This window comes from Lacerta agilis, chromosome 10 (assembly GCF_009819535.1).
Source record: "Lacerta agilis isolate rLacAgi1 chromosome 10, rLacAgi1.pri, whole genome shotgun sequence".
Classification (NCBI taxonomy): Eukaryota; Metazoa; Chordata; class Lepidosauria; order Squamata; family Lacertidae; genus Lacerta; species Lacerta agilis.
Genome location: NC_046321.1, coordinates 19,204,462 through 19,348,640, shown reverse-complemented (window position 1 = coordinate 19,348,640; position 144,179 = coordinate 19,204,462).

Here is a 144,179-nt window from a genome sequence, read left to right as displayed (position 1 = left end):
AAGACACTCAGATAATTGAATGCTCAGTTAAATGAGGAAGGTTATTTTCCTTACACATGCATTGGCCCTATAAAGCATGGATTTTAATAACTTTGCACCTAAAAAATTGTGGACACTTTTGCACAGTGCTAGTTCAATTATAAGAGCAGTTTTTAGACCGGCAACTATAACTCGTGAATGTCTTTTCATGCAGTATAGAAGCCAATTTCAAACTGAATGCACATTCTACGCTGCCTGAAGATTTTCATTTGAATCCCCGATGCAGGAAATGAAAAAAGCCAATGTAAGCATCATTTGTGGGAATGGCCTGAAAGTTCCAGGCAACAGACATTTGGATAACTGGGCAATTTCTGCAGTGTATTACCATTTAAACACTATTTTGTGGCAGTATCTTCAACAGCAGCAAAGCAACTTAGTCTCGTTTAGAAACACATCAGGAGCATCAGAAGACCAAATTTCTCGCCTGAAAGCTAGTAACCACAGCATTTGAAGGCTTATCCATGGTGTGGAATTAAACTAATTTAACAGTTACTCCTTTTGACTAGGGAACTTGGTGAACTGTAATACTGTTAGGGCATGGAGAGGAAACCTATAGCTCTCCAGATTTTGCTAGGCTCAAACTTCCATTGGTTATCCGCTTGGTGCTGATGAAATCCAGTAAAATATGAAGGACCACAGGTCCCCATTCCTTCTGTTTTAGAAGGAGCTGAGCTCTCCTGCAGAGAATTGTGGATGTCCTTACCAAATGTCTAGTCCAAGAAGTCTCTGGTGAAATGCTGATATATGTGTATGTGCACTATTGAAGTGCAGATATGTCATTCCTATATTCCCTAGAAAAACACGAGAGCCCCGTGAAAAGGTCTGGTAGATCTGGAGAGATTTGTTACATGACTAGGATGGTACTGAAAAAATCCTCTTCCATAGTGGGTCTTGCCTTTGTTGTAGGAGTACCTACCACAGAAACTATGACTGCAACTTGCCTCGGGGCTGTTGGGAAGTGGATCTGGGTAAAAGAAGTGGAGCTGCTGAGCTATTGTCATGGATCACATCTCAGTAGTACATATCATGCTTTCATTGGTGCAGAAAAGGATCAAGGGGTCTTAGCAGACCACAAGCTTAACATGAGTGAACATTCTGATGCAGCAGCAAAAGAAAAAGCTAGTGCTATTCTAGGCTGTATCAACAGAAGTATAGTGTTCTGATCAACGGAAGTAATAGTCCCGGTCTATTCTTCCTTGATCAGACCACACCTGGAGTACAGTGTCCAGCTCTGGGTGCCACAATTTAAGAATGATATTGACAAACTGGAATGTGTGCAGAGGAGGGCAACCAAGATGACAAAGGGTCTGGAAACCAAGGTTTATTATGAGGAACAATTGAGAGGGAATGGGTCTGTTTAGCCTGGTAAAGAGGAGACTAAGGGGAGATGTGATAGCCAAATATCTAAAGGGCTGTCAAATGTAAGATGGAGCAAGCTTGTTTTCCCCTGCTCTGGATGGTAGGACCTGAGCCAATGGTTTCAAGTTACAAGAAAGCAAACTCCCAAGTAAACATCAGGAAGATCTTTCTGATGGTGGGCTCTGCTTCCTTGGAGGTTTTTAAGCAGAGATTGGATGGTCATCTGTCATGGGTGCTTTAGCTGAGATTCCTGCATTGCAGGGGGTTGGACTAGATGACCCTCAGGGTCCCTTTCAACTCTACAATTCTATGATTCTAGGAACATATTGAAAGCTAACCATGCTGCATCTGGGGACCTTCCTGCTTAGCAGGACCTGGGCATCTGCCCTAAATTTCTACTTGGATGATACCACAACATGCTTCATATGCAGGAACACCCAGCTGTTGCAATTGAACAGGACTTACTCACAGGTAAATGTGCTCAGGACTTGAGCCTAGTAGACTTGTGATGGTTCTGACTCACTTAAACAGCAACACTCAGACTGGCTCCTCCGGTTTGGTTGCAGGCTTGGGAGACCCTGGAGGGAGAGCCACGGTCCCTTCAATTAGACACAGCCAAAGATCTGACTTAGTATAAGGTAACTTCATATGCTCATGTGTGTGCACAGCCTTGACAAACCTCTGTGTCTATCCAAGGTAAGAAATAGCTGCAGATTTTGAATTGGCAATGCTGGCTGATTCCATTTCCCTGGCCTTAGAAATCAAACCAATCCGTTTTTAAATGCGATCTGATATTTACTTAAAAACAACAACTTTGCTACCGAAGAAAATTAGAGGTATGTATGAAAAGGGAAGTGCAGCAGGGGCAAAAATGTAGCTCATTCAAGGGCATCCGAATGATCATAAAACTCTGGAAATGGTCCCTTGATCTGAATGCCTGGAGCTCTTGACTGCAAAACCCCAGAGCAACCAAGGCAGCACTATTAAGGCTATCTAACCGGAACGCAAGCACGATCTATTGGAGGGAGAGATATTTAATAGAGTTTCTGACTAGAGCTTAGCCAGGGAATGACAGTCACCATCTCTCTTCCCCCCCCCCCCAAGAGCTGTCCCATCTGACCTTCCCAGAAGTGTTTTCTCAAGACCTCTGCAATAACTGTTCTGAAGGCATCCCTGATAGGCACCCACAGGGGCACAGAGATGCGTTTTTGCACTAGGGAGGCTGTTCAGAAAACATTTTCCTACATTATGGTGCGGGGCTGGAGCTTGTCAGTTAATATTTTGTCTGCCCACATCAAACTCTGCCATGCTTCTAACTCCCCTGTCCCGTCCCACCCCCACCCCACCCCCCAATTTTACTTTATAGCTGTAACTAAATCTCAATGCCTGATCCCATCAGTACACAGAACCCCAGCGTAGGGTTTAGCTCCTTTGTTGCATCTAATTCCAGCCCCTGCTGGTTTCCATCTTTCATGCTTTGGCTGTACTTTACTCCATTCCTCCTATGCATAATAACCCCCCCTCCTGCAAGGCTGGGAAAAAAATGCTATATAGAAGTTATCTACCCTATTTTTGCGTCCCCCCCCCTATCACTGCATTGAAGGCTGCAATCCTATGAACACTTACCTGGGAATAACCTTCACTGAACACAGTGAAATTTACTTCCGAGTAAATGTGGAAAGGATTGCATTGTCCATGAACATCTTCCTTACATCAATTGTGGGGCTTTTTGCACTTGTGTTGCACTTGCTTTGCAGCTGGATCCATACTCAATGCTTAGAATAGACCCATCAAAATGAGTGCAGACTTAACAGACTTGTTTCCCCAGAATTTCAGAATTCCCACTGAATTCAATGGGATTTGCTCTCGGATAAATGGGTGTTGCAGCCTAAGTTATTCATGACTATCTCAAAGTCCCATTGATTTCAATGGGTCTACTATAAACATAACTAAGGCTATGTACACACTACTGTTTACTGCACACCCAGTACACTCCCAACGATGGTTTAGGAAATTGTGTGTGCACATAGGGCAGGACGGTGGCCACAATCTACACCTATCATGTTTCTTATGAAATACTGCATTCTCATGCATTTTCCCCCAAACCAGCTTCAATCCAAATGGAGAAAAAGAATGACCTAGCTGTGTTTTAAATTGGTAACGTCTACACAGCCTAAGATTGCAACCCTAACCCAATGTACTTGGGAGTAAGTATCATTGCATTCAACGGGGATTACTTGTGAGTAGAAATGTTTAGGGTAGCCCTGTAAATTTTGATCCAATCCTTGATATTGGCTTTGGATTCTAGCACTTCCCTTTCCTTCCTTTCCTATACATAACTCATTCAAAGCACCAAACTCCCACTTTGATTTAAACTTCTGCATCAATTTTATTGTTGAATAATCATCAGCAATGACAAACTTCTTTGCCATCCCTTCTCCTCTCTACCTTTACTGCCTTCCAACCTTCATGCATCTCACTCTCCCAGCGCCAGCCCTCCTTGGGAAAGATCCTTCTGTGGGATCCTCCACACATGCACTTCAACACTTGACAAGTTCAGCATGTGTGAAAGAGCCTTCTCAGAGTACACATCTGGATGGAGTGACTTTCCACATTTATTTATCTAGCTACTTATTTAAAAAATGTGTACCCTGCTTTTCACTATATGTCCCAAATGGCTGACAGAAAGAAATATAAAGAGAGAGAGAATGTAAATTAATCAGAAAGTAGAACCATTAGAAATATTACAAAATAATCCTCCTTGCGTCCCTGCAGCCTAGCTAACTCACACGTCTGGCTGCCTCCAGTGCTGAGTACATCAATTGACTGGAAAATTAAGTCAGGGTTAGGGACCCTAGAGGAGTGATCCCCTTGATGTTGCACACCTCCCATGTTCCCTGACCATTGACCATGCTGGCTCTGTGGGCTGATGGAAACTGGCAGCCAGCTACAACGGAATCAAGCGATTTACATGGAAGGTAGCCAGATGCAGAAGAGCTTCTGCCCCTTCAATAGCCGTGTCGCGGAAGAGGGTCTTTCACCGGCGGGACAAGCCTTCCCTGGGAACTCCCCTCTTTTCCTAGGAGACTATTAAAGGTGTAGGACCCCCGTCCTCTTCTCCCACCCCAGGTCAATGCGTGGCCATACAGAGCCCGCACTACCGAAGTGTAAGCGAATGTCAAGTTCGGGGCAGAGACGAGATTCGTCCTGCAATTTGCGCAATGAAAATAATCTGTATTAACGCGGATGGGAACAAAAGACGAGCGAGCCAGACGTTCCTTGAAAAGCAGCGGGTGAAACGGAGAAATGCCCTACCTTGTAAAGACAGAGGCGCGCGCTGGGCTAGCTGCGGGTCCATATCGAGCTGTCCGTTGGAGAAGCAGAAAGTGCCCGAACCCCAACCTGGAAGGGGCCCTAGACCATCGCCTGAGGGGAAAGTGGGGTGCGCTCAATCAGGGGGTGCGTTCAGTCAAGCCGCTGTTCAGAAAAGCGCCCCATCAGCCTCTTTCGCTGCCCAGCCGAGAGCCGCTCAGGGCGCCCCCCAAACCTGCTCCTCGCTGGTGGAGACACGGCGTTGTTTTCCTCCAAATCTTTCCAGAGGCGTTCAGCGCGGCATTAGTACTCGAGAGCCTGTCGCTCTTCTCCACACCCCCTACTCCACCCCCACCCCGATGACGGCTGTTGGCGAGACCCTTGAGTGCCTGGCAGCCCCCAACGCGCCAGCGGAACGATCGGAACCAGATTGTTAGTGATGGAAGTGACAAGCCGGTCGCAGCATTCGGAGAGGAGGACTGCGCGATTGTCTCGCATTTCTTTGGGAAATCTTTTGCTTTGCAGAACCCAAACATAAGCAAACACACACACACGCGGATCAGGGGTGACATAGGAACAATAGCTCTGGTTGAGATCGCCCCATGGTGTAAAACGAGACCATTCCAACGTGGTCAAGCGATCTTGCCAAAGGGGAAGTCCGCTAGGCTGTAATCCTAGGCACGTTTACCTGCGAGTAAGCACCGCGGAATGCAGTGGGGACTTGCTTCCGAGTAAACGTGCCCGAGACGGGGTTTTGCACAACTGACACCCCATCTCTATTTACTTGGTAGGAGTGACTAGGACCAAATGGACTAAAAGAGGCTGATTTCCGTGTTATGCTTGCACACGTTCTCTTAAATTGTGGATCTGGTTATTAACATGCATGCAGTTATTTCCCCCCCAAAAGCAAAATGGGCGTGGGGGTGAGTAGGCAGGTGGGTTGGAAGCCCAAGGGAAGAGGTTTCCCCTTCACAGGTCACTCGAGAGTGGGGCGTGAAGGTTTTGGTTAGACATAGCTCTGTGAACAAGCAAGGTGTTTGTGCAGCCTGACAGATCGTAGTCGGCTGCCTCGGTACACTCGGTATTTCATGACATACTCAAACATCACGGGGACTTAAGTGAGCGCGAAGGGTCGCATACGCTGAGAATGACCCCGAGGACCCTTACAGATTTAGCCGCAAAGCGTATTTACAGAGGCTGAGATAGCAGCCCTTTCGATAAACAGAATTTTCCATGGATTTACTGCGAGCGGGGTTGGAAGTTCTCTTAGCAAGAGGCTATGTCCTCTCCAAAATCCTCCGTTGAATATACAGCTGGGGGAAGGGTGTGTGTGTGTGTGGCCAAGGAACACATTTATGACATGCATTTGCAAGAGTTTAATACACAATCAGTTTCCCGCGGTTGTTGTAACTCCAGTTGCACCTAAATTTCTTGCTTTTGGAAAGGGGCCAGCAGTTTAACAGTGTAATAATTACCGGATTTATTGAGCAGGTTACTGCGTGTAGAAGCGCAGCCGCATATGACCTAAACTCCGGCGAATGTGAATGCCAAGGCTCAAAGTCAAACAGAGGCAATGAACGTAAAACGCCTTCCTATCGCCCACGGGATCGGGACAACTTTCACGGAGCAATTTCAGGACGCTGGACAGCTCCATGCCTCCCTCCCTTGCCTTCTAGCTTGGAAGGTGCCCCAAAAGGACAGTTCCTCAAGGATTTTAGCAGGAAGTATCTTTCAAAGTCTTTATCTTGCTCGTCATTATCGTTTATAGGGGACAAACTATGGTTTCTCTGTGAGTTGCTTCCACATACAGTAAATATGAGCTTATTTTTTCCCCTTGAGGTTGATAAACTTGGATCCCATCTCCCTTTTCTCCTCCCTCACACCATCTGCATCCAAAGTGGGGCGGGGTTAGTCCTATTAGTTTGTGATCCTCAAAACTGTGAGTCTTGTAGCGCCTTAAAGACTAACAAATTTTATTATGGCATAAGCATTTGTCATTTAGAGGCCACTTCATCAGATCGGTACTAGTTCTGGAAAGCATATTCCTTTTCAAATCCCTTCTTAACTTCAGAAGCTCTATCTATAAATATTTGTCTATGGGAAAAGGATAAATAAGTTAATTTGGTCAGACCTGCTGAATTAAGGATCAGGCAGTGTTTGCAGTTTACCCTCTCAGGACGTGTGTGTGTGTGTGTGTGTGTGGAGAGGGGGGGGGGGCAATCAACAGGAACAGTCATTTCAGCAGCCCCAGGAATCATCTAAGTACCTGGTGTACATGCTTGAGATACTTCAAGAGAAATTATTCACCAATTTTGTTCCATTGTGCTCAAAATCAGAACAGCCATTTCCCATCCTTTCAATGTTGACATAAAGGGAAGTGTGTGCATGCACACGAAAGCTCATACCAATAACAAACTTAGTTGGTCTCTAAGGTGCTACTGGAAGGATTTTTTTATTTTTTTTAGTTTTTAGTTTTGACATAAAGGGAGTGAGGATTCTACTCTGCATTAATGGTTTTATCAGCACTGGAGAGAGGATGGTAGTCCATCTAGATAACTTCATACTGGATACCCAGAGCATTTGGTGTGTGGCACTGGATGCCAGAATGGTTAAGAATGGCTTTGATGGTTGTAGGGTTATAGGAGTGCACCAGTAATTTGAGATAACCAATAATTTCAAATATCTTGATTGAGATGCTTAGCATTCCTTTCCTCTTCCTCTCTCTCGGCATACAGTTTATAGCTCTGTGTGTGTGTGTGTATACACACACACACACACACACCAATTAGTCGTGATTGGAAAATTGGTACTGTGGACTTTCACTGGAAATGCTATTCTTTTTCTTGAAGTACCATTACATTTCCTTTATTCTTATTTCTTACTTTGCTTTCCGTCTCTGTTACCATATACGATTTCTCCTTTATTTTCCACAAAGCAGAGCACTTAAATGAGCAGTAATTATGGTGGTTATTAAATCAGATTTTTGTTGTTGAAGAATGCTCTCTTAATGCATGGGGAGAGGTGTGTTCTAGACCCTAATAACCTGGGGAAACATAGTTAAGACTAAAAGAGGAAGTATCAAGGATACTTAGCTTGCAAAAACCTCACCTCATAAACCAAATATAGCCTGGGGGTCAGCTGAGGGGGGGGGGGAATATACTAACTTAAATGGGAAGATCCATTGACAGCTTTGAAGAACTAACCATGAATATTACCTGTTACATTCATACATAACTCTAGCCTTTTTCTCTTTGGACACAGCTGCATATAGCCTTTAATGAAAAATCAGTACTGTTTCTTTTTAAATGGTTTACTGTAATAAAGACTCTGCTCTGCTCCTAGAATACTGGTTGTTTGCACAGTGTAAGGATTAAAAAAGGCTTACCTGCACATGCTTGTTGATCCCTTTCAAGGAAGAGGCAATGTTGATTTATAGAGCATGCATAGCTCAGTTGGTTGAAGCATGGTGCTGATAATGCCAAGATTGCAGGTTCGATCCTTGTATAGTACAACTGCATATTCCTGCACTGCAGGGGGTTGGACTAGATGATACTCAGGGTCTCTTTCAACTCTACAATTCTATGGTTATATCACTTGGGGATGTCAGACTTACTGAAGGCCTAATGTGCAAGGTTGATGCCATTTACAGATGAATTGCACTGGGTCTGGTGGAATAGTAGAATATTGGTCAGCAGAATATTGGTCACTCACCTCCCCTATTAGTAAGTGGGTATACCATGTGCTGGGGTGGGGTGGGAAGATACCAAATATAAGAAAGGGGAGCTTCTAGGTGCACAGAAATAAATTTCTTAAGCATAATACATTCTTCAAGTGCATTCTCAGATAGGAATGGACAAATCTGTCAATTGCAGTTCTCTTAGTTTCTTATTTTTCCCCCCAGTCCTAAAAAATCAGTTGTCCACATTTTCAAATCAGCTTGCAATTTTCCTCATGAAAATTTGCCAGCATTTTGGTGCAAATTTCTCTGATTAAACACATTTTTGTATGCAGTTTTGCCTAATTTACACATTCATGCAAGCAATTCCCCCCCCCAATATAATGTGTTTTTTAATGTTATTTTCAATGATAAATGCATTTTTATGCATAATTTATCCTGACATAATTTATCCTCCACATTGCTTGGCTGGAGAATTGCACTGCAAAATTTGAAGAAGTGCAAATTTCGATCGGCGCTTGTTTCATTTCACTGTTCGCATTTTTGTTTGCAAAAATGCACATTCGGTAGATCCACCTTTAAATGCAAACTGAATATAATCACCCCACCCTCATGCATCCCTCCTCTCAGACACAATCAACTCTGCTGCAAAAGAATCTTCATTGGTGTAAAACATGTCATACCGGCAACGCATTCCTCCCATTTCATCATCCATTGCATCACAGACCACTCCACCCTGCTGGGTGAATCAGTAGTGCTTTTCCAGATCTCATTTAAATAGCTAGAACTGCAATTGCATTGAAAGTCCAAAAAATAAAATAAAATATGTCTTTCAAAATACAGTGGTGCCCCGCTAGACGAAAATAATTCGTTCTGCGAAAATTTTCGTCTAGCGGGTTTTTCGTCTTGCGGAGCGGCAATGACAGCTGCGCTCCGCAAAATGGAAAAAAAAAGACGAAAATTTTTCGTCTTGCGAGGCAGCCCCATAGACTTTTTCGTCTTGCGGGGCAGCCTTCCGCTAGACGAATGCCTTCGTCTAGCGAGTTTTTCGTCTTGCGAGGCATTCGTCTAGCGGGGTACCACTGTAGATGGAAGGATACCAGAGAAAACACTAGAAAGCCATTGTTTTGGCAGCAACATTGCATGGATTTTCCAGAGTACCCAAGTATGTGAGAAATGTCACTTCTGGTGCAAATGACTAGAGTGGAGATAAGACGATAGAGACTTTATCATACAATCAGCTGTGGAAATGAAGGTAACTTATGTACAAAAAGTAAGACTATTTAAAAAGTCTGGGAAATGGCTAATGTAAAGTAAGGTACCAAAGTGTGTGCCAGCAAAAGCCTTGACAGAATAGAACAGGGGTGGCATTGCAAAAGAAATCAGATTTGTTATGGAAATGAGAACAACAAGACACGTGCTGAACAGAATGCATGTTCATCAAGTACTGTAGAAATAATGTAAAAAACTACAACCACAGCAGCATGACAGTTTAATAGCTGAGCATGAGCAAGCAATACTCCTTTATTTATTTATTTTGTCCCTCCAAAGGGAGAGGATCCCTACCGAGTATGAAATACACCATCAATTTTGATATAGGTCAATACTGTTCAGACAAATGTCTGGGAAGTGTGACAATCATTACATAAACTGCTCTCATAATGGAGAGATTCCTGTATAATAGAGTGTTCAAGGGGATTATTTTGTTTTTGTTTTCAACAAAGTGTCTTAACTGGTGAGTATCGTTTTCTAGAATGTTTTCAAGATAGCATTTTTCAGTGTAACAGTCTGCTTTCTTTCGTATCAATTTACAAAGCTCTCCTTGGACATGGCGTATATTGTTTTCAAATGCATGGAATAGTGTATCATGACAGGAATCCTATAGCCTGTGGACAGATGTGTGTTTTAGACAATGCCGGCACAGCTGTAGCTGGAGATAGCCAAGAAGTGAAAACACATTCACAGTCCAATACAAGACATAGCTACTTAGAAGCCAGTCCCATTCAGTTCCATGGGATTTAATCCCAGGTAAGTAGATGATTGCAGCTCTAAGTCTTGACCATCCATGCTGGGTCCATTATTTACTACTGCCTCCTCCTCTGACTCTGGGGTGCTCTGTTATATTTCACCAGTCAGAGCCAGCAGAAGTCAGCAGATGCAGTAGTGTACTGGAGGAGGCAGCTGTGGTACTGATCAATGGAGCCACTGGTAGGACTGATATCAAGTATACGGAGGCCTCTGACCACAGTGAATGGTTCTGGGCACCTGTTAGTCATTTTAATTCCCCACAATGCTGTGGAGCTACCATTTGACAGACAAGGAAAATGTCAGTGCAATACATGATTTAGGGAAACAGGCTAGCTATCCCTGTAAAAGAGAGAGAGAGAGAGAGAGAGAGCTAGATTGCATAAAACGGGTGGCCAACTCCCAAGAGATTGCGATCTACTCACAGAGTTAAAAACTTGCAGTGATCTACCCCCTTTCAGATGATATTCCAACAACAACACCCCCTTTTTAGGGGTTCAGGTCAAAGTTGTTGAGCTTTTCCTTTTTTTAGGAAGGAGGAAGGCCCGTTTTTTAGGGGTTCAGGTCAAAGTTTTTTTTAGGGAGGAGGAAAGCCCCTTTGTGGCGGGTGCAAGGAGATAATGTTGAGCTTCTTTGGGGGGAGCCAGTGATCTACCACAGACTTCTAGTGATCTACCAGTAGATCACGATCTATCTGTTGGACGTGCCTGGCATAAAACAATAAAATTCATCTTTTGGGGTGGGGGGGGAGTTATGCTAATCCACTGGATGTTCTGCTCTGCAGAGCTCAGAGAGAATCTTTAAGGACAGGTCACATTGTACAGGTTTCTCAGTTTCATGGAGGAGCCTATGCAACAGGGGTGGGCAACCTTTTTGAAGCTGAGGACAGTAACACAGGGAAGTTCATAGCTGCCTAAACATAGAGCACCATTCACTGTTTCTACGGACTACCAGGACAGGTCCAGATTCAGCAATCAGATCCAGCAAGTAACAATTCCCCTGCTCCCTGTTCATCCATTTAGTGACCATGGCTTGGAAGTAAAAGTAGGGCTGCTTCTTTTTTTGACCAAGTTTCACCTACAAATCTTTCCCTTCTCTCCACTGACAAAAGGAAGAAAACTAGAAAGGCCAATCTGGGAAAAGCAATCTATATCCCCTTTTCACCCAGCCCATAAATGCTGCTGTTGATATTAGCTTACCTTATACAGTTGTAAGCATTGCTTGCATTGCTAATAAAACTGTGTTTTATCAATATTTTTCATATACACTCCACACACACACACACACACACACACACACTGCTTAGAAAGTTTTGCAATTAAGCAACTGCTAAATCTTTCTAAATAAAATAAACAGTCCACATGGACTACTTTGAACTAAGCTTATCATATCTTGAGCAATTTCATGTCTCCGTCTGAATCCAAGTATATATTTTCTCTTTTCAGTTTGAAAAATAGCATTTCACACACATTCTTTTTTTTTTTAAAAAAAATCAATCTTCTTTAATATAATTATTACAGAAATGATTTGAAATGCCCTGAAGAGATCTAATGGCTTTGCAAATTCCCCGCCTTTATTGAAATCTAGCCTGTTTCTTTCCAAAAGAGCAGAAATCTATCTCAAAAAGGAGTTTCACAAGTCATTTCCCCCCTATTTCCTTTTCGCTATCCACAGTTTTGTGTAATTAGGTTGCATTAAAAGTACATTGCTGATGCAGGTAACCCTTCAGGCATAAGATATATGCACCTTTCTGGTATTACTTGATGAAACTGTCTCTAAAATGCTACCTAAATTCAGAACTCCCCCCTCCAGCAATACATCACCTGAATTACTTTACAAAGCAAGGAAGGGCCTCCCTTGGAGAGGCTGACAACAGCTTACAGGCTCCAAAATTGGGTAAGGGGACTTCGAAGGGAATTGGTAAACAGAAATAAGCTATGGAACACTTAAACACCGAATGGCTTGAATATGCCATTGTGGTAGACATGTATGTGCTAGTCTTTAATATGGGGTGGTGGTGATTGTCTACTGTATTTAATGGTGTTTTTTTTTAATTCTAGGCAATTTTGGGTTTTTATTGAAATGATTATATATTTATTAGCTGTTTCATTAATTATTATGATTAAGAGGCAGGATACAAATACACAAAACAAAGAACCCAATCAACCTCTGACGCCGGACTTGAGCATTCACAAAAAGTCATAGAGCCAGCCTTGTTTATATTCAACATTTCAACCTGGGAATGGGCTCTCACAGTGATCTATATAAAGGTAAAGGTAAAGGAACCCCTGACCATCAGGTCCAGTCGTGTCCGACTCTGGGGTTGCGGCGCTCATCTCGCTCTATAGGCCGAGGGAGCCGGCGTTTGTCCGCAGACAGCTTCCGGGTCATGTGGCCAGCATGACAAAGCCTCTTCTGACGAACCAGAGCAGCGCACGGAAACACCGTTTACCTTCCCGCTGGAGCGGTCCCTATTTATCTACTTGCACTTTGACGTGCTTTCGAACTGCTAGGTGGGCAGGAGCTGGGACCGAGCAACGGGAGCTCACCCCGTGGCAGGGATTCGAACTGCCGACCTTCTGATCAGCAAGCCCTAGGCTCTGTGGTTTAACCCACAGCACCACCTGGGTTTCTATATAAAAACTGTAAAATAAACGCCACCAGAAGATCACTGAAGCATAACATGAAACGTGACAATAACGATGACCCTAGGTTGCCTAATTATGTGCAGGCAGGATATTGAGTGATTGTCACCGGAAAGCCATTCGGACTCGAGCATGCTTATGGCACATTTTTCATTATATTGTAGAAAGATAATGAAAGTGAAACCTTATATATGTCTACCTGATTTCAGCAGCATAAATCCGAATTGATTTTGTTCAGCTCACTCCCAGGTAAGGTAAGGAGGCACAGGGCTGCAGCCTGAGATTTAGATCCAGTCAAGTATTTCTCCCTCCTGCCAAGTTATCAGAACCAGTCATGACATGCAACATGCCATGAACCAGAGATAGGCTTTGAACATTCCCAGTGAGGGAAAGGAAGTTTCCATTGTCCATGTAGGAATGTTTAGGGATGCAGGAGAGGATATATTGTTTAAGATATCCTATTCCAACTTGTGTTAACAAGTCCCAGAACTTAGCAGAGTTTTCATTCCCCTTTTAAACACACACAGCAGATAGCTTGCTCAGACTTGCTAGAGTCTCTATAATAATACTGTCCTGGTATTTCCCCCTTTAATCCCTCCTAAAATAAGACACAACACAGTCTTCTATAAAAGTATAAAGAGTTTACTTACAAGTATCATTTGTTCACAATCGGATCCCAGAAGGCAGACTTTTAGCTTAAAAAATATAATATACATTAGGAGACTATTCCTTAAGGGCAATAGCTCCTTCTAGTCTCTTAGCTGGAGTCCAAGAGAGCAGCTTGCCTAAGCACATGTTGCTCCATTGAAAGAGAGTCGAAAAGAGAGAGAAAATGAGGGCTAGCCTGTGGTTTTGTATTACCTGCACAGGTGAAGCCACACCCATCTCTAGTTACGCAGAGGAAGTCTGTTTCAGCTCAGGAGAAACAGACATCCCCTTTCTATGTCCACTCTAGGGATGTTGTACTTGATTGCTCCCATGTTTCACATCCCACAGTCCACACTGCCGCAAAATTCAGAGAGGGACTTGTGTCTATGTAAAAAGGCCGGTGGGTGCGGGGGTGGCGGCAATGCAAACTTATGGTACAGATACTGGAGTTGGACCAAAACCCCATCACTTCTGACCATTTGCCATCTTGCCAGGGGCTGTCCAGCAACATCTGGAAACCACAGCCTGTGCATCGTTTCATCCTAATTCCCTTTTGATGTTGCAGAGGAAGTGAGAAAAAAATTACAGTTAAAAACCTTTTAACTAGGTATTATCACTTGATAATCAGCTTACTAATTAAATGCAGATTTGTGCATATTAGCAAACCCTCTTTGTATAAGTGTATTGGGGAGGGGGCAGTTCTTCAAATTTAAGGCAGGCCAGCATTTATTGATGATAAGGGGGGGGGGGAACCCTGCTCATTGTTAGAAGGAAAGGTCATGAGTGGCTTTTTTAATTGTCTTTTTAATTTGTTGTTGAGCTGTTGACCCATATTTAATATACTGAATATGTGAAGCTTTCTGCCCTGTGTTTAACACCAATACGAAAAGGTCATTTTAAATATTTTCCTTGGTTGTCTATGACTGTAGCATACCACAACACAAAAGCTGTGCAAAAAAAGTAGTGCATTCTTAATTTGGTGAGAATTGAAGCAGGGCAGGTTTTGTGCATCATTGACTTGGGATCCACCTGCTGCCAGCATGTGGCCCTCAAGAGCTTACTCAGGAGATAATGTGGCCCTTGATTGAATAAATGTTAGCAAATGTCTTAAGGAGGTAGACTAGATGTAAAGACAGAATTCCAGTGTTAGCTTTGCAACAATACCCAGACCATTATATACAGAGATACCATGGCAGCAGGACCTTTCGCAGGAGAGAATCAGTTGGTGAGATGGAGGCATGTTCAGATCAAGCTGGCAAAGGCCAGTCAAAGCTGGCAAAGTCATGGGAGGCCAAGTTAGGTAAAAGTCTGTTCAAAAGCTTTCTTATGTGAAGGGCAGAAGGAAAGAGCCCTTGGACAGCTCCAATATGAGCCTTATTGTCTCCTACTATGGTGGTTAGAGAAAGAGCATAAGATGTTGAGATAGTGGGGAGCTAAACCCAACTGAAGCTTTATGCAAGCTGGCAAGCAGTGTAGCGTGTTTGATTTCATCACCATCAACCCAACGGCGCTGACTGGCTTCACTGCCATCAACTCAATGAAGAGTCATTGCCTGCATTCATAGATGGCTGACTTTTACAAGGTTGGGAAGATGGAGGTATGTTTCCATCTGTGTCTCCTCCCCGCCAAAGGAAGCCACTTGCAAACGACAGCCCTGAACCATGAAGGATTGAATCCTCTGTTCAGCTGCTGGGGTCCGCCTCCTCAGTGTGGGATGTAAAACGCAGGAGCAGTCAAACACAACATTGCTAGAGTGGACATAGAAAGGGAGCTCTAGGCCAGCCAGCCAGAACTTGCTGTTTCCCCTGGGCTGGGATGACTTCCTCTGTGTAACAGGAGATGGGTGTGGTCTCACCTGGGCAGGTTAACACAAAACCACAGGGACCACACTCTATCTTCCTCTCTCTCTTTTGGATGCCGTTCTCAAAGGAACAACATCGCTATGAGGGCCAAGAGAACACAAAGGGGCTGTTTTTCCCTGATGGAACAGTCTCCTGAGTAAATGTTACTTTTACTAAGTTTAAGCCTGCCTCTGGGATCCAATTATGAACAAATGATTTCTCGTGAGTAAATGTTTTATGCTTTTATAGAAGACTGTGTATTGTCTTATTTTGAGAGGGATTAATGGGGGAAATACCAGGACATTGATTACAGAGGTTTTAACAAACCTGAGCAAGCTATCTGCTGCGTGTGTGTGTTTAAAAGGGGGAATGAGAACTCTGCTAATTTCTGGGACTTGTAAACACAAGTTGGAATAGGATATCTTAAACAATATATCCTCTCCTGCATCCCCAAACATCCCCACACTCAGAGCATTCTCTGCAGGGAACATGCAGGCAAAGCAGACCCTGCAGCTTTCCCACCCAATGCCATGCCCCCTGACAAATCACTCAGGGCTGCCCAAACTAGGCAATCCAGAGCTGTCTCAACCCAAATTGGACCAAGCCAGGATTCCTCTGCACCATCTCAGCTCAGTTTGGAATTCAAGCTTTGGCCAAATCAGATGCAAAGCCCCAGTAAGAACATAAGGAGATTGCTGCTGGAGGTCCATCTAGTACAGCATCATAATCTTGCAGTGGCCAACCAGATCTCTATGGGACACATGCAAACAGGACCTGACTGCTTTCTCCCCACTTGAGATTCCTAGCATGCTACCTGGCATGACACCGGAGAGAGATGGCTCTCATGGTTGGTGGCTTAATCCTCCTTGGATAAGTTGGCGGCTATCACTACATTTTGTGGGAGGCAAGTCTGAAGTCTAATTATGTGCTATGTAACACCCCTCCCCACTCTCTCAAGCTTACCTCTGGTTGCAGCAATATTGAAAGCAACTCTACAGGCACAGAGTTCTTTCTTTTTATTTAATATATTCATATCCCTACCTTTGTTCCATCAGACTCAAGGCAGGATTCCCTGGTGGTCTCCATCCAAGAAATGATCAGCCCCAGACCTGCTTAGCTTAGGAGAGATTGCTGAATTATGTGCCTTGAGACCATGCCCTGGGACTATTCTTTATTTGCTTTGCTTTGCTTTGCTGGACTTTTTCACAGTGCTGGGCTCTACACTTTTCATTCAGCTTCAGAATACTGAAGCAATAACTGAGAGCATGGATAATTGAGGAAGAAGTGTAGCCTGTGCCTTTGTTCCACTCTTGTCAGTGGGCATTTCCCCCACAGAAATGCTTCCTTTGTACATATTTTATACACACATCTTTCACTCCAATTAATTTGCTCCTGAGCTTGAGCATCTTTCCAAACTTTGTATATTATACTCAAGGCTTCATTGATGACAGGCCCTTCAGCTTCTTATTGACATTAAAGGAAGATATTTGAAAAGATTCTGACAAGCCCTAAGCAATAAGAAGTAATCCCTGGAGGTGGGGTGGGGAGAGGAAGTCCAATTACTAGTTCCAGGTAATTTTTCAAGCTTTTTTCATAACCATGCCAGCGGGGGGAAACATCAGTGTGACAGAGCAAAAGGTTAAGGGTGCTACTCAACTAGGTTTTACTCAAAAATGAATGGTTCTAAGTTAGCATTCTTCATTAATTTCAACTGTTAAATCTTAGCTGAATACCATCCTAAATCTGTTGCTTTCTGCTGTAGGATGTTCCAAAACAAATGGCTTCTACTTCGACACATGAGGTCCTAATACACTTGCTAAGGAACTCCATGCAAGCAGGGGGTTCTCTGGGTTACTTCAGTGCCTACATGCAAGTTGAAGATTTATTAGACTGCTTCTTGGGAGGAAAGCAATGACAAACCTAGACAGTATCTTAAAAAGCAGAGACGCCAGCTTGCCGACAAAGGTCTGGATAGTTAAAGCTATGGTTTTCCCAGTAGTAATGTATGGAAGTGAGAGCTGGACCATAAAGAAGACTGATCGCCGAAGAATTGATGCTTTTGAATTATGGTGCTGGAGGAGACTTGAGAGTCCCATGGACTGCAAAAAGATCAAACTTTGTTGTTGTTGTTGTTCAGTCGTTCAGTTGTGTCCGACTCTTCGTGACCCCATGGACCAGAGCACGCCAGGCACGCCTATCCTTCACTGCCTCTCGTAGTTTGGCCAAACTCATGTTAGTAGCTTCGAGAACACTGTCCAACCATCTCATCCTCTGTCGTCCCCTTCTCCTTGTGCCCTCCATCTTTCCCAACATCAGGGTCTTTTCTAGGGAGTCTTCTCTTCTCATGAGGTGGCCAAAGTACTGGAGCCTCAACTTCAGGATCTGTCCTTCCAGTGAGCACTCAGGGCTGATTTCTTTGACAATGGATAGGTTTGATCTTCTTGCAGTCCATGGGACTCTCAAGAGTCTCCTCCAGCACCATAATTCAAAAGCATCAATTCTTCAGCAATCAGTCTTCTTGATGGTCCAGCTCTCACTTCCGTACATCACTACTGGGAAAACCATAGCTTTAACTATACGGACCTTTGTCGGCAAGGTGACGTCTTTGCTTTTTAAGATGCTGTCTAGGTTTGTCATTGCTTTTCTCCCAAGAAGCAGGCGTCTTCTAATTTCGTAACTGCTGTCACCATCTGCAGTGATCATGGAACCCAAGAAAGTGAAATCTCTCACTGCCTCCATTTCTTTCCCTTCTATTTGCCAGGAGGTGATGGGACCAGTGGCCATGATCTTAGTTTTTTTGATGTTGAGCTTCAGACCATATTTTGCGCTCTCCTCTTTCACCCTCATTAAAAGGTTCTTTAATTCCTCCTCACTTTCTGCCATCAAGGTTATATCATCAGCATATCTGGGGTTGTTGATATTTTTTTCGGCAATCTTAATTCCGGTTTGGGATTCATCCAGTCCAGCCTTTCGCATGATGAATTCTGCATATAAGTTAAATAAGCAGGGAGACAATATACAGCTTTGTCGTACTCTTTTCCCAATTTTGAACCAATCAGTTGTTCCATATCCAGTTCTAACTGTAGCTTCTTGTCCCACATAGAGATTTCTCAGGAGACAAATGAGGTGATCCGGCACTCCCATTTCTTTAAGAACTTGCCATAGTTTGCTGTGGTCAACACAGTCAAATGCTTTTGCGTAGTCAATGAAGCAGAAGTAGATGTTTTTCTGGGACTCTCTAGCTTTCTCCATAATCCAGCGCATGTTTGCAATTTGATCAAACTTAACCATCCTTAAAGAAATCAGCCCCGAGTGCTCATTGGTCCATCTCCCTCAGTATTGCCTACATGGACTGGCAGTGGAATAAGGAGTAAAGCTTACACAGCGAAAAAACAAAACCCCAACATTAAGTTCCACTGGGTTGCTACTGAGTGAAATCAAACCTTTCACTGAAATCTGATAAGTGCTGGTATATTGGGCAGGTTTTTCAACAGATTAACACAGGCATCCATATCTGCCTCCCAAAAAACATGTATAGCATAGGTCTACAAGAACCTGAGCACAAAAAAATAGCTTCTGAAGAAGCTATTGAATTTGTCATATTAAAATGAGGCAGTGAATATTCATCATAAAATGTACTCCATTTGAAAATTAATGAGAGGTTTGGGGTTTTTGGTTGTTGTTTTTCCCCCTCAGTAGTAGTAGCCTTCAGCTCTTCCTGATGAATGTGTTTGCATCATCACCATCCTTGATCATGCTGAGAGTGGTCCCACTGGTTACCCTGTTAATAAAGCCCCTTTTGAGCGTGAGGATGCTCAGTTGCAGCTGCGTTTCATGGCTCCAAATGTAGATGGGGTGATCAGAATCCAGCTTGCGACAGAAGGAGACTTTTCCATGCCTACCTGCTCCAGTCTCCCTGTGAGCTGAGCCAGCCGACTGAACTGCATTTGCTTTAGGGCTCTAACTGTAAAATGTCTCTCCCTTGCCACTGGAAACCATTCCAGCTCCATCAGCTGCATGAGTGCTTTATTGGCCACACAGAGATTTCAGAGCCATTAGCACAGAATAAGACCTCACTAACTTTGCTTAATCACTCCCAGGATCCTCTCAATTCATGCCAAGAAAAGGAGAGTAATGAATCACTGCTATTTATGTAATGTTTACTACCAGGAGAAAGAAATCAGTGAATCTGGTTTTGGATCTGGTTTTGGTGGTGGTGAGTGGATCCAGAAAATTGGGTGGAGGCATTCAGCCATTAGATTCTCCCCAGCCACATTGGATGATATCCAGACTCCTCCAGGGTCCAGAAGAAAACTGAAGTGGGTGTTTTCTACAGCTGATGTTCCAGAATCACTTACTTGGTTTTATGCATTTATTATGGTATCTATACTCTACCTTTCCTCCAATGAACTCAAGGTGGTGTACAGGATTCTCTCCCAAATTTATCAGCACAGCAGCCCTGTGAGCTAGGTTAGGCTGAAAGGTAGTGAATAGTCCAGGGTGACCAGTGAGCTTCACAGTTGAGTGGGGATTTGAAACCTGATCTCCCAGGACTAGGTCGTAGCCCAGGTAGGGCTGGGAGAGACTTCCTGTCTGAAACCCTGGAGAGCAACTGTCAGTGTAGACAGTTCTGAGCTTGATGGACCAGTGGGTCTGATAAGGCAAAGGAGCTGATTCTCTACTGTATGTAGGGCTTCCTGAGATGTGAATGCTGGTCCTCTGACTCTTGATAGACAAGGACATCAGAACACTGGAGTGTTTCCTTAAACATTTCACCCTTCAATGCCTTACCACTGAACCGAAGGTTTCTCAAATTATGTAGACTGGGGGAAAATGATCAGACTAAAATTGGGTAGACGCCCCTCACCTTAAAAATGAATTGGGGTGGACCAAATTTGATGATGGTCAGAGTTAATCCAATCTGAAATCAAACATATTCTGACTTGCAAGGTCCTCTAGGCCCTGTTGTACTGCTCATGATCTCATCAGCTGCTATACCCCAAAGCCACTCTTTACCTTTTGTCCACTGAGAGCTCTCTCTGCTATACCTCCTTCCTAAATGTTCAGAGGAGAGGTTGTAGCAATAGTACGACTTCTGACCCTGGGTGCCACTGCAAGCACCTGCACCATGGGAAATGCAGTTTCTTTTGTTCCTGGTGTCCTCAGGCACTGCTATCCATGTCTGCAGCAGTGTCCAGGGCCTGAATCCTACAGAGTTGGGTGGGGTGTCAACCCCAAAAGACGAAAATTCTAATTCATGCTTAGAGAAGTCTCCCCATTGGATGCATTAACCGTAACATCATGGCCATAAAGATGGGGTCTGGAGGAGGAGCTTTGTGACTTTGGGGGCAAGGCTAAGTGTTCAGCCTTCTACACATGAATAATGCATGAACAGGGCTATTATATGATATTTGCCTCTAGGATTGCTGGCTTTTGAATTGGCACCTGAAGCTGTTCTTTTAACATATGCAGACATTAGCAGTGTTTCTATGCCAGGTAACACTGCTGCCCAAAGCACAAGATCAGGACAGACTTGTTAGTTTTCTCATCAGTTGGCAACCCTATTTACTTTGGAGCTGTGTTCCTGCCTCCTCTCCAGCAAGTCAGTTTGCAACTCTAAAAGTTGTAAGCATCACCTTCTTTTCTTTTCTTTTTTTTAAAAAACCAACCCACAACTCTGTACTAATATTTACTAATTAATCTTTCATTGGGATTAAGTAAAGTATTTAGCAAGCTGGTATGCTTTAGTTTATCCTACTTTGTAGATAACAGGGGAAAACAGATAAAATATGTTAACTAAGGCATCCTGACTTGCACATCTTAGCCCATTAGTCCCCATTTTCTTGCCAGATAACAGTTAGCTACGCATAGTGCTGAATCTCCATTAAAGGCCCTCTTCTACCAGAAAACCTTTCACCCAAATGGATCACACTAACAGATTGCTAAGGTTTCTGTGACACTTCTGTTTAATGTTTAGTTAAAGGGTCGTTCCACTAGGCAACCAACTGGCTGCTCAGGCAGGTAGCTGAAAGGCCATCCAACATCATATTAGCCAACAGCTGCTGAAAGAACTAATGCCAACAGGCATCTAAAGCCCTGTAAATGCCATGCTAGACTGTTCTTGGAAATGTTGCCTTTATCGGGGGGCTGCAGACACATTAGGGAAACAGCAGGAGAAAAGTACAAAAAGAGAGAAATGGGTTCCCCAACCCAGACAGTAGCACATCACCTCTGTGCTGAACCTTGGCAATATAGATCGTTTCCAAAGGATATGGCTCTCCCATGGCAAGCCAAAGAGGTTCAGATTGTCCTTAGAATCCAGGCAACCTGGAGAGCTGCCAGTCAGAGTAGGCAATACTGGGCTGGAGGGACATATTGTCTGACCTAGGATAAGGAAGCTGCTTGTGCACCTTTGAGACAAAATCCAGTAAAGGGATGTCAGGTGTTCAAAATGCCATTCATAAAGAGTCAGAATAAGTAGTGGATAGAGCCAGGGATGTTATGAAAAACTGATGTTGTCTCTACTGAAGCAGACCACTGTCCCAGTAGACAATGTCTTATTGCCCCAGGTTCCCTATCACTCAGATTATTCCCACTTGCATGCCCCACCTCCAATGTATACATTATGAAATAGCAAATGCACTTCAGAAAGCACAAGAGATTCAAAATACTGTCTTGTTTATAGGGATTATTTCCAGATGTTACTGACCATTCATGTGTAGAAGATGTCTGTAGGAATGAAATGTCAAGATCTGCTTCAACTGATAGGAAAAACAACAACTCTTAAGTCTCTCCACGTACTGCAGAAGCTCTGAGATTGGGTGCAAGAAAGAGGAGGGTTTTGGTGTCGCCCCCCCCCTTTTGTATCATAATTGCTATATAACTTTGGGATTCAGTGAAACCTGTTTGATTCCTGTAACCTGTACTCCTCTTAAAAACGTTCTCTTTATGCCAGATCTATGGATCTGAAGAGCAATGCAGCTCCCACAGACAAAAGCAAAGGAAGAAATGCTACAATTACCAAGTCATCTCTTTCAGGTTGGCTCAGGGGGGCTAGAGTGAAATATAGGCTTTGGAGATAAAGAGGGTCTCATTGTGCTGATGTGAGTGTATCCACGAATAGAAACAAGAAATGTGTACCTTTGTTCTCAAGGATCTAATTCATATTTTCTAAAAAGAGGAAATGGATTAAAATTCCACATAAATTAAGTCGGATTTTCCATTTATTTATTTATAAGTGTGCATGGTTTAGGCTGCAATTCATAGTGTTGCGCACACCCCAATCTCTAAGCACTGAGAGAACCCAGGGGTGCCAGCACTTACCCAAGGGTCGGTTTCATGGAAATAAATGTCATTGGAGACTGTGATGTCTTTAGGATATATGATTTTATTTACACATGTACACAACCTGAGCATAAGATGGAAGGGCTCGCAGCATTAAAACTCCCGCCCACTAATTAGCAGATAAACAAAAACTCCACCCCCTCTGTAGCCCAGTACCATTCACAGCAATCTAAAATCTGCCCCTTTAACCTCCCAAACTCAACCAAAAGTCTGGCATCAGGGCAGCTGCTGCAAATCAGTGGTGATTGGATGTCTTATCTTATCAAAGCAACATAGGATATACGCCACCTAAGAATGGCTGCACAGTTGCCCATCAAATGGGGGAAAGGGAGCACATACTTAACTATCTAAGTGAAACTGATGATATTTTAAAGTGCTTAGTTTTGAATGTGCAAAGAAAATTATGGGACGGAAGTGCTTTGTAATTGTCTGTTTAAAGTTTAACTTTCTATGTAACGTCAGAGTAAAGGTTGTTAGCTTGTCTTGCAAGCAAGCAAGGACCTTGTGCCATGTGTGCAGTTGGAAACCTTGCATTTGAACAAAGATTGTTAGCTTGGATTTTTGTGCCATGTGTACGCATGCACCTTATTTTGATTGGTTTGTTGGTTAGAATCAGAGTTGGAAGGGTCATCTAGTCCAACTGCCTGCAATGCAGGCAAGTTATAGAGATGTATAAAATTATGTTGTTGTTGTTGTTGTTGTTCAGTCGTTCAGTCGTGTCCGACTCTTCGTGACCCCATGGACCAGAGCATGCCAGGCACCCCTATCCTCCACTGCCTCCCGCAGTTTGGCCAAATTCATGCTAGTCGCTTCGAGAACACTGTCCAACCATCTCATCCTCTGTCGTCCCCTTCTCCTTGTGCCCTCAATCTTTCCCAACATCAGGGTCTTTTCCAGGAGTCTTCTCTCCTCATGAGGTGGCCAAAGTACTGGAGCCTCAGCTTCAGGATCTGCCCTTCCAGTGAGCACTCAGGGCTGATTTCTTTAAGGATGGATAAGTTTGATCTTTTTGCAGTCCTTGAGACTCTCAAGAGTCTCCCCCAGCACCATAATTCAAAAGCATCAATTGTTCAGCAATCAGCCTTCTTTATGGTCCAGCTCTCACTTCCATACATCACTACTGGGAAAACCATAGCTTTAACGTATAAAAGGATAGAGATATATAAAAGTTGTGGAGACCCTTTGCTCAGTGCAGTTCCCTTCAGACTTTCTTCAGTCTTACAGCACAGTCTAAAATAAATCAGGGGGCTTACCAGGTGCTTTGCTTTAGATTCCTTGGTCTTGTCTTTTATTCAAGATTCCTACCTGGGAAATGAACTGTTTGAATGGTTTCTCATGAGAGATGGATTACGCCCCCACTTGTTAAAAGAAATGTACCTGGGTGGCCCATTCCTACGCATGTTTCTTCAGAAGTCCAACTGAGTTCAGGAGGGCTTGCTCCCAAGTAAGTAAGCCTAGGACTGCAGCTGTAATTGTACCACTGATTTCTATTTAGCAGGTCTTTGAAAGATGCTTAGTATTTTCTGTCTAGCCTTGAGAACAAAAACATGAAATGAAAAGCAGACACTGTCATTAATTGGATTAACTTCTGAGAAACTCAGAAGCAGAAGGTCCAGTTCCCATCTTTAGCATTACACAAGAACGGCCCTATGGACTGCAGAGAAATGAATTTTTTAAAAAAGTTTAGAGTGTTCTGTTATTAGATCAAAAGATTATTATAATTAATGCTGTGCAATTACTGTAAAAATGTTTATATTCAGCTATTTAGACATATTTCTGAACCTCTCTTTGAAAAGATTATTTGAAAGGATTCGTTTCCTGTTTTATTCACCCCCCCTCCCTGTGAGTAATTTATTTTTTGTAAAGGTATTTGCAGAACATAAAAATCGTGGCAACGAATGTCCACACAATGTAGGACTGGAATTATTTATCCTGGTATCTTGAAATCTCTTTAATTACAGGTTCATGTGTTCTAACCTCCTTTTAAAGCCATCCAGTATCACAACCACATAAACGAAAAGCAGCAACAAATAACACAGAGCAGGCTGTATCTTAAACTGCAATAGAACCAACAATTGTTGAAAAAGAGAGGGAAAGGACACAAGGAAAGAGGCTGCTCCAAACTCTCGGATCAGCGAGTTCCATAAATGGGGTGGACCATAGATTAAGTCCTTTCCCTCTTTCCCACCAACCATTGATCCAATGGCAACAACATATGCCAGAGGACTATGTCAATTCATCTGAATGTAAGATCAGATTCACATGGGAAGGGGCAACCCCTTTGGACAGCTTGGTGCCAAGCCAGAAAGGGTTTTAAAGGTAAGGTGGTGAAGGACAAGGTCAAAAGATGGTGATTTGACTGTCATCTAGATATAGCATTGTCAGCATCCATGCTCTGGGGTGTCAGGAAGTATGGAAATGGAAGAGAGAGAGCTGAGTAAAGGGGGCTTGCAGCTTTACTAATATTTTGAAAATGATCCTCGGCAGCAGAGCAAAAATAAATCATGTTGTTTCCATACCCTCAAAACAAATAATTTCCATTCCCCTTCTGAGCTGTTCAGTAATAGTACATAATTATTCTCTTGATTGCTCTCTTCAGAAATTGTCACTGCTTGGAATATAGCAAATATTCCCCCAGGTAATGGGATTAAGCCTGAAATGATTTTCTTAACTGTGTCACACATATTTCTTAAATTTCGTATTTGTTCAGGGTGTTCTTTTTCAGATTTTTCTGCAGAACCAGAGTACATTCCCAGGAATAAAACACTTCAAACTATTACATGCTGCTCAAAAAAGAAGGGAATAAATGCTTGAGTTGTTATTTATTACTACTACTACTACTACCACTACTACTACAATCCTTTACTGTGAATGATTATTCAGAAGCAAATTCAAGAGAGATTAAAGTGGCATACTCTCCAGGAAGTGTGCAATAGATCACAGCTTTAATCTGAGAATTCTTTTCCTTCAACTCCATACTGATATATTGGAAAAAAATATTTTAGCGCTTTCGTAAATGTATGTATATTATTAGGAGCAATGATACAAGATCCAGTCTTTCCAAAAGAGTGTGGAGATTGAGTGGGTGGAAGGAAGGGAGAATGAGCACAGAGAAAGAGTGCAGAGATCGGGCAGGTGGGTGGGAGAAAGAGTGTGAAGAAAGAAAATAGATTGGGTGGTCAGGATGTTGTGGAGTGTGTGTCCCAATTTGCCCTCCCAAAACGCTGGAAGACATGTGAAGGGAATTTTAGTGCACCAATGTCTGGAGGACCATGAGTGCCTCACCTCTACTTCAGATTCTTGCGGTCTACAAACAGTGGTGACCATGGCCCATTGGAACTGGTAGGGCAGAAGGCAGGGAACCCAAGACTAGGTGGAGCCACAGCCAACGACAGGCAGAGCCAACATATTCTAACTTTGTCCCAATCCCCCTACAAGGGTAACACTGAGATGAAGGAGGAGGTCACTGATAAGCAGGTCACCGGAGGGCAGATGAGTGACAGCATGCTGAGGAGAAGGTGAAGTTGGTGGAGCAGTGTCCCATTTTCCCTAATGGGTCAAATTCCTCTGGAGAGAGAGAAAGAAAGAAAGAGAGAGAGAGAGAGAGAGAGAGAGAGAGAGAAGGAAACACAGACCTTCTTTACTAATTGCTGGGAACCACAGGAGAAGAGAGTGCTCTTGTGCTCAAATCCTGCTTGGAGGTTTCCCACAAGCATCTGTTTGGCCACTGTGAGAAGAGGATGCTAGACTAGATGGGCCATTGGTCCAACTTAGCAGGTTCGTCTTATGTTCACACACTTTTTGAAATTCTGTAAGAAAGCACTGCGGGAGAGCATCTCTCATGTGGCTGAGTTTGGTTACAGAGGGATTTTCATTATTTTTCCATTAATGTTTTCAATTCTGGCATATTTCAAATTCTGCCTAACTTTATACAGAGATATTGATGAGCCCAGTATGGGTGGAAGCATATCCACCACCTACAGATGCCATGTAGTTGGAGGTGGGATTTCACATCCGGGAGGGCCCTTGCCCATTCCCCTCTTAAGGTATTGGTAGCTAGCCGTTTCTCGACATCCTGGCAGGCTTATCTCTGCCTTGCAGTTTCTTGCTCCACACACAGTTTTATTTTCAGACTGAATTAATTGAGGTTTTTTTTTAAGAAGAAAAAATAAAAACCAGGCACTCTCCTATATGAGAAAGCACCCAACAGCGTGTCCACGGCAACAACAAATAAATAAATATATACGGCAGCAGCCATTTGCGTCTGCATCTTCTGTTTTTTGTTTTAGAAACAACTTTTTTTCTATGAAAACAGGGCAGATTAATAATGCCACCCTTTCCCCCGACATACCAACAGCACCAAGAACAACAAGCGAAGTCCATAGAAGAAAAGTTTGCAAACAATTAAATGCGTGCCTTGGGGAAGTCGACATGCAGGTCCTTGAGTAATCGAGCTGGAGGGTGAATGTAGAGGAGCAAATAATTAAAACTGAGAATTGTTATTTTTGCAAGGTAATAAATGGAGATGCCGGCAGCAGGAGAGGCATGTGGGAAACATGGGGGAGCTTCCTCTATTTTGCAGTTGGCCCTTCATTATCAACCAGCCTGTATTTCACTCTACATTTTACCAGATGCTGGAAACCACAGGAGGAGAGAGTGGGCTCTTGTGCCCAGGTCCTGGTTGCCAGTTCCCCATAGGCATCTGGTTGGCCACTGTGAGAACAGGATGCTGGACTAGATGGGCCACTGGCCTGATCCAGCAGGCTCCTCTTACATTCTGATGCTCCATCATGCTATGTGGCATTTCATGGTAGGGCATATTTACAAGATGTAGACAAATTAGGACCCCCCCTTCGGACACTTAACTAGAAAGTTGAGCAAAATCTCCTCTAATGTTGAAGCAAAACAGTTCTTCCTGATGTTCAGCTGGAATCTCCCACCCTGCAACCCGAATTCATTGGCTCAGGTCCTAACCTTGGAGCAGGAGAAAGCAAGCTTGCTCCATCCTCCATTTGACAACCCTCCTGACACTCAAAAGTGTTCTAAGATTAACAAGATATCCACACACACACCCCAAAAAAGCCAACAACAGCTTCCTGATGTATAACATGTAACTGATAACCATTCCCTGTTACTGTTTCATAGTGTATACTGGATTGTTCCTTTTTTCAAATTATTGGTACACATGCATCATACCCATTTTTTACAAGGTTCTGTGCAATGACAAATGGTTTTTGATTCTGACCAATTTAAGTCAGCCCCATTCACTTAAACCAGGCTCAGTCACCTCACAGATTCATTAGAATTTCTGTGCTCTCTCTAACAATGTTTAGCCACTCTGTGACCTAATGCTGTGAAGTCCTTTTTCTTTCCCTCAAAATTGCTCCAACATTTCACCTTCAAATGTCAGTTGAGGGAACTTTATTAAAAGAGGCTCCTTTTTTAGCTTCTTTAATTAAAAATATATATTTAAAACCCAGTTTTATTTCATTTGGTTGGTATGTAACCTCATTTGCAATCACTAACAGACTGTGCCCAGGCCCTGCCTATGTTTACACAGGAAGTGCCATTTGATTTGATCTTTAAATATTTCACCCCAGTTGCTATAGTATCTATTCATATTTTACATAAACCATATTTTTATTTTTGCTCCTGCCTGCGTCTACAAGACGGACTGCTTGTCCCCAAGGAACGCACCTATCAGATAAGGGAGAAAATAAGCATTCTGGAAGACTTATGCATGCAAGTTGTTCTGCAGAAATGAGATGCCACAGGCTTGGCCATTATAAAGGGAAGTGATTCCAAGAAAGGACAGATTATGCCAGGTGGGATCTTGGAGATATGAACTTACACATATTCACCCATTCATCAACCAAATACTGAAACTGAGATGTCTTCAAGAGAGAGAGAGATGCCCTTCACCATAAAAATGCTGCCAAATTTGATTAGGTCTAAGTCAAAACTGAGGAACGTGAGTGGCGCTGTGGTCTAAACCACTGAGCCTCTTGGGCCTGCCAATCAGAAGGTCGACGGTTCGAATCCCTGTGTTGGGGTGAGCTCCTGTTGCTTGGTCCCAGCTCCTGCCAACCTAGCAGTTCGAAAGTATGCCACAAAGGGCAAGTAGATAAATAGGTACCGTTCCAGCAGCAAGGTGGAATGGCATTTCTGTGCAATCCTCTGGTTCACCAGAAGTGGCTTAGTCATGCTGGCCACATGACCTGGAAAAATTGTCTGTGGACAAACGCCGGCTCCCTCGGCCTGTAAAGCGAGATGAGGGCCACAACCCCAGAGTTGTCCGTGCCTGGACTTAACTGCCAGGGGTCCTTTACCTTTACCTTTAAGTCAAAACCCATGCACATATACTGCTGAATTAAAACCAGATGATGATGATGATGATGATGATGATGATAATAATAATAATAATAATAATAATAATAATAATAATAATAATAATTTATTATTTGTACCCCACCCATCTGGCTGGGCTTCCCCAGCCATTCTGGGTGGCTTCCAACAAGATTAAAAATACATTAAAATGTCACATATTAAAAACTTCCCTAAACAGGGCTGCCTTCAGATTTCTTCTAAATGTCAGGTAGTTGTTGTTCTCTTTGACATCTGATGGGAGGGCGTTCCACAGGGCAGGTGCCACTACCGAGAAGGCCCTCTGCCTGGTTCCCTGTAGCTTTGCTCCTTGTCAGGTATATTGGGCCGAGGCCGTTTATAATCACAGCAATACTAATTAATGCCTTCCAGAGGGAAAGCCTGTTAGACTGTTGCAGCAAACATAAGGAGTTTTGTGGCACCTTAAAGCCTAATGCATTTCAACGACCTCGGCCTAGTATACCTGAAGGAGCATCTTCACCCCCGTCGTTCAGCCCGGACACTGAGGTCCAGCTCCAAGGACCTTCTGGCGGTTCCTTCCCTGTGAGAAGTGAGTTTACAGGGAACCAGGCAGAGGGCCTTCTCGGTAGTGACGCCCGCCCTGTGGAATGCCCTCCCACCAGGTGTCAAGGAGATAAACAACTATCTGACTTTTAGAATACACCTGAAGGCAGCCCTGTTTGGTGAAGTTTTTAATGTTTGATGTTTTATTGTGGTTTTAATATCCTGTTGGAAGCCACCCAGAGTGGCTGGGCAGGCCTGGTCAGCTGGGCAGGGTATAAGAAATAAATAAATAAATAAATAAATAAATAAATAAATAAATAAATAAATAAGGCTTACAGGTTTCATAGACTAGAGCCCACTTTATCTGCATAAGGTCTTCAGCTGTCAGATGTATACAGCTTCATACATGGGTGCAAACTAAGGAAATGTATAGGTAATGGTAATAGAATGCATAAGTGTTTGCAGCAATACTGTGATAAGTAGGTATTTGCCAGAGCTTGCATGTATGCAAAATTACCTTTCATGTCGGCAGGAACTGGCGATGGCCCAGTCATCATAGCACTGCTGAGAAAAGTGACAATATAATTAGAACTTGGATATATGCAAACTGAGTCCAGTGACACTCAGGTTCAGCAGGTGATAAGAGAAAAGGTGATAGCAGAATAATCTTCGCGCTGCTGAGTAAATTAATACCTGCAGCAGGACTGGAATCATTGTCCCTCTTCAGACCCAAATGATTAGAACTGAACTCTTTGACCATCCAGTAGTTTCTCAGTAGAGTTTCCATTTGAAGTTCCTTTAAACGGCCATGTCAAGATTAGTCACAGAGTGTCCTTTTAGGCTGAAATGTTTGACTCCTAGTTTCTGCATATTGGCAGATTTGTTGTTGTTGTTCAGTCGTGTCCGACTCTTCGTGACCCCATGGACCAGAGCACGCCAGGCACCCCTATCCTCCACTGCCTCCCACAGTTTGGCGAAACTCATGCCAGTCGCTTCGAGAACACTGTCCAACCATCTCATCCTCTGTCGTCCGCTTCTCCTTGTGCCCTCCATCTTTCCCAACATCAGGGTCTTTTCCAGGGAGTCTTCTCTTCTCATGAGGTGGTCATGGTACTGGAGCCTCAACTTCAGGATCTGCCCTTCCAGTGAGCACTCAGGGCTGATTTCTTTAAGAATGGATAAGTTTGATCTTTTTGCAGTCCATGGGACTCTCAAGAGTCTCCTCCAGCACCATAATTCAAAAGCATCAATTCTTTAGTGTGTGTTTATTCCTTTATGCAGGGACTGGCCCATTTGTCCTGTGGGGGACGGGTTTGTTACAGGGTCTGCTCACTTTGTTTGTGAAAAGTAGTAACATTTTGCAAAAAGATTTTATACTGCTTTACTTACTTACTTACTTACTTACTTACTTACTTACTTACTTGTTGAATTTTTTACTCTTCCAATTCATCCAAGGGAGCTCGGAGTGGCAAACACCAAAACATAAAAAGAGTTCAATTTAAAACAAAACAAAACAAAAACTTTTTCCAACACTTCTAAAAACAATGTAACACCATTTAAAGACATTTAAGGCAATTAGCTTTTAGATGAGCGTTTAAAATCAATCACATATCCTCACAGTTATTAATGTCAGGGCTGCTATCTCTCAGGCATCAAACGGCTGAGTAACATTTAAAAAATCCTCCTGAAACAGAGGTGACAGATGACAGAAACAGACACAGCTCATCGGAGAAGCTGTTCCTCAAACAGGGAACCCCCACCGAGAAGGCCCTGTAATGGGTCATCACCAAATGGGCAGCAGCCAGACGGTCATCTCTGTTAACCATAGGGCCTTAGATGGCTGATATCGGGGGAGGATCTCTTTTACTTACTTGGATCTGGAGCTACTTCTAAAAAGTAGACATGTAGACTTGTAGCTGAGCTGAACTCCATCTCAGAAGGGATTGTACTTAGAAGAAGGGCCATAGCTCAGTAGTAGAGCTCATGCCTTACACACAAAAGGTCTCTGGCTCAGATCCTGGCATCTCCAGGGAGGACTGGGAGGTGTCAGGATTCGGCTCGAACTCTGAAGAGCCACTAACAGCTGGTGTTAACAATACTGAGTTAGGTTGTGTACACCTCATACTTTTAAAGCACGAAGAAGAAGAAGAAGAGGAGGAGGAGGAGGAGGAGGAGGAGGAGGAGGAGGAGGAGGAGGAGGAGTTTGGATTTGATATCCCACTTTATCACCACCCAAAGGAGTCTCAAAGCGACTAACATTCTCCTTTCCCTTCCTCCCCCACAACAAACACTGTGTTGTGGTAGTTAAGAGTGGTGGACTCATAATCTGGGGAACCAGGTTCATGTCTCTGCTCCTCCGCATACAGCTGCTGGGTGACTTTGGGCTAGTCACACTTCTTTGAAGTCTCTCAGCCCCACTCACCTCACAGAGCGTTTGTTGTGGGGGAGGAAGGGAAAGGAGAATGTTAGCCGCTTTGAGACTCCTTCGGGTAGTGATAAAGCAGGATATCAAATCCAAACTCCTCCTCCTCCTCCTCCTCCTCCTCCTCCTCCTCCTCCTCCTCTTCTTCTTCTTCTTCTTCTTCTTCTTCTTCTTCTGTGAGGTGAGTGGGGCTGAGACACTTCAGAGAAGTGTGACTAGCAGCTGTATGTGGAGGAGTGGAGACGTGAACCCGGTTCACCAGATTACGAGTCTACCACTCTTAACCACTACACCACACCGGTTCTCATAGTTCTCCACTACAAAGACCTACAAGTCACAGTTCCCAGAATTCTTTTGGGCCAAAAAATGTGCTTTAAAATGTATGGTGTGTACACAGTCTAAGATGGACCAATGGTTTAAGTTAGTATAAACCATTTTTGTATTGAGGGCTCTTTCATATGTTCCTTCTGTTTTCCTACACCCTCAGAATTGGTTCAAATGTTTCAGCCCTCTCCAGAAACTTGGTCGCCCACAATGGGTGCAGCAGGTGGTGGATGTAGCATTTGAAAGCCCCTGTTCACATGGGTTGGCCTAAGCACATAGACACCTTCGTAGAAAGAAAACAGACTTTTCATTCAGGGAGGCAGAGGATCAGACACCGGGTTGCTGAGATGGAGAGCGGCCCTCATTACCCATGCCAATCACATCCCACCCTGCTGATAATTGCCAGAGAGTGCAAGAAGGTACCTGTAATCATAAAGTGAATTAAACATATAAATAAGGTTCGTGCTGGTAATTGCAAGCGAAATGAAAAGGAGTGAAACAGAAAGCGGAGACGAAAAGAGAGAGCTAAATGAGAATTTGATGAAAGACTTTGAAGAATCTTCTGTCTTAATTGATGAATTCTATTCAGAGTTATGCATTCATGGATAAGGAATTGACATGGGGCAAGGGACGGTGGGAATTGAAAGGCATATATTTAAGATTAAACACATATGCACACAAAGACACACTTAACCTGATGAGACAAAAATTAGTTTGCTTCACTGAAGTGTCCTGTTTCTTTTGTTTGGCTGGTCGAAAGAACTGCTTGTTACCAAATGACCTTCTCTGCCTTCTTTCTCCTTGCTATAAGACTTTCAGACTTAGGTTGCAATCCTAGCCCCACTTGCTTGTGAGTAAGCACCACTGAATTCAGGAGTGCCTGCTTCTGAATAAACACGATTAGGGCTGCACCTGTAGAGCTTCCTTGAACTCACTGGGGCTTATCTCCACATAGGCATTCATAGGATTGCATTGCAAGGCTGGAGTAAGACTGTTACGTAGACTTGCATCTACACAACCATGCTTTGGATTGTCCCCCACAATCTGAAATAAGGACATAACATGAAGACTTCCGGCGAGGACGCCATCGCGGGCGGTCGTGGGTCGCTTCAGCAGCGAAACGACTCAGGCCGGCCCGGGGGTAGGAGCCCCGCTACCGCAAAGCGGGGCTACCGCAAAGCGGGGCTCCTTCCCCTGTTCCCCCTGTAAAGGGGGAGTGGGGGTGAAGGGACCACGGAGCCGGGCTGTGGAGGCATGCCCCAACCGGACCAGCAAAGCGGCGGCCGCCGCTCGCGATGAGCGAGATCGTTCTACCTGGCAGAAGCAAAACAAAAGAAGCCCGTTGGCCGTGAGTATGAGAACAATTGAATTTATCTTTGACATATGGCGCTCCGGGAGATACGACGGAAAGGAAGCCCGTTTTTCTCCCATTGGTGGAAAGAAAGTAACTGCTTTGATGGCGACTGCTGTTGCAGTGATGGATATAATGTTTCGAATTTGACAAGTGAGACTGATTGAATCCCTTTCGGGGGACTTAAGTTGGTGGGAATATTTCTTCTTGAAGTGGACAGAATGTGGTCTTTTCGCCCTGACTTCAGGGAAAATGGCTGCGGAGTTTTGTGACTGAGATGGAAAAGTACTGTGACTAAGATGGAAAAATATTGAAACCTGATACCCTATGCCCACTTCTACCATGTTGGGTTTCGTTTTCAAGCTGGCTTTGGACTCTGGTCTGACTTACGAACAAAGGATTATTTTTCTGAAATTAGAATTGTTGAACCAGAAATTAACTTTGCTGAACCAGGATGTCGCAAGACAGTTATATCCCACAAAACAGACCCTTCTGAACATGGCTAAAATGGAAGAGAACCTTGGCAGGGAGCTTAAGGGAATTATCGAAGTACAAAGTACAATGTTTTTGCAACTCCGAGAAGGTGAAAGGTCCTGTGGGGGTGAGAGACCCAGGATCGGAAGACAATTTATATCCAATTTCTGGGGTGAGAGCCCAGGAATGATGGGGAAAAGATTTATTTATCTACAATCAAAAGATGAACGGAATTTTGAAGCGGAGATGCTGGAATGTGATGATTTGTGTACCCTGATGCTCCCTGCAAGGACTGTTGTAGACTACGTCTGGAACTGTGGACTTATAAGAAAAGAGGACATTCTGAAAAATGGTTTTGATGTAAGATGGAGGAATGTCTGGGGGGAAACCCCGAGATGGCGAGAGAAAATGGTCAGAAAAGGGATAGGGTGAAATATATTAAGGATAAAATTAGGATGGTTTATTATGGTACCCTGAAGCCGGTGTGTTAAGATTTTAAGTTTTTTGAACTAGAGAAGAGATATTTGAATTTCTTTATTAGCAGCAGTCTGAGTGAAAGAAGATGTTTGATATGATTTGATACAAGAAGTAATATGTTGTGTTATGAAGTTGTATTATTAATTATTATGAAGTAATACTTGGAATAGATTTGATAAGATAAGAAGTGATAGATTATTTTGGAGTAAAAATTAGATTTTAAGAAGTATGTTTAGTTTTGATTTTTGAATGATTTAATTTTAGAGATGAGAAGTTATTAAAGTAAAATTAGAATTGGAACCAAAGGAGAGAAAGCGGGGGAAGTCACCGAGTAATGATTCGAACAAGAAAAGTTTTTTTTTGTGCAAACAAGAAAAAGAATTATTGGTGTGATTTGTTTTATTATGTTTAATTGTGGGGTTTGTGTTTGGGTTTGTGTTGATGTATGTGTTATGTGTTATGTTGTTCTTTGTTTTGTAAAAACCAATAAATTCTTTATAAAAAAAAATGAAATAAGGACATAAGATGACAACTTTATTAACGACCTGCACAAGGATCTGCAGTGAGGCAGGACTGATTAATTCAATCCATGTGGACAACCTTACCTGGGAGGGATGTTGGAGCCTTCTTCTGAGTCAGGTCATTGGCCACTCCAGCAAAGTACTGTCTGCTCTAAAGCCCTACCTGGAGATGCCAGGGATTGAACCAGGGACCTTCTGAATGCAAAACACTTGCTCTAATGTTGAGCTACAGCCCTTTCCTTGGACAGATGGGAGCAGTTCGCTCTGTCCCCTCCATGGGCAACATAACTCCAGCTCTGAGCACTGGATCAGAAGATGGGCTGACTCTTGCCCTTCCTTGCCTGCTCACCAAAAGGGAACATGAAGAAACACCTGGTTCATCTCCCTTCAGAAGGATGAAGCCTCTAGGTCCGAAAGGATGCTCTCCTTTCACCCCCTTTAGCCAACAGAAAAAGAGAGGTAGGGGTAGCCAGCATCTCTTCACCATGCTGGTGCCTCAAGGTGACTACCAGGGTAGCAAATTCTGCCCACACTACCTAGCCATTGCAATGAAGTCAGAATGCGAACCAACCAAATGAACCCACCACATCCATGATTACAGAGAGTATGGAACAGGTCAGAAAAGACATTTCCCTCAGTAAATTATGGAAAATACTACTCCCAATTCTACTCAGTTTCCTAATGCAGAGCCCCCAGAAAGTCTTCATTCTTGAGTTTCCAGATGTTCTTGGACTCCAACTCCATCATCCCCAATCGTTGGCTAAGATGGCTGGGGATGATGGGAAATGCAGTGCAGTAACACATGGGTCAAAGAACTCAGTCCTGATTGGGTGACTGGCTACTCCCATACTCACCAATGAAAAGACTGATTTGTTGGGTGGTCTGGTTTGTGCCACCCACAGCAAACAATAAAATATTTTACCTTAATTAATAACAACAAAACCTCTTCTGTGTCATTCTCTCTCAGACTAACTGACCTCACAGGGTTGTTATGAGGATAAAACGGGGAGGAGGAGAACTGTGGATGCCACCTTGAGCTCCTTGCAAGAAAGGTGAGATAAAAAGACAATAAATATCTCTCCCTACAAAGCAACTGGGTTTGTAGTTTTTCACAGAGATCAACCAGAGTTTAATTGACAACAAAGGGTTGACATTAGAACATTTGCTGACAATGCACCTAGAAATCAGCTCAAGTGTTCCCTGTGCATGTGCAGAAAGGAATCACATTTTTCATCCTGAGCTAAAGAAGACATTCAGGGGAGGGAGGAAGCATCCTGAGCCAGACACATTTGTATTCCAAAGCAGATAACGATGAACTTGGGTGACGTCTCTTCGTTCCATTTCCTTCTCCCCCTGCCCTTCCCCACAATAGATCAAGAAGGAGAAGCCTGTTGCTGGGCTGGGCTGGAGGACTTGATTTTCAGGTCTGGAGTGTCTTTATCAGTAAAGTAAGAGTCCAGAAAAAGAGAGAGAAATAGATTAAGTGTGCAGTGGAAAAAGGATTTATTGGAGCTCTGATGGGGATACAGGAGGATCAAAAGAAGCAGACAGCTGCAGAACCAGCCCAGCTTAGCGGGCTATTAAGAATACAAAACATATTTATTTTCATAGCTCCTTTCATACACATCTGCAGCCCAAAATGCCTCGCAAAATTAAACAATGCATGCTGGCTGATGTTAGATGGTGTAAATTGCAGGATGAAGGGGGAAATGAGTCAAGCAGCTCGCAAACGCAGCATGGAGAATATATTAAGCTCAGGCAGCCAACAAAAACTAATAAGAGTCAAATGAAGAGGTGAGGGCTGAAGTGTGAAGGAATGTTTTCCTATGGCAGAAAGAAGTTACCTGGGTCTTCTTCTTTTCCTCCTTTTGAAGATGGGGACAACATTGGCCACCTCTCCTGTTCTCCAAGAATTCTCAGTAATTATAGACAGAAGCTCTGAGGCTACATCTGCAAGCTCTTTTAGTACCCTTGGGTGCAGCTCATCAGACCCTGGGGATTTGAACTCATTTAAAGTAGCTAGGTGGTCCCTTACCACCTCTTCCTGTCGTTTATTCTGTTACCACCAGGTTGGGCATTGCTTTCCTTCTGGGTGAAGACAGAGATGAAGTAGGTGTTGAGCAGTTCCGCCCTCTCTCTGTCACCCAATAGCATTTCTCCATCTTCTCCACCCAGAGGACCTACCATTTGCTTGTTCTTCCTTTTGCTTTGAACATAGCCGAAGAAACCTTTTTAAATTATTTGTAACATCTCTTGCAAGCCTGAGCTTATTCTGAACTTTGTCCCACCTGATCTTCTCCCTGTGACTGTTGACTTCTAGTGCAGACTTCCTACTTTCCCATTTCTTACATTCCTTATAAATGCCCTTCTTAGGAACTTAAGAAGAGCCTGCTGGATCAGGCCAATGGCCTAACCTGTTCTCAAAGTGGTCAACCAGATGCCCATGGGGTAAGAACTTAAGAAGAGCCTGCTGGATCAGGCCAATGGCCTAACCTGTTCTCAAAGTGGTCAACCAGATGCCCATGGGGTAATGTTATGTACTGAGTTGAATAGGATCCAAACTGCAGCAGGCTGATTGGTCCTAGAACAATAGGATTGAGATTGCAGCAGTCTGACTGGTCCCAGAACAATAGGATTGAGATTGCAGCAGTCTGACTGGTCCCAGAACAATAGGATTGAGATTGCAGCAGTCTGATTGGTCTGCAGGAGCCACCCAATCCAGCTCCAGGTGGAAGTGAATCCGCATTCCGATTGGCATACAGGAGTATCCCGGAATTAGCCAATCACGTGGGGCCCATTGTGTAAATAGTGTATATAAAGCAAACATTTTGGGGGAACTGCATTCCTCACTACTATGAGCTGAATAAAGAGCATGAAATTCACACTCGACTCCGAGTATCTTTCGCTGGCGACGAAGGTGGGATCCCGCTGAGCTGACTGCCACACACAGCACCGCAGCAACGCCACCTGCCGCACAGCTGCCTCGCACCGTGTATCCAGGCTTCAGCTCCGGGTCCCAAGGAACTCAAGATGGCAACGGACAGCAGCTTCTCGCCGTTCAACCCAGCATCAGGAGACTGGGAAGGATACGCCACCCGTTTCACCTTTCTTCTAGAAGCCAAGGGGGTCACCAACGATGCCAAGAAGAGGGCGATATTCTTCAGTGTCTGTGGAGAGGAGACATTCGAAATCGCCCGGGCTCTCCTTGCGCCTGATGATGTCGCTACCGTTCCTTACAAAACAATAGTGGAACGGCTGAAGGGGCACTTCTCGCCACAGCCCTCGGTGGTGGCTCGTCGAAATGCCTTCTATGCAAAGCGGCAAGCCCCGGGGGAAACCATAACGGGGTTTGTGACCTCCCTCCGCCAAGCCGCTCGGTTCTGCAACTTCTCAGAGTTGGAGAACATGCTGCGTGACCGCCTCGTCGGTGGCCTGAGGGACGAGAAGCTGCAACGACGCCTCTATGCCAAGAAGGACCTAACGTTCCAGGTCGCTCTGGAGGAGGCCCTGGCAACAGAAGCCGCCGAGAGGTCAATGCAAGAGGCACGGCCGAGCGTGCCGTCCCAACCAAGGGTCCACCACGAGGACCTCATCGACGATTCAGGATCAGACAGGGAGGAGGTGCACAGAGTACAGCGGCGCACTCAAGCCGTGCACACACCACAGCTGCCTCGACCAGAAGGAGGGAACTGCGCAAGCTGCGGGGAGAATCACGAGAGGAGGACCTGCCGTTTCCGCAATGCCGAGTGCAGGCAGTGCAGAAAATCAGGCCACATCGCCCAGGTGTGTCGGGCTCGGCCCATCCGACGCCAGGCATCAGATGACCGCCCCAAGAGCCCCAGGTCCCGGGGCCCAACGCACCAAGGCAACTCGACGGAGACCACGGACTACCAGGTATACCAGTTGCCCCACCCCAACATAGAGAAAATTTATGTAGAGGTACAGATAGAGGGGGCCCCGTGCCGCATGGAGCTGGACACAGGTTCAACCCTATCCATAATCTCGGCACGGACTTTAAGGAAACTGTGCCCTAGTGGGGGTCCCAAACTCAGGCCGGCCCCATTCACCCTCCGGGACTTCCAGAAACGTAAGGTCCCCACAATGGGGGTGGGGACCTTCAGGGTGCAATATCGAGGGCGGACGCGGCAACTGGACTTGCTCGTGGTCAAGGGCTCCTACGTTAGCTTACTGGGATTGGCATGGTTTGGACCACTGGGGCTAGCCGTCACCGGGGTGAACCGCACTAGCTTACAAGTGGATGTGGACGCCATATGCAAGGAGTTTCCGGCGGTTTTCGATGGGAAATTGGGACAGTATACGGGGCCCCCTATTGCCCTACAGCTGGACCCCGCAGTACGACCTGTCAGGCTCAAGGCCCGCCGGGTCCCGTTCGCCCTGAAACCCCGTATAGACGAGGAATTGGACCGGCTCGTGGAGCAAGGAGTGCTGGAGCCTGTGCCTAATGCCACCTGGGAAACCCCGATCGTCACACCCGTCAAGCCTAATGGTTCGGTCCGCATCTGCGCAGACTACAAATGTACCATAAACAAGGCCCTCATGGCCCACGCATACCCAGTGCCAGTGGTCAGCCATGTCCTCGCCACCCTGGCTGGGTCAAATTTTTTTGGCAAGCTGGACTTGGCCCAAGCCTATCAACAGCTGCCAGTAGATGAAGCCACAGCAGAGGCACAGACAATTGTGACGCACAGGGGAGCGTTCAAGGTAAAGCGGCTGCAATTCGGTGTCAGCGTGGCACCAGGCATATTCCAGAATCTAATGGACTCGCTGCTTAAAGGGATTCCTGGCGTCACCCCCCTTCTTCGATGATGTGTTGATTGCCGGGCCCACAGCAGAGGAGTTTGAGGACCGCCTTCGCACCGTTCTGCACCGTTTCCAGATGGCGGGTCTCAAGGTGAAGCGGGAAAAGTGTCTACTAGGAGTGCCTCAGGTGGACTTTCTGGGATTTATGGTGGATGCAGAAGGGGTCCACCCGACTGGGGACAAGGTACGGGTCATTTGTGATGCCCCAGCGCCCAAGGGCAAGACTGAACTTCAGGCCTTCTTGGGGCTATTGAACTTTTACCATGCCTTCCTTCCCCATAAGGCAGCAGTAGCAGAGCCCCTACACAGACTCCTGGACAAGCGGGCCCCTTGGGTGTGGGGCCAGCGCCAGGAGGCCGCATTCCAGGCAGTCAAGGACTTGCTCGTCTCAAACTCTGTCTTGGCACACTTCGATGAGAGGCTGCCGGTGGTGCTAGCATGCGACGCCTCACCCTACGGCATTGGCGCTGTCCTTGGACACCAACTCCCAGATGGAAGAGAGGTGCCAGTGGCATACTTTTCCCAGACACTCACCGCAGCCGAGCGGAACTACTCGCAAATCGACAAGGAAGGTCTGGCAATCGTGAAGGGAGTAAAAAAATTCCATGATTTCTTGTACGGGCGGCCCTTTACCGTGGTGACTGATCACAAGCCGTTGCTTGGTTTGTTTGCCCCCGAAAAGCAGACCCCCCAAGTGCTGTCTCCGCGCGTTCTCAGGTGGTCAATTTTCCTTGCCGGCTACCAGTATGCACTGATTCACCGCCCTGGGAAGGCGATGGGCCACGCAGACGCCCTCAGCAGGCTACCACTACCAGAAACAGGCCCCGACCCAGCACCCGCACAAGAGGTTATGAGCCTGGAGCTGCTTCCTGACCGCCCTATTCAGGCACAAGAAGTTGCACACCATTCCAAGAAAGATAGGGTCATCTCCCGGGTCCTGGACTGGGTGTGGAGGGGATGGCCCAGCAGCAGCCCCGGGCCAGAATTTGCTGGCTACAGAACCCGTAAACATGAACTGTTGGCCCACAAGGGGTGCCTGTTATGGGGAAGCAGGGTCGTCGTTCCTGAGCCCCTTCGCAAAAGGGTCCTTATAGCCCTACACGAGACACACCCAGGGGTAGTGAGAATGAAGGCCCTCGCCAGGAGTTATGTATGGTGGCCAGGAATTGACAGAGAGATAGAGACCTGGGTTAAACACTGCCAGGCCTGCCAAGAATCCCGCCCAGATCCCCCAAGGGCCCCAGTCCAGTCGTGGGAGTCCGCCCGAGCACCATGGTCACGCCTGCACATGGACTTCGCGGGCCCCTTCCAGGGGAAAACATTCTTCATAGTGGTGGACTCCTACACCAAATGGCTGGAAGTCGCACTGGTACCATCCACTTCTACGTCTGCAGCCATCCGGGTACTACGCAGGCTGTTTGCAACCCATGGACTCCCTGACACTCTCGTCTCAGACAATGGAACCGCATTTACGTCAGAAGAATTCCAGACCTTCACAGCGCAGAATGCCATCCGCCACACCCGCTCAGCACCATTCCACCCTGCCACCAATGGCCAAGCAGAGCGCATGGTGCGGACCACCAAGGACACCCTACGCCGCATGACGCAAGGGGACTGGGAGTACCGCCTTGCCACATTCCTTCTAGCACAGCACAGCACCCCTAGCTCAACGACTGGCCGGAGCCCCGCGGAACTACTAATGGGCCGGCGCCTCGCAATCAGACTGGACCGCCTCCACCCCGACAGAAATCAGGATGAGGTAGTGGTGGGTGAAGGCAGGAACCCCCGGACCTTTGTGGCCCAGGATCCAGTGTATGCAAAGAATTTTGGGGCAGGCCCGGCATGGGTACCCGCCACAGTCACCAGGGTGACGGGCCCCGTGTCATACGAGGTGCTAACAGAGGGGGGGCAATGCTGGCGCCGCCACTGCGACCAGCTACGGCGACGATTCCCAGGAGAAAACCAGGAGGAGGACAGGTCAGAGGAGTCCCAAGGGAACAGTGGGGCATTGAGACCCGTAGAGCAGGAGGGGCTGGCAGGGGAGGCAGAATCAGTAAATACTGAGAGGACCCGCGAGGCCGAAAGGGCACCGGAACCAGAGCCACGACAGAGCGAGCTGGTTGCGCCAGACCAAACAGCCCCATCACAACCAGCAGCCTCGGAACACGAGCCAGAACCAGAACCCCTGACCAGGGAACAGCCCAGGCCGCAACGCACACGTAGGCGACCAGCGTACCTTGAGGACTATGGATGCAACCTCCCAGGCACTACTGGAACTTAGAGGGGAGGGGTGTTATGTACTGAGTTGAATAGGATCCAAACTGCAGCAGGCTGATTGGTCCTAGAACAATAGGATTGAGATTGCAGCAGTCTGACTGGTCCCAGAACAATAGGATTGAGATTGCAGCAGTCTGACTGGTCCCAGAACAATAGGATTGAGATTGCAGCAGTCTGATTGGTCTGCAGGAGCCACCCAATCCAGCTCCAGGTGGAAGTGAATCCGCATTCCGATTGGCATACAGGAGTATCCCGGAATTAGCCAATCACGTGGGGCCCATTGTGTAAATAGTGTATATAAAGCAAACATTTTGGGGGAACTGCATTCCTCACTACTATGAGCTGAATAAAGAGCATGAAATTCACACTCGACTCCGAGTATCTTTCAGGTAAGAACTTAAGAAGAGCCTGCTGGATCAGGCCAATGGCCTAACCTGTTCTCAAAGTGGTCAACCAGATGCCCATGGGGTAAGAACTTAAGAAGAGCCTGCTGGATCAGGCCAATGGCCTAACCTGTTCTCAAAGTGGTCAACCAGATGCCCATGGGGAAACCTGCAAGCAGGACCTGACAGCAACAGCACTCTCCCTACTTGCGATTTGCCTTCAGCCCTGGAGATAGAGCATCATAGCTACTGATCCTCCTGGAATCCTCTGATCCTCTTTTTTAACATTTATTTGGCCACCAAGACACCTGTAGGGTACCTATTTGGGGGGAGAACTGGAGTAGATAATGCTGGGCTTGATGGGAAATCAATCTGATCCAATATAAGGTCACTTCCTACATTCCCCAACAGTCAGATGTGGCATGGATTAGATAGATCCCTCCCTCCCATTGCCGGGTGGAGAAAGGTCAGTGTCATTTGGAATACTTCAGAACAACACAAATTGCCTTTAACTGACCTAATGAGTTACATGGATTTCCACTTGCACTGGTGTTTCAATTAGGTCTGTGTTTCTCAGGCTTTTGATACCTTGGAACACATGTTTTTGCAAGTTAAGTTTTGAATGAAAGTACCGGTAAGTGGCAAGGCAAGAATAACATGAGAAAACTAGGACCCCCCTTTTTGTTGGTATTTTTTATTAAATTTTCAATTTTGCAATTCCAAATAAACTTTAAAATATCCAGTGACTTCCCTTCTTCTCTTTCCATGGTTCATTTTACTTATCACACATCCCTGCATATTTTACTATAACTATTCAAATCAGTTTTACACTTTTACATCCATCAAAAATTATTTTCTCTGTTGACTTTGTCTTAAGGCTGCCAGCGTTTTCAGCTGTATACAGTTATTTTCCATACAGTCAATAAATGTTTTCCACTCTTCTTTAATTGTATGTTCTTCTTGCTCTCTTATTATATATGTTAAATCTGCAAGTTCTGCATATTCTGTCATCTTAAATTGCTAATCCTCTTTGGTTGTGACCTTGCTCACTTTCCATCTTGGGGCTAATAAAACACGGGCAGCAGTTGTTGCATACATAAATAAGCTTTTCTGACACCTAGGAATTTCTGTCTGGATTATTCCCAACAAAAAGGAAAGGGAAAGTAGTTTTAAACTTTTTTTTTCAATTCATTATAAATCATTTCCCAGTACACTTTTACCTTTTTATATGTCCTCCACATATGAAAAATTATTCCCTCTGCTTCTTTACACTTCCAACAAATATCTGATTCTGTTTTATAAATCTTAGCCATCCTACTCAGAGTTAAATACCATCTATGAATCATTTTCAAATAGCTCTCTTTCAATGAATAACATGCAGTAAATTTCAAGTCACTTTTTCCAGAGTTTCTCCCCAGAGATTGAGATCTATATTGTGTCCTATATCTATTGCCAAGTGTGTCACTGAATATTTAACAAGTTCATCATTTGTTTCCCATTCTAGCAGAAAATTATACATTTTAGACAAAAGATTATCCTTATTTTGTAAAAGTTCTTTTTTCAAATTGTGAGCTTTGGTCTACAAATCCATTCTTTCTATCTAATTTAAGCAAATCATATAACTGGTGATATTATAACCCATCCGTAACATGACTCCTTAAGTTTTCCATTGATTTCAGTTTGGGTTACACCCAAACACACGTAAATCCAGCAGTTCCCTGTAGGTTGTCCAGATCTGTGTGTAAGGAAAATGTTTGGGAATCTAATCTGTAAGTAGCTCCTAAAGTCACATTCACACCATACATTTAAAGCACATGAATTCTCCCAAAGAATCTTGGGAACTGTAGTTTGCTGAGGGTGCTGGAAATTGAAGCTCTGTGAGGGGTGAACACAGTTCCCAGGATTCTCTGGGAGAAGCGAAGCACTTTAAATGCGGGTGTAATCTAAGCCTGATAATGTGAGCAAGCTGACCCCATTGTTGAAGGTAAGGGGTAGCTGTGTCTCACCTTCTCCAAACCCCAACAAAGCTGAGGGAGGCCTTCCTGCCCATGTCTCCTTGGTGGCCCACAACTCTGCACAGACAATACAAGTTTAATGATTTAATTGATTAACCCCATTTATATACTGCTTGACTGTAAAAGCGACAACCTCTAAGAGGTTTACAAAATACCAGGAATAAAATATTAAAATTCTTGGTAAAAAACAAACAAACAGGTATTTTAAAATATTCAAAAGGTGATTAATATCAACAGCAGATAAAAAGAGAAAATGTCAACCTGTTTAGGGTTGCCTAAACAAAAATGTTTTAAACTGGCATAAAAAAGAATAGAGTGACAGCAGCTGCCTGGTGTCAATCAGCAGTCTCGCCACTGCATCCTCCACCAGCTAGAGCTTCCAGACCAGGCCAAAGGGCTGCCCCATGTAGAACACATTGCAGTAATCCAGACTTGAGGTTACCAATGCATGGACTACAGTAGCCAGGTTATCCTGATACGGATTCAGCCACGGCTGGCATACCTGGGGAGTGTGTTCTCGTGTTCAATCTGCTGCTCAGGTCGTTTGGGCTGTCAGGCCAGTCCTGATCCAAAATAACACACACACGTGCACACACAATACTCAACAGAAGGACCAAAGCTTAGAGGTTGTGTCAAAGACACAGCAAACAACAGCAACCAGCACAACAGCTGCCCATCAGCCTTTGTAGCTCTCTGGAGTGCTTCCCTTTCATTTCCGCTCCTTGTGGGCTTGCAGTGTTTTTGTATTCTGCCACTAGAAATACTATATATATTGGGGTGTGTGCCTCTTTAATTGACCCTCCCAGCTTTTTGCCATGCTGCTAGAGCCAGTCCCCTAGAATGAAATCAATGTTAATGTCTTCTGAGACGCTGGCATGGTCTTTTTAATTGATGTGCCCCCTTCCTACCAACTCCTCCCTCTCCACCCCCTCCCCAGTTTTATTGTGTTCTGGTGGGGGGGGGATTGATGAGCCAGTCAGACCCAATCAATTACTTTTGCTCCTTTCTGCAATAACTAAATTTAATAGTGCTTTGCTGGCACAGTTTAATTACTGGCACAAACACCCTAAAATCTGCAAGCAACATCTTGAGTGACAGTGATGGAAAGCAGGTGGCCTGTCTGTGCTTAGCTCCAAGAGGCAAGGCACATTAGGTCAGCACAAGCAAGCGATATGGGAAGAACCCGTGAGTATGAACACAATTCTCTCTCAGCTCCTCAACCTGGTGCCTTCCAGGTGTTTTTGGACTACAACTCCCATTGTCCATGACTATTGACCATTTAGACTTTGTCTGATGAGAGCTGAAGTCTAAATATACCTGACAGGCCACGGGTTGCTTGTTGCTGACCTGAGCTTGCCGGATGTTTTACTTAGTCACTTTCTTAGCTAAGTTGGCTAGAACGTGATGCTGACAATTTCAAGGTTGTGGGTTCGATTCACCTGCAAACTCCTGCATTGCAGGGGGTTGGATGAGATGACCCTCGGGTTCCCTTCCAACTCTACAATTCAATGCTTCTATGTTTTCCAACGCACCACACACAGTGTTATTGGGACAGGCTGAGGGAGCAGCCAGCCCTTGTGCTCAGGTGAGGCTTACGTGTTTCCTACAGGCATCTAGTTGGCCACTGTGAAAACAGGATGCTGGACTAGATGAGCGATTGGTCTGCTCCAGCAGGTCCCTCATATGCTCTGATGTTATCACCCTACAGAACTACTCTAAATCTTTCAAAAATGCTCCAGCCTCCTTCCTTAGCTGATTTTCATGGAAGGCTCAACTTCACCACAATGCTTCCCTCCATGCTGCAACCCACATGAAACACAGTAAAACATGCAAGTTAGTAATGTTAAGCAAATGCACCCCACACTTGCAGTTTATTCTAATCATCACTGCGTGATTTGTGTGTTGTTTACATCATCACCAATGTTTCTTTGTTTCTCAGACCTAGTCCCTCTTATATACAATATTAAAGGCTGGAAGTAGATCACTATGTGCGTAGTCTTGCCTCCAGTAATAATACCAGCTTTCAAAGTAGCCAAGCCCCTGCATGAGTTCTTTGTCTTATTAAGAACAGGAGACAGATTGCATTGTCACATGTGCCCTTTTCAAAATATCTCAGAGGATCTGTCCTTCTTCTATTTTTGGTACCACTTGAACAGCTAGGCATTAGAACTGAAGCTGAAGTAGAGATTGGAAGGTGCTAAGGATCTAGTCAGATGAAAATAATGGGGATGGGAAACCCAAGATCAGCAGCCTGCTTGTCCTATTCTATTTTGTGGGGTATCCATTGCTAATCCTACCCTCAGCAGAGCCGTTGAAATGAATGAATATGACCAACTTAGGTTCATTGATTTCAGTCAGTGGTATTCAACATTGGCCCTACTCAGTAAACCCATTGAAATCAATGGACACAACTAACTTATGCACATAGATTTCAATAGTTCTACTCTAATTAGGACTTAGTTGAATACATCCCAGTGAGTCTACTCTGAGTATACCTTAACCAAATTGGATACAACCTTTTATTTTATGTTATTCCTCATACACCCCAATTTTCTTCCATCATGGAACCCAGAATGTCTCCCACCCAGGAACTGACCAGACCCAGACCTGCTTAGCTTCAGCAAGCTGGTGACCTCACAAGCCTTCAAACCATATCCTGTGATCCATTATAAAGACATCAAGCACCAAATTTGACCCACCATAATCTACCTGGTTCATCCACCTACCAAGCCAACCACACCATGTATATGACAAAAATGGACTCTAGTTCACGAAAGCTTATACTACAATGTTGTTTTTAAGGGGCAGCAGACTCTTTGTGGCTCCTCTGTTTATAGAATCATGGAATTGTAGATTTGGAAGGGATCCATGACAAATGACCATCCAACCTCTGCTTAAAAATCTCTACCATCTTCTGGGGGAGTCTGTTCGAGTGTACACAGTTTTGAATGTTAAGAGGAAGCAGCAACAGAAGGTCTATGAGTTACATCCATTTTTCTGAACTTCCACTAGAGCTTCTGGAGTGGCCACTCATGTATTCTTCCCCATGCTAAAATGTGTTGACCACATGACTAGAACTTGCATATCTTACTTTGTATGTTACACAAAAAGTTGTTGTTGCTGTTTAAAAAAGGAAGTTCATGTAATTTGGGGGGGTGAGCCATAGGTCAGGGTTAGAGTGCAGAGTTTGCATAGCATCTCCACTTACAAGGACCATAAACAGGTATGAATTCATACAGGGCTGATTGGGGGAAAGACCTCTGACTGGAATCTCAGAAAGCCCGTGCCAATCAAAGTAAATGGGTCAACGTGCTGACTCAGTATAAGCTACCTGCATGAATTCAACATCTTCCAGGAAAAGGTGCTGTAGAGACCAGGGTATTCATTTGCCAGTCACCGCGTTCAGCCCACATCAGCAGAGAAACAGAGCAACTGAAATGATGCTTCTTTATTGGACTCAGTGATTGTTTAAAAGTTATGAGGGTTTGAAGCAAAGATGGGCTGGAGGTGGAATTGACAATTTTATATGATTTTGTGCTTGATCAGAACAGCTGTAAAATGACAACGTATAAGAGCATCCAATAAACTTGCTTTTGCTCTGAATACTTATGCCTGAAGTAGAACCTATCAGAACATTTAAGGGGCCAGGTGGTACAATAAAAGTTTCTTAGCCCTCACCATGCTTCTTGGTAACAACAATGCAAAAGCAGGCATAATTTAAAAAGAGGAGAAAACCTCTGCCCCCCCAGATGTTGCTGGACTCCAATTCCCATGACCCCCAGCCAGCATGGCCAATGGTCGGGGTGATGGGAATTGTAAGCCAACAACATCTGGAGTTAGAGGCAGATGTAGGGGAGTGGTCCTACTGGGCACAGAGCCTTGGGGGGCACCGCAACTATGATTTAGGGGGCCACTGAATTTTTGCATTGCTAGGGCACCAATGAAATTCAAGACTCCAAGGCAGAGCTGTAGCTACAGGGGGACTAGCCAGGTTTTTTGACCTGGGTGAAATAAAGCCTAGTTTCACCACTTCCCCAAGGTTCACGACAACTGGAGTTGTCACAAGATCTCCATCTATGACTGAAAACTAGGAATTGACATTTCACCACACAGATGATTCTCTCCGCAGCTTGTTCAGCTGTCATGACAATTGTAGTCAATAGGTTTTGATTCTATGAATTAGTCTAATCTTCTCTTAAAGCCACCCAAGTTGGTGGCCATCACTGCCTCCTATGGGAAGAAGTCCTAAACCTTCCAACATTCAGATTCATTGGATATCTCCTAGTTTTAGTGGGAGAGGGATAAAAACGTATGTCTTCCCACATCCATGCCATGCATCATGTTAAAGTGCCCTTCCAGAAGCATTTGCATGTACTAGTATGGTGAATCAGTGTGCCTGATAGTCACAATCCACATGGGAACTTTGCTAACTCCTAGGCAAAATGGGCTACACCCAACACAGATGACATGCCCTCTCTGGTGCAAAATATTGGTTCTATGAAGTACCTCCTCTCTTTTTTCAGGAATTTCTTGTTCTCCTTCCTATTTTGGAGCTATGTAACCATCCTGAGTTCCTGAGACTGTAGAGGGGATTCAAAGCAGGCACTGCCAGCTCACAGCTAATGCCCTTAACCACAAAACAGTTATTGTTTTATTATCTTTTTATATATGTTGGAAGCTGTCCAGAGTGACTGGGGCAACCCAGTCAGATGGGTGGGGTACAAATGAATTATTATTATTATTATTATTATTCCTGTTAATATGTAGTGAGTGGTTATCAATGACCTCTTGGTTTATTCCAACACTTTGTGGGGTGGTTGTTGTTGTTGTTGTTTTAAAAAAATACCCATAGAAGTGAAATCAGTGTGATCTTCATTGAAATGAACGGAGGCTGCACACAGCATGGCTCAAGGGACAATAGCTCCCGTGGTTCCTGTTGTTACTATTTTACTTGGAGTCCTGAGTGCTACCTATTTAGCATTCATCATAGTTAGATACAATGGGCTCCCACAGCTATCCGCACTGCTGCATTTAGCAAGGAAAACGCAGGAAGTACTGAAGGAAAAACGAATAAGCAAAATTCGCCAGATCTAGCAATCTGAGAAGAGAATCTCAAAGCCTGGAGTAGCATTTACCAGAATCCTGATGGTTCCACATTGTCATACAACATTAGCCATGTCCCTGGAATTTTTGGGGACCAGATCCAGGGTGGGCTAGTATTCCCCAGGTTGACCCAAGATGCGTCAGCCTGATGCCCTCTGGATAAGGGCCACAGGATGGGTTGGGGCAGCTGTGCACAGTCCCAGCAACTATCCTTTTTTAGGGAAGCTTTTAATGTTTAACAGACTATTGTATTTTAATATTTGTTGGAAACCGCCCAGAGTGGCCGGGGGAACCCAGCCAGATGGGCGGGGTATAAATAAATAAATAATCATCATCATCATCATCATCATCATCATCATCATCATCCTGCAAGCAAATCAGGATAAATGCTTGTGGTGGCATAACCACCCCACAAACAAAATGAATGCTCAATAAAGGCTAGACACAGGGCTTATCCACATTTCCTCTTGTCTTGCTTTCCCTTGGGGAAAACCTTTCTCTAGCACTCAGTCAAAACAAAGAGCAATTCATGTTTTCTCTGGATTGATGTCTGCTCTGATTTAGCACCAAAGAGCGTGTTTTCCTTGGGAAAGGAGTGGGACAAGGGGGAAACCATTCACAAATATACCTAGAAAGTGTGGGTCAAGTAGAAAACCGCTCTGGCTAGGCATGGGACAAGCGATAGTGTGGACGAGCCCATAGTCTCACCTCTGCATGTTTGTGCAAGCAAATCAGGATGAATGCTTAATACACAGGTACCTTCATTTGGAGAGGGACACGGGTGGCGCTGTGGGTTAAACCACAGAGCCTAGGGATTGCCGATCAAAAGGTCAGAGGTTCAAATCCCTGCGACGGAGTGAGCTCCCGTTGCTCAGTCCCTGCTCCTGCCCACCTAGCAGTTCGAAAGCATGTCAAAGTGCAAGTAGATAAATAGGTACCGCTCAGGCGGGAAGGTAAACGGTGTTTCCGTGCGCTGCTCTGGTTTGCCAGAAGCAGCTTTGTCATGCTGGCCACATGACCTGGAAGAAGGACACCGGCTCCCTCGGCCAGTAATGCGAGATGAGCGCCGCAACCCCAGAGTCGTCCATGACTGGACCTAATGGTCAGGGGTACCTTTACCTTTACCTTTACCTTCATTTGGAGCTGCCTCTGTAGCTCTCTAATTTTACCAGATAGTGGAAATAGCATTGCACGGTAACTACTTTTAACAGAGCTAAATGGCACCCCCAAGGTCTGTGTGTGACAATGATACAAACATGTCATCCTGAGAGAAAGGCAAGTGACAAAACAGGAACCCATTAAATCCTCAATTGGTTTATAATACAAAGCTAGTTAAACATGAGCGCTAAATGGAAGGGGAAAAAAATCCCTTGGCAGAGCAGATTAAATGTTCAATTCATTCATTCCACCCAACCCCCCCCCCCCAACACATATGTATGTAAATGGAACTGAAAATTGCCATGGTGGTTTCCCAGGGCTGTAATGAGCCATAACAATAGGTTCTAAGGTTTTCCCCCAAAAGCAGCTAAAAGAGAAAAGAGAAGAATTAGCTTTTGTTTAGCGGCTCGCTGGCACCCTGCACTGTGATACCTGCTTCGGCAAATTTCAAAGGAAGGAAAAGGAAGATCGCTGTGGGTTGATAATGGATTGCACATCTGACCCCACCTTCTTGTCTCTTGAGAGCTCCTTTTCTTCCTGCTTATCAAGGACAAAGCCACATAGCTCGGCACTATCTCTCTCTATCTGATTATCTCTCTGCCATGACATAAAACCCAGTAAAAAGAGATGTAGGTGGAAATAAATAGAGCTGAGCTGAAACAGGGCTCTGTGGTGTCCTATGTCCTGCTTGGGCACCTGACATCCTGTTTCCTGTTTGATCATAGCCCTTTTCACCCATTCAGCCAAAATACATTATGCCCATTAAACCAGTAAGTGCATATTAGATCAGTATGGATCAATACGGAATTATTCAAGCATCGCTTTCACTTGTTGAAAAAAATGATGTCGGTTGTGGGAACATACAGCCTAGCCCTGTCCAAACTGCTGTAGCATCCAGCATGTCTGTGGACCACATGTCCACTGGGTAGGTATTGCATATAGTGGTTAAGGATTGGTGGGGGGGGGGGGAGAGATAAATCTGCTTCTGTTCACATTTAAAGGTGCAGTACCTTCGGCCTTGCAAAGTCTGCCCTGTGTGTCTGTCCTGTGTCTACTCTAGTTCCAACATATGTGAACTGATAGAGGGCGATCTCAGAGCTGAAGAGATGGAAAGCACTGTCTGTAAGGGAAAGACTTCCAGAACAGGGGCGTAGCAAGGGGGTGAGGGAGGCGGGCCGCCCTGGGTTCCATAATGGAGGGGGTGACAAATTATCAAAGAAAGTTTAAAAAAAAAAATTGAATTTTTTTTAATGCCTGCTCCGAAGGTCTTATCTTACTATACTAGGGATTATATAGCTATATATGAAATTTCATGCATATCGGTTAATATCTTGACCCTCCTCCACCAAAATAGCTGTTCACTTGGCTGTTTTCCTATGTCATGAAGGCTGAAATTTCAGTTCAGAGAACACTTACTGTTCCCGACCCTAACCCTGTGGAAAGCCATCTAATTAGACTTTAATTTGATATTGAGATGTTTTTAGTAGGTAATTTAATTATTGTTTGATTTTATACTAATGTTATGTAGCTGATGTTAGCCACCCTGAGCCCGACTTCGGCTGGGGAGGGTGGGATATAAATAAAAGTTTTTATTATTATTACTTGTTATTAACGTTTTAATAACGTTAAAACCATTTTTGTGGGGGGGGGGAATCAATGGGGGGGTGGCGACAAGAAATTTTCCGCACCTGGTACCACCTGATCTTCCCATGCCTTGGGGGGGGGTGACAAATTGCCCCCGGGTACCAATTTACCTTGCTACGCTCCTGTTCCAGAAGATGGACCCCAAAAGGGTAACTGCTGTGCCTTCAGACTAATGATTAGGACATGAGTCTTGTTTCCCTGAAAATGATGAGTGCACAGCTAATCTAGCTTTGTCATTTTAATGGCCTGGAGCTGGAGCAAACAGCATTAATGTATTGATAGTTTGGCACAACAAGGAAACATTTTTCTCTTTCGTTTATTTAATGGCTTACAGATTAATTGAGTTTGAGGCAACCTTGGACATTTTTCAGGTAATCTGGAGTGTATTAATTCACCAAATAGTCTTCCTGTGCAAGCTCATCCAAATGTGTGCATGTCTATATAGTTAAATATTTAAAGCAAACCTCACCTCTTTGAAAGAGGAAAATAAAATACACATGCCATTGATGCAGTAATCTCAGGAAAGAGGGGAAATCATAAGGGAGAAAACAGTATACTCCTTTAAATGTGCTGAAATCGTCATGGGGGTTCCCTTTGCAGTGCACTGTCAAACCTCAAAGCGATCTAGTACCTGATTTAATGCATGTCCCATCTGAAACTCAGCACATCTTCCTGGTTCAACTCAATTTCCAGTGACTTTCCACAATGCTATCTGCAGTGATCTAAACACCAGGGTGACATGTGCAAATCCACTGAAAAGGTCAGCTCCTGTTGACGTTGATAGATGTTATTTGGCATTAGGGGACAATTTCAAAGCTGGGCAGATGGAAGGTAGCGTCACGTGAATCGGTCCTGAGATAAAATATCAGCCATATAGATTTCAAAATAGGAGTCAGAGAGCTGAGCTGGAGCCAAACTAGAAATGCGAAAGCAGACTTAACAAAAACAAAAACATGATTTGCATGTTTCCAATAAAAGAGTCGCTTATTTGATTCCATTCATGAATTGCTTCCTATAAGATATCTTTAACAATGGAACATCAACAACTGAAAACATTTATAAAACAATTTCATATATAAACAATTAAAATAGTTCCCTTTTAAAAAACACACAATTTGGAATCCAAGATAGAGACAGAGTGGCTGGGGCAACACAGTTGGATGGGTGGGGTACAAATAATAAATTATTATTGTTAAATTATTTTTAAAACTTGGATAAAGATCTCAGCTTAAAAGTTGCAACAAAAAGCACCTGTCTGATCGGCAATGCGACAAAGCGCCACACTAAAGGTCTGGCCCTAACATCATGCAGATGGGATATCCTGGTAAAAAGGTAGCTAATTGAAAGGCAGTGAAATTCTTTCAGCAGATTTATGATGGTGACTTGCACTGTAAGTCTAGGCAAGGTCTACTCAGAAGCAAGGCACACTTTGTTCAGTGGGGTTTACTTTCAGCATGCATAGGATTGCACTGTCAATCTGCAATCTTATGTCTATTTGCTAGGGAGGAAGCACAGCTGAAGAGAGTTTACTTCTGAGCAAACACACATAAGATTGCACTGTTAGACTTGGCTAGACAGTATTTCTAGATCTCTTTCTTCCCCACTCCCAACGTAAGGTCACCACTATCACTTTATCTCACTTTACCCTCGTCAAAACTCCGCCAGCGTCCTTGTCTCAAAATAAACTCTCTGGCTTTTCATTTACAACAGGTAGAATTCCCACTGCATGTTGCCTAAAGCAAAATCTCGAGGCACATTTTATAGGTCCCCGCTCAGATAAAACATCTGAGGAATTTCAAGGGATGCAGGAAGTGTTTCAATGAGACTGGTTAGGATGCATCTGGGGGATAGTCTTGTGTGTGTAGTTTCTGCACTTATTTGAGGACAGGATCCAAAGGTGATGCTGGGTTCCTGTTTTGTCTGCATCAGGGGTGGGGAATGTCAGGACTGGGGCCAAATGTGGCTCTTGAAGCCTCTCCAGCTAGCCCTGGGAACTCTCCCCAAGCCGCAACCCTCCCTAGCCCTGCTTCACATCCAAGTGCTTCCACTTGCCTGTGATGATGTATCTTTTATTTTTGATCATGACTCTTCCTTATCAGGATGGAGGATAGAGATGGGTGTGTGAGCATGAATAGAAGTGGGCCTGCTGTACAAAGGCTGAGCCACCCACTTCTGTCTCTCTCCACGCCCACCTCTGGCATGTGGCCCTCAGAAGGTTGCCCAGAAGGAAATGTGGCCCTCAGGCTGAAAAAGGTTCCTGATCTCTGATCTGTATAAGCCTGATGGGGGACGCTTTCTGTGGGCTGATAATATCCAGTTCTATCTGTCCTTTTCTTCTGGTTTCAAAGGGGCATTGGAAGTCCAATTGGAAGCTCTGGTTGAAGCACATGGGAACCACAACCATGCTGAAGCTAAGCAGATCTGGGTCTGGTCAGTGTCTGGGAAACTGGGCTTAAGAGAAGGATTTAGTTGTGCTTGGTTGAGGTATGTGTTGCCCAGGACAGTTTCTCCCCTTTGCAAATATGCCCAGGGGTAATAAAGGCTTGGTGAGCCCTGTGCTTTTTGAAATATCTCAGAAGGGCTCTTGAAGTACAGTCTTTCGCATTCTTGAGAGGAAACAGCATTCTTTGAGTTATTTCAGTGGCCAACAGAGCATGTTATTTAAGATATAATGATGCTGTCACTGAACAGAAATTGATGCCTGATCCTTCCCAGAGTTTGTGTACTTCTCCTGGGTGGTACTGCCATCGTGGGTCATGTTTTCTCTGAAAATGAGGCTATGGCCTTATTTCTATGGAACACAAGGCCCTATATGACTCGTACTATTTAGCCTGAAGCTGTGGATTGATCTTTTTTCTCTAGCTGTTCTTTCCCAAGAGAGCCAGAGCAGCACCTCAAACAACTATGGACCTACTTGAACCTTAAGAGTAGACCTAACAAGGGAAGAAAGGACTATGACAATATTTTACTTCCATGCCCCTCTGTTCTTAATTCTTCTTCTATCATAGCAAAGCAAAATATGTTTTCTGTGAATGACCTGAGATTTTCAAGGGCTTCTAGAAAGGCGCTGCAGGAAAAGATAGCAAGGTCCGTAGTGCATCTAGTAGCTAGCTTCAATTGAGGTTTCCAGACTGTTTTAATCGAACTCTTAGAGAACACCCCCCATATATATTTACAGCACACACACACACCAACCCTTAAAACAGTGCAATGAAATGTCTAAGCCTGTTAATTGTTTTCTGCCGATAAAGTATTGTGCTAAGAGGACTTAAGGAATGATCTCATTGCCAGTTCAATCCCTGCCCGGAGAGGTTTTAGACATTTCTTTTGGTAAGAAAGCTTTCCTAAGCCTAAGAGAAACCAAGTGGAAAGCTCCCAAAAGATGGTTTTAAGAGACTGATATTTTGGGGGGAAAGAGGCTGAAGGTTTTGACCCTTCTGTCCCAAACCCTGGTTGATCAAGATGGAAATCTGTGTTCAAAAATGGTTTCATTTCCATTTTCTGGGCTTAAGGGGAAAGAACAAAATACTGTTGGCTGAGGAAGTTTTCATATTTTCCCAGAAGAGATTTGGTGGGCTTTTAAGGAATTCAGTGGATACTAAAGTTCATTTTCTCAGTGTTAGCATAACTGTATTACAGTAAGTGCTTGGGATGAATTAGTTCAGTTCAACAAAGTTTACTGAATTTATTCAAAAATCTCTGAACTACACATCAAAGTAGATCCCATAACTGCCAGCTTAAGTGAATGTGAATTAAGTTCATTGGGGGGTAGAACTTAGAATGATTTCTTGTTCATTCTTTTATGTATAGTTTCTTTTTTAAAACCTTTGAGAGCTTTTAGCTTTAAAAGGATCTGCAAGTAGGGCTATAGGTGACCCCTGTATGAAATTCGGGGGGGGGGGGTAGCCAGTCAATGCAGACAATATTGAGCTGGATGAAACAATATTCTGCTATTTCTGTCGTCTTTCTTTCCCTCTCCTTGCCACCCACCTGAAATTAGTCCAAGGACTGCAACTTCTCCACCCCTTTATGCCATCACAGGTCATGACAGGGCCTTCTCAGTGGTGGTTCCCACTTCCCACTTGTGGAATGTCCTCCCTGCTTAGGTACATCAGTCTCATTCATTATCAACATTCAGGGAGACTTTAAATGCATTCCTTTTTTTACCCAAGCATTTAATGGCTGAAAGATAATGCTCCCAGCAATGTGGAAATTATTTGTCATGGAGGTATGTGCCATTTTTAAAATGTCTTTAGATGTTCTTAGTTTTTTTATTGTTTTGAATATATTTTTATTTTATTTTTAATGGTGTTGCCTTTACTGCTTCGTTGTCTCCCTGGACTCTTTTGGGAGGAACAGCAGAATAGGAATTTAATAAACCATCCTGATCACTGTGACCTTAGAGCCCCAACCTCCGATGCACATTCTCAGCAGACTGGCTCATCATATAATGCAATCAGGAAGAAAAATAGACCTACCTGCACCTGCTAGAAAAGGAAAATAAAAGTCACAGTGGCACATCGCTGATTTAGAGTCATGCTTGAGCAAAGACAAGAACAACTTAGTAAGGATTTAGCCAAGCATCTTTTATTTTCTGCTGGGTCATTTTCCTTTCGGACTCAGCAATGAAAAGAATTGTCTATTGATTTCGTGAATATTCACTGCATAGTGTTCAGCAAATTCTCACTTGCTGAGTCGTACTGTTAAAAAAAAAGCTAATAGGGGAAAAGTAATTGGCACTGACTTGGTCTGCACATTTCACATTTCCCTTTTAAAAATAGGTATTCTGTGTAAGGTTACTGTGTATGGCACAATGTAATGAATCCTGTCTGAATATATGTTCAGAATTAGACTTGTCGTTGAAGAAAACGAGTGGAAATCTTCTAAAATGTGTGAGATGGAAGGGAAAAGCTCCTCACCCCAGGAAATGATTCCTGCCTTCCCACCTTTCTTGCTTACATCACCCCACAGCCTCCAACTTGACTCGCTTTTCATCGCATCCGCCATCACTCTGCCTCCCTTCTATCACCCACAACCCAGAATCTCTTTCATTTCCCCTCCCTCCCCCCGTCAGGAAATGTCCTACTCACAAGTAGAACCTTGGCAGAGACACATGCCCAACTGGCATGTTCGCTCCCTCCTGGGCGATCGTTCGGGAGCTTCTCAAGCATTCTTCAGCCCGAACATCACAACGACTGATGCCAGAGGACATCAGCACACTAACGGATCCGTAGAGGTTTGCTCAGCTTGCGTGGCATACCACAGCAGCTCAGCATGTTGGCTAATCTACATTATTTACATATAAACACACACGGAGCACTTCAACATGGCTCCCTCTCTCTCTCTAGCATCACACAGCAAAGAGAAAGAACAAATGACGAAAGTCCTACTTCAGGGAACACAGTAAGACAAACATCCTGTCTACGTCACATCCCATTCCTGTGGAAAGTAAAACACACACCCAGTCATGTGATAGACAACAAGACCATGACTGCACACGGGGAATGAATCTCCAACACACACACACACACTTTCAATAACTTGAATTCCTTCACAACCCCTTTCTTCAAAAGTGCCCTTTCTCTGACCTCTTCACTTTAGCCACATCTACACATTACACATGCTGTCTCTACACATGGACAAGTGTTTGTGCGCAGGAGTAAACACTTGTTCGTTTCTATGGCACACAGGTACACTGACTGCACACTTGTGGGATGCAAAGCGTGAACCCCCTTTACTTCCTTTGATGAGATGTGAGAGACTTTTCACGCTTAGGAGCTGGACTGAGCAAGCAGGCCAGCATGTTTTAGCAAACCAGCCCTTCATTCACCAACTCCCCCGGTGAAAGAACATTTCAACTATCTCATGTGAAATCATAATTATCCCCATGCCCTTTCAGAAAATGAACTTGGGCTTTGCTGTTCCATGGATGCAAGCAAGAGTCAACACTGCCATGCATTTGGAGTTCAGTTTGAAGCTTATGAAGTAAAGCTGAGCAAATAAGCCACAGCAAATAACACATTGTATGAATCTCTCTCTCTCTCTCTCTCTCTCTCTCTCTCTCTCTCTCTCTCTCTCTCTCAGGCCATACTATTTCTACCCAAGACCTTATGGCTTTCTCAGAATTAATTTGTTCATCATAATTATTGGTGGAACACATTCCAGTAAATAGATCTCCATCTGCAGATAGATAGGATTTTTTATTTCAAGCATTCAGCTCAGGTAAGATAGATGTTCTGACTGGAAGCACTTCGTTATCTTTTTTCTACATTCTGTGACCAACATTTTCCTGGGGAAATACTAGGCTTTCTGTCTTATCAATATGAGTCCTACTGTGCTGTCGCCATCATTACCATCACTGCAGTGTTGACACATCATCAATATACAATCCTTATCCCAGGCACCTGAAGTATTTTTCATTAAAAATTCAATACAAGAAGTTGGAAGAATGATGGTTAACTCATAGCCTCATCTTCCATGCACTCTTTCTCAGGAGTGCTTCCATAATTCTCATTCAAATTTCTTCCAAGATCCTGAAGTTCAGAATTACCTGATTTTCTTTCTGGTGAAAGTCATGTGTTAGGAATTCTCTCTTTCCACCAGAATGAAGTCATGAGAGAGTATTTGGGATCTCCAGTGTATTTGTGTGTGTGTGTGTGTGTGTATGCACATAGCAATTGTACTTTGTTTTTGATTCAGTTAGTTCTTTTGATTTGTTGGTTTGTAGATCCTGTCTGTTGTTATATTGTGAAGAAATATAACCCATTTTCATGACAGTTTGGTCTGTCATGTGTCTGCATTTTGCAGTACCTAGGGGATTGCAGATGGTATCGAGCCAGTGTGAAATTTCAAGCGGATTTTGATGTTCCTCCTTAGGAAGATACTGGAGGCTTTCAGGGAAAGCCAAGAGTCTTTTGATGTCTGGCAACATTTCTTGGGGGCGGTGATGGTTGTACACAACCCTTCAAAAATATAGAGAAATTTGTCCCTAAAATAAGAACTAGAAGCTGACGTCTTATTAACAAATGCACAAAATTATTTTCCAGGGATCCACTGGAGACCTGGAATGGTCTGCGATCAATGATTAAATGAGGGTCTCAACAGCCCCTTCTTCTCCATTTAAGGTTGAGATTATGTTAATAGGTTTCTTTCTCTTCCTTAAGCAATATTCTATCTCCTCAAGCTCCTCTTAAATCAGAAGCTGCCTGTACCTAATCATTATATTCATCCTACAAACTGCCTTCCTTTCCTCTTGGTGTCATCCTATCTAATGGGAAGAGCCACTTAACATCTGTGCTCAACAACTCTGCACATCATGTACTCATGATGTAAACTCACTATTAGAGTCAAATCAGTACTTCTCATCTGCCAATTCAAAGCAGTGCTAAAGTTTCTCATCTGATATGCTCTTGCCTTCCTTTCAGAGAAACATTTATTCAGGATCTACATTCTGCAACTCTGCATTTACTAGAAAGAAAAGGCAATCCTGGATTGTAGAATTCGCTCCTGCCATAGTGTTGCATCCAGCATCCTAGTTGTACAACTGTACAGTATATGTATGCTTAGGACCTACCTCTGCTTTAAATTATATATTACAATACATAAAATCTTTTGAAATATAATTTCATATCATGCATCCATATGCAAAAAGTCAATTATGACTTAAGGAGCATTGCATCCACTAATTGGGTGTCCTTGGTTACTATTCTATTTTAAATAGAATGTCAAATGTGAAAATAAAATACTAGGTTGCTCCTCATCTTGGAATTTTAAAGCCCAATAACAGACTCCTTTTCTTCAGTAAAAGGGGAAAAAGGTGTCTGGTGCATGTCCTTCAACATCTATTTCATAATATGTAAGGTTTGTCATCAATCCTACATTCCATGGGTGGGAATATGGGAGCAAGGCCGATCCTGTTCCGGCAGAAAGGGTCAAAGAGCAAGTCAGAGCCAGAGGATAAACCAGCAGGCAAAACTGTGGAGCAAGCCAGAAGTCAAGAAAAATCATGAATATAGGAACCCACCAGATCCCAGGGAGACCTTATGCCGCAGGTAAGACTCAATTGGAAAAGGAACTGTTTCATTTCTCCAGCCAGGAATGCTGGAGCTTGGGAGAGAGTTGTTGCTTCAGCAATGAGGCAGCGCATACTGGAAGCTTATGTAGCAGCTGGTGGTTCCACCCCTTCCTGGCTCTCAGCGAGGCCCTGATCCAGCTTTCCATGTTCTTTCCGCTCTGCTAACTGGACATTTCAGCTGCAGTGCTCCTGTCTGACTTCTCTGAAGCTCCTGGGAGTTCTGAAGCTCTTGTCTGGCTCTTTGTCTCTTCTGCTCATTGGGGGATATGAGGAGTAACCGTGAGCTAGGCTGGAATCCAGGCAACTTGTGTAGGGACCTCCAATCCTAGACCAAGGATATCTGAAGCCATTGACATGTCAGGGTTGCTGGTAGCATGGTGATCTACTGCAAGGGCCCTGTTCCCCATGCCCCTCCTCTGACAAGACCTCATATTCTAGGTCTGAACCCTGACAGGCTACTCCTTCCTGCCTGAGAGGGTAGAATGTCCAGCCTAGGATGATAGAGTCTATCCAAGGGTCTGGAGGTCTGAAGGTACTTCAGAACTAGTCACTTGCAGTTCAGAATTACACTACATGAGAAGCTGCACACAGACCCCACAGCACTTGACACATGGATAGCAAGGGGGTATCTGGCAAGTGGGTGAATAGTCTGTGGACCTGGGCAGACATAGACCTGTCACAGCCCTGCTCTTTGTGTGTAGCTAATCTCATGCCATCTGTGGACATAAGTTTTTTATCTTTTGCTCCTTCAAAAAACTGTGCTGGAATGATTCTAGAAAAAGTTCCCCACATTGTCTTTCTTTCCTAGGGAAAGACAACATTTAGCCTTAAGGACAGAATGGTTCGATAGTCTAATAGTGACTAAAGTCTGCTCTTTATTCTAACAGAATCAATAGTCACATCCTGGGCCTCCTCCTGCAACCCATAAAGCTGAGTTACTTGCTGCAAATGGAAATCTTTCCTAAAATGCCCTTGCGTTTTAATAAAGTGAAAGTGTCAGTGGGCTAGCGCTTAACAGGCATTAATCCAATTCCTGAATGGAAAAGTTGACAAAGCCTCAGCCAGCAAACAAACTGGATTAACAGCCCTGTCCGATACCGTTATCTTTGTGTCCCCGATTAGATCGGAGCTTGTTTGCTGTATAGATTCTTGCATATATAAAGAGGTGCATGGAGTGACATGCCCAATGCATTATGCCATTGTTGATTGGGCCCCTGTTGCTGCCTCATAACTTCAATGCTGCATTTAGTTTCTCTCTGGAATTCAGCAGATTGTCAGGGCACAGACTGTAAGGGGCTGAGGTGCACCTGCTAGTTGCATACCAAAAGTCGTAAACTGGGGGGCCTTTGTGGCAGGCACCGCAACCGAGGTACCTTATTCACTGCACCATCATGGCAGCTTGCCGGAGGAAGGAGCTTCAGCCTCCTTTCTGCTGAGCTGAAACTAGGGATTGATGAATCCATCAATTATGATTTCTGCCTAATCTACACATTTTTTTATTTTTGCAAGCAATTTTCCTTAATAGAACACACTTTGTACTTTATTTTTGCAAAGTCATATGCATGCTTTGCACTAATGTACACATTTTGCACAGCATTTTAAGTTGGAGAACCACATCACAAAATTTGGAGAAGGGTGGCCGTTTTGTGGGTTTCATATTGTTTCGGGGAGAGTGGATTAATTTGGTTCACTTCCACAGCTCTGCCCCACCACACACAGTGTGACTGGTTTTTTCCCTTCTGTCTTACTCAGTAGGATAGTCCTTGATTCCTGGAAAGATAGGCAGTGATCAGTTGCTTTAAGCTGGAGAAGAGTCAGTGTCAACAGGATAAAATTCTGTGATTTGATCACAGCTGAATCCAGGCATTTGAAACTAGGACAGAAGTGCCAAACCCTGCTGTTTTCATACTATCAATTCTCTGCATGCAAAAGTATTTATGCCAAGACACAAGGAAAGCGGCAAAATATTTATGTGTAAAGGTGGGCATCTCATAAGCCTGAGGACAAGTCATGCAATAAATTTTTTTTAAGGTGTAATCATCACTTTGGGTAGGCTGTCTGATAATATAGCAGAGAGCAGCCAGGGGGGCAGCAGGAATGACAGTGGACACTTGTGCATCACTGCAAATTTCCTTAGGCATTAGTGAGCATTAACAAAACAATGTCTGTATTAAAATGGTTAGACCACACAATATATCGAAGAAAAATGCATTCAAAGCTCATTTGCTAACATAAAAGGATGAAGACAGTTAATCCCCTTCTCGTGGCCATTTTTGGAGCTATAATGCATGTGTGATCAAAACAAATAGCTTCCCCCCCCCTTTGGGATTATCCTGTGGAGCACTCCATTACAAGACACCAGTACCTTCTGAAGAGCCTGATATGAGTGGCTGGGTTTTCAATAATTAGGATGAAGGGCAATGACTTTGCAAAAGCCCAACTTTGCAAATTATGTCATCATTTTAGAATAGTGAGATGATATAATTGGCTCCCATCGGAGGTGGTGTGCATTGGGGCTCAGTTGGGTTATCTTAACTATGGCCATTGCATGCAAAATTCAAATAGGGATGGTGCATTAAAGCAGGGATGCCCAAAATGACTCCCTGAAGATGTTATGGGACTTTGACTGTTATCATCCCTGATCTTTGACTGGGCTTATAGGAGTGAAAGTTGCAGCAACATCTGGAGGGCCACATGTTCCCTATCCATACTATAAAGGCATCTGAAAGGTATTAAAGTGTCAAATAGCCTCACTGCTATTTTCCTTAAAAGTGAAGCAGAGAGATGGGGAATAAAACAAGCACATATTGCTTTAAATCAACCAAGGCTCCAAGAGGGACAGGTTTCGTGGGCTAGATCCAGACCATAAATGGCCAAGCAATGGCCCACAAACCACATCTGGGTCCAAAGTAACTTTATTTTTTAATGGGATTTATACAAGTAAAATCTTAGAATCACTTTTCAGAGGTCCTATTCCTGGTTTTCTTACAAAAGTGTATTCCTTTCACAACCACAATGCAAACCCCTCTGGTATTAGCAATATTTTGCTAGAGAGTCCCTACATCTAACACTGGTGTAGAACTGTCAGCTTTATACAACTGTCACATTTGGAGCAAGAATATTGTCAAACGAAGCCAGGCTTTGGACAAACAGTAGATGTCAGTAGAAGGTGGCCATCGATCTTCATGCCATAATTGTTTATGGCAGTGAAATAGGGCAATATATTATGATCACTGGCCTTGTACAAGCATTAGTATCCATGAACAAGAGTCATAATAATAGTTTGAGATGTGTCTTCTTAGAAATAATCACCTTTGAGTTGAATGGGACCTCTTCCCATACAAATGTGTATAAACCACAATTCAATTCAGCAGAGGTCAGGAGCCTTAGGGCTGGGGGGACCAAATGTGGCTCTAGGCCTGTCTATCTGGCCCTCCAGACTCTGCCCAAGACACATCCCTCACCAGCCTTCCTTTGCACTCTCCTTTGGATGCTTGGAGATTTGGGGGGGGGGTGCAGGTACCCCAGGGCGTTTTCCCAACATCCTTGGGTGTTTTTGCCTGGCTGGAATGTGCCATTGATAATACCTCTCGCTTGATTGGATAGAGAGGGATGTGTGTGTAGAAATTAGTGATTGTACAAAGGTAAAATTTGCATTCATTGCTCTGCTCACTTTTGCCTCTGGCCCTCTCTGCCACTTGCATGTGGCCTCCAGAAAGTTTTCCAGAAGGGAATATGGCCTTTGAGGTGGAAAAATCTCCCCACTCCTGCTACACACCTAAGAGTGAGCTCCATTCAATTCAGTGGGCAGAACAGTGATTGTACCCTCTCTCCCACCCCACCCCCAAAAAGCTTGCATCAGTTTTATACTAACTTAGTTTCCATGGCTTCCTGCAAAGTAACCTGTGGGTTGTAGTTTGGTGACATTACTGTGAGCTTTCTGTTCGATCCCTCCTCCTCTCAGGGAACTACCATTCATGGTTATCTGAACATTAAACCAATTTAAATCTGCAGAGTTTGTGCCCTACTGATTGCGCCAGCCACCTTGTGCCAGGAGTGTAAGAGCAGTGGCAAGAGATTTCTGCAGGGATCCTTTAGGGTTAGAAATGCAGGTTAACTCAGGGAAAGTATTTACAGCATGATTGGCACGTCTCTTGTTCTTCGAAGGGACAGTGGTAAATTGACTGACCCTTTCACCCTTCACTAGCAGTGCATTTTAAAGCAAACCTGCTCTATGGTTTCCATGACATACTCATGCTTTGGGGCTTGGGGGGACTCCCAAGTGGTGCATTTTTAAGCCACCACACTGAGGATAATCAACACTCTGCAACCAGTCAGCTATTCATGTTTTGTTCTTTGGAACAACGGGAACAAGTGCATTGATGAGCCAACGGAGCAATCAAAGGCATTGCAGAGCTTTCATTTGAGTTGCTGCTGGTGGCGAAATAATTCAGTAACGGAGGCCAAACTATTTGCATCCAGGAGTAGAACAAAATGGCACATCATGGGTTGACTTGGATTCATGACGTGGGCTCATGGACACGTGATTTCTGATAAGGTAGGCAGTTGTAATGGTTCACTCAAATACCCCCCACATGCTCCTCCTAAAGGATCCAGGTTGCAGTGGTTCTAAAGGTTTGGTTGGTTGGTTGGTTTTGGGCTGCATTGGGCAAGCTAAAGTGATGAGCAAATTTAATTAAAAAAAATTAACAAACAGATATTTGCATTGTAGTGTAATTTAATAAATAGTAATAATAAATGATAGCTACAGATCCCATCAACTCAAGCAAGCATGGCCCGTGGCCGGGGTGATAGGAGCAGGAGTTCAGCAACATCTGGAGTGAATGTTCCCCACTTATGCTTCAAATCCTAAATGCCTGAATACAGCTACAGTGGTACCTTGACTTACGAGCGACTCAACTTGAATATTTTTCGACTTCCGAATGACCTCCAGAAGTGAAAAAATGGCCGCCGCTTCCAAAATTTTCGACTTCCGAAGGGAAAGCGGCGGCACGATACCTCGACTTACGAAAATTTGAATGCGCTTTTTTCGACTTCCGAATTTTTCCCCATTCTGAGATGGCACCTTCGACTTACGAGCGCGCCTTCAGAACGGATTAATTTTGTAAGTCAAGGTACCACTGTATTTCTGTTCTTCTAAGAGATTGTTTCACATGCTACTTTTTCTCACACAGAAATAAACTTCTGCATTCAACAAGTATGTACTTGTAACATTTTAATGGTATTATGAGAACCCACCTGGAGAGTTTTTTTAGTCACTGGACTAAAGCATAAATTACAGAATGAGTGAACTAGGCAGCCTTGGTACAATCTGTGTATTTCTCAGCCCATGTATCCACAGAGGAAATATACTGTGTGCTGCTATTCAAAAATACCCAAAACATTTTGCAAGCCACTGATGAATCTTTTCATCGATAGAGGGAACATGGAGTAGTGTAAATCTTGGTAAGACAGTATTAAGGATCTGCAAAATGAGCTTTGTGAAATTCCGTTCACCTATCTCACAACCGTTCCTTTCTGAACGATAACTTGCAACTGTTGGGGCCAGCTGTCATCAAAGTGTGCACTTCAATTTCTTTTACTGCACGCATTTTCTTCAGAGAGGAATGGAATGCATGAACAGCCACCTAATGCTAGCCTGAAAGGCCCACTCTATACTTCGAGCAACTGCAGGAGAAATCTCTTTTTTTCCATTGAACCTCAGAACTACCTTGTGGCTACATGCTTTTTTTGAGATTAAAACCAGCCATTTAACTGCTTCTGCCCTTCTCACCGCATGGCAAATCTGAGTGCAGGGGTCTATAGGTAAATTTTTAAGCATTTGTATCTGAATAGTCATTGCTGAAGTGGGACGCAGGTGGCTCTGTGGTTTAATCAGAAGGTCAGTGGCTCGAATCCCCACAACGGGGTGAGCTCCTGTTGCTCGGCCCCTGCTCCTGCCAACCTAGCAGTTTGAAAGCATGCCAAAGTGCATGTAGATAAATAGGTACCACTCCAGCAGGAAGGTAAACGGCGTTTCCGTGCACTGCTCTGGTTTGCCAGAAATGGCTTAGTCATGCTGGCCACATGACATGGAAGCTGTAGGCCGGCTCCCTCAGCCAATAAAGCGAGATGAACACCACAACCCCAGAGTCGTTTGCGACTGGACCTAATGGTAAGGGGCCCCTTTACCCTTTAGTCATTGCTGAGATCACTGTTTCCCCAATTCTGTTCCTTGTTTTATCACTAGATAGCAGTTGTATCTGGGTGGAGACAGAAGTTTCTTCTGTCTGTTCTCTTCCTGTTGGAGAGAGACAATAAAGTCCATGCCTAACTTCATGACTGGTGTGGATACTGGAAAGGAAGATTTGTTATGGTATGTATGTGTATGTGTGGCTGTAAATGTATAAATGCGTATATGTGGCTGTAAATGTGGGGTGGCATTCAATTTTGTTGTACTATGTACAATGACAATAAAGTACCTATCATCTATCTATCTATCATCTATCATCTATCTATCTATCTATCTATCTATCTATCTATCTATCTAAATCTGTATCTATCATTTGTCTGTCTGTCTATCTATCTATGTATCAAAGGTAGAAATAGAATGAAAAGTAATAATAATGAATGTCTATTAGAGCTGTGCTCCAGACCCAAACCCAAGCTGAATCAGTCCACATTGGTGTCAAACTACAAGTAATAGTCAGAATCTCCCCCAAAATTTGCAAGGTCCTTGTAGAGAATTTCAGAAGCATATACCCTCAGCGTAAGGTAGCATTCTATACACAGGGAAGAGCAAAGAACACACAGAAAAGTACATTGAGCAATGATGGATCTTTTGCCCTTCACACCTTTGAATCAGCCTTGGAAGGATTCCAGTAGTCTTTAGGAGCATAATATCTATGCTTACAAAATGTACACCGTGTCAGTTGGAGAGAAAGTGTTTGTGTGTGTGAGAGAGAGTGTGTGTATGCTACCGCAGGACCAGAAGATTTATGGATGACTGAGCTGGCTTCAATTTTATTCTGCACATCGCTAATTAATTTGTCAGGCCAGTTTTGAACACAGGATCTTCATGATGAAAGGTTGATGTAGAAAGAATGCAGCTTGATATTCCAAAGTTGGAGAAGGAAAATTGCAGAAATGGCAGCTCCAAATTGAACAGTGTTTCATAAAGGAACATATGCAAAGTGAACAATAATTTTGCTGCTGTTTTTGTTTGTTTTTTAAAAAGGAACAAAACACCCACCAGTGTGCAATTATGACATTCTTTATTTGAAATAGGAGCTCGGGCCTGTGATCTGCACTCCAAAAATGTGTGAAGTGGGAATTGAAAGACAGTGTTTCAGAACTTGTGCAGAGTACCCATGTCTCACAGCTGATCAGTCACAACTAGGGTCAAATGTGGGGATGGAGAACATTGGCACTAAAAGTTCTCTGTTGTGAACTCTTGCCTTGAAGTTTGAGGGCCGAAAAGTACCCTAAAACTATCGAGGAAAGGCTTCAGATCAGTGGTAGAACTGATGGTGGAAGGTAGACCTTCTTGCATGCAGAAGGTCCCAGGTTTAATCCCCAGCATCTCCAGGCAGAGCTGAGAGTGTCCTCTGCTTGGAACCCTGGAGAGCCGCTGCCATTCAGGGTAGACAAAACTAAGTTGGAAGGACAAAGGCAGCTTCCTGTGTCACGATGCACCACTGCCTGTTTTGTGGTCTCTTTGCTCCACCCACTGCTGGTGACAGAGCGCTGGCATTAATTGGCAGTCGCCATTCCCTTGCTAAGATTAAAAATGAACCTGACTGTAAACACAGGAAATAAAAATGAATAATAACATATATTGTAGCTTCTACGATGTGCAGTCTAAAATTATGTGCTGTTGATCTGTGCATGAACAGAAGCTGTGCTGCGGAAAGTGCCTATGGAAGCTAGATAAGGACAGCTGAAGTGTTTTGGATATGTGGAGATCTGGGAAATGCAAAGCTGGAGGCTATATGCTAGTTAGAAGAGCTTAAGATATGTCTAACTAAATTTGCCATACTGCTTTGAAAACCTAAGTGTTTGCCTCTGTAATTCAAAAGGCCACAAAACAGACATTTATCCTACCATACAAGATTATGGGAAGGATAGATTCATTCATGTGCCTAAATTGCTTTCAGTTCATTGAATGGAATGCAAGCTTTCCCCCTAACTCTCAGACATGGAATAACTGTTGCATTGGCAAGGGCTTCAATACCTTGGGGGGTAAACTCACAATAATCTAAACCAGGGGCAGCTAATGTGATGGCTTCCATATATTTTGGACTACAACTCCTGTCAGACCCAGCTGAGGATGGTGGAAATTGTGTTTATGGCCCTTGACCTGCATGGGTAACTTTAAAACAAACAAACAATCAAAAACAAGCAGGGGATTGCTGGCTAGGCCAGGAAGATGATCCCAGGCTGATTCAGCCTAAAGAAAGTGGTAGTAAGATCATTTCTTAAGAAAACTTTCCTGGATTCTCTCTGTTCAATTTCCTCATGCCCCATGAGTCTTGCATTTTGTCTGCAGGCAATGAGAAGCCTCTCAGAGCATCTATCATCCCCAGGAGAGTCTTCTGTTGCCTGTTACTGCATCCAGCTGATATTCCTGAAATGGAGGGCATATGGACAACCTTCCAGTTGCCCTTCTTCCCCTGGCTGTTAGAAGGACACTGTGGGTTCTGCTACATGAGGAATAACCAAGAGGTGATGCCCAGATGTTGATGGACCACAGCTCCCACCATTCTGGACCACTGGCCATGATGACTGAGGCTGATGGGATTTGTAGTCCATCTGCATTTGGAGGGCACCATGTTGGCTACCCTCCAGACTTAAGGGAAGGAAAATGTGGTCTCTTCCAGGGGCCATGATGGTTACTCCTACTCGAAATAATAATAATAGAATAATCGAATTGTAGAGTAGTAGTAGTAGTAGTAGTAGTAGTAGTAATTGTAACCTGACCATCTGATTGGGTTGCCCCAGACACTCTGGGCAGCTGCACACAGAATATACGCAAACACAACAAAATATCACATATTAAAAGCTTCCTGAAGCAGGGCTGCCTTCAGATGTCTACAAAAGGTCATATAATTATTTATCTCTTTGACATCTGACAGAAGGATGTTCCACACATTTTAATATGTTATAATGTGATTGTAATGTGGCTCGTAAATTCTGACTGATAATGTTTTTGTTTTGACTGTGTTATAACATTTATATTACTGTACTTTTAATTTGGTTGATTTTGGTTATCCATATAATTTTGTTTCTTGGGTCCATTTTTATTGAAATGCTGGATGGGAATGCTGAAAATACATAACATATAAAAGCTTAGTGATGTCCTACTAATATAATACCACCTCAATCTGAACATTGGGTCATGAAACCCCATTAGCTTTCTACCCCCAACCCAGACTAATAGTCACATGATGAACCATGGGAAAAATTCCACATGTGTACATCACTCTCTGTAGCTGGGAAAGCCTGCCTTGAGGATTCTTTCCTCAGACCTCATCTTCTGCTTTTGAAAACATCACAATTATTTGTTTTTCAACCGCAGGAGGTACGCAAAGTACAGATTAATCAATTAAAGGCTTTAAACAGCTGGATGCTTCTTGGATGCTGCGGGGGGGGGGATTAACGACCTACTTAAATAACAAAACAAAAAAAGACTCACAACTAAGGTCTTGTCTGCACTATATACATTTAAATCAGTATCCTACAGCTCTAAGCAGTCATTATAGATCTTCAATAGATTGAGTGCATGCAGTGGAGCAGGATCACACCCACTCACCCTGTTTGCAACCTCTGTGCTAAGAATGAGGCAAGCGTTCAGTTTAAGCAGGGATGCATAACTATGTGGACAATGGATGCTCACAGACCCGTCATCTCTTTGCTCAATCCTCCCCCCACACATTCAAACTTATACATAATGTTATATATGTGGGAAATTGCATCAAGCGTAACATGATGTTTTATCATGTTTTTAATATTCTGTTAGTAGCTACCTAGAGTGGCTGGGGAAGCCCAGCCAGATGGGCAGGGTATAAATAATAAAAATATTATTATTATTATTATTATTATTATTATTATTATTATTATTATTATGACTAGTTAGTGTATAAAGGGGTTAAGAGCACAGGGTTAGATTCCTAAGTTCAGCTAGGTCATGCCCTCTCTCATCTGGAGAGGGAGAAAGTGAAACCTTCTCTTCCCTCCCCTCACCCACACACTCTGTATACACCATGTAACCGACATAGGAGGATGTGTGTAAGCTTGCTCCCAAGCTTAGAGCATGTGCTTGAAACTATATTCTGTTACAGGTGGGTAGCCGTGTTGGTCTGCCATAGTCAAAACAAAATAAAAAATTCTTTCCAGTAGCACCTTAGACACCAACTAAGTTTGTTCTTGGTATGAGCTTTTGTGTGCATGCACACTTCTTCAGATACACTGAAACAGAAGTCACCAGATCCTTAAATATAGTGAGGGAGTGGGGAGGGGTATTACTCAGAAGGGTGGAGGGAATGGGTGATCAGCTGATAGGTGTGGAAAACCTGTTGACGACTCTTAACGGCTGCAATTAGCCTTGCAGGGAAAGGCAAGGGGTGAGATGGCTAAAGATAGCTTTGTCATGTATAATGAGATAAGAATCCAATGTCTTTGTTCAGACCAGGTTTCTCCATGGTTTTAAGTTTGGTGATTAGTTGCAATTCAGCCACTTCTCTTTCCAGTCTATTTCTGAAATTTCTTTGTATTAAGAGAGCTACTTTGAGATCTTTTATAGAATGTCCTGGGAGATTGAAGTGTTCTCCTACTGGTTTCTCTGTCTTGTGATTCCTGATATCAGATTTATGTGTTATCTACCCAAGTGTATTTTGCCTGCGTTCTCCTTGCAGCTGCATGGGACAATGCATGCATCAGACCTTTGAACCTATAAGTAAATCTTTTTAAACTTACTTAGAAGTGTGAGGTCTTGCAAAAGTGGTAGAAAGAGGGGAGTGTTGTAAACAGGGTAAGAAAGGTCTAACAATGTAGGTATATTCCTAACACTTGACTTTTGTGAGTTTAAACTCTGTTGGGTCTCCCTTCTCTCCCAACCGGAAGTCTCCGGTTGTTCACTCACCACACGGGCTTCATATACTGATCCCCCCGCAACATACACACAAAAAGGCAAATCCACTTTAGATGTTGAAGACAGACCTTGGATCCATTTAATTATTCTCTCTATATCTGTTCTGATCTATGAGTAATCTTTCTTATTTAAATTCCACTTTGGAAAAAAAAAAACATTTAAAAGCTTTGTCTAATTTTCTTCCTCTAAGGAATGGCTAGGTTTGAATTAAAGAATTTGCTTGGCATTAGTGTTTAGCAAATATTTGTTGTTTTAAAAGAAGTGTAGTTAAATATATCTGTTAAAAGAGGGTGTTTTAAAAGAAGCTTAAAGTCCTTCAGATAAATATTTCAGGCCCTTTGCAGATATTCAGTGGAACACTCTGATCTGTGTGATCAAAGATAAAATACCATGCTCAGAACAACTCCCTCTATGGCTTTATTTAATTCAAATTTTCTTGTTGCTAAAGCCTTGTCATGTGTTCTTTGTAAAGGAAAATGTACATAGCCAAGGGCCAAATGTTATGGAGCTGGAATTGGGCCATAATGATTCAGAGAAGTGGTAGCCAATATGGTGTCCTCCAGAAATTGCTGGACTACAACAGGCATGGGGAACCTTTGCTCCTCCAGATGTTGCTGGACTCCAGCTACCATCATTCCTGGCCATTGGCCATGGTTGCTGGGGCTAATAGGTTCCCCACCCCAGGACTATTGCTTCCATCATCACTGACCATGCCAGTTGGGGCTGATGGGAGTTGGAAACCAGCAGCATCTAGAGGCATCACATTGGGGTACTCCTGACTCAAAAGAGAGGGAAGACTTGCCAGAAACCTCTAGAAACACCTGTCTTGCTAGAAACTCTGATGTGAGTGGAGCCCATTGAGCCAGCTCTACCAGCAACTGATTATTGAGAACTCTTCAACATAAAAATCTTCTGTGGTTTGGGAGGGCCTGCTATCACTACCACCCACCAGAAGTGGGCAGCAGCCCTGCTGGAGCCATATCTGGGGAAACCCCCACAGCTTCCCTTTGAGGTGGCGGAGGTAGTGAGAACATCCTGCCTGTGGGATTATTAAAGCACTCAGTTGAACACAGAGTGTTGCTCTATCCTTGATCTCAAAGTGCTGACCAAGGTCCTGATTTCTGGCTTCTAGGTTTACCTTCTGGCCAAGCTTCACCACATTCCTAGCCTAGAACAGGTTCCTTTGTGAATTTGCTTGTGAGCAACCCAGTCCAGCTCTGGTCATGTGTTAAGTGTGTTACACTTGGCTTGTTGTGCCAAAGTTTGGAAAAGGATGGGCATCCCTTGGTTACAGTGTTGTTAGGTAGACAACATCCATTCCTGAATGTACATTCATGGTACATCTTGGCTGTGAGTCCTAGAAGACCTGTTCTCTGCCTTGCAGACCTTTTCCACCTGGTCTGGGAGGGCAGGGCCCTGACTGACCCCAGCTACAAAAGTTGCCTTGCTTCTGACAATTGCTCCTGTTGCAACAAGCACAGGATGGGATAGAAATATCTGCCTCCTTACACCCCCAGTTCCAGTCCAACGTGTGAAAGAAGTGTGGAAGCCTGTTTTTGGGTCTGTATGCTTACCTGCATTCCACAGGTAAGATATGTGATTAAAATGTTTCCCATCTAACTAAATATTCCATTTTAGTAAGAGTTCTCTCATGTTGTTGATTGGCTGTAGCTTAACCAGTGGAGGTTATTTGTGAGGAGAACATTGTATGAAAGTGGGTTCTCATTAAAAACCACAGAGAATAAATGAGCAATTGTTTTCAAGGAAATGTGTTTTTATTACTCTTATTCACCACCTGCTGCTGCTACAGTGCAGTTTGCTATGCAAGCAGCACTATAGTGACACCTAGTGACAGAAAACAATATTTACAGCACAGAAAAAGCATCCTCGTGTTCTAAAGCCTGCAGAGCAAGGAACAGCCTCAAATAAACCTGATTTCAGAGAATTATAGAATCACAAAGTTGTCAATTAGTCCAATCCCTGCAATGCAGGAATCACAGCTTAAGAAGCCCTGGCAGATGGCCATCCAATTTCTATTTAAAAACCTCCAATGAAGGAGATTACATCACCTTCCAAGGTAGTCTGTTCCACTGTTGAATATCTCCTGCCACCTTTCTTGTAATTTGAACCCAATGGTTCAGGCCTTATCCTCTGGAGAAGTAGTAAAGAAGCTCACTCTTTCTTCCATGTGACAGCCCTTCAGATATTTGAAGGCACTGTTATACAGTGGTTCCGCTCCTTCCTCCTGGGCCGTGTTCAGAAAGTGGTGGTGGGGGATGAGTGTTCAGACCCCTGGGCTCTCACTTGTGGGGTGCCTCAGGGTTCTGTCCTCTCCCCCATGCTTTTTAATATCTATATGAAGCCGCTGGGAGAGATCATCAGGGGGTTTGGGCTGGGTGTTCATCAGTATGCAGATGATACCCAGCTCTACCTTTCTTTCAAATCAGAACCAGTGAAGGCCGTGAAGGTCCTGTGTGAGTGCCTGGAGGCGGTTGGAGGATGGATGGCGGCTAACAGATTGAGGTTGAATCCTGACAAGACAGAAGTACTGTTTTGGGGGGACAGGAGGAGGGCAGGTGTGGAGGATTCCCTGGTCCTGAATGGGGTAACTGTGCCCCTGAAGGACCAGGTGCGCAGCCTGGGAGTCATTTTGGACTCACAGCTGTCCATGGAAGCGCAGGTTAATTCTGTATCCAGGGCAGCTGTCTACCAGCTCCACCTGGTACGCAGGCTGAGACCCTACCTGCCCGCGGACTGTCTCACCAAGGTGGTGCATGCTCTGGTTATCTCCCGCTTGGACTACTGCAATGCGCTCTATGTGGGGCTACCTTTGAAGGTGACCCGGAAACTGCAATTAATCCAAAATGCGGCAGCTAGACTGGTGACTGGGAGTGGCCGCCGGGACCACATAACACCGGTCCTGAGAGATCTGCATTGGCTCCCAGTACGTTTCCGAGCACAATTCAAAGTGTTGGTGCTGACCTTTAAAGCCCTAAACGGCCTCGGTCCTGTATACCTGAAGGAGCGTCTCCACCCCCATCATTCAGCCCGGACACTGAGATCCAGCGCCGAGGGCCTTCTGTCGGTTCCCTCACTGCAAGAAGCAAAACTACAGGGAACCAGGCAGAGGGCCTTCTCGGTAGTGGCGCCCGCCCTGTGGAACGCCCTCCCATCACAGGTCAGGGAAATAAACAACTACCTGACATTCAGAAAAAACCTGAAGGCAGCCCTTTAATGTTTGATATTTTTGTATTTGATTTCTGTTGGAAGCCGCCCAGAGTGGCTGGGGAAATCCAGCCAGATGGGCGGGGTACAAATAATAAATATTATTATTATTATTATTATTATTATTATTATTATTAATATGGCTATCATATCACCTCTTAGTCTTCTCTTCTCCAGGCTAAACATACCCAACTCTCTCAACTGTTCTTCACAAGGCTTGGTTCCAGACCCTTTATCATCTTAGCTGCCCTCCCTTGCACACATTCAAGCTTGTCAATGTCCTTTCTAAACTGTGGTGCCCAAAACTGGACACAGTACTCCAGGTGGAGTCTAACCAGGGCAGAATAGAGTGTTACTATGACTTCCCTTGATCCTGACACTTCATGAACTGGTTTGGCGTACACACAGCTCTTGGTACCTGCTATATATTTATTACAAAATAACAGTCCTCTATGAACATCACCTCTAGATTGGCTCTAATTCAGAAGGTGGACAGGCAATGTTTTATGGTGGTCATTTGTGTAGCCTTCCTTTTCTGGGGGTGCTGATGTGTCATGTTCTTATTGTCTTATCACACCACCTGAAACATTTCCAAAGGTCAAACTCAGCACATTCCACACTCTGCTGTGCTGAGCGAGGCCTCTGCTTGATAAAACTGCGCGTCATGTCTCTAACTGTGGGTGGTGCTTCAACTTCCAAGTGAAAGCAAAGGAAAGAAAACAAATAAAGTGCACATCCTCAATTCTTAACCGCAGTTCTTGCCATGTGATGTTTAAAGTCTCCTGCAGGGAGCAGCATGAGACTTGTGCCTCAATCACCCTTATCTTACCCTCCTTAGGAGTGATTATTATGGGATATAAAACTGCCTCCACCTTATTTGTGCTCAGCAGTGTTGTGTACTTCCATAACCTCCCTGTGGCTGCAAATTTACATAGAAGGATGCAAGAACAGACTGGGTGGTGTAGAATGGTAGACATACTCAGTGTAGGCCCATGGAAATGAGTGAACTTAGATAACTACCTTGCGTCTGTTGATTTCAATGGCTATTCTCCAAAATGGATACCTGTGCTGCCTTTAATTGAGTCAAGGTTTCCTTTAGTGAGGAGACATCATTGGAGATGGGATGAAGCAATTTGTCTTTACGGTGATCTCTGACTCCATGTTGTTGTTGCTCAGTCATTCAGTCGTTTCCAACTCTTCATGACCCCATGGACCAGAGCACGCCAGGCACGCCTATCTTTCACTGCCTCCCACAGTTTGGCCAAACTCATGCTAGTCGCTTCGAGAACACTGTCCAACCATCTCATCCTCTGTCGTCCCCTTCTCCTTGTGCCCTCCATCTTTCCCAACATCAGGGTCTTTTCTAGGGAGTCTTCTCTTCTCATGAGGTGGCCAAAGTACTGGAGCCTCAACTTCAGGATCTGTCCTTCCAGTGAGCACTCAGGGCTGATTTCTTTAAGGATGGATAAGTTTGATTTTTTTGCAGTCCATGGGACTCTCAAGAGTCTCCTCCAGCACCATAATCCATAGGAAGTAACAAACAACCCTCTTGTTTTTATATATGCAAGCAAACAAACAAACAAATGCAAGTGGGAGCTGCAGCAAAATGTTGCAGCATTGGGTGTTCCCTTTCAGGGTACCACATATCATTACCCCTCTGGTATTCCCCATAAGTGGAAGTTCTATCCAGACAAAAACCACTCTTGAAGGAGGTGCAACAGAGCAGGCGAAGCTGGCCCTATTGAACCCTGAAGTTATACTCCTCTGCAACAACCTGTCTTTCCTGGTGACACAGTCACTTTGACAAGCCTCAGTTGCAGCGCCATCTGTTTCCATGCAAAGCTTGTTAGACTTGGGAGCGATTCTACCACTGCTGTGGATCACAAACCCTTCCTAGATGTGGAATTTGCTGGATCTTCTTGTTATACTCCTAGGCAGTAACGGGGGGAAATAAGCTGCCATCAGTCAGAGAAACATTTACAGGAAGATCCCTGCCTGCAGGACCTTACATTCTATTTGGTGAGGGCAGTAAAGGGAGGCATAGAAGGTATGAACAGTAATCAGACAAAATCTTTTGGATCTCTTTTGGCTTGGGATTAACTCCAAGACCATAATTAGGTGAAAAGTTGGTAGCGACATTAACCACGCAGATGAGTCTTGCAATTGTTTGCACAGAATGGAGAACAAACTATTGTCACTCATCAGGAACAAAGGGGTGGGGGTGGGGAAAACTGAAAGAGCCAATTGCCATGCCAAATATGGAGATTTTGTCAAGAGCTTCATTCACAGAACTGGATTTCTTTCCAATTTTCCCTAGCGAACGTTTGATGTGTAGAGATTATTGCTATGCAGTCCTGTAGCTGCAGGTGGTGTCTCTTTGCTTCACTGCCTTCTCATTCCACCTTACAGTGGGCCTAGAATTGGGGAAGGATTAGTGGATGTTTGCAAAACCTTTCACAATGATGCGTCCTCCATCAAATGGCCAGGGAGCTCGTGGATTTGTCCAAACCAGGGGAGAAAGGCTTTTCTTCCTTTGATGATGCCAAGTCTTATGTTGTGTTACCATGTCCCTCTTTAAATCAATCAATCAATAGGAGATCATCTAGGAGGGAAACAGTAAGAGACAGACAGCTGTCCCAGCACAGCAGAGAGAGAGAGAGAGAGAGGGAGAGAGAGAGAGAGAGTATCTATCTATCTATCTAACTATCATCTATCCACACACACACACATATATATACACACATATATACACACACACGTACATGTACATGTACACATACATATCTGAAAGCCCCAGAAAACATGCATTCTCTCATGACAACAGCCCTCCTTAGAACTGATGCTGAAACATACAAGGGAAAAATACGTACAGTGTTTGCAACTCCAGGTTTCAACATCTCTTTTAGTAGTTAGATCAGTCATTCTCTACCATTTATACCCTAAAATGCCACAGTGAAAACACAAATGCTGTTTTTAAAAAACTTTTTAAAAGCTTGGTGGGGTTTTTTTTGTTTTGTTTTTCGTAGTGACGAAATATCATTAAATTAAAAAAACCAGGCAACCCTGTTGTGCACACATGCAGCTATCAAGTGGGCCAGTTATTCCACATCATGCCAGCATAGATGTCCGTAAAAAAATTGCATCTTCCAATTGCATGTACAGATGCAAATATAAAAATGATTACTGGGATTGAAATAGAAATGTATTACACCATGCAGCTCATTACAATGGAGAAGAAGACTGTACCCACAGTACACTCACAGTCACTGTGAGAACAGAATGCTGGACTAGATGGAGTATTGGCCTGATCCAGCAGCCTCTTTTTTACATTTACAGCTTTGGAGCAGTTACAGGTAGGTAGCCATGTTGGTCTGCCATAGTCAAAACAAAAGAAAAGAAAAGAAAAGAAAAGAAAAGAAAAGAAAAGAAAAGAAAAGAAAAGAAAAGAAAAGAAAAGAAAAGAAAAGAAAAGAAATTCCTTCCTGCCTAGTCCAGCATCCTGTTTTGAAAGTGGCTGACCAGATACCTGCAGGAAGCCCACAAGCAGGACCTGAGCATGACAGCACTTTGCCCACCTCCGATTCCCAGAAGTGGCATAGCTACTGGGGGTGGGGTGGGGGCTATCCAGCTTTTTTGCCACCTCCAGAGGGGTGTCATTGAGGCTCCTAGCCTCTGTGTGTCTGTATGCAAATGCACGTGGAGGGGCGTGTGCCAAACTGGGTCTTTGACCCGGGCGAAATAAAGCCTAGTTTCGCCCCTGAATTTCCCATAATACCTCTGACAGAGGAGGTAGAACACAGCCATTCTGGCTAGTATCCATTGCTGGCCTTCTCCTCCAAGAATCTGCCCAATACCCTTTTAAAGCCATCCAGGCTGATGGTCAACCTGTGGGGGAAAGTTTCGTCATTTAACTATGCAGGTACCCCCCCAAGCTTTTGGCCATCATTACCTCCCATGGGAGTGGGTTTCATGGTTGAACTATGTTCTGCATGAAGAAGCAGTTTCTTTTATTTGTCCCGAATTTCTTAACTTTCAGCTTCATTGCATGTCCATCTAGTGTTATGAGGGAGGGAGAGAAACCTTTCTCCATCCACTCTCTCAATCCCATGAACAATGGCAGTTTAAAGACAAATATCCCTCCATTGAAATCTGATCAAATAATATTTGGAATGTGGTTCCATCAGAATGCCTTGCCACAGAAGGGCAATGAAAGGCACTTCAAGGATGGACACTTGACGTCCTTTCTTTTGCTTTATAAATGATGTGAGTGATACCTTTTTATTCCATCCCCAATGCGAGAATCTCTGTGGAAAAGCTACTTGAATTGATCATACAGAAATAAACATATTGGTTGTATACTATGTACTGCATATGGAACTTAAGGAGAAGTCAGTGGTGTTCGAAAACTCAGTCTGGTGCAGTGGGATTCTGTTGACTGGCCACACCCTGCCCCTGCCCCTGCCCCTTGTGCTAGAAAAGGACACAACACAACATGGGGGTGCTTGGCTTGTACTCCCTAAAAATCATGTACCTGGGGCTTTGACCCCCTGGCTCCCCCCCCCCCATGCTATGCCCCTGGGACAATTTACTGTAGTACTGTCATACCTTGGAAGTCAAACGGAATCTGTTCCCCAGAAATCCGTTCGACTTCCAAAACGTTCAGAAACCAAAGTGTGGCTTCTGATTAGCTGCCAGTTGGAAGCCGTGGAAGCCCCATCAGACATTCAGCTTCCAAAACTAGTTTGCAAACCGAAACAGTCACTTCCTGGTTTGCGGCGTTCGGGAGCCAAAACGTTCAGGAACTAAGTTGTTCGAAAACCAAGGTACGACTGTACAGTCTTCTTCCCCACCGTGGTGAGATGCATTGCATTTCTATTTAAATCATAGTAATCATCTTTAAATTTGCACCTATACATGGAAATGAGCAGGTGCAATTTTTATGCAAATCTATGCCTTACTCTGCCCACTTCGCTAATGCGCAAGTGGTTCCCTTATAAACAGCCCATTTGTTAAAAGGGAACAACAGCAAGTGACTAGGAGATGGGATGGCAACGGGCCATTCTGAGCTATTGAAAGAGCCCCGTTTCAACAAACGACTCCGAGTTCCGTTTTAATTTACTTTTTTGTTTTGGCTGTAAAAATGTCCTCCTACATCCATTTAATAAGAGGATTATCTTGCAGCATACCTCACATGAAGCCTTCTCGGCAAGGACTTAATTCTAAGAGTATTGCAAGCCGTCCTGTTTCATAATGCCTCGAACAACCCCCCCCCCCCAATGCAAGCAAGCAGTTGTGAAATTAAATAATGGGCACCGTCGATTTGGCTTTCCAGTATGCTTCAAACCACTTCTTTTTAAATTCATGCTTCATAATAAAAATGCAGGCCAAGAAGGCTACCCCTTTAATGCAGGGTATTTCATTTCTTGACAGTCTTACAAGCGGGAGGGTGCTAATGAGTGTGACCCTCGAACATTGGCCTTTGTATTAAAAGAAGGGGGAGACAAGATACATTATAAAATCATGTTATTTCCAAAAATTTGTTGCTGCAGGACCAGCTAAGATTTGCCAGAGGAATGTGGTTTCCTACTCCAAGTATTCCTAGCCTATGTTGAGTTTTAATGAGAGGCTTTCTTACAACAACACCAATGCAGTCAGTGATCTGCTTCTATAGATCCTACTCTTGCCTCTCCTTTCTTTCCTTGTCTAGTTTCTTATACTGCTACCAGTGGTGTACTAGGGGAACTCAGAGGAGTGTGGCTCCAGGATGTTTTTTGTTTTTTTTTCAGAGCAGGAGTGATGATGTCACCAACTAGATATATTTATTTAATTTAATTTACTTCTTTCTTCCAAGAAGCTCAGTTTGTCATACATAGTCCTCCCACTCCTTCTCCACATCTGATCATCACAACAATTCGGTGGGGCTGGGAGACAGTGACTTGCCCAAGGTGCCCTTCATGCCTTAGTGGGAATTTGAATCCTTGTCTCCCAGATAATGGATGGATGCCCTGCCAAGTGAATGAGGCAATAACAAGGCTCTCAAGTTTGCTCATGACAGATTGGGATAGAGGAATTCAGAGAAAATAACTAAGCAGAAGGCAGGCAATTCTTTCTCTTTCTTTAATGGGATTCCTGCTTCACGCTAGCAATTCAACTAACTCTTCCTTACAAGATTGTTTGCATTTCTAATTGAAAGCTAAAGATTGCAATTCAGCTGGCTGAAGCTAAAGCTGGCAGACTCTGCATGGGGATGCTATCATGTTGATCCTAAAAACTGGTATGGATGGATGGGTGGGTGGGTGTATCTCTTTGGGTGTTCAGGGCACAGCATATTGGATCACAGGAGCTGCCTGCATGTTTGGACTTCCCTTGAGGGCTTAGCTGTGGACTGCCATTGGTGATGTGCCCATGAGGGGCTGTCATGTTGAGCTCCTGAGCTTCAAAATTCATCACTACCACTGATTCAGAGCCGTATGTTCTGGATACTTGCAGGCCAAGCTAGTAATTTTGTACTTTGCTCAAAGCTAAGAAACGTATAGCAAATTACCATATGTCAAGCAGAGGTGGATTTAGGGTAGTGTGACTGGTTTGGTCACGCTGGATGTGGTGCCTCAGGGGCGCCATAACTATTTTGTAGAATGGAAGGTGAGAGGCAGGGGTGCTGGATTTTGGAGTCACACAGGGCACCACTGAAATTTGAGACCTCCAGGTCTGCCACTGTGTCATGTCACACAAGCAATGGCTCTCCAGGGTTTCAGATCCTGGAGATTGAGTCTGGGACCTTCTATATGCAAAGTTCCTGCTTTCCCATGATCTGTGTCCCTTCCCTCCAAAGCCTCTCTATGAATACAAACCTTACCGCCCAACCCCATGCCTAATAACTTGGTAGTAAGTCCCAGGCAAGCAGACACTGGATCCACCTGCAGTCTTAAATGCCACATTAGAGCACATCGCAACCACAGGACAGAAACACAAGTAAAGCAAGTAGCTATTATAGCACATCATTGCGGCTGGATAACCTTCACTGGGCTGCAAAACAGAGGACACAGAGATTCACAAAAGCTGAGCATCTGCTCAGTTAGCCGCAGCAAAATGTTCAGGTTTAATTGCTGTGGCTGATTACTGTGTTTTAATATTTTCATTATAGTATCCTTAAACCACAGCAATTTGCTGCCTAATGAGCTTATTACATTTCTTTGAGATAATACTCCAGATAATACAGAGCCACAAAGCTTTTCCTTTTCTTTGTCATTCTTAAAACCCTTTATCATTATGCCCTTCTTTTTGTTGCTGCTGTTATCATGTGTAACTATTAAGATCTAAAAGAATAATCCACGGTAAAATGATTTATTCAATAAACCCAGTCGTGCTAAATATCTTTACAGACCATGGATCCAGCGAAGGCATTTTTAAGTGCTGTGGATTTCAACTGAAAAGTTAAGCACGCAGCTACTAATGCTTGTTTATATTAATTATTTTATATTCTGGCTAAGGGTGGGTAAATATGTCAATTTTGGGGTTTTTCTCCATTTCTCATTTTTTCCATTCTTCTGTTCTCCACATTTCCTCAACAGTGTGGAATTTTTAAAGCAGTTCTTATGGAAATTTGTCAGCATTTTTGTGCAAATTTCTCCTCCTGTGTGCATTTTTTATATGCAATTTTGCTTAACATGCACATTTTTGCAAAGCAATCTCCAGTTAAGTAGATTCACCTTTAAATGCAAATTGATTTTCTTCTCCACCCTTAACTGTGCTCACACAGCGCTGAAAACAAATCATAGAAAAGAATGAGATATTTGTTTGCCCTGTGCCCTCCCATCCACATTGGAGCCATTCTGGCTCTCATTCCGTGCCTCCATTCTCCCTGGACAAGATCAAGGTTTTATTCTGTGTCACATTAATGGGGGGGGGGAACAGACAAACAAACACATGCCCAGATATAATTTTCTTTTTAACGTTATTGACTGGAAAGAACCATTCAGACTCCACTCAGTTTTAGAGCTACTGGAAACCGCCTTCCGGGAAGAAGCTCCTGTTTCTGTGTAGCGTCAGAAATGCCAGCTGCAGCTTCTATGCCAACATCTCCCCTTTGTCTCTCTAACACCAATTTGATTCCCTTTCGATTAGAATGTCTGCATGAGAGTTAATGTGCATTTGAAGTTTCAGTGCTATCTATTGTGACGAAGGCTGGTGGATGGTAAAAATAACAACAGGAGTTCTCCAGGACAGCTTGCAATAATTTTATATTTGCCATGATCAGTGGAGTTGTGTTGCATCAATACAAAGGAGAGCTTTACACGGAAAATTCTTCTTACAGGAACAAAAAGCTGAAGATAATGGTAGAGTGTGGTGCTCAGTGTTAGAAACAGATATGTAAGCTGGGAGCTAAATGGCACCTTACACCTAGGTAATGGGCACAACAGCGGAATGTCTAGGCACACTTTTTTAAAATAAAAGGAATACAAAGCTGAAAATGAATGAGCTGCAGCTAAAATATTGTGTTCGTTTTTCACATGGTCTGGTCCTTCCCTTGCCCACCCCTGTAATATTCTTAAGAGGGTCTCTTCTCTGGTCTTCAGAGAGTAGCTGGAAGTGGGGAAGCAGAAAAAAGCTCATCCTTTCCTTCCACTCTGCAGTTTTAATCTGAAATATTAGGCACAGTACTGTGCCCAGAGCTCAGAAACTGCTCACACTAATGAAATTCCCTGTCGCAAAATGCGCCTAGAACAATGGGAGTTTCAAACCATGGTGGCGCCTCTTCTACTAGCCATGATGACTATATTCCACCTTCACTCTCAGAGGCATTATGCCTCTGAATGCCAGTTTTGGGGGAATCACAATCTTGCAGATTTCCCACAGGCCACTGTGAGAACAGGATGCTAGACCTGTTTGATCTGATCCAGCAGGCTCCTCATTTGTCCTTGAAGTTTCTTTCCTAATAGGTGAAGGTCTAGTGTATAATTAGGGGTTTGAACCTCATGTGTGTTGAAAGGGAGGGAGAAGGAGATATTGTGTATCCTCCCACCTTTGACCACACTGTAGAGAGCAGGACTGAATATTGTGCTCCCCGGCTGGTGAGTGGGGAGTGCAATCCTGCAGGGTGCTACTAGTAGCCATGGAAAGCCTTGTTCTCCCTGGATTTGTCTAATCCTCTTTTAAAAGTCACCCAAGTCAGCCATCACAACATCAAGTGGAGCGAATCCCATATGCTCTGTGTGAGGAAGTAAAGGATGGAGACAACTGTTCCTGAGAATATCCTACATTCAGCCAAAACTTAATTGGACTGTAAACTAATAGCAGCTAACTTGTTGGCCAAGGCACTTTCACCGCTGGAATATATGAAGTTTTGAGAGTCATGTTCCCTTTTCCCATTTAAGGCTCTACGCATTTTTTTTGTTATTTCTTCCAACCACATCTTTTAACACCACCCAGGATTCAAGAATGTTTGCATCTTAGAATTAAATGACTGTATATGTTGGAACAGTTGCAAAGGGGGGTGGGATGAAACAAAACAGTGTATCCTGACAGTTTTAAGAAAAAAAAGTTAGGGTGACTGCCAAGAGCTGCTCTTGTTTATAAAGCATGAAGCCTCTTTGCAGATTGGACTGATTTATGCAGAGTACAGCTTCCCCCAGTTAAATAGATCTTTCCCGAGCTCCAAAAGCATACAACACCCCCCTGTTTTCATATACTGGATGGCTGCACATATTGCTGCGGACCTCCAGAGTACAGCGGTATATTTTTTTGTGCTGGAATTCGTCTTGGAGATCAATTCTCCCTGCTCCCTTCACATTTAGCAAGAAAAGTTTCTATCTAGATGAGATGGGAGGAAAAACAATAACCTTCTCTCACCTCCACCCTCTCTCTTGCCCCATTACAGTCAGCTTTCATAACTGTCCCTTGCAGTGGGTAACATGTTTATGGTCTGCTCCTAACATGCTCCCTGCCAGCAGATGATGACTTATGGTGGCTTACATAAACTGCTGCTGCGCCAGCACTTCAACAGGTATTTCGTCAACACAGCACAGAAATGTTTCTGATGGATGTGTTGATTAACATCTAACAAAGTCATCCCAAATCCCTGCTGCCCAGCCACTCGTGGCGGCAGCGGTGGAAAGGGAGGGGCAGGCAGATCGGGCCCAATACTGGCTGTGAGACTGACTCATGATCCAATGGATCTTAGGTCAAGCCAGTCCCACCTTCAACTTTTCGGGGCTTTCTGATGTGCTCTGCTGCTACAGAAACCATTGGTGGGCCTTCTGCCTGGCCTGCCCATTCAGGAGTCAGAAGGGACTGCATCCAATTTTTTGGGTGGGCCATTTTTTGAAGGGCCAAGAGTCATTGGGTGTGTAGAAATGGGAAACAGTCAGTGGAGGAAAGGATGAACACCCCTCCTCACCACATTACTGATCTCAGTTGCTCTTTCTCAGTGTTGAGCCTTTAAAATAAAACAAAAGGATTAGAGTGGATAAACTACTGCCCTTCCTACTGGTGCTTTGAGGTGGGTGGGTGGGGGAAGGAAACTGCTATGTCCCCTGAGTCTAGCAGCAACCAAGGACCCATCTACATTACACATTGAAAGCAGTATCATACTAATCAAACAGTGTGTGTGTATTTCCCTTGTATTTCCCTTTGTTTTTTTCTATGAGCTTAAAGCTGAAATAAAATCGATTAAAAAGATCATACTACTTTAAACAACCTTGGCTCCCCCAGAGAATACTGGGAAGTTTTTGAAGGATGCTGAGTTATTAGGGGACCCTATTAAAATTCTCAGAGGGCTTGATTATTAAACCACTCTGGAAATGTAGCTCTATGAGAGGAGCAAGTATCTCCTAACAACTCTCAGCACCATTAAATGAAGTTACAGTCCCCATGATTCTGGGGGGAAACTGTGACTATTTAAAGTGGTATGGCACTGCTTTCAATGGATGATGCTGATGGGGTCCAAGCCTTTGAATGGAGGCTACAGGATCTCCCTTTAAGTAGCTGAAGAAGGAGAGAGACCAGGTTCCAGGCTTGGCCCCCCCTGCTGTAGACAAGAAATTCACTGAGACTGACAGAGAGCAGCTCCCAGAAGAACTTCCTGTACCACCAGGGCTTGTAGGGCTAGAGACAGGACACCTTAAAATTCTTTAAGTTAACCACAATGTGATGGAGCTTGGGAGAGGTAGTCTTGGGGACAGAGGTTTCTAAAGGTTCAGTCTGTGCTCAACCTTTGCTGGAGTAAGTTGTTCACTTGGAGCTATCTGTGTACCTTCAACTCATATGCTGCCTTGCCTGTGGGCTCCAGCACCAGATGAGAACATGGTGGACTCTGAGACTGGAGTAACGTGTGGGAAAGTGGGTGAGGTAACTTAAACGTCTGAATGAGGAGATGCCTGGGGATGTACCCTGTGGAAAATATCTTCCCCCCCCCCCTTGCTTTTAATATGAGACTTACCTTCTCTTCTTGGAGACCCAAAAATGGAAGATAAAGCCTTGAAGTTTTCGGTCAACCCCGTACCCTGGCAACCCTCATCAGTAGTGCTTTCCTATAGTTGGGAAGGTGGCCTAACAAATGTGAGTTGGCTCATGAATGTTGTCATCCAGTGATGGGTGGTGGGTGGGATTAGCTAAATTTATGTTCCTTTTAAGAGCTGTTCATTGTACAGAGCTCAGTGGCCAAAGCTTTCCACAGCAGGACAATAAGCATGATCATATCTTAATCTCTGTGCATCAGGTTGCTTGTAAATGACAACAGCTAGCATGCCCTAGAAGAGATTAGCAACCCCAGCTGTTTTGGGCACATACCAACACATGCACCAATGCAGTGGTATGACAATTTGGTGCCAAACTCTGCATTCATTCACACTCTTGGGGGTGATTTCAGTTGTGCGATTGGCTTCAATGTTTTTTAACACACAGCCCTCCCCACAAACTGGTGCTCTCCTGATGTTACTGGACTGCGGCTCCGATCATCTCTGATGATTAGCCACACTGGTTGGACCTGATGGGAGTTGAAGTACAAGCAACATCTGGAGAGAGCCTAGTTGGGGAAGGCTATTTTAAAAGCCCTTAAACTCTTCTGGATGTGGGTTTTCTTTTGAGATGACTTTGAACAGTGCCAGTTTCAGATGACAGCTGTCAAATCAGATGTGACTAGGACACTCATGCTAATAATAAGCCTTTGTGTTGAGGAGGGAGGGGGGAATCCAATGAACAATTCATGTTCCCCGGATGGTGTGAAGAGCATGATTCTTCTATGACTTATTTACAAGGGAGATGTCACATTTTGAAGTACAAACAGAGCCATCTCTCTGTCTAAAAATCTTTTAATGTCCTAAGTACATAGTGTGAAATCTGTTTCCGATGCAAACAAACAAGGCTTGAAAGCAGTGATCTTCTGCATAGCCACAAGGCATATTTATTATTAATTCTGCTTTTGTACAGCGCTTTGGTTTTGAAGATGCATTAAAGATTCTATCCGTTTGCTGGAGCCAGAACTTCTTCTTCATGTTCCTGAATTCAATAGTTCACATGCTTCATCACTTTATTGACTTTTTTAAAAGGGGGGGGGAGGGAAACTAGATAGCAGTTATCAAACTATAACCTCTGGTATTATTGGATTTTTAAAAATACAGGGTTATGAGTACCAGTTTTAGAGATGCAGCTCTTGCCAATCTCTGAAAACCTTTGCAATCAGGAGTAGAAATGAAATAATTACAGTCAAACTGATCCTCTAATATATTCTGATATTGTTTTCTTTTAATATGCCAATTTGATGTGTCTTTTTGTTTCTTTTCTTGGTTTTATTTTTTCCCCATCTGGGGAAGCTTTATTGTTCATTAGTGCACAGAACAATTCTTGAGAGTGGTTCCATTTTAAAACAAAAAACAACTATTATTTTCCAGGAGAGTTGGCACTATTATTATTAATAATAAAATGTAAAGACCTCCCTTCATCCAAAGATCTCAGAGTGGCTCAAAAAACAAATGGAATATATGTATCAGGACAAGCTCTTGTCATGTTGGGGAAATAGCAGGGCAGGTCAAAGGAAAGGTGGGGTTAAATCTGCAGCCCGGGGGAAAATAGCTATCATAAAGTATTGTAGACCAGGGCTGGGAAACCTCAGGTCCTCCATATGTTGATGGACTAGAACTTCCATCATCCCTGACCATAGGCCATATGGACTGGGGCTGATGAGAGTTTGAGTCCAACAGCACCACAGATTCACCAGCTCTGAGCTAGGTGGGGGACCAGAATTATACTTTGTGGTATAATTCTGCTGACCTCCACATGTTCAGAAAAAGGTGGCACCTTCTCCTCAGATGTCAGGGACCATGCAGGAGGAATGGTGGGAGTCACCCCTCCCCCTACTCCTCTTCCTGCTCCTGCTTCTGCATCTTCCCAGGAGCAGGAGGAACAGTGGTTTGCAGAGGGGCATAGTTCAGAAGGCAGAAGCTGGGAAATACTGGATGGGGAACAGCTAGGAGAAGAAACACTGGAAGAGAGAGGGTTAACAGATTCACAGTCACTGGACAGCATTCCTCCACCCCGCCCAAGGTCAAGAAGAGCTCAGAAAGTCTCAGAACAGAAAGCACAGAGGTTACAAGCTCAGATTACTGTTAGGATTGTCCTACTCTCGTGTGGAACCCTGGTAGAGACACATGGCCGACTGGCATGTTCTCTCCCTTCTGGTCAATCATTCGGGAGCTTCAAAAGCTTTCTTCTGCCCAAAAATCACAGTGACTGATACCAAGAAGCATCAGCACACTTAGGGATCTGCAGAGTATTCAGTTTGCGTAACAGAACTCAGTAGCATTTTGGCTAATTATGTTTATTTACATATGATACACTCAGAGCATTCTGACTTAGCTCCTTCCTCTTTCTCATCAGACAGCAAAGAGAAAGAAAGAACAAAGGACAATAGTCCCACTTCACGGAACACAGTAAAATAAACATCCTGTCTCTGTCACTTCCCACACCGTGGAATGAAAACATACACCATAATGTGATAGACAACAATCTCATGGCTGCAAACATGGAGCAAGAATTCTAACAATTACAAGATGTAGGAGTGACATAGATTAATAGGGACAGAATGGGGTGTGATTCTTAATTGGGAACACCGCCATTTCTAGGAGATTTGTTCTTTGTTCTCTCACTGTGACTATTAAAGTTTCTAACTGGTAAGACATTCATTTCTTTGATCTTCTTATCTACTGCCATGGAGGGAGGAAGCCAATTCCCTGAAGCCTAACATCAGCCCACTCACACCAAACATAGGGCAGGGGGCGGCTTCAAGATCACATCCACTAACCATACCTTCTCACACTTCCCACTGTGGCCATACCTCTGGGAGTCCTGTGTTTGTGAACTTGAATGTATGTGGTCCCACTTTGCGCTACCCCAGAATGTGTGGCTTCTGGGGGTGGTAGCCAAGGGATGAGGAGACCAGATTGGGAAAAGCTAGCATTCATTCTCTGGACTGCAACTGGCAACCCAGCCAGATAGGCGAGGTATAAATAATAAAAGTATTAACACCTATCAGCCCCAGCCTGCATGGTAAAGTCTCAATATCACTTCATTTGCTTGCGAGTAGACAGGGGCGTTTCTAGCCCCTTGGCTGCCGGGGGCGGGAAGCCAAGAGGCACCCCTGGGGGCGTGGCATCACGGGGGGCGTGCGTCATGACGCATGCGATGCCCTGCCCTCGGGGGCGCCGGGCGGTGGCTTCGGGGTACTCCTGAAGCCGCCACCCAGCGGGGGCACCCCTTTGTGCCATGGCTGCTCATGCCTGCGCAAGCAGCCGCCGCACAAAGGGTTGCCGGGTGGCGGATTCGGGAGTCTGCAGGCTGCGTGCCCAGGCTCCCTTTGTGGAGCGCAAGTTGGGGCAGGGAGAGGGGTCCGCGGCACGAAGGGGTGTCCCCGCCAGGTGATGGCTTCGGGAGTACCCCGAAGGGAGCCTGGGCTCCGCAAGCCAGCCAGCGGCGGAGCTCGGCATAGAGGCAAGGGGCAGGCCAGTGAGGAGGGGGTGGCACCCCTTATCGCTGGCCCGACCCTTGCCTCCATGCCGAGCTCCGCCGCTGGAAGGGGGGGTCTATTTTCGGCGCTGCCGGAGTGCAGCCGCAGGGGCGGCCAGCAAGGGGGGGTGACACCCCTCCTGGCTGGCCGCCCCTGTGGCTCTGCCCCGGCAGTGCTGAAAATAGCCTTTAAGGAGAAAACATTATGAAAATGATATACAGGTGGTACCTGACACCAGTTAAGATAGCCAAGATATATCCTGCAGCAAACAATGTGTGTTGGAAATATAAATCTGTGGAAGGTACCTTCCACCATATGTGGTGGACATGCCCAAGGGTTAAGGTCTTCTGGGAGAAGATTTATAATGAACTCAAGAAGGTAATGAAAATTACCTTTAGTAAGAAACCAGAGGCTTTTCTTTTGAGCATGACCAATGGTGAGATACCCAGTCAGGATAGAGTGTTTTTTATGTATGCCACAACAGCTGCTAGAATTCTACTTGCAAGAAACTGGAAAGGTGAAGAGATCCCGACAGTGGAAGAATGGCAGATGAAGTTAATGGACTTTATGGAACTCGCCGAACTGACCGCGAGAATCCGAGACCAGAGGGAGGAGAAGGTGTATCAGGAGTGGAAGAAATTCAAAGACTATTTAAATAAATGTGTAAAATTGAACATCTGAGCAGAATTAGCTAGATGAATGGCTTTAGCTAGTTGGTGTTAGATAAAATTGTGTATAAGAAGTATTGTTATGTATGAATTAATTGTTTAAGAATTTTAGGATGAGTAGCCCAAGTGACGAACTATATTTGATTAATTGCCCTAAAGGTTTTAAGAAGTTGGTTAATGTTTATGGAAAAAGATACAAAGTTACCAAAGTATATTGATATTGAATGCAGCCGAGTCTGCGGGGGAGGTCACTGGTTAAAGAAGATCGAAACTAGAATGAGATAAGGATAAATGTATGTTTTTGCTTATTTAGGTAGGTATATGTTTTCTTTTGTTTACTGTGATTTTTGTTTAAATTGTTTATTATGTTTCTTTTGTTTTTATGTGTATTTGTATATGTGTATTGTTTTTGTTCCTTATGTTGAAAATAATAATAAAAATTATATAAAAAAAATGAAAATAGCCTTTAAGAAATAAAAATTTTAAGCCCAGGGGGCGGGACCACCACCCAAAGTGTCACCCCACCCCCCGTGCTACGCCCCTGCGAGTAGAATCCCCCTGGTGCTCCAGCACATGCTGTAGTTAAGTGTTGCTCTGAAGACAAGTCCTGGGGTTGTGCATTCCCACTCTGCTCCAGCACTATTCTTAACTTTTAAATTACAAACTGCCTCGAAGGCCTCTGATGAAAAGGCGGGACTTCACATGTTTTAGTACATCAATGAAATGAAATCCTACAAAGGAATATTGGGGGAACATAAACATTCCCCAGCTTTTCAGATGAACGAGATATCTTTGAGTGAGAGTGGGTGGAGCAATATTGAGATAATTATGAATTGAAGATTAGGCGCCTGCCCCCCCCCCTCGTGCTCTTGAGACAAAAGGGGGAGCTCAGCACAGCCCATTTTAAATCCCACTGTCTGGAAGGGGATACAGAGTGGCAAAAGATTTATCATGAGCAACTTAAGCCTCCCGCTTTCTGACTCAAAGATATCCCGTCCTCATTTGTGGCCTTTCCAGCATCTTGTTAACTTTGAAATAATTGAGCCTCTGTGAGATTGGCAGGGGATCAGCGCTTTCTAAAGCGAGAACGGAGACTCAGAGCGGGTGGGGAAAGAGGAGACAATCTCCTCAGGCTGGATTGCTTCGAGAGCCATTACCTTAAACTCTGTGCATTGCCTTATTAATGCACTGTTCTTAACAAGGGTGTCGGCAAGATATAGATCTCCAAATACATTGCTGTGGAAACCAATGGTTCATTACCCCCCCTTATTCCCATGACCTTCCTAGATAGATAGATAGATAGATAGAGATAGAGATATATAGATATTTAGATATAAGGAGAAGCATTCTAGGTACAGACTCTGTATATTCTTTAGTTAATGTTTGTTGTATTCTCTTGAAATGTGGGTAATTGCTTTCTTTAAAAAAAAAAATGAACCCACACCAGAAGGAGATCTTTTTCTAAACTTTTCTGTTGTTTTCTTTTTCTTCCTGTAATAGAAAAGTGCTGATCAAACATTCATTAGAAAGAATTGCCCAGGTGGAATATTCATGCCACATCCCAGCTAGTGCTGGACTGAGGTATTCAGGTCCAGTAACTTACACACATTTCAATATATAATTGATAGTGTCATTTAGATACCCATTTAGACATATGAACAGGTTATATTAATATATGTTCAAATATGATGGTGTTCTGCTAACTTCAACGAGTCTTTTCAGATTCAGAGGCAATAAGCATGCTTTTGGGAGAAGACTACAAGTTATTGGGGACCAATTAATCAAAAGTATGGGTTGATAAAAAGGACCCATATTGTGATCATGGTATCTCCCCTGCCAGGTAAGTGTGTGGTGGGTGTGTAAAAAAATTAAAACCTTTTCGAATGACATTTATACCCAGCTTCAAATAAACTAAATGCCTCTTTAAAAAACAAAAAAAACAAAAAAAACAAAAAAACAACAACCCAGAATCTTTTTTATTGGGTATCACAGGACCAGATATAGCCAGGAATATAAGAAAAATCTTTCTGTATGCCATCACTGCCACAAGAGTACTTATAGCAAAACATTGGAAGAGTTACAGAATCATCTACCAACTTTAATAACCAACATCTGAATGGTTATTAAAGTTGGTAGAATATGCTGAATTAGATAGTCTCTTGGAAAAGATCAAAGATAAGGCAAAATCTGAGTTCATTGATAACTGGGAACCTCTAAAGAGCTATTTAAAAAATAAGTGTTGCAATTTGAATTCACTTGTAGTGTTTGAGTAATCTCTGTAAATAATTAAAGAGATAAGGTGTGGTGTTTGCCCTCTTATGCTAGTGATGTCATCCCGGTATGAGAGTGAAAGAGTTAAATATTTGTTAAATGACTGTCCAATGAAGACCCAGGGGGCGGAGTCATCTGTGGTATAAGATTAAAGCACAGGGGTTTTCAGAGTTAGTCGAGTCAGTCAGGAGTTCAGTAAGATCAGTTGGCAGTCTGTGAGTGGAGTGGAACAGTGTGTCACTTTAGTCAGAGAGTCAGTGTGAGAGCTTTAGTCTAGTCAGACGGTGTGTGAGAGTCTGAGCTAAGAACCTAGACAGTTCGGTTGGGAACTGGGAGGTGGTTGGTTCGATAGGAAGGTATAGGATGGTAAAGGAAGGTATAGGCTGGTATAGGAACTAGCGAAGAGATATTGACAAGATATTACCTAAGAATTTAAGCAAAGCACTGTATTCGAAATCATAAGCTTGTTACTGTGTGAAAAATATACTTGTTCTTTATGGTTCAATTTTAAAAACCCGACTGGACTCAGTGATTACCAGGGAGTACCTGGTTGGTGGCAGCAGGACAGTGGTACAGTGGTGGCACAGGGATCAATAGTCTGTTAAATGACCGGGGACCCTGTGTGATCACCACAAAAACATATAAAAATAGACATGTATTTTATTAATTTATTATCAATAAGTTGATAACTGAAAGCAATAGGTTTGCTAGTAAACTAGTAAAGGACGGAAAGTCAAAACTATGTACCAAACTTATTATCTGAAGACTTATATTTTTCTGCTTGAAATTTATTTAGATAATTTAGATATATAGATAATGATATGTATTAGATGTATTGATGTAATTATGGATAATAAAGCATTAAAAGGGGGGGACATAGTTTTTTTTTAATTAATTGCTCATTTTATTAGTTACTTAACACTCTCTTTTTTGCTAAGTTGCTCTGATCATTATAGCATATTCCCAGGCTTACCTTAACGATTCAGCCAGTGTTGAAACTACCAGGGGGATTGTAGCAATGGAGAAATCTATACATTTCTGTTTCTCCCCTGTTCCCAGTTTTCCAGTCTGCATCAGTTCTAGGGGAAAACATCCCTGTGAAAATTCACCAGCATTTTAGTGTCTTTTTTTCTTCCTGATTTTCTTTCTTTCTTTCTTTCTTTCTTTCTTTCTTTCTTTACACATGGCTTGGTTGAAGGAACTGCATTGCAAGATTCATAGAAATGTGAATTTTGAAGGATAGCTTCATTTCACACAGGCGTGCAAATCAAGTAGGTTTGCATTAAAATGTGAGGCAAGCCTCACCCCTAGGAGGTAGTCAGAGGTGGGGGAAGAATCTCTTCCTGTTGCCACTTCTACTGGTGATTTGAATTCCCTCAGCAGAACAACAGCGTTCCTTAGAAATTATGTCCCAGTAATTTCCTCATGATCCCTAGTCAGTTCCTTTATTTCAGTGTAATGGCATAGTATTTTAATGAGGTTGCATTCAGCCATTATCTAGACTAGAGTGCTGCTTGCTGTTCTTGCTTTCTCCTTTAGGGTTGTTACATACTTTTATGTCAACTTTCGTCATGAGGATATTGTTGTAACTTATTATTCCCATGAAGGTTCTTATAAACTATTACTCTATAAATACAAATTGGGAAAAGAAATAAAGAAGTGATGCCCCCAAGGGAGGGATGCTATGTAATGAGACATAGCACTTAAAGAGGCACCAAAACTTTATAGATTTATATTTTTGTGCAAAACAACAGCCACACAACAAAGGGAACCATGTCCCCACATATTTACATAGTACGGGTTGTTCTACAGAACCCGCTCAGACATTAATCACACTATTTCTGTTCTTAGTTCTGTAAATCTCTCCAGAAAGGACTGCAAGGAAGTTCGGCACCAGACAAATATATATATATATATATATATATATATATATATATATATATATATATATATATATATAATTTTAACTCCCAGACATTTCATTGTTGAAGTTCTCTCATTTGCTCCTTTGGGTTTTGATGTTTTAAGGGTGAATCATAGTGTTATGTTGTGCTAATTTCTTAATGAGGGATTTGGGGTGTGTGTTAAAATAAGTTTGCATTTAAAACCAATTTCACATTTAAAGCTAATTTGCATTTACTGAAACAATACATGAACTGAAGCACAGCCACTCTTCAAAAGTCACACTTCTCTGAAGTTTGCAATGTAGTTCTCCAGCTTGTGTACAAAAATGCATATACTAGGATTAAAGGTAAAGGTAAAGGGACCCCTGACCATCAGGTCCAGTCGTGTCCGACTCTGGGGTTGTGGCGCTCATCTCACTCTATAGGCCAAGGGAGCCGACGTTTGTCCACAGACAGCTTCCGGGTCATGTGGCCAGCATGACAAAGCCGCTTCTGGCGAACCAGAGCAGCGCACGGAAACGCCATTTACCTTCCCGCTGGAGCGGTCCCTATTTATCTACTTGCACTTTGATGTGCTTTCGAACTGCTAGGTGGGCAGGAGCTGGGACCGAGCAACGGGAGCTCACCCTGTGGCAGGGATTCGAACCGCCGACCTTCTGATCAGCAAGCCCTAGACTCTGTGGTTTAACCCACAGCGCCACCTATTTTCTTATTAAAAAAATAACACACCCAAATACATTATGTTAGAGGAAATTGTATGTTTGGCAAAAGTGCAATATGTGCAGTGTGTATATTGGGAGGACTTTGTCATTAGATGCTGATGAATTTTCCTTAGGACCCTTAAAAAATAATAATCACAAAGTGATGTGGAGATCTGAAGTTAAGGTTGGAAAAATAAATCAGTAACAACAATAATTAGGTTCCATATGATAACAGACTCTGCATGTGACCAACCTCAGGTGGATGGCATCATACATTACTTGCTAATCTGCTATTTATATGGGGATCCAAGAGATTGATTCCTGAAACCTTTGCTAACTCCTGGAAGCAGGCTTACTATGACAGAAACAGTTTGCTTTCTTTTGTGTGATGCTAACAGATTTGTGACACATAAAGAGGTGCTTTATGCTCTGACCGCAAGAAGAATTAGAAAGAAAGAGCTAGACAATATTGCAACAAATTGTGCTGAAGATTCGCAGGTGTAACACATTAAGCTAGGTATGAACTCACAAATGATGACTCCCTTTCTTTAAGTCATTGATGCTTTGTATTATGTAATTGCTGTATGCTGTATATTATGGTTTGCGGTTTGGCAAATGGTGATGGAATTGTTGTGGCCTTTGGTTGATATAACAAACTCCTTGGTTGGTATTAAGGATGAACATGCCAATTTCAGTTTCTCATTTTTCCAATCTTAATTGATGTTGCCACATTTCTGAAACAGTTTACATTTCTTGAAAATCCTCAGGAAAATTCAGCAGCCTTTTAGTATTAATTAATTAGATACATTTTAAGTGCAATCTTACCCATTACGCTTACATTTTTGTATGATATTGTGTGAATAGCAGTGTAATGCTATTTTCACTAACATATGCACACTTTCCTCTAACAGATGTATTCTTGCACACATTATTTTGTTGGAGAACTGCATTACAATATTCACAGAAGTGTGAATTTGGCAGGATGATTGTGTTTCACTTTGCATATTGGTTTGAGAAGTGCAAATTTGGTAGTTTGTGACTGAAATGCAACATAACTGAATTTCTCCCCCACCCCTAGAAAACACCAGGAGACAATTTTGCAAAATTGCCTTCTTTATGAAGGTAAATGCTCAGAAATATTGTAGAAAAAAATCTTTTCAGAATGCTCAGCTTGGCACTAAATCCTGTTGGTTTATGAAGCCCCTCATAAACAAATTGACCAGGCAACAGGTGGAAAGATACTGACAGAAAGCTCAGGTGTTCTGCTATTTAATTGACATATCAGTCATTCAGTGTTGGCTCAAGGCAAATTTATAACCTTAAAGGTTTTCAGCAGATGCACCTGGAAAGCTCTTTAATTTGGGCATGGTGCTTTAATGGTGTCCACAATTAAACCTTTCAGTAGGAAGAATGTTCCCATTATATTTAATGGTGCTTTTGGACATAAACACCATTGAAGAAATGCTACAATTTGTCTCTGCAGAGGTTCGTCTTGCTATCAAGACCCCCTGAGATCAAAAGGAATGCAAGGCCCTCTTGTAAATATATTTGATCTGTCTGTGACTACCTGAGTGAACAATCATTTGAAAGGGCATTTGAGAGCATCTCTCTGTGCTTCCCGGCAATTACCCCTTTTTTTCAACAGTGATGCTCTATGATGAACCAGCCATTGCAACTGAGCAAATATAATCTGTTCCCTAATCTGCCAGGGCATGACTTTGCAGTGGGCACACAGTCAACAGGTAATAGCAGAAGAAGAAAAGAAGAAAGGATTGCTGCCTGTGAAGCTACAGACACAGTAGCATCAGGAAAGAGGGATGCAATTTGGACTCTGGCTTCCACCCTCCATACCCATTCTGTCCCGGGGGCGGGGGGAGACAAACCCTTTGCTTTCAGTAGTGCCTCCATGAACCCATGGCCCTCATAACATTGTTGGACCACAGCCTCCATTATCGTTGACAGGGATGTCCAACACATTTCAGAGGGCTGCTGGTTCTCCATTCTTGTTTTCAAATCACTTTTTTCCAAATCTAGCATGATTCTAGACGCATGTTGCATTCCAACCTTGTCCCAAATATTTAGTTATGCTGTGAAGCTCCTGCCATCATTGAGATTATAGCCATCAATAATCATACTTATACAAGTGACACATTACAACAATGTTTTTCTCCCTCTGTGTAGAAAGAAGTGAGAACTCATCAAGGTTTAATCATGATGTTGGCAAAATGGTAGTAGACATTTCATGAAGCAGAAAGATTAAATATTTTGGTCAAAAATAGAGTGCCTTTGCGTGTCTGAATTAATTAGGTGTTGGGAGTTTTGTGAGCCATTTGATGCTGGGAGAAGAGAAGATTGGTAGTGTTTCTAAATGAAATGAAAACTCCCATGGATTTTTCGAATGCCTACAACAACTTGGCAGATAATACATTCAGCAGAGTTAGCCTGACATTTCTCTCTCACACACACACCCCAAAAATAATCTGATAAATTTTCTAGTAATTTTATTTTTCCATGCTCCACTTGAACTATTGAATATTCATCAAATTGGCCTCCTCATCATAAAGGATGAGAATTTTTAGAACTGTTGGTCCAGTTTCTTATGGATTGTATACCTCTGCTGAAGTAGGCAATGGCTTGACCCCTACTCCACGGGTCAGCAAACCTTTTCAGCAGGGGGACTGTCCACTGTCCCTCAGACCTTGTGGGGGGCTGGACTGTATTTTGAAAAAAAAAATGAACGAATTCCAATGGCCCACAAATAACCCAGAGATGCATTTTAAATAAAAGCACACATTCTACTCATGTAAAAACATGCTGATTCCTGGACAGTCCGCGGGCCGCATTTAGAAGGCGATTAGGCCGCATCCGGCCCCCAGGCCTTAGTTTGGGGACCCCTACCCTACTCCTTCCATCTTCCTTCTCTTAATCCATTGCTTTCTCCAATGCCAGTATAAATTTACAATACATTTTCGTTCAGCATTAACTGAGCTGAAATTTGTCAAAACACATTTTCCAAGTAATTTTTCGGAGGGTTTTTGTTTGACCCTCTGAGAACTGTTGGGGAATTAATTCTGCTCCACTAGGGGGAGTATTTGATGTGCATACCAAATTTCGTTGTGTACAAATAGGGTGGAGAATGTTGAGATGTCATACTGATGGGTGCTCGGTTTCAGGGGTAAGGTCTGCAGAAAGTGTCTGTAACGGATCAACCCTGAAGTCTGGGTATGGTCAGGTGCCCAGCGCATTAAGAGTTAACACCCACTCTATGTGACTGGCAGCTCACTCGCAAGAGGCGGGGCTTTTCGACCTTTTATAAGGGGAGAATGGCAGTTGGGCAGGGTTAGAGGGTTAGAGGGTGAGCGGGTTGGAGAGAGCTCGTGAGAGGTTAGGCTTTGGGAAGGGAAGGAAAGGTTTCTATCCTTGCTATGTTGTAACAAAGCTAACGTACATGAAAAGAAGAATTGTAACCGCATTAAACCTGAACATCCATGTTATTTAAGTTACCTCAATAAAAAAAAATTGTGTTTCAACGTTCGTGGTCTCTGGCAGTGCATCAGTGCCTAAAGAGGTGTGACATAAGGGGAGAGAACAAAGATTTCCTGTGGAAGAGGGAATGGGTGGTTTATTCTCCTGTCATACAGAGGGTTGGGCAGTGAAGCCAAAGGTACCATGCAGTTGCCAAAAAAGGAAGGCAAGCTGCAGTAGTTTGGGAACCCGGGGCGGGAGATCCCAAGGTGGCAAGAGGTTTTCGAACATGGAGCACTAAGGTACCCCGAAGACATCTCCCATATTAACGCTTTAGGATTCATTTTAGTCGTCGGTGAAACCTAGGGAGAGACACGGTTTGGGGAAGCGTTTAAAAAGTGTGAGGGCTCTTAGAGAAATTAAATGGGTCCCTCACAGTGTCCCTCAGATGTTACTGGACTACGGGTCCCATCAGCCCTCTTGGCTATGGTAGCTGGGCATAATGAGAGCTGGAGTCCAACCATGAACAAGCAGGGGATGGTTCCTGCTTCTTAGCATCAGGGCAGCCTGCCCATGAGGCCACATTAGGCAACCACCTTGGGCAGCAGGATCTGCCTGATCCACAGGGGAGTAGATTTGACTCCCAATGCTCAGGTGGTGCTGCCATGCAAATGTTTGCTCCTTTAGCTGCTGGTCTTCTCTCTCCTTCTCTGGCCTCAACTTCCAGTTCAGTTTTAGCTACCACTTCCTTTTTTGCCCAGAGGCTGCTGTGTGGAAGCTGCTACAGGTGAAATGCAATCTTAAACTGTTTATTAGATTACAGTAAGATTTTCATCTACCACAATCTCTCAGACATGGAGATATTATCATTGAGTTGTTTAAAAAGAAGGAGTGCAACAAGCGTATTGTGGAAAAGCTACATATTGATTTTCTCCTCGTCCAATTTCAGCCTCAAAAGACTGGCAAACTTCTAAATAAGCCTTCAGAACTAAATTGTGGGTTTAAAGTATTAGGGGAGGATGAGATTAAAGGATAATTATCACTCAGATGGATTGCTATTCTGTTTGGCATTCTGATTGTTGCCTAAAGTTAAACTAGTGCATAAAGAACGTTAAGTCTCTTTGGAGACAACCTAGAGTAATATGTTTTTTCCCATTTATTTTGCTTTCCTGATCCCATGGATTGGCTAGAACTGCTGAGTGCTATAGTGGAAAATGCAACCCTAGGCTTAGGGACATGGGCATCCCTGTTGTTGGGCTGAAAGAGGCAGCAGAGGTGGCTGATGACCATTGGAACTAGTAGGGTATAAAGCTGAGCCAGAGAGAGGTGTGGCCTGGGAAAAGTGGGTGTGGTCTCGGGAACATGCAAAGGGGCCACCTAGAGAGGCCTAGAGGGCTGGATTCAGCCCTGGTGCCTCAGTTTCCCCACCCTTGGTTTAGAGCCTTCTCTACGATCAAATCTAATCTGTTATGTTCATATTAAAAGCTACAGAGGGTTACAGAAGTATAATATGGTGGGCTAACTGTAAAGAATACAAAAGTTAGAGGAAAAACACAGAATGAGACTAAAGCATGAAGAATGGACGGACAAGAGCAGTAGTAATTGGATACAATTACAAGGTAGGTGCATGCCTCACTGCAGAAATCAATTTATTTATACTGAGCCTTGCTTCACAGTCTCGATACGTAAGTCAAGAAGATCAGGAATCAATATGTACTTGGGCAATCATTTAACAATAGCAACGCTAATAAAACCAACACAATTTTTATCCCAGAACCATTATGTGCTGATATTTCCATCTTGGAAAAACTGACGCTAACGGGAAGAATAAACTGTGTACAGCGTATAGAAATTCAGGTTTGAACAAGCATTTGACAGGAATCAGCAAAGGCCCCACCTCTCCAACTGTGCAACCATTCTAACACTGCATGAGGCTCTAGAGAAAGTCAGAGGTATTGCAATAATATTCTTGATTAGGCTCTTCTGGGTTATGCAGGCCTCTCTGCTTGTGCCTTGACTATGGGTCTCCAAAATTCTGGAGCCAAACTGGGTTCTAGAAATAAATTATAAGTGTGCATCCCTAGACACATACCATTCTGGTCATCAGTGTGTCATGCTTCTCCCCTTTTTTTCATTTTGTATTCCAGACTTGTACATAACTCCTGTGAGGTAAGTTAAACAGAGAAAGTAACTTACTCAAGACCAGCCAGTGAGTACTGCATCAAGTGAGGATTTCTACCCAGATCTCCACAGTCCAATACTCAGTCTAATCGCTATACCTCACTGGCATCTATGTGCTTTGTTTTTAATCATAACCCGTCAAGGACTCCTGGAATAGAGTAGGGTATGAGCCCCAATAAGCAGATTACATTTCCCACCACTATAGAGTGCATAAGTGCATTAACAAAACCACAAAGCATTGTAGAGCAACTTCTACGGCCAAAAGAGGATATGAAAGGCATTAGTGTGCTTAGATAATCATCTGGGACTGGGGAATGACAACTGGCTTGGTGTCAAAAACTCTGCTTGCAACTCTGCTACAGATCCAGTTCAACAGGCCATCTTGGCAAGAATTAGTTTGTCATGGCTTAGGATAACAGACTTCTCCCACCCGCTTCTCCTTAATCGGCTACACGTTGTGTCCACTGGTATTCTAAGTTCCTTTGAAGTTTTTCATACTGTAATGTGTATTGAAAATAGGACTAGTGAAATAAGAAAAAGGCCTTTTTTGGATGTCTGGATATGATCTTACAGGGGGCAATGGAGGATTTGACGATTCAAACAATGGCTAGATCACACTGCAAAGAAGAATAAACATCATTTCAATCTTGGTGACAAATCCATTGGGTTGTAGCTAATGCTAGTCCTACTTATCACTGTACCTTTGAAACGAAAGAGCAAGGCTAACTTAGTTTCATTAATTTATTTGGTTTACTCTGAGTAGGACTTGGTTGGCTACAATCCTTTACTTGCCATGTCAGTTGTCTTGGTGGTAAGAGCCGTTTGACCATGGAACCAATGGCCCAGAAGGTTTGGTGGGTTCTCCCCTTCCTAGAGGTCTTTCAAGCAGAGGCTGGGTGCTAATCTCCTAGGGGTGCTCCTGCTATGAATTTTTTTGATTCAGCAGAAAGACTGGCAGCCTCCAAGGCCCCTTCCAACTCTATGATATTGGACTTCCCGCTTGAATTTTGTGATCATTGTATTGCTTTAACTTATGTGAGCTACTTGAGCAGTGTATGGTTGAAAGGTGGGATAAATAATTTTAATAACAGAACAGAGGAAGCCACCTTGCCCTGAGTGAGGCCATTGATCCATCCAGCCTACATTGATTGGCGGCAGCTCTCCAGGGATTTTAGGCAGAGGTCTCTCCTAGCCTGACCTGGAGATGTTGAGGCTTGAACCTGGGGCCTTCTGCATGCAAAGGAGATGCTCTAGAGCTGAGCTATGCCCCCCTTTTTTGTAACAGTAAATTTTAAAGCTGGATGTGTTTAACAGAAGAAGAGAAGGAGGAGGGGGAGATTTTATTTGCTGAAGAAGTTCGATATTCCTCCCCTACTCCCCCACCTGTTATGTAATTCTAAACTCCAGAAGTTAAGAGGCAAATGCATTTGCCTTTGAAGAAAGCTTGAAACCCTGAACCATTTTTTATATATAAAAAAGTAAGTTGTGAACATGGTGCAAAGGAAAAGCAACACCTTTTTGGCCATTATGAACCAAAGAAGTGATATACCAAGGGATTATTACTTCTTCCAGAAAGTTATAAGCCTTTCTGAAACGAGGACTCATAATGAAAGTGCATCGTCTCTTCATCCATAACTGGAGCATTGAGACGGCAAAGCTATCATAATGCAGGACCAGTGGGAAATAAACACACATCAATAAATCTTATTATTTCTATAACCAGGCTGCAACATGAGCAATTTTAATGAGAATAATGAAAGGTCTAGCCTTATAGTTTATGCTACAGGCATACTCTCTGGTGCAGTTTAGTAGGTCAGATGGAGTCTGTCTCATGCCTTTTTAGCCATTGGGTGCTGGTGGAGTTGGGAAGTCCTCTAAAATATTGATCTTTCCACTTTCCATGATTTAAGAGCTCAATGTCCCTTCCAGGCTTAAGAATCTATGGAAAATACACCATATTCTTTTATTATAGATTGCAAAATAACCTTATATCCTACCCACTGAGAGATTTTTTTAGGACCAAATCCTTAAAGGGTGCAATTTCAGCTTAACTCAATTGACAGTGAAGCTGTAGTGGCAGCTGTTGGTGCCCCGTGGAAGGGGTATAAATGGCTATTCACTTCAACATGGTCTAGAAATTAGTCTTGGATGCAAGGTTTAATCTCCGTGATCACTTTTCCAGGACAGCACTACTTCCAGTAACATTTATAGCTTCAGTCTTTGGGCTATATGCAGCAAGATTTGAATTTGTAACTTTTCCGCATATATAAGTTCATATCCATCAAGTATTACTAGGAGAACTGCACTATCAGATTTCTACATTAAATACATTCCTACATTTTATTCTGTGAACCACCCTGAGACCCCCAGGTATAGGGCGATATATAAATTCGATAAATAAATAAAATAAATAGATGTCAGAATCTCCTGCTGCTGTGAGACCTTGTAGGGTTGGTCTTACTAGAGGACTCTAGGAAGACAACTTGACTTGGTTTCGTGTAGTCTGAGAAAGTGTTTGCAGGCCAAGCAGAGTTGTATTAAGCATCCCATGTGCAAGGACTATTACTCTTCATTTAGTAAAATTGAAAGATGTGTTTTGTGGGAAAAGAAGGTGGAAGGGCACAGATATGGAGCCACCATGCTGAAGAATCAGGCAGAAGGTGGTACCCCAGGAAGGCTCACTGTGGGTACCTGACCTGAATGTGTTCACTCACTCTTTCCCTATCCCTTACCAGCTCCAATGATTCCTCAGAAATTGAGTTGACTTGTCAGGTATTCGGTGAGTGGAATATGGCATCTGCCATGTTTTTATATGGTGGCAACCATATTATTCCACCCACACAATGCCCAAGAAGTCAAGTCAACTTCTGAGACACTGTGGATAAAAAACCTGGCCAGCACTGGGATATGCTACCACAACTAAGGTGAGCCCCCTCCCCCCTGCTGCAGATCTGCCACAAACATGTGCCCCACCCTCCCTGCACAGAGTTCCCTGTCAAGAAAGAGAGGTTGATAGACCACTCTGAAAATTGTAACTCTGTAAGGGGGGAAAGGGAGTCTCGTAACAACAAGCTACAGATCCTATGAGTCTTTGGAGGAAGCCATGATTGTTTAAAGTGGTATCATAGTGCTTTAAATGTATGGTGTGAATGTGGCCTGGATGGGTCTTTGGTCATGTCAAGTTCTTCAGAATTGCTACCTTTCCAGCTCTTTCTGTGAAAGAAATGGGAATCCAAATGTTTTATAGAAACTTGAAGTCAGCCTTCCCAACATACATACTTTAAATTTCATAGCTGCATTGTCATACTGAGAGTAAGCGTATTTATAGCATGTGCCTTCACCCAAAGAATCATCGGAACTATTTTATAGAGCTACAACTTCCAGCACCCTTAATAAAATAGAAGTTTCCAGGAGTCTGGGGGAGGGGGGCAGGCATGTGCTTTACATGTTTTTAAAATGTATGGCACAGATGTGGCCTAAGGAAGGAGGTCATCTGGGCATGTTGCTGTAGTTGTAACGATGACAAACAAGAGCTAGTGACCTAGCTTTGAATGGTCCTGTCATCTTGGCTCCGTTTTCTCTTTCCTACCCTTAAAGCACATGAAGATGGGAAAATTCTGCTCTTTGCAAACTTCCAGTTCAAAAAGAATTTCAGATCAAAAAAAAAAAACTGGCTATCAATTCTTGGTAGCTGTGACTGGAAAAAAAGGTTCACAGACACAATCTAAAAGCTTGCTGGGCCTTTGCTTGCTTCTACCTTGCTGTATGTAGAATCGTTTGATGCATCTTTCATCTTGGGAGATTACAGGACTTGCACTCCTGAAAATCCAGTAATTCTCAGTCCTTGGCCATTCAATTCACTTGATGAAGTCACTAGTGAGAGGCTTTGATGTGTGCTGAAATGTTGATTCTGGCTTTAAATATGCTCTTCTACATATCCATTACACAACCCCCCACCCCCACCCCAAAAAACCCTGTATGAACATACAGTATTTATATCCACTTTGGTATCAAGAGTTCAAAGCCTTTAGGCAAGTTTCCTATTCAGAAAGGTACATATTTGTAATACAGGGCTGGCCCCAGGCATTTTTCTGCCTGGGGAAGCAAAATGGTGCCCTCTCTACATTCCATGTACAGAAGACAATGGGACTGGTGATGGAAAACTATCTTCCACCACACTTGATGCCATCAGGCTAGCTCACAGAGTGCATTATAATTATTATTTAAGATGAAGTCCGTCCCTTGAAGAAACTACACTAGTGAAACGGTGATAACATACCGGTAAGCTAGCCGCCCGTCGGAGGACAGACGAGGACGCCTGAAAGACTTTAGCACTTTATTACATTGGACTCTTTGCACATTGTACGTTGCATTTTTTGAGCCTTATCCAGCTCTGCAGAGACATTTGTATTTGCTATGTATTTCATCCCCTCAATATACATGATTGAATGCTTTCACGGTTTACGTTATTTCTATACATCCTGCTATATTACCGTGTTGTCTGTTGTTGTTGCTGCTGATCAGGCTAGCTTAGGCAGTGCAGGGCTGGCTGTGTGCTGTACACAACTCCCAAAAACCTTGCTGCGACTCCCTCTCTGCTGAAAACCACTGGCTTTGAGGTGTTGCAAGGAGATCTTGAAGGAGATCACTGTGTTAGTGACTGACCATTCACACATGCAAGTCCGTTGGCTGACGGTGCTGTTATCAATCATGCAAACGGCTGCATGAATCAGCCCCCAAACCTTGAGACAAGCAGCTATGATGCCAAGGTCTACCATCCCGAAATGTGATTAACGGAACTGAAAAGCAGAATTAACTTCCAAGCCTGTCTTTCAAAGTAAGCAGTTTGAAGATTGTGCCCTGCCTTTCCCTTTGTGTGCCACACTAAGCTTGCACGCAGTGTTGGCATTTAACAAAAATAACAACAAAGAAAGCTGAAAGAACAAAAGAAGGAAGAAAAGAAAGAAAGAAAGAAGAATAACAAGGAGAAGAATTAGCAGGAAAGAACACAGCTTGATTTGATGATCCCAGGGTGAGTTTGTGATGCTGACACACAAGGGCAGGGGTGTGTGTGAAATATCTGTAATCTTCTGCTATCTTGTAAAGGCATCCAATTTGTTCCGGAAGTCATGGAGAGACAATAAACATGGTGCCCTGTGAAGCCAGATTCAATTTTCTGGGAAGAACTACCCTTTAAGCCAATTAAGTTGAGATGGGGGGGGGGAGGAGTGATATACATATCAAAAGAAAACGTTAAACTTGAAATTACTTCTTTGCCTCTCTCTGTCTGTCTGGGGAGCATTTGCATCTCCAGTGAAAATAAGGAGCCTGGATATTCTGTAAGTGAAATCCCCCCCCCATTTCCCCAGCCCCATTAATTATATATCATAATCACTTGGTTAAAGTCCAAGAACCCTAGAGAAGAGCAAAGGCAACGCCGATTGAGAATTCTCATCCTTCCTTTGCCGGCTGCCTGAATTACCATCAATTGCTCAGAGATTAATCTCACTTTCTTTTGTAGAACTTATTTTTATCACTTATGTAGTAACATCCAAGCTCATAACATTTTATTCATATTAACAAATTAGCATATTATGGTGATTAGCGCTGCTCGGTGCTGTAGCCCAGGGAAACGAAAACTCGATGTTCTGCGAAAGCTTCATTTAATCTCAAGTATCCCATCTGAAGGTTCTGATCAGGGAGGCTTGATCCCCTCAGTGTTAAGGGCATTCCCAAGTCTGCCTCTGTGGTGAGATCTGAAAACAGGCCTTCGAAACTCGTCACCTTCTCTCCTTGCTGAATGCAGACCATGTTGTGATCAGCCAGAACTCAAGCTTAAGGTGACCTTCAGCACATCTGGCGGGGATTCAGTCTTCCTAAATTAATTAGACATAAGAAGAGCCTGGTGGATCAGACCAAAGGCCCATCTAATCCACCATGCTGTTCTCACATTGACCAATCAGATGCCCACAGGAAGCTCACAAGCAGGACCCGAGTCCAACTGCTGCAGTTCACAGCAACTGGTGTTTGGAGGCATGCTACCTATGACAGGTAGACAGGTAGAACACCACCAGTTAAATTTAATACTCTTCCACTTATCTCCCACACTTCTTCCACCATGGAACTCAAGGCGACATGGATGTGGTTCCCAGGAGGCCATCTATTGAGGCAATGATCAGACCCAGTCCTGCTTGGCTTCAGCAAGGTAATTCTCTCATGTGCCATCAGACCATCTTCACCATAACTAAGCTCAAACAGGTGAGATGGCACACCTTGAACCCTAGAAAAGTAGAGTGATAAGACATGCTTGCTGACCTAAGTAATTTTGTGGTTTCTTCTTCCTCCTCTCCATTCCCAGAGGAAGTCTCATTTTTACTACCTGTCACTGGTAAATGTCTTTGTTTTGTCCCATTTGTTTTATATAGGGATATTATGAGGATGCTTCAGTTAAATCCTAAGGCTTCAGGGCCAAATGCAGCCTCCAAGCCTCTCTGTCTGGCCCTTGGGATTCTATTACTGGCTATATGCTCACTGGGCCTATGGTGCACCTGCATTTTGTGAGATTTGAATGTGCCTCTTCCTTGCCTGGATGGAGGACAGAGTGGGCCCTGTCCACTTTTGCATGTGACCCCTAGATGGCTGCCCACAATGGAATGTGGTCCTCATGCTGAAAAAAAGTTCTCCAATTCACTGGAGCAGGAATGAGATGTATCTTGTATCATGCACACATCAGGAGACTCTATATGAAATTGCCAAGCCCCACCAACTCACTACCACCAGTTTTAGCCAAATGATGCCTCCTGTAGCCTCCTTTCAACTACAGCTAAGGGCATCACTTTACTGTATTAAGACAGTAACGAATAGAGGAGAACAATACAGAGTCATGAGAAAGAAAACAACAATGATTACTGTAGCATCTTAAAGATTGACAAATGTATTATAGCATAAGCTTTCATGGACCAGAAATCTATTTCATTAGATGCATGGAATGTTATCCTGCATATGTACATCTTGCATGCTACACATATAGTATATTACACATGGGAAGACTGTTGGAGTGAATTCATAGGGAAATGGCATGAAAATAGTATAGACTGTGAAAATTGCACTAAAGCTTAATATATGTAAAATGATTACAGCGACCATCCACAAAACAATGTTGATAATAACATAAACATCCTGGGATCATTAAGTTAATTCACAACTGAAGTGGAATGATCTCAATTCAGGCAACAAGTAATACAACTGGATTACTTGATATGTTGTAATTCAATAGTTCTGTGCTAGAATTTCCTTGTAAAGTGCCTCTGAAGGCAGGGAGTTGATGACCAGTGAGAGAACCTATGCAATGGTGGTTTACCAAATGACAGATTTAGAGTTGCAGCAGCACCACTAGTTTTTGTTTTATTATTTTTAGATGGGCTAAAAGGTAAAGGTACCCTTGACTGTTAGGTCCGGTTGCGGACGACTCTGGGTTTGAGTGCTCATCTCGCTCTATAGGCCGAGGGAGCTGGTGTTTGTCCGCAGACAGCTTCCGGGTCATATGGCCAGCGTGACTAAGCCGCTTCTGGCGAACCAGAGCAGCACACGGAAACGCCGTTTACCTTCCCACCAGAGCAGTACCTATTTATCTACTTGCACTTTGACGTGCTTTTGAACTGCTAGGTTGGCAGGAGCAGGGACCGAGCAATGGGAGCTCACCCCGTCACAGGGATTCGAACCACCGACCTTCCGATTGGCAAGCCCTAGGCTCTGTGGTTTAGACCACATCACCACCTGTGTCCCTTTAGATGGGCTACCTTTCTTGTATTTGTTATTGAATTGCTATTATTTTGAGATTGTTTCGCCTGTACAGATGTAATCCAATAATATCAACATACGAAACACCGTTCCTAGCCAACTATCAAGTACTGAAATCATTTATAAGAACAAATTATAACAAATACTGATGTGATGAATACTGAGTCAATGAAATGAATACCAATGACAAATACTGATATCGAATATTTGGTGAATCCTTGGCAAATATTTGACTATTCAAAGAATAGGGAAAGTCAACATTTGTAGACAAGAACGGTTGAGGTGAAATTAATTTGAGCTGTAATGAAAACTATGTTGAATACATCTATGTACATTTCCTAGAAGTCAAAACAGCTGGAAAAGGTCCATAGGTCAATGGATAGAGCACATCTTCTGTATACATGAAGTCACAGATTCAATCCCTGATATATCCAGGATCTTAGGTAGCAAGAGCAGATTGGCCAATCTAGCTCAAAAACATTTAATTCAAGATATGTAAGCTTCTTTTCTTCATGTGGGGTTGTGACTCAAACCATAGCCACCCTTCAAAAGCTGCTGCTATTCAAATTTTGTGATGCAGTTCTCCAATGAAGTAATGGTTACAAAAATGTGTATATCAGGGGAATGTGTATGTGAAAATGAGTATTTATTAGTGAAAATAACATACAAAAATGCATTGTATTAGGGGAAACTGCTTGCAAAAAAGAATGGTACAAACTGCATACAAAAAAATGTTAGTAGAAATTTGCATTAAATTGCAGATTAATTTTCTTGAGGGTTTTTTTTCTTAAAAATGCAATTGCTGATTTAAGAATTTTTGTATTTTGGGGTTATATTTTAAACTGCCCTGTGATCTTCAGATGAAGGGTGGTATAGAAATTTGAAGAGGAAGAGGAAGAAGAAGGACTGAGAAAATGAGAAATGGGGAAATACAAAACTGACAGATCCTTATTTATTTTATTAAACAAATTGTGCATATTGCCTGACTGCAAAACATACAGTAACCAAACAAACCTCTAAGTGGTTTACAAAAATAAATCCTTCCATCCCTAAGTGAGGCTTATTTGCAAAGATGAAGCCATGACTATTAGTGGCCACTGTTCTCCCTCACTGGGTGGATCTGCCCTAGAGAAGGAGGACCCACCTGTGCTGAATAAAACTGTTCTCCATTGCTGTGGGTCTCCTTCTTTGGGCAGGAAGCTGAGAAGATTATCTTCGAGTTCCTTCCAACAGGATTTTTTTTCCACCTCTAGAAGTTAGATGTTCTTTTTAAAGCCAAGCTTCAATCTGTACAAGTAAAGAGCCAAGCTCTTGTGGTACATCACATTTCAAAAGAACAACCTGGTAGTTAAAGTACAGCCTTCCCTTAGAGCTACTTTTCCCCTCCCCATCATTAGCAGGATATTTGTGCAAGACAAAAACTCACTTCCCTTTCTCATCACCTCCCTCCTACTTCCTGAAAGAATCACTGCTCCAGGGGTGATAATGATAAGCTGTGATGTCACCCGCTGGACTATGATGACATCAATGGATTAATCAGGAGATGTGCTGATTAAAAGGGGGAACATGGAGCTATTTATACACAGGTAAATGCATTCCCATAATAGGCACTGATGAGCAAAGACAGCACAGGATAATTAAGCAAGTAACACAAGATTTGAATCCAAGTTAGTTAGATATACAGCTGGGCCAAATGAAATGGATATTTAGTTGAGATTAAGGCAGTCTACCTAAAGGCAGAAAGCCTTCGGCATTGTAACAACTTACATCTTGGTCCTATATGTGTCTGCTGACATTGAGTTCAACAGGCCTTTCTCCTTGACAACAGGAGCATTGGATTGCAGCCTCTATTTTTTTTTTTATTTGTCCAACTGCATACTTAGCTAGTAGTAGCATCATCACCATATTTATGTATTAATTTATTTCATTTTCATACTGCTCTCCCCTTTAAAGGAGCACAACATAAAAATTAGAGTATACAATAAAAATATCTAAAACTCGCAACACTAAAAAAAAAACTTGTGTAACAAAGCAGGATAATAACAAAACTGTTGAATCTCAGAGCCAGTTTCTGCTCCAAATACCAAAGCAATAAAATATGATTTTAAGTTGGCACCTCTATATTAAGACTGTTGTACTTAACTGTGCTTACCTGGGGAGGTGTTCCACAACTGGGGTGCTGCCACCAAGAAGGCCCTGTTTCAGACCACTGCCCCATGGGCCATACCTGCTTGTGGATTCAAGAGCAGGTTTTTCTGCATCAATCTCAGAGCACAATTTAAGAAGGATATCGACAAGCTAGAGTGTGTGCAGAGGAGGGCAACCAAGATGATCAAGGGTCTGAAAGCCAAATGTTACGAGGAATAGTTGAGGGAGCAGACTAGTCTGGAGAAGAGAAGACTGAGAGGAGATATGATAGACATCTTCAAACATCTTAAGGGCTCTCACATGTAAGATGGAGGAAGCTCCTTTTTTCCTGTTCCAGAAGGTAGTACCTGAACCAATAGTTACAAGAATGGAGATTCCAATTAAACATCAAGAATAACTTTCTGATGGTAAGACTTGCTTGACAGTAGAGCAGACTCCCTTGGAAGGTGATAGACTCTCCTTCATTGGAGGTTTCTAAGTAGAACTTGGATGGCCATCCATCATGGGTGCTTTAGTTGAGATTCCTGCATTGCATGGAGTTGGGCTAGGTGACCCTGAGTCCCTTCCAACTGCACCATTCTGTAATGTTATGATGCCCAGTCTGGGTTTGACATCTGTTGCAGAGAATGGATTGGGCCTGAATCTGATATCAAATCAGTCGGATTCTCTGGGAGCTACTTCCTCATATCCACAAGTCAGCAGAACAATGACGTGTTGAAGCAAGTGGCGTTGGCAGTGAAAATAACAGCACTTCCGACTCTGCAGTCCTTTGTTTACTAGGGAGTTTTACTTCCCATTTTGATTAATTTGCTTGATGATGCTTTTAAACAAGTTTTATGAAACTGCTTGAAAAGCCACAGAAAGGAAACTGGCAAAGGACTTAATGGAAGCTTATTTTAAAGACTTGTAAAGAGCTGTAAACAGATTCAGAAGTAAACACAGCAGGAAGCAGCCTACAGGGATGATACGGGGCGCGGGGGGGGGGGGTATTTGGTATTTTTACAGTGTAATTAGAAGACAGAATGAGAGGAAAACACATGTAGTGCACTTGTTTCCTAGCTATGGAACTAAATATATAACTAACCGTTCAAAGTCCTGCCTTTTTTTACAGTGTTGTTGGTTCGCTCAAGCCACTCTTGACACCCACACGCTTGCCACTATGCCTCCTTGAACCCCAGTTTCTCCACATATGAGTGGAATGGTAAAGTTGGTGGCAATGCGTTTTGGCTCTGTTCTGGAATAAAACACAAGGCAGGAGAAACAAGAGCAACCCAATGGGAGAAACTCTCTCATCTCTGTAAACCCTTGATAGGAATTGCCCCTTTAAAAAAAAATAGTTTCCACCAGTAATGCCACTACTTTCACTGCGTAGTGACAGCATCATAACCTATAAGGTTAAATCAAAGTGAGGTTATTGCTAGTGGAAAACATGTCAAGGGCCACTGGCTGTTGCAGCACAAATGGCTTAAAAATCTGTTGCGCGTTTGAGTGAAAAATGAATTTGCAATTAATTTGAGCCCTCTCAAAAGACACTCATGAATCTATCTCATTTTCATTTTGCTGGCAAGTAAAAGCATATATATATATATTTATATATATTTAATAGCATTCCCTGGCTGATGTTTTACTACTTCCTCGCTGCTGTCTTGTGAGTCTAGGAATGGGCTTGTCATTTCAGAATATACACTTTATGATATGTTTGATGGTATATTTATTATTTGTGCTATAATTTATTGTGTGATTTCCATGCAGCGGTTCAGCTAGGCATTGATCCTATCCCTGCCCCACCCCCCCCCACCCCCCCGTTAGACATCCTTATGTTTTGCTTCAGCTGTGAAGCACACAGTTAACATTTCTCTTCCTCCCCCTTACACTGCCATTCCATTCTTTATAGCCGCTTCTGCTTTCCGGATACATTGCAGCAAAAGGTAGTTTGCCAGCCCAGAACACACACACACACACACACACACACACACACACACACACAATATCCTCAGCTTCTATAGCTTTGAATTTTAAACTCACCTGAAAATCATAGTGCCACCAGGACTACAGGAACCAAATGGAATTTACTTCTGCTGCTTGGATGGAAAACACACAAACATCTTATTCACAATTCTCTTGTAGAAAAGGATAAGACACATTTTAAAGTAAAAATAATAAAATGTGTATCTGTAACCATGCTCATGCTTGGCCAGCTGCCCCCTGACTATAAAATGTAATTTAAAATAGGAAGAGAGAAAAGATGCAGAGAGTTGAACTGGAATAGCTCAGTCGGTAGAGCACAAAACTCTTAATCTCAGGGTCATGTGTTCAATGACCGTGTTGGGCAAAAATTTTGTGCATTGCAGGGAGTTGGACTAGATGACCCTCATAGTTCCTTCAAAGGCAGATCTGGAGGAGCGTGACTGCTGCAGTCGCACCAGACATAGAACTCCCTGGGATACCAGCTCAGATTCAGATGTGGAGCCTGTTTGCTGCTGCCTAGGGATGGGGAGAAATTTGATCAAGTTCACACCTAAAGCTGGACCTTCCTAATCCATGCATTCCAAAACAAAGACACAAACTGAGACACAGCCATCCTTTGAAATTTGCACTTTTCTGACTTTTGCTATGCAGTTCCCTGGTCAAGTTAACTAATTAGAATGCATATAGTAGGGTAAAAGTAAGCATAAAAAATGCCTGTTAGTGAAAATAACATACAAAATAAATGCATTGTATTAGGAGAAATTGCAAAAAGTACCAAAAATTGGTACATTGCCCCCCCCAAAAAGCATACAAAAACATGTATATCAGGGGAAATTCATGCAAAAGTGCTTGTGAATTTTAATGAGGACTTCTTTTTTAAAATGTAAACTGATGTTGGCATGTGAAGAACTGACACACACAAATCCAAAAATGAGGAAAGGTTGCAGCATTTGGGACTTTTAGCTTAGAGAAAAGGAGAGTAAGATGTGATATGATAGAAGTTTCTAAAATGATGTGGAGAAAGCAGATAGAGGAAAGATTTTTCTCCCTCCCTCATGGCACCAGAACTCATGGAAATCCAGTGAAGCTGAATGTTGGAAGCTTCGGGAGAGGCAAAGGACAATATTTCTTCAGGCAGCGATGACCACCAACTTGGGTGGTTTAAAAAAGAGGTTTGGGCAAATTCGCAGAGGAGAAGGCTCTCAGTGGCAACCAGCCAATGGCAACTTTGCCTCCATGGTCAAGAGGAACTAATGCATCAGAATCCCAGTCGCTGGAAACCACAGTAGTGCAGAATGCTCTTGTGCGCGTGTCCTGCTTGTGGGTTTCCCATGGGCAACTGATGGTCACTGTGAGAACAGGATCCCTGGCCTGATCCAGCAGGGCTCTTCTTATTTCCTTAAGGGCCAACCCAAGTCTCAACGCCGTTTTTACACTTTTGTTGCTGCTGCTGCTGCTGCACGTCAGGCACTCGTTATGCTAATGACTGAACGCCACGGATATATTTATAAAAATAAATGAGCACACAAACAACTTTGCACTGCCAATTCCCTCCAAGGCGAACCAACCTGAAGGCAGAGCAGCGTTTGGATTGCTTGCAGTAAACGCTGCCGTTCTGTTTACAGGCAGAGATCCATGTATGGATCTCCTATTTGGAAGGAAGCGTTTATTAGACCAAACGCTTCCAATTCCCCGGTTGTAAGAAGTCATCCCACTTTGTATCTAATTAAGAGATCAGTGTTCTATAAAATGCGTGGACTACCCTGTTGTTGTGCCCATGGGTGACTGACGGAATGCAGATTATCTATGACTAAATTCTCCGAGCCCCTAATTAAGGGGTGGGGAGAATCTAAGCCAGTATGCCTTTAATGCTGTCATGCAGTGTGCAGAGCATGAATTATGGAGCAGTGGCTAGTTCTGCCAGATTTGAAAAATAATTATCTCCAGTGTAGCAAAGCTGTGCTTTATTGATAGTGATTGCTGCAAAAGGAGCGTTGCACAAGGTTAGCACCACCTAGTGGAGGCCAGAACTATTTCTGTGTGCGTGTAGAAAGGGGGGGGGAGACTGCCAAGGTTGAATTTGAGGGGTTGCGGGGCTCAAAATGCCCCCAAGCATTCCTCAAAACCTGCAGTCACAGAAGAAGCAAGTCAGTGGATGACCCAGCACTGTGCTGGAAGGTGGGTAGTAGTTTCCAGTGATAAACTAGTATGCATAGGCAGGGAAACTCCGGCAACTGCAAGACTTTTGAGTTAACCATTCCAGCTCATTGGCAGAGCATTTGTTTGCATGCAGAAGGTCCCAGGTTCGATTTCCACTATTTCCACATAGAACTGTGAGAGATCCCTGCCTGAAATCCTGGACAGCGGTTTCCAGTCTATGACAACAATATTGAAATAGATGCACCGTTGGTCTGACTCGGTGTTAAGGCGGCTTCCTGTGTTTCTGCAAGATCCTACAAATCTGTATCTCAATGGCAGAACATGTGGTTTGGATTCAGAAGGCAGCTGGGTCAATCTCCAGCACTGGCAGTTCAAGGATCCCAGGGGGCAAGTGACAGGAAAGACCTCTGGAAAGACACAACTGCATGTCAGTGTAGACAAGAGTATACAAAAGAGTGTCAGCTGGCTGTCAGGCAACTTTCTGTGCCCCTAATTGCCTTCCGGCACTGGGCTGCTGGAAGTTAGGTAAGTGCCCTGCATTGCTTGAGTAATGCATGGGACCATGGGGGGAGCTGCTCAGCTTTGTTGGTTTCCAAGCTCAAACCTTCTCATAAACAGCTTCAGAGAGTGACAGCTGGACAGCTCTGAGCCACCTTCCTCACTGTGGCTTGGCAAACTGGGCCTTCCTCTTTCACGCCATTATAGATGCAGAAGGCTTGTCATCAGAAGCTGTTGTGGCTAGAAGCAGGAAACCACAGAGCCGCAGCCGGCTTTCTTGTGGTGAGCCCACCAAGGCTAGAGTTTGGCATGCTTCCTAAGTGGAAAATGTGCTGTGAGTTTCTGGATCTGTGCACAGCAACCCCAGGTGGCGAACAACTGAACTGCATCTTCGGTCTTGTGAGCTGACCTGAGCGAAGAACTGCAATGCAAAATTCAGAAAAGTGCAAATTTTGAGGGATGGCTTTGTTTCAGTTTGCACGTTGTTCTGGAAAGTGTGGTTTGAGATCTGAGATTTGGCCAGATCTGCTACACAGTTCTAGAGAATACTATAGTTAGTTGGTGTGGATATAACTTCACATTGACTTGCCACAAACCAGGAAGGAGCTAATTCACTGGGAAGGAACTGATTTCAGTGCACGAGGAAAGAGGAGAGCATCTGAGCCCGAGGCTACCTCATATAGTTCCAAACCATAGCTTTGCATTACATATAAGCTGAGCTGCTGAAGCAAGGGTCAGCAGTTACAGCAGGGACACAACTCTCCCAGATTGGAAGGCAGCCTCACCAGGCAATATCCACTATCAGCCCCAAATATACAATTACAATGATAACTGCAAATATGCATTTTAAAGGGGTTGGTGCTCTAGTCTTTGAGGCCAGATCAAAGGGCAGAACTTACTAAGCACAAGATATAGGACAACCTGCTTCCTCTCACTTGGAATGCAGTATTTCACCCTCCACGTTATAAATTGTTTGTTTTGCTTTATTTCTCCTGAAAGCCCTTCTGGCCATGCCTTGATTTATTTATCTAAGGATTTATGTAAGGATATTTGCACACACATTTGGAGAGAGGAAATCCGCCCCAAATTACCATGTGTCAATACCACCAAGACCTCTCGCTTCCTCCTTGCATGTGGCCTGAAACCACATCAGATGAAAATTAATGAGCTCTTTGAGTGCTTTGAATGTCCTCTAGGCCCACAATAGGATTGCTTTATAACAGACGAGACGGGACTGCGGGAGAGTGATGTTTTAAAAGGAGAGAGAGGGAGAAAGAAAGAAAGAAAGAAAGAGAGAGAGAGTGAGAGAGAGAAAGAGCAGAATGAGCAAAGTTTGTTCCTGAGTAACAGTGATGCTGTTCATCTGCAATTCATTGTACTGGTAGGTGTTGTCACAATATTACACTTGCTTTGCTGCTGCACAGTGATTAAGATGTTTCTTGTAATTAGAAGATCCAGGCAGAGCCAGTAAGCCAGGTAAAGTACATGGCAATTAGGGATCCAGGAAAAGGGAGGGCTTTCTTGGGTGGAAGAGATAATGTCTCAAGCAGCTCTTTTCATTATCTGGCTGGGTTAAAAGTAAAGCCAGACACTTCAGTGTCAGAGTCCTGGGCCCTGCTGGCTGTGGAATGAGGCACTGTTTTTGCACAGTATGGTAAGGCAAGTTTCTCGCTTGGCATTTTGTTGGTCTCATTCTCAAGATCCATGCTGTTCTGTATTCTCTCATTAAGGGAGCGGAAGTCATCTTCAGCTGGAAGCAGGGCCTTCTCTGTGGCATTGAGGTTGGTCATGTTGTCTGTGACCCAGGCAGACAATTCCTGCTGCTCTCTGATGCCAGCGAGGCTCCAAAGAGTGGCAGACAGGGCCAGCTCAATACATTTGGGCGCTTGAGGCAAACAACAAAATGGCACCTCCCTCCACGCTGGGAAAGAAGGAACGAGCGAAGATCTAAATCATGAACAAGGAGGGCAATAAACCTCTACATCAAGATCTGCTGCCCCTGTGGAGCCTGCCACCCAAGGTGGTCATATCACCTTGCCTTATGGGTGGGCCGGCCCGGGTGGCAGAGCTACTGCTTCGGGCACACCTCAGCTACTTATAGGGGCAGCAGCAAAAAGGTGGTGGTGGGAGGTCAGATAGATTAGAGCCTGGTTCTTCAGACTGACAAAGCCATCAGGCCAAGATCAGACCCAATACTGGTTGAGAACACAGCTCTGGATCCAGTGGATCTCAGCTACCACTAAAGATTGTTATAGTCACACCATTGCATTAGTCCAAGAGGTGTGAGTTAGGCCCTTTCACTTAAAAATGTGGACCCAACAAAATTCTCTTTCATCCACAGTAAAGGTAAAGGGACCCCTGACCACTAGGTCCAGTCGCGGATGACTCTGGGGTTGTGGCACTCATCTCGCTTTACTGGCCGTGGGAGCCAGCGTACAGTATATTCCACAAAATCAGGGTTTCCAAATGCAGCAGTGTTCGCCAATCTGACACTGTTCCTAAAGGATCTCGGGTTCTAGTCTAACGATACTTCAGGTGGTGGTAAAGACTTTGTAGGCAAAAGGAGGTCACTTTGTTCTTGCACTTTAAAATAATGACAATCCACTAAGTTAGAACCCCTTCAAAAGGGTTTCATAATTGCAGTATTGTGTGTGTGTGTGGAGGGGGGAATTATTATAACTGCGGTGGGGAGAAGTTCTCCCACGTCCTATTGTTATGATATCTGTACATAGATGAGGTGGCAGCATTTGAACAGATTATTTATAGATCTTATGATCAACCTGATGACACTTTCTTCAAGCACCAACTTGGAATGATTTCCAGATTCATTCTTTATAGTTTGAGATTTATATTGACAGCCCCCTGATTCACTCATAGAAAAAACCTGATGGCACCTAGCAGCTTCTTCCTAATAGAATTTACCCTTGTATTATTTACTTCTTGCATTACATTTATAGGAAGCAGGAAAAAAAACAAAGAATCTTGAGGCGCCTTACAAATCCATAATGAAAACCAATCCATGTTGTATATAGTTGTGCATTTCAATATTAGTTAGCCTTAGTTGAATATAACCTATAGCTAACTTAGGCTGCAATCCTAACTTATAGCCAGCAGTAGCACAGCTTGATAAAATGGTGCTGCTAACACCACATCCACAGATTTGGCCCTTGTGCCAGCTAGGAGAGAAAGTGTAGGGGGTCCGAAATGTCTTTTTGCTGTCATGGTTCCCAGGCTGCCATGGCAAAGAGGCCGGGAATGGGCCGTTTGCCATCTCATGATGGCAATTCTCACTCATCCTTGGAGGCATCTGGTTGGTCAATGTGGAGAAAATGATGCTGGGCTGCATGGATCTTTCATCTGACCCAGCAGGAGTCTTCTTCCACTTTTATGACTTTAGGCCAGTGAACTTTCAGGCTACTCAGTCAGAAATGAGAAATCCTGAATTTGGCATCAAGAGTCACTGCACATGCACTGTGTAAGTTGAAAAGCTGACTTGTGTGGTTTTTTTTCTATTTTGGGATGCTGTGTGTGTATGTGTGTATAAGTGTAAGAATGTGTGTGTGAGAGAGGAGGGGATATCTAATATTTGCTTCATTTCTGTTCTCTGAAAAAAAGTCTCCTGAATAAAATAACCCAGCTTACTTATAGTATCCCAAGAACCCTCTGTCTCTAAGTCTGATCTTCCATCAGGAGGGAATCTGGCACTTCCCATGTTCTTGTAAAATTCCTGTCAACAAAGGAATTTTACAAAGTTTTGGTGTCAGAGTTTGTGGGTGCACGGTACCCATAATTCACGGATTTAGTAAGTGTTAGAATTTAATCAATGCTTGGAGGTTTAAACTGGAAGTCAGACTCTGCCATGCCTCATTTCCAAAGGAAACACGAACCTTAGGTAAGCGCCTGGAACTTCCTGGAAACTCGCACTACTGTGGAGATTGGGGGTGACATGTAACAATATATTTGTTAGCCTTTCTCGGGTTCATTGGGTGTTTTTCCTGCAGCAAAATAATGGAGCTACACTTCTGCGAGAGCTTTCACCAGATGAAGCAGGAAACCTGCAAATGAATGCAGGGGCCCCCACCCCATCCCAAGAGGGGGGGGGTGGAATAAAAATCACAGAAACAGATCAGACTCAGAACACATGATCTCTCTCACACACACTTACTTTTATACGTTTATCGACATGTTTTTTACCAGCCAGTTATCCTGAATCCCTTCTGTAGCCCTTGAAATGGTGCCACACTCCAGCAAGCATCAGCATACAGAACAAAACAATACTTTTTCTGTAAAAGAGACAGGTACCTTCCGAAATACAACACCACAGGCTGTTGTAATGGTATAAATAACAAAGCAAGGCTTGCTGCTGTCAGTGTGAGAAAGAAAGAAGCTGCCAACACACAAAAGCAGCTATTTACATTGAATACATAAGGTCTATAAGGATACAGTAACACCCCCCCCCCAAAAAAAAGGACAGACAAGACCACTATGCAGCAATAGAATGACAGGAGAATATCCGTTTCTATTTATGCCTAGACCCTCCATATGTAGCTTTCATGCACTCAAAAGTTAGCAGGTAGACCAGAACCATTTAAATGCATGTGTATTGCAAAATAGTCGATGAAAGAGTAAGAATCGTGGAGATTTTAAAAATATGCATCCGTTGCAAAATCAATTTACATTGAATTGCTCTTTTGATGTGAATGTGTTGAAGTGAGGATGAGCCATGTCAGACCACTCCGCCATCCTACCCTTTGCTGGGAAATGGCTGTAACTTAGTGGTACAGCATCTGCTTTGCATTCAGAAGGCACCAGGCTGAATCCTTTGTATTTCCCGGTAGAGTTGGGAATGTCCCCTATATGAAACCCCAGAGAATGGGTGCCAGTCAGTGTGTTATTCTCAGATTAGTAACTTGCGGAATACAGGATGTCCATAAACATAAGATAAACTTTATTAACTATTTACAAGATGAGGACATCTTTCTGGTATGCAGAAGGTCTCATGTCTGAAACCTTGGAGAGCCAGTGAATGTAGAAAATCCTAAACTGGATGGACCAATGACTCAGGATAAGACAGCTTCCGATGTTTCTAGGAGTATTGAATGCAGTAAAAAGAAAAGAAAAAGTGATTGCATAACTAATGATCCTGAACCAAGATGGGCTTGATGACAATAAAGTCCAGTGTACTTGAGTGCTTGAGCTCATCTACCTTTTAAATTTCCTAATATACCCACAGCATGCCTATGAAGCGGCGGTATAAATAGGCACCCTTCCCTGGGTTATTGCTTATGTAAAGCAGCTCCGATGGTGAAATGGGATGGGGTGTGTGTGAAGAGCTATTTCCTCCAGTGCCTAATCAGGAAACTGCTTTAATAAATGCATTGTTCACTTCTGAGCATTTCCATTCAAATGCATTTTTAGCCTCCGAAAGGTTGTCGCTCATCATGCAAATTAAATGGGGCTTCCCTTTGCTTCTGCCTGTGATGGAATATCAGAGCCTGTCAAAACGCCGAGACAAATTACCTTGTCTTTCCTGTCATCCAATTTCCAAGCATTCCTCCCCTCCCCCTCCCCCCCAGGAAGTTACTACAGAGCCAAAGGACTCTTCCTCTTAAGGACTACTTGCCTATGAGGGAGCCACCCAGAGAGCGAAAAATAGTATAAGGACATACAGTGTTTTTCCCCCTAAAAAATAATAATACATGTTTAGGGGTACTCTCATTTTCCTACTCATATTGAAATACTGCCCCTCAATGAGGCCAAACTTAGATTCACAAAGTGTTTAGGGGTATGTGTACCCCTGTGTCCCCTCAGAAAAAAAGTACTGAGGACATAAGAACGTAGGATGCTTTTTTTGGACTACAACTCCCATCATCCATAGCTAGCGGGACCAGGGATTGTGGGAACTGTAGTCCAAAAGTAGCTGGAGACCCAAGTTTGGGAAAGACTGGTCTGGCCCATGGGACTCTCCCCAGGCCACATCCCTCACTGCCCCTGGATTTGGAATTTGTCCTTGAACTCTGACTACGTCTCTTGCTTGGATGGATGGAGCATAGAGAGGGATGTGTGAGTAGGAACTAGCCGACTGCAGATGTTAAATTTACCTTTGTTTCTCCAGCTACTTTCCCCTATGGTTCTGCTCAGCCCTAGCATGTGGCTCTCAGGAGGTTGCCCAGAAGGGAATATGGCCCCTGGCATGAGAATGTTACCCCACCCCTGCACTCTTGCTACAGAACGGCCTTGGAGATGCAAAAGATCCGCAGGATGAGCAAGGCATCCCTCTGACAGGCAGCCGAGATGATGGAGGTGGTCAGAAATCAGGCCATGGGTTTCATCCAATCACTGGCACGAGAGATAAGAGATAAGGTTGGCACAGATGGGGGAAGAGCTTGCAGGGAAGGCAGGACTCAAAGTACTTGGAGATAAGCCCTGGCATAGATGGTTCTAACCTGGCATGGGTTTCAATAGATGCTGGCAAGTCAACACGTTGCTGCCCCCATTGATTTCTTCCAATAAAACACGATCAAACCTCCAACTGGTTAAACATCAGCTTTGGATTTGCACTGCGATAATCTTCCCAGGCATCAGCTGACTGTTCAATGTAGAAAACCAGATGCAGACTTTCCCCCCACCTCTCCCCTTGGGCTCCTGCAGCCAATTCAGGCCACTAGGTACAAGAAGGAGGCAGAAGAAATTGTGCCAGCCACGGTGTTCATCAATATGTTCCACCACCTCTGGGTTTCTAAGCTTTCCTTCCAGTGTCTGTTCTGGATCAGTCATCCTTGGCTCAGGATTCTTCAATCCTGTGTTTGGAAAGAAAGACGGATGCAGAATGAAAGACTACTTTAAAGTCCTTCTCCAAAGGGGGATCTGCTGTTTTTCTGGTTATTATCCCCAGTTATCGACTCTTGTTTCTTCTCTTGAAATCTGTGCCATTGCATTTGGTAATGGCGGGGCTTAGCTGAGAGCAGGAAAAGGCAGCTAATGCTGCAATCCTGAACACACTTTCTATAGTAACATAAGAAGAGCTTGCTGGATCAGGCCAATGACCCATCTAGTGCAGCATCCTGTTCACACAGTGGCCACCCAGATGCCTCTGGAAAACCCTCAGGCAGGACCTTATAGCACGGTCAGCCCCACTGAAAACATTCACAGGATCCGATCACATGAGTGTAATCCTATGCATTGCTACCTAAGAGTAAGCTCCATTGAACTTAATGGGTCTTAGGTCACATCTAAAGCTTACATTTAAAGCACATGGCTCCCCCCCAAGAATCCTAGGAAATGTAGTTTGTTAAGGGTGTTGGGAATTGTAGCTCTGGGAGGGGGGTAAACTACAGTTACCAGCATCCTTGGGCGGGGGGAGGACTGTTATTTAAATGTGTGGCATTGCTGTGACCTTTCTCTCAAACAAACATGAAGAGGATTGTGTTACACAGCAAAGCTAATTCAATGGGAATTCAAGAATGGCTGATGAGAGCAACCAGCTCACTCCAACCTCTTCACACACTGAGATTCTCAGATTGGAACAATAGGCTTCTTTACCTTTTTCCTCCCAAGGTAAGGGGAAGCGGACATAGCTAAGCCTGGCAGGGCAGCTTACTCTATGGTTTTAACCCCTTCATGCATTGATTAGCCTTAAGCATGCTGGCTATATGAGGTTGGCTGTCTCACACTTCCTACACTTACAGGTAGGTAGCACGAAAGCTCATACCAAGAACAAACTTAGTTGGTCTCTAAGGTGCTACTGGAAGGAATTTTTTTACTTCCTACACTGTTAGCATTCTCTGCAGTGGATGTTGGTGTGCATCAAGACTGATAGGGCAGAAGTCAGGGAGCCCAACAGTAGGTGGAACCAGAGCCAATGCCAGGCACAACCAACTAATTCTAGTTTTCTCCCCATCCTCCCCCTGACTGAGTTCTACAAGGGCAACAATGAGATGGAGGAAGAAGTTGATAGCCTGTCCCCTGGACTGGAATAAATTAATGAAGCAGACAGTTGGGGGGCTTCCTAAGGGCAGGCTGAGGATGGCAGTGCAGTGCCCCATTTGCTCTCGTGAACCAGCCGCCACTAGTCTTCCATTTGCAATCTGATTTGTTAACACTGCATGAGCTTTTTGCTGTCAAGGGAATAATTAAGTACAAAGCAATATACAATCTTCATGTGCTGCAAGCAGAAAAGGGTTTCGTTGTTGTTCTTTTCTTCAAAATATATTGATAAAGTAAGCAAGACAAGATGGACTGATTGATCCTGACACTGTGCTCCTGGCTGAAAAAAGTATTTTGATAATACTTACCGGCTTTCTGTAATCAGAGCTGACAAGAGCATTAGAAGGGGGCTCTTTGACAAACTGCGAGGGTAGCCATTGATGCAGATTTGTACAGTAAGGTCATAAACATATTCATGCCAGGCTCAATTCCATCTTTAGTTCTACCTCCACCACGCAACTTCTCCCTGAATGGCTTTTCTGACAGATCCTCCCTTAGGATATGTAGCACATTAGGGCTGTATCATTTCTGCCCGCTTATCAGGCATGAGATGATTGCCCAACAATGTAGCATCTTGTACACAAGTGTCGTTTCAGGATTACGTGGGTCACAGAGAAAGACGATGCCCATTTATTCCGGCGCCACCTTTTCTCACTGCTCTGTGTCTCTCTCTATCTCAAAAATAAATAAATAAACCCACCCAGTCCCAGAGCAAAGATATCTTCAAAAGAAACGGACGGGAAAGTAGCTGTTGGAAAGGTTAGAGCCAATTCAGAGTGGATGGAGAGCCAATTCAGGATGGAGCAATTTCAGGATCTAGGGGCATTACGTACTATTTTGGTGGATTCAGCCATTCCTTGAGGGCAGGTCCCAAGAGATGGTGCTGGAAAACTGCTGTTCCATCTTGCAGGAGTTAGATTATGAGGAGTTGCAATGGCCCACCTTGTTTCCAATGTTGTCAATATTTACATGGGTGGGGGTGAGGGACCTCAGGCCCAGGAATGGGAGACATCACCTCTCCAGGCCTCTCTGTGTAGCCCTCGGGACTCTTCTCAGGCCACACCCCTCCCAAAGTCATGTCCCTGACTGGCTCTGCTCTGCCCCTGCCCCAGGAGCTTTTACTTGAGACTGGAATGTGCCCTTCAGCTGTGATTATAGAATCATAGGGTTGGAAGAGACTCCATTGGTCATCTAGTCCAACCTTCTGCAATGCAGGAAATCACAGCTAAAAAACCTCTGAGAGACAGCTGCCCAACCACTGTTTAAAGCCCTCCAGTCAAGGTGAGTCCACCACTTTCTGAGGGAGTCCATTCCACTGTCACCCAGCTCTTATCAGAAAGTTCTTCCTCATATTTAGTGAGAATCTCCTTTCTTGTAATTTGAATACATTAGTTTGGGCCCTCTGGGGCAGCAGAGGACATGTTTAATCTGTTGTCTGTGTAGGAGCTCTTCAGATATTTGAAGATGGCTATCATATCACTTTCTCGGTCTTCTCTTCTCCAGGCTAAACATACCTAATACCCTCATAATAACTCATTTCTTGGATGTAGAATAGATAAGTGTGTGTGTGTGTGTGTGTGTGTGTAGACCTACACCTTTTGTTTGCCAGGAATGCAACGTCTACCAGTGGTTCTTCCTCAGGGACCACTTGAACATTTCTGAGTGTCTTGGTGGACCACTGACTGATTTTTCTACCTGTTGCACCAACTGCAAGGCACTGTGCTACATCCTGAATGGATTTATGTCATAACTTTACAGACATGCCAGGGATCACCTGAATGAAATTTATGGACCACTGGTGATCCATGGACCATGATTAGAGGATACCTGGTCTACATTATAAAGAGTCACACCCATTATTCCACTCCATCTGGCATTCACCTGCCATTGGCAAGAAGTCCCCAGGTTTCTCCATTAGGGAATATGTCCCTCAATCTGAAAAAGGTTCCCCCACCTCTGCTATTGGCAGGAAAGGCGTCCCAGATTTAGGAATGACTCTACCATCCAGGAAGGCCCCTGGTTCACTTCATGCAGAAGGCAATGAAGGGAAATGGGGCACTTCCCCGCCAATCACAGCGTGCCCTTGGCCAGTCCCCACCCACCTGCTTCCCTAGTTACAACCAGTCAGGAAGTCATTCTGCTTCCTGTTGATCTCCCTGTTTTGTATCCTACAGTCCCAAGGGCCACCAGCCTCCACTGAGAAAAGGACTATAAACACTTCCTGTTCAGGCTACCTATTTTGCCCTGGCAGCAATGATAGTCTCTTCCAGCTCTGATCTTGCCTGATGGCTCAGTTCTGGGTAGGTATGCATTCAAAGCCAAATCTAGAAAACTCACATTTTCCCAAACAATACGCGAACCAAAACACAACTGTCCTTCAAAAGTCATATTTATCTGAATTTTCAGATGTAGTTCTCCAACCAGTGTTTACAAAAATGCGTATATAATGGGGAAATGTGGATGAAAATAAAGATATTAGTAAAAATGACATATGAGATACATTGTATTCGGGGAAATTGCTGGCAAAACTGCAAAGAAAATGTGCTGATTAGGAGAAATTCACACCAAAACGGTGATGAATTTTCATTAGGGTTTAAAAATAAATAAATTGGAAATCGCTGAAAAATATGGAGAACTGAATTTCAGATTGGAAAATAATAAATTGAGATGACCAAAATTGACGGATCCTTCTACCCCTAGTACTAGAATAATTCATTTACACTTCATAATTATATGGTGTTTATATATTGTTATAAACTAGCTGAAACTAATGCTTTGCTAATTGCTGTCAGATTGGATTGGACATGCCCTCTCCTTATGTTCCTGAAGTTTGCCTTCCTGCTTTTTCTAAAGATGCAAAATAATGAGGCAGAAGCCACCCAGAGTGGCTGGGACAATCCAGTCAAATGGATAGGCTACATATTATTATTATTATTATTATTATTATTATTATTATTATTATTAAGCAGATGCACACAGGATCTGGCCAAGCATGATGCACTATCACCCAACCTTATGTAAAGCTGAGGACTCTGATTTTACTCTAGGCTTGCAAGTGAGTGTTATTGTGCAGCTCAAATCATGGGAGCTACAGAATTCATTCGTTGCCCATTAAGTCCAGGTCCATAGCCTGCTATTTCTGAGGACTATCAAGCAGATGTTGTTATGCTGGCTGTCAACTGCAATTCCCACGAAGGAGAGTTTCAAGCATCTGCTCAACATTAGCTCAGATATGCATAGCTGCAGGTGCAGGGAGGGAATTTCCTCAGGGGATTATGGCACGGGGTGGATTATAAACCAGAATACAGAATAACAGGGAGAGTGAAAGGATGCAAACACTGAGCCACTTCCTGTTATGCCTGCAGTCTGCATTAACATTCTCTTATTTCAAGGAAATCAGGGTGGCATACATGGTCTTCCTCGCCCTCCTTTTTCTTCACAACAATCCTGTGAGGTAGGGTAGGTTTATTTTTTTAAATTGATTTTCATAACAACATTGACAACATACATACCAAAACCAAACCCCACCAACAATCAGACAGACAAACAAACACACAAACAGACAAAGTGATGATAAGATACATAATTTTTGTAGTCTTCATAATATGTTCTTCACAAATAAACTCAAAGTTTCTATAAATAAAGATAATTAATAATAATAATATATATTCTAATATTATCAAGTTTATTTAACCGTTCCTTTCAAAGGAAGGAACTAAGTTACTAACATTACATATATATATATATATAACTGACTTCCCTGTTGCCACTCTCCACCAGCAATATTTCATTATGACTAAAAAAAACAAACCCTGTATAGACACTGACACTTTTTCTATTTAAACTGGTTTACATATATTCATTTTACAAGAGTTAGTCCAACAAATACTCCACGTGTGTGTATCACATTCATTTTTAACAACATTTCTTTTAAATAACTTCCATCCATTCTTTAGTGAATTAGTATTGTTCTGTTTTTTCAGTTTTCCTTTACTTTCTCTGAAGGGAAAGCTAAACTTACATATTTCACAATACTTATTCAAATATATTTATAAAAATATAGCATAAAACTAAAGTACTTTATCATTTTACTAAACTAAAGAACACAATATCTTTCGTCCTTTAGGGATAATTCCAGGTCAAGTTTTTAATCAGGTTTATCCTCCCCTACTAGTTCAGCTGTACCTGTCCCAAATTGTTTTTTTTTTTTATCTCCAAACTCATTCCAATATGTTCTCAGAATTTTTTCCACATCTGCACCAAATTGACAGTTTTTCATCATACCTTTGTAGTGGAATGATATTCCTTCAGGATATTCCAATTTATACTTTATACCTCTTTTTTTTAAAAGTCATCTACCAGCAGTTTAAACACCTCTCATTTCTTAAGTAATCAATATGGGATAATTATATATATATATATATATCTCTATTTCTTTGCCATTAATTTCAAATTTTTTCCTATTACTTATTTGCAAAATTTTGTTCCTTATTACCGTTGATCTTATTGAGACCAGACAAGGGTAGGTTGTCTGCAGAGGTAGGGTAGGTTTAAAGAGAGAGGTTCCAACTGGCCCCAAGGTCACACATGAGCTTTTTTGCCTAATGCTGATGTGGAGATCCTGTGGCACTCCAGATGTTTCTGAATTCCCATTACTATCGTCCCTGCCCATTGGCCATGTGGCTGATGGGAACTGTTATCTAACAATAGCTGGAGATACATAGGCTACCCATTGCTGGTTTATTGGCACTTCCTGGTTCTGGTCTGACCCAATAATCCAGGGATGGAGGAAACTGGCCCTCCAGATGTGATGGAACTCCAATTCCAGAGGAGCTCATTCTCCTTCACTGATGAATAGTTTCATCCTTTGTTGCCACATTGCCTGCGATTTGAACATAAACTGATGTCTTTAGACTTCTTGGGCATTTGGTGCTGGCACAGGATTCCAGGATTGGGTTTATTTTATTTTATTTTAATTCAAAAGAAAAGAAGAAGGAAGCCTCTGAAGGAAATGTAAGTGCAGCCTTTGCAAGGAGACAAGCTTGCCAAGTGATGTTCATCGAAAATCCCCATTAGATTTTAATACCAGGGAACGTCGTGAACATTTACACTCTCCATTTGCTATGGTATGTATAATAGGATTAAGAGGCTGATGCGATACAAAATCAAGTACTTTATGTGATCACGCGTTCCAGTGTAAAGACCAACTTTCATTATGGGTTTTCATGTTAATGTAATATAATAACACGCTCAGTGGTTAATGTGTTTTTGCAAAATAACTGCTTTTTAAAAAAGGAGAGGAGAATATAGTATACATTTCAAAGCATCAGGGGAAAGAATTCATTAAAGCTCTCCAATATCCCCCTTTAAAATAAAAATATGGAAGAAGCAAAAATAAAGTAAAAAATAGAACATTACTAAGTTAATATATTCTCCTGAAACTCCTTCCCAGTACATCAGCTACCCTAAAAGATGTTATTGGCTTTCTGAAGACACCTTCTTCAAATGTACTGAATATAACTGATGATTTCAACCTTCTATTGTTCACATGTCAGAATATATTTGCTGAATTTTTAAATAAAGGTTCTCTCTCTCTCTCTCTCTCTCTCTCTCTCTCTCTCTCTCTCTCTCTCTCTCTCTCTCTCTCTCTCTCTGGCACTCACTGGCACAGAGAACCAGCACATCTGTTTTTTTGCTACCCATGGCATCCACATGTTCTGACACCCAAGAACTTCTATCAATGTACAATTACTGGCACCTCATTTTTTGTTTACCCCAAGTACAGAAAAGATACATAGATAGCAGTAGCAGACTTAGGCTACGCAGGCAGGAGAAGGCTGGATTCCGCCTGGTCTACTTCACATATAACATTAAACCATAGTTTGGTTAGCAAATATAGTGGTACCTTGGTTCTCGAACTTAATTCGTTCCGCAAGTCCATTCGACTCCTGAAATGTTTGAAAACCAAGGCGTGGCTTCCGATTGGCTGCAGGAGCTTTCTGCACTCAAGCTCAAGCTACGTTGGATGTTCAGCTTCCGAAAAACGTTCAAAACCCAGAACACTTACTTCCGGGTTTTCGGTGTTTAGGAGCCGATTTGTTCGTCAACTACGCCGTTTGAGAACCAAGGTTCCACTGTTGCTGGTTGCCTGAATATCAGAACTGAACCCAGTAGACTGACCAAGGTCTGTTTTCTGGCAAGTGGCAACAAAGTGAAGCCATGGCTTGTTGCTGGCTTATGAACCATGACTTGTACTAACTATGGTTTGGTGTTATGTCTGAACCCAACAACCTTTCTTAGCCATGGTTTGTTTCACAACCCCATCCCAGATACTTGCCAAGACTTGCAAGAGCATCTGGGAGTGGGGGGTGGGAATCCAAGCATTGGAGAAACAAACCATAGTTTGCTTTTCTGTGAGATGGCATGTGGTTTGTTGAAGAAACCTTGACTGGAATAAATTTTTACCACAAGCCATTTTTTTAATTGAAGCTGTAAAGTTCTGTAAAGGCTCTTCAGTTCTGTTGTTGTAGTTGAGGATTCAAATATGAAAAGGGTCGTAGTTCAGTAGTGGGGTATCTGCTTTGTGTGTACAAGGTCCCAGGTTCAAATCCTGACATCTCCAGGAAGGGCTGGGAATGTCCCCTGTCTGCAATCCTGGAGTGTCACTCCAAGTCAATACAGTGGTATCTCCGGTTACGAACTTAATTCGTTCCGGAGGTCTGTTCTTAAGCTGAAACTGTTCTTATCCTGAGGCACGCTTTCACTAATGGGGCCTCCCATTCACATCCTGGGGCAAAGTTCGCAACCAAGAGCAACTACTTCCGGGTTAGCAGAGCTCGTAACCTGAAGCGTTCATAACCAGAGGTACCACTGTATAGACAGCATGGAGCTAGATTGACCAATATTCTCACTCAGAGTAAGGCAGCTTCCTACGTAAGGTTATACAAAACCTGCAACAAACTATAAGTAACAAGCCACTTTGAATTAACTAATCAGCAATCCTTGTCCCCCCTCCCCACTCCATCTCAACCAAACTTCTTTTATCCATTTTAAATTGTTCAACAGATGCCACAAAGAGAGAGGAGCAGGGAGATAAACTTTTATAAATACATTTGCAATTCTTTTTCTGATATTTTAGTTTCTATGGAACTGTTCCTTATTTAAGACATGTATTTTAAGACACCGAGATTCTCATTTTGCAGGTTTATTATCCACACCTGTGTCCCATGTTCAATTGCTTAAGAACGTTTTCGCAGGGGTGGGTCGTTAGAGGCAGCATTTTTTGTTGTTGTTGTTGTTTTAAGTGAAATGAAAAAGGCTTCAGACCTATCCAATTCCCCTGGCACACCTTCAAAAACAAGGGTGGGAGGAAATCAGGTCTGCATCTTAATTCTCAATCTCCCCTTTCTCTTCCATTGTTTCCAATGGGAGGAGAAATGTTTTTTAAAAGTTGAATAAATATGAAATACACCTATGAAGTTATATTTGCCAATTATTGTCATTTTAGTTGATGGTTTGTTATGATGTTATGTAGGTATATATAAAGATAAGAATATTTTTCTGAAGAATAGGAAGGAATTAGCAACTCGGGAACAAATGGAATGTTGTAGAGTCTTCCTCCGCCCTCATTTTCATTCTCTCTGTTCAAGTCCGGCAGGGCACAGGATAAGAGGAGCGAACCAGCTTCAGATTCCAACTTCTCCACCAAGAACTACAGGTTTTAGGGGCCCTCCAGACTGGTATGTTTGGGTTTGCAGAAGGCGCTTTCTGCAACATGTCATTTATGCAATAATAATGCATCGATGGTGGATCTACACTGGACCATCTGCACAGCATTCTGCCTTTATTGGTTGTTCTGTCATGCTTCCCCAATGTTAACACAGGGCTGCCATAAATCCAGAGAACCCTGGACATCAGCGGGATTTTGATTCCGAAAATGGCATCTGGGAAAACCCGAACATATGGCAACCCATGTTGTAAGTGGGCTTTTCCCAACTTTCTTGTCCAGATTTTCACTTTCTGAAACATGGCAACCCTAGTTAACACATTCTTGTCATCTGAAGGGGCCTTCAACCAGGGGAGCATCTTATCCTTCTCCTCAGTTCGCAAAGCTTCTTTGATAGGCCTCGACTCTGGGGGGGGGGTTGCCTTTTGATTAAAGGAGCACATCCATCGTGTAGATACAAGAAGCTGTTAATTTAGCAGGGCTGGTATTTGCTTTCTGAAGAGCTTTGGTAGTGCATGACTGAGTCGCCTCCCAGCTGCCCTTTGACTGGCTGCCGCTGTGGTTCCTAATGAAGGCAAGCATGCCACTTCCATCATTTTGGAGTTGCAACGAGTGAGAATTAAATGTTGACTTTGTGATGGATTGGAAAGAATATTGCAAATGGGAGACAGGCTGAGCTACAGAATCCTGGAGTTTTATTTTTTTTTAAAAAAAATCTAACAGAAAGTGTTAGAATTCATGGTCTTGTGAAGATGACAGTTTTGCTGTTTAATCCTGATCCTTGATCTCCCCTCACAAATAAAATTAGTCATGTCTCAGTTATCAAAGAACTGGTGCCCGTTATGCATTTAAATGGAAACAGGCTTGTTGCATGTTAATGTTTACATCTGGAGAATTCTTATTTCAGTAACTTTCCTACAGTGTTTCTTTTCCATGTTTTTTTCTGAGCAAACATCATATTTTTGAGGAGGACCAGCTTCATCTATGGCCCCATATGCATTTAAAGCACTTTGAACAGTCATGGTGTTTCCAAAGAACCATGGGAAGTGTAGACCCTCCAAGAGTCCCTATTTTCCAGGAACTGACCCAGATTTACAGAAGCCATCCCAAGTTTCTGATTTAATCCTGGATTGTCCCACTTTTCCTTAGGACACCCCTATTTTCATTGGAGAAATGTTGGAGGATACCGAGTTAAGCCAAGGAGAAATGTAACTATGCAACTATGCAGAAGATATCTGAAGGCAGCTCTGTATAAGGAAGTTTTAAAATGTTTTTATGTTTTGTTATGTTGGAAGCCAACCAGAGTGGCTGGAGAAACCCAGTGAATGGGTGAAGCATCATCATAGGACGTCCCTATCTTCATCAGAGAAATGCTGGAGGGTATGCAAATGTAATTTGTTAAGAGTGTTGTTAAGAGGAGATGCTGGTTCTCCTCACAGAACGACAGGTCCCAGGGGAAAGGATTCACTGTTAAACCACTCAGAAGCTGAATGGACTGTGTGTTAAATCTTTCTTCAGTAATGGCAATGAAAAACATCCTCCACTGTATCCAGGGTCAGCAAGCTAGTTAGAGGGCATTTGGCAGGACTCATGACACACACCTCTGTCCTCTGATGCCTCACCACTGCTTCCTGGTAGGGTGAACCCTATTTTTGAGCAGGGGGACATGTGAGAGGGGAAAATCAGGATCTGTAATCTCACACGCAAGAGGTACAACTCACAATACAGCTTGAGGTATTCCAGGAAGAATGCCATACACTTTCTATGATGTGGACAGTGGGAAGCACTTGGAATAAAAATGAGGGATGGGGCCAAAGTCTGAATCCTGAACTGAATCAGATTTATTAAGGGGGATCTGGGCTTTAGCACCCTTGCCTGAGAGCAGAATTCACATATGAATTCAGGCAATCCAGAGGTCAGGGAAACCAGATGATCAGAGAGCCAAGGGTCCAAATGGAGAGCAGGAAGCAGCAAAGTATGGCTGGGAACCACATGCATTATTTCCAGCATCTGGCTGCTGCTGAGAGCTCTGTTTAAGAAGGCCGGAACCAGCTGGTTCTCATCCATGCCTTCTCCTCTGTGTCCATGAAGGCTGATCAGTTGCAGGTGGAGTCACTCCGCCTTCTCCCCCTTCAGGCTGCCGTTAAGCAGGTAAAGCTGACTCCTAGCCCATGACATCAGGAGGTTGTGGACTCTCCTTCACTGGAGATTTTTAAGCAGAGACTGGATGTCCGCCTGTCATGGATGATCTTGTTGAGGTGGCATGGGGTGGACTTGATGACCCTCAGGGTCCCTTCCAACTCTACAATTATATGATTCTATGAAACAAATATAAAACACATATCAAATCAGTAGATCAGCTTAGACATCATACACAGCTGGCTTACCCCTCTGGGCACCTGAGTGAAAAACCTGACACTATCTAAGAGCTGGAAGGCAAAGTGACCCATTCAAGCAATCCATAAAGGAAAATGGAATTCTGCTTGCAGGTTTCACAAATCACCAGTCTGACGCCTGACCGTGAAGATTGCTTAACTATGGGCACGTTAAGGCAGCGGCATTACAGTGCTATATAAATGACAGACTATAATAGCATAGAAATCTATGTAAACCAACCTTGTCCCGGCTCTTAATCAAGCCGAGCAGATAACCCGCTAGGCAAACAAAATGAAGCAAAACACAAAAATAGCCCGAGAACCCCCCACTGCTTCATTAGAACCTCTCTATAAACAGAAAGATTAGGCTGTTTTGCTCAAGGAATATCTGTGGCCTCCATGTGGACCGTGTCATTATTCGGATACCACCCTGTCTCTTCTTCCCATTATTCAGAATTCTTCAGAAGCTAAAGACATGATTCTGCTGCTTGCAATAATTACTGCGGCTGGCTTCCACACACACACACACCCTTCTCTGAAAGACTATCAGCTTAAGTAATTCTTTCCCCCATAAAATCGACTTTTAAAGGAACTCTGCACTACTGCAAAATTGCATCGTCCTCCAATTAATAAGCAACTCCAGAGAACACAATTAGAAAACAGAAGGTTTGGAGAAGAATGCCTGAATGGTCGAGAGCTAGACTGATTTTGCATTTAACTCTCCCCTCTTTTTTTTTTTTTTTACAAACAGGCATTGGCACAGAAAAAAATAATAATAATAATAATAATAATAATAATAATAATAATAATAATAATAAATGTCATTATTTATACCTCGTCCTTCTGGCTGAGTCACCCACATAGCGGTTGGGGATCCTGACTGGACTACCATATTTTTTGAGAGAGGGTCGGGCTCCCACAATGTCCAAAAAAGTAAAGCGAAGGAGGAGGGTGAACATGGAGCCAATCACAGCATGGCTTCAGTGGCCAGCTCCTTCTCTTCCTACTTCTCCTACTGCTGCTGCTGCAGAGGGGAAGGAGAGTTGAAACAGCCCCTAGTCAGTGGCGGTGGCAGGAGGAGGAGGAGCCACCTGCCATTGAAGCTGGTCTGCTGCCGTGTTTGGCTGTGCCCTGACTCCTCTTGTTGTCCTGACTTTGCGCACATGATATCAGCCCCCTCCCCAATAACCCTCTCAAGCTGGCTCCTCTGGTTCCAATGCAAGGTACACTATTAAAATTAATTAGAAATCAATTAAAACAATTTATGATTAGGTGACTAGAGGGTGGGTATGTGGGTGTGTATACTGAGGTCCAGCTCCAAGGGCCCTCTGGTGGGTCCCTCACTGCAAGAAATGAGGTTACAGGAAACCAGGCAGAGGGCCCTCTTGGTAGTGGCACCTGCCCTGTGGAATGCCCTCCTATCAGATGTCAAGGAAATAAACAGCTATCTGACTTATAAAAGACATCTGAAGGCAGCCCTGTTTAGGGAAATTTTAAATGTCTGATGTTTTATTGTGTTTTTAATATTCTGTTGGAAGCCACCCAGAGTGGCTGGAGAAACCCAGCCAGATGAGTGGGGTATAAATATTATTATTATTATTATTATTATTATTATTATTATTATTATTAGTGTGTGCCTGTGCATGTGTTTGAGAGAGAGAGAGTGATGTAAGTCCAGCTGTTATTGTGTATAACAATATAGCAACAAGTTATTATTAAATAAATAGAGCCATTCATTGTGCACTTTTAACAGGCCTCACAGAGAATGTGCACACAATCTGTCCATGAAGAGGAAACTGGGCACATTTGCCAGTCAATATATACAGCATGCGTATCTTGGCTGCATTTTGTACATTCTCCAGGCACTGTGCACATTCTCCAGTCAGTGTGCATATTCTGTGAGAAACATGCCTTTGTTTTCTATCTCTAGTTTGAAAGTGTGCAATCTGCCCCCTCCACAGCTACTTCAAGTCCAGTGCCTAATCTTATATACTGTATTTGGCTTCTGGGTCTGAGGTACCCCTCCCCTGCCTAAATTATACACACCTACTTCAAATGTCTTCATATTCCTTCGGCTGTGATGCAAATGTTTGTGGGAAGATTGCCGGGGGGGGGACCATCTTTTTATTAATAATACCCCCCCTATATTTCTGTCACACAATGATTACTTTGTTAGCTTGGTTCGGAGGATGATTTATGACTATTCCACCAACTTCTTTTATGGGACGTGTTGGCGGTTTCAGACTGACATTAGCTCGAGCAGCTGCTGTCTATTGAAACAGGACAAAAGAGCATTTTCCACAAGATGCTTAAACCTGTAATAAATGGAGGTGAAACAATGAGGGAGCCTTCTAGAACACTGCAAGTCTTCTCTGGAATTTGGGGACTAGTAGCTCCCAGCTTTTGCTATCTCTTGTACATAAATCCATTAATTACAATACAGGTGCAAGGAGGTAAACAAGTTTATCTTCCCAGTGACAGTTCAATCAGTAAGCAGATTAATGTGCATACATGGTTATGGCAAAAGGCGAGCTCAGTTGGAAGGGGGGCATGGAGAGAAATGAGAAAAAAAGGAACATGCCAATAAAATCAGCACACCGATAAGGAGCCAACATTTAAACGAGATAAAATGTGTGCAGTATTATAGAGAGAGAGAGAGAGAGCTAAAAAAAAATATTAAAACAAAAAAATGATTTTCCAAAATGAAATCTCTCTGGGTTCAACTAAGTTTTACTCAGAGTAGACCCATTGAAACTAATGAACCTAACTTAGTCATGTTCATTAATTCTAATGCATCTTCTGATAAAACATTGTGGACACCACCCTCTGAGTGAACTTTCATAGAAGAAGAAGAAGAAGAAGAAGAAGAAGAAGAAGAAGAAGAAGAAGAAGAAGAAGAAGAAGAAGAAGAAGAAGAATAGGAGGAGGAGGAGGAGTTTGGATTTGATATCCCGCTTTTCACTACCCGAAGGAGTCTCAAAGCGGCTAACATTCTCCTTTCCCTTCCTCCCCCACAACAAACACTCTGTGAGGTGAGTGGGGCTGAGAGACCTCAGAGAAGTGTGACTAGCCCAAGGTCACCCAGCAGCTGCATGTGGAGGAGCAGAGACGCGAACCCGGTTCCCCAGATTACGAGTCTACCACTCTTAACCACTACACCACACTGGCTCTTGCAATGTTTCTTCTTGCCCCATCAAATATACATACATACATGTTGATATAATCATTGGGACAGCCAAAGTACTGCCCTCCAGATGTTGTTGGACTACAACTCCCATCACCCCTTACTATTTGCAGTGTTGACTGGGGCTGATGGGAGTCCAGCAACATCTAGAGGCTACCACATTGGCTACCACTGTACTGAAGAAATCTGTATGTGTCGGGGTTTGGGTGCTGGAGCTCCTCGTGCACGGCCTTGGATTGGTTATGCACGAGGTACCAGTTGCGGGGAAAGTGGCCAGCGTTCCGCGTGCTTTTGAGCACGGTCGCCGGCCAAGCCTCACAGTCTGAAGGATGATGAGTAAGCCAATTGACGACTCCGATGAAGTGTGAGTTCCTAATTGCCTTCTTTAATGAACAGTTGCCTCGTGAAATAAAATATATACCCTGACTCTGAATAGACGGACCAGTTTAAAGAAATAAAATTTTACTTTACTCCCCCCTTTAACCCCAAAGGAAGACAGACACCGGTTGTATCTTTAGTGGCTTCGGCAGAACCCGCATAGGCTCGTCCCCTAAGCTAAGTTCTCCTAAGCTTAAAGACCCTGCGCGCCCAATCTTCCGCGAGGCTAACTAAATAAACTAAAACCGAAATATCTTCCGCGGGCCTAACCCTAGGCTAACCTAAAAGAACCTACCTAAAACTAAAACCGAATAATCTTCCACGATCTAACTCTAACTAAAGAAAAACCCATCCAACCCGTCCAGCCCGCTCCTAGCCCCTTAAACTAAACTTGACTTCAACTAAAACCCAACTAAAAGAACATAAGAAGAACGTGCGGTCTCGTGCTACTCCTCCTGCCTAAGCGGGGTGCCTCTGCCTTTTATTAGGGAACAAACGTGACATCATCAATAATGCCTTAACCAATAAAATCACTGTTGCTGCCCTCCAAAAGGGCGGGAAGCAAGTTTAACGCTCATTAACAACTTTGAACATGACCGGATCTACAAAATAAAGGCGGATTAATCTTGTAAGTGAATCACACTATTCATTCATGCTTTCACTTTCACTTTTGCGCGCAATTATACCAAAAGTAGACCTTGAAAAACCCATAAAATAACCAATTAATATGAATCCATGGCGGATCCGTGAAACGTATTCCGACATATCATCTTTCTTTTTTTGTTTTAAATTAAATTAATTTTGATTTAGTTATATAAAAAAAAATTTAGAGATATCATAAGCATTTATCTTGACACAAACATTACCATTTGCTTCGATATAAACCTCGACATGAAAAGGCAAAGCGTCAACAGTGCTGACAGTGTCCACATCAAGACTGTGATATAAACACCAGCAAAACCATCAACATCCACCCCCTTTATAAGAGGAAATACTTGTACAATAATGTAGCAATAAAGTCATGAAAATAACAAACCACTAGCCGAACATAAAAAGTGATCGATCCGATACACTGTAAACCTTTTAGGCATATATAAATACTTCAATATGTAGTGTAACACAACAAATTACCTTATAAGCATGTATACTTTCGCGTGCAGCGTAAAACAACAAATTACTCCCCAAACACAAGAGAGGACCTGATGCAGGTCCAAAATTAAGAATAACGGATAACGACTGCCCAAACATAAGAGAGGTCCCGATCCGGGACCCAAAATTAAAGTATAACTAGAGCTGGGGCTACATAGCCTACCCAGACCCCTCCCCCATTTTTTTTAAATTTTTTATTTGGAAAACTTAAGTAAAATGGATAAGGTAACAGAAAAGGGTTGTGGCTCTGAGGCTACAGAATCGAGGGAACTTTAGATTCTGGACTTACCACAGCGACCACAGGTAACGGGGAACTAGGGTCCGATTCCAGAGAGGGGATTTAAGCCACCTATGTACAAGTGGTTTTTCGCCACAAGAGGGGATTTAAGCTACCTACATAAAGGTGTCCCAGCCAGGATGAGGATTTAAACCATCTACGCAAGGGTTTCCAGCGAAACGAGATGGGAATTAAACCAACTACATAAGGGTCTCCCATCAACAGCAGGAAACAAGGTGAAGGGAAAAGCTGGGAACCTGGTTTACTGCCAAAGGTAGCATATAAAGGGGAATTTTTTCAAAGAAAAGAAAAAAGGGGTACCAATAGGGTAGGATGTCACCAGACTTGACATATATACTTTGAACAAATCCGAGAATGACCAATACTTTGACCAAAGGAAATATTTTCAAATAAAGTATATAAATGTTACCACATTTTGAATTACAACTTTTGCAAGCACAACGAGGAGATTTAGGATCATTGAAATAAAACATATATGCATGAATATGTCTATGACTAGAACTGCACAAAGGCGATGTTTTTAACCTTACATAAACATTTCCATATCATCAAAGTTGTGACGCTCTAAATGGAAACCATTTCAGAAAAGCTTTGCATATATAAACATCCATATCATTAATTATCAAGCTATAAGGAAAACACATGTAACATGCGAGGCGGATATTTCAAGAAGCATACAAAGGTAAATATGCAATTTTTACAAGTACAAGACAGGTTTAGAACTGCAAAATGGTGTTGGAGAGGAGGATGAAGACGATGAATGAGTTGCCGGTCGTCTTCTTCTCCGATTACACATGACCATGTAGAAGAAATAGTCCTGGGACTCAGGAAAAGTTCATGGGGCTCAGGAAAGTTCTGAAACATCGAGTTCTGAAGAAACAACGATACCTGTAGAAGAAAGGAGGTTAAGCAAGCAAATCAAGGTGATCTGCTAGTGAATGCAGGTATGAGAGTAACTGGAACAAATCTAGGCAGCCAGGAACCAAGGGGCTGCCCAGAGGCAAACAAAAGGCCTAGGCAGTAGGAGGGTAAGGCAAACTGCCCAGAACTCAACTGGTGCTATTAGTTGAGCACTTTTGAAGAATTGCTGCATTTGACAAGGCGTTGGGCAAAAATTGCCGGGAACCGTAGTTCTCCCTAACTGGACAAACTGTAGAAACGTCTTGTTGAAGAGTAGAGGTTGAACACACAAACGAAGGTGGGCAGCTGGAAACCGTAGTTCTCCATGGCCGGGCCAAATTTTAGAAACTTCCTCTTAAGGAACAGAAACAAGTCCCTTGCTTTGAGAAACTGGTGTGTTCAGACAACGAATTGGATATTCTCAGCATGCTGTTAATATAGAGGATAATAAAGAAATAGGAATCTAGCCAAAGAACCAAAAGTTCCGCCGGGAGTTATAGTTTTTCAATCAACCACTGCCAAAGTCAGCACTGAACATAACAAGGAATGTTCCATGGCTGGCGATTGGATCATTGAATAAAGGAAAAGTGAATAGATGTGAGCAATGCAGAAAAGAACAATGCACTTTTGTAACAGTGCTTGCCAGGGGCTTGTAGAGAGAATGAGCTCTTTAATTAGGGCCTCTGCTGCGACGAGCTTCTCGGATGTCAGCGGCCATTGGTCGACCCACACAGGGGGTCCTTCCTTCCATGTGAGTGGAAGTGCATGAGCTGGCGCTGATGCAGAGGCCCACATCAAAAATGAGTGTGGACAACAGTTCTTGCTTTGGACAATAAGTCTCTACCCCAAAGGGTGATAGGCACATCCATAACGAGTGGACGGAGCTGCACCATGGAGCCTGAGTCTGACTGGAAGGTAATCGGATGCACGCTCTGGTGGGCGGGTTCGAAACCTCCGACTCCGAAGACTTCCTGGGTGACAGTCGTTGCCCACTGGTCAGGCCAATCTTTTCTGGCGATCACTGTAACATCTGCGCCTGTATCAAGAAGACCCTTGATCTTTCGTCCACCCATTTCTAAGACGAGATGAGGGCGTTCTTCTGTAATCTTGATTAGCGCCATTGCTGCGTGAGGAGGCAAAGAGTCTACAGGAGCTGTAGGCGTAGAAGTAAGCAAATAAAGTCTGGCAATTTCCAAACCTTTTGTTAGGACACAAGGAACAGTTGAAAATCCTGGAATCAGCAACTGCGATGAATCTGTGATTCGAACTAGGCCTGCAGTCAATGTGACTGTGGCAGGGAGGCGATCCATCCTAGGCAGGATAAGGCAAATCGAAGTGTCTGGGAATGGACCACGAATGGATGTTGGCAATTGCTGAGCAAACCATGGATTTGAAAAATAACAGTCCTCTGTTAAGAAGAGTGGTATACCTGGGACAGAAGAAGCTTCTTGTTCTTCGTTGGCAGTGTTTGAAGATATCTTTTTGGCTTCGGGTTTTTTGCACTGCTGAAGTTGGCAACTCTGAAGCTGCTTGGCGTTGAGTTGGCAAACTTGAGGTTCCTCTGTTGGTAAAAGTTGCTGATGCTGTTGAACCTGCTGGCATTCAGTCAGTTGTGCATCAAACTGGCAGGATGGAACTTCTTCTTTGACACGAGGCAGTAGAAGTTGTTGTTCCTGATAGTTGTTTGGTTGTGGCGGGCTGAGCTTAAAAGCTGGAGGTGACACAAAGGTGTGGACATTGTTAACTGGAGTGATGTTTAAGCTTCCACAAGAGGGAGCTGGCTCACTCACTTGCATTCTTTGGCCACATGGAAAGTGATCATCAGCTGGGTTGCAACTTGAACACTGCTGTTTCATCAAGGGCAAATGTCCTTCAATGACAGATTGACCTTGATTTGAAGATGAATAAAGCTCAGGAGTTGCGAGATTGATCTCAGTAGGATGTCTTCTCAACGTTGAAGGCAATTCTGCGATCAGAGACTTGACTGTGATTGCTTGCTGTGAAGCGGGGGTGACATCAGCTGGAACTGAAGGGCGGTCAGCAGAAGGTGAACTGAATGCTGTGTTCTCTACTGGAACCCTTTGAATAGGTAAGGCAGATGATGAAACCTCTGGAACCTGAATGTTTGATGAGGTCACATCTTTTCTCTGGACATCTGAAGAGTAGATATCTCTCTGGATCACTCTTTTTTCCTGATGACCTGGATAAGGAGTAGCGTTGTTCACCTTTCTGGGATGGTTAACCTTCATGATGTTCTTGAGCTTGCACCCTATTGTTTTACCGGGGCCGGGGCGCGGCCCGCAGAACCGTTTCCCTGAACTGGAGATGAGGTAGGTGATGTGTTTTGTGGATTCAAGCGACAATCATTCGCCCAATGAAATCCTTTCTGACAGATGGGACATCTCTCTGGCGGCTTGGCAGAAGGCCTTGGCGTTGTTGTGCACTGCGACCGGAAATGCCCATCGCCTCCACACCCATAGCACTTCTTGACTGGCGTAGAGCTGTCTTGACGTGGCATCTGTACCGCAGCTGCCAAGAGCTGTGCTTTGTAGGAGTGGGTACCGACATTCTGGCAGACGCGTAGCATCTCAGTCAATGTGGCATCTGGACGAGCTGCAACTGCTGTTAGGGCATTCTTGCAGTCATCATTGGCATTTTCAAAGGCAAGTTGTTTTGTCAGCATGTTTCTGGCATGACGATCTTCTATCTGGCGTTCCACTGCAACAATCAGGCGATCCACGAAGTCCCCATAAGGCTCCTTTGGACCTTGCCTAACTGCAGCGAATCCTGATACTGAGCTAGCATCTGTGCGATTGGGTAGTCTGCGCCAAGCTTTGACTACAATGTCTGCTATGGTGACAAGTGCAGCATCAGGTATGGCTAGCTGTTGATTGAGATTGGAGTAATGTCCTGATCCTGTGAGCATATCTTCTGTGGCAAGTGGCGTTGCACGTCTGGCTGCTACTTCTTTCCACTCTTGCAGGCACAGAAGAGCATCTGTAGGCGACAGGAAGGTGCGAAGAATCAACTTCCAATCAGATGGCAGAAGTCTACTAGTGGACAGTCCTTCAAGTAAACTTCTAGTATAAGGAGCTTGAAGTCCATTTTCGCGTATGGCTTTTCGCAGTTCACGTAGTGTTTCAAAAGGAATGGCTTGATATCTTGCAGGTTGTCCTCCATTAGCACGAATCACTGGAAAGATGTGCATTGGATCAGCACTAAAGTCTATTTGTCCCAAAGCTGCTTCTAAAGCTTGAGTTCTGCAAATGGGTTGCATTGCTGTAGGGTCTGTAGGTGGCATCAGTGAGTTTAAATCTTCTTGATGCTTTCCAAATGATGAGCCACTAGATGGTGCTAAAGAGTCTTTGACATCTGGATGCCTTGAAGATGGCTGACTATGAAGACAAGATGGCTGACTTGAAGTTGGATGAAGACAAGATGGCTGACTTGAAGTTGGATGAAGACAAGATGGCTGACTTGGAGTTGGAGCATAAGGTTGTTGGCTCTGTACTGCAAGTCCTGGCATCTGGATCATCATTGTTTGGCTTTGCTCTTGTCTTGGAATCTGCATTGGCATTGGAGGTGCTGAAGGGTTGGTAAATTGCTGTTGAGCTGCTTGCATTGAAGCTTGGATTGCTGTTGATTGGAAATCAGCTTGCTGCAAAACTGGAGCTGCTGGCTTGAGCGCGGCCTGCAGGGCAGCAGGGTTTGCTGGCAAAAAGGCTGCTTGCTGCTGCTGCTGCTGGATCGCTGGCAAAAGCGCGGCTTGCGATGGAGGAAGCGGGACCGTTGCTTGGAGCGAGGTCCGCGGCTGCTGCTGACTTGAAATCGCTGGCTGGTAAAAGGCCTGCGATGACTGCTGAGCGACTGGCGGTGGGGCAGTCCGCGGCGGGGCTTGAAAGGCCGACGGCGTCTGCTGCACCGGCACAGGCGGCAATGAATCTGGCAATGACAAATTGGACAAGGGCGAGTGCGTGTACGACAACGGGGCCTGAACTGGCTGCTGCGAGGGGGCCGAAAATGGCACAACCGCAAGCGGCAGCACAGGGGCACTATTAAAAGCAGTATTTCCCAAATTCACTGTTCCATTAAGCAAAACATTTCTTGGAGCGATTTGTTGAAAGCAGTTTCTTACTTTGCTCCATACCAATTGTACAGGAATTCCGATTTTCGGGTTGGCCATAAATTCTAACCCGATCCTTTCCCATGAAGCTAAATCTTTCGTT